Source organism: Magallana gigas, chromosome 10, assembly GCF_963853765.1.
Source record: "Magallana gigas chromosome 10, xbMagGiga1.1, whole genome shotgun sequence".
NCBI lineage: Eukaryota > Metazoa > Mollusca > Bivalvia > Ostreida > Ostreidae > Magallana > Magallana gigas.
This window is the reverse complement of record NC_088862.1, coordinates 27,859,709-28,003,887: the sequence shown is the minus strand read 5'-3', so window position 1 is coordinate 28,003,887 and position 144,179 is coordinate 27,859,709. Positions and strand designations below refer to the sequence as shown.

General features: G+C 31.5%; 4 protein-coding genes and 5 long non-coding RNA genes across 12 annotated transcripts; 6 read left to right on the top strand and 3 right to left on the bottom strand.

Moving 5' to 3' along the window:
- Window positions 1–2,093: 2,093 nt before the first annotated feature.
- Window positions 2,094–9,224, top strand: LOC136272307 (uncharacterized). The gene is made up of 3 exons (XR_010710280.1): window positions 2,094–3,758; window positions 4,220–4,411; window positions 8,660–9,224. It is a non-coding gene; the product is annotated as an uncharacterized lncRNA (long non-coding RNA).
- Window positions 9,225–17,899: 8,675 nt separating this feature from the next.
- Window positions 17,900–24,471, top strand: LOC105339291 (uncharacterized). Its single transcript, XM_011444762.4, has 7 exons — window positions 17,900–17,989; window positions 18,916–19,064; window positions 20,380–20,560; window positions 21,454–21,624; window positions 22,073–22,339; window positions 22,923–23,179; window positions 23,533–24,471. Exons 2-7 carry the CDS (start codon window positions 18,929–18,931, stop codon window positions 24,207–24,209), a joined length of 1,689 nt encoding a protein of 562 aa, XP_011443064.4. The 5' UTR covers window positions 17,900–17,989; window positions 18,916–18,928; the 3' UTR covers window positions 24,210–24,471.
- Window positions 24,472–33,792: 9,321 nt separating this feature from the next.
- On the top strand, window positions 33,793–46,538 carry LOC105339290 (uncharacterized). Of its 2 annotated transcripts, XM_034453214.2 has the most exons (15): window positions 33,793–34,052; window positions 35,625–35,788; window positions 37,824–37,971; window positions 39,173–39,309; window positions 40,055–40,190; window positions 40,455–40,550; window positions 40,966–41,105; window positions 42,912–43,003; window positions 43,495–43,579; window positions 44,180–44,251; window positions 44,486–44,581; window positions 44,872–45,030; window positions 45,270–45,365; window positions 45,857–46,015; window positions 46,309–46,538. In XM_034453214.2, exons 1-14 carry the CDS (start codon window positions 33,896–33,898, stop codon window positions 46,010–46,012), a joined length of 1,734 nt encoding a protein of 577 aa, XP_034309105.2. In that variant the 5' UTR covers window positions 33,793–33,895; the 3' UTR covers window positions 46,013–46,015; window positions 46,309–46,538. The 2 variants fall into 2 exon arrangements, with proteins under 2 accessions (XP_034309105.2, XP_065929970.1); XM_066073898.1 differs by lacking the exons at window positions 44,180–44,251; window positions 44,486–44,581; window positions 44,872–45,030 and having other exon boundaries at window positions 33,796–34,052.
- An 8,426-nt stretch (window positions 46,539–54,964) lies between these two features.
- Window positions 54,965–58,953, top strand: LOC136272282 (uncharacterized). Its single transcript, XR_010710241.1, has 3 exons — window positions 54,965–56,096; window positions 56,198–56,281; window positions 58,113–58,953. It is a non-coding gene; the product is annotated as an uncharacterized lncRNA (long non-coding RNA).
- Window positions 58,954–64,551: 5,598 nt separating this feature from the next.
- Window positions 64,552–65,375, bottom strand: LOC136272150 (uncharacterized). Its single transcript, XR_010710098.1, has 3 exons — window positions 65,245–65,375; window positions 65,093–65,154; window positions 64,552–64,683 (listed from the first exon to the last, which is right to left on the bottom strand). It is a non-coding gene; the product is annotated as an uncharacterized lncRNA (long non-coding RNA).
- Window positions 65,376–69,903: 4,528 nt separating this feature from the next.
- On the bottom strand, window positions 69,904–71,864 carry LOC136272446 (uncharacterized). Of its 2 annotated transcripts, XR_010710453.1 has the most exons (4): window positions 71,707–71,864; window positions 71,582–71,640; window positions 71,306–71,491; window positions 69,904–70,263 (listed from the first exon to the last, which is right to left on the bottom strand). It is a non-coding gene; the product is annotated as an uncharacterized lncRNA (long non-coding RNA). The 2 variants fall into 2 exon arrangements; XR_010710452.1 differs by having other exon boundaries at window positions 69,906–70,263; window positions 71,582–71,864.
- Window positions 71,865–79,013: 7,149 nt separating this feature from the next.
- LOC136272308 (multiple epidermal growth factor-like domains protein 11) lies at window positions 79,014–84,198 on the top strand. Of its 2 annotated transcripts, XM_066073719.1 has the most exons (7): window positions 79,014–79,141; window positions 79,226–79,287; window positions 79,696–79,833; window positions 79,927–80,010; window positions 80,876–81,013; window positions 81,664–81,732; window positions 82,108–84,198. In XM_066073719.1, exons 1-7 carry the CDS (start codon window positions 79,059–79,061, stop codon window positions 82,290–82,292), a joined length of 759 nt encoding a protein of 252 aa, XP_065929791.1. In that variant the 5' UTR covers window positions 79,014–79,058; the 3' UTR covers window positions 82,293–84,198. The 2 variants fall into 2 exon arrangements, with proteins under 2 accessions (XP_065929791.1, XP_065929792.1); XM_066073720.1 differs by lacking the exon at window positions 79,927–80,010.
- A 5,715-nt stretch (window positions 84,199–89,913) lies between these two features.
- Window positions 89,914–90,906, top strand: LOC136272061 (uncharacterized). Its single transcript, XR_010709943.1, has 4 exons — window positions 89,914–90,028; window positions 90,116–90,177; window positions 90,547–90,684; window positions 90,779–90,906. It is a non-coding gene; the product is annotated as an uncharacterized lncRNA (long non-coding RNA).
- Window positions 90,907–101,409: 10,503 nt separating this feature from the next.
- On the bottom strand, window positions 101,410–104,418 carry LOC136272009 (uncharacterized). Its single transcript, XM_066072671.1, has 5 exons — window positions 104,091–104,418; window positions 103,455–103,519; window positions 102,826–102,963; window positions 102,288–102,371; window positions 101,410–101,558 (listed from the first exon to the last, which is right to left on the bottom strand). Exons 1-5 carry the CDS (start codon window positions 104,153–104,155, stop codon window positions 101,410–101,412), a joined length of 501 nt encoding a protein of 166 aa, XP_065928743.1. The 5' UTR covers window positions 104,156–104,418.
- Window positions 104,419–144,179: the final 39,761 nt, after the last annotated feature.

The following is a 144,179-nucleotide window of genomic DNA, read 5'->3' as shown; positions in this document are numbered from 1 at the left end:
AATGTTAATTCACCAAGTAAAATCAAATTAGCGCTTCATCATTTATCATAGATCTGAGATAAATTTTGATTCAGATCGGTGATATCCGGACGACTGTCCGATTCCGGCTGATGTTAAGAGTTTCAACAATTTTTCAAAAAAATAACCACATGTATATGTACATGTAACATGTGAAAAATGACAAATGGATAATAAAGACTATGGAGGCAAAGTAAATACCACTGTAAAATATAAATATACATGTACAGGCACATGTAGCAAATTAACCCCCTTTTAACAACATGCAATATAAAGATGACAGGTGAGAAAAACCCAATTTTTGTTCACCAGCTTAGTATATATCCCGTTCGTTAAAATAGTTTCCTGTGCATCGTTGAACTACGAAGTTGAGCCCCCCTCTCTCCCTCTCTCTCTCTCTCTCTCTCTCTCTCTCTCTGAAATATAATTAAACATGATAAAGTTCGGTAAGTAATAAAACAAAATATCCACACAAAACAATCTTTGGATATATCTTTCATCTGACTTCATGGTCTCATGTAAATGGGTAAATTGCAAACCCTTGTTGCATTTATTCACACCAAAGCCAGATACCCCATCCCTCGCACGCGCGCAGGTGTTACACGTGTGGATACATCAGTGTATATACATGTATATGTGTTTTACTATGATAAAAATATTGGTTGTTGTTATCCCGTATTCAACAAATTGTAACTGAATGAAAATAATTTAGCGAACGCGAATAACTTAATGTAATTTTTTTTTAACCTGACCTTGAAAAAAAGTTGTTCAGATTTAGCAAATCAATTTAACCCTGAGGCTCACTCTGACTCTGGGAAAGTTTTCTTCAGTCTGGAAGGACCGGCAACACAAAGACAGTGCTGTTTTAGGCCCGGCTCCGGGTGCGGTAGCCCGCCGAAGCGAACTCAGAACGTACCCGTTGACGCCCGACTCCGCATAGGCTCTATGGTGATGCTCGTCTTGTCCGAGCCGGCGCTACGGATACAGCGGCAGACGGGGAAGAATGGCCTGTACGCAGAGGCTTTGCGTCTATGGTCCGGCAAGTCTGCTCCGGTGCTCGAAGCGATGACTTACTCGCAGCACGGATCCACAGACCTTTCGGACGAAATGGCAATATCCGGCGCTCGGTGGGAAGATACATGAACATGTATTAAGAAGGGGCATTCCCCGTGAAATGGAGAAATCGCACTTTCCCTGATGAAATTCTCCACTACAAAATCGGCACTCATCAAAATCGGAGGGGGGGGGGGGGACAAGCAGAAGACAGAAGCGATTTCCCTGTGTCTGCATGGTCGGTCTGGGTTAGGGTTAACCATCATCCAGATTCTCAGAAAGAGAGAGAGAGAGAGAGAGAGAGAGAGAGAGAGAGAGAGAGAGAGAGAGAGAGAGAAATTCAAATGAGGCATCTACATGTCGTAACATATAATGATCTGTAAGTTTTTGGTGAGATAAAAAAAAGAAAAAACAAAGAAGTAGATATTTGTCTAGTAAGTAAAGGTTTATAATTCAGAAAGAGTGGCCAATAAGGGGCGACTTCAAATTCAAGTATCTTGACATCCTTTTGATACGGAAATTGTTTCTGTTTTGAATTATTCATCAAATTTAGGAGATTGCAATAACTATTGCTGTTCAATTAAGAAATACAATTGTTACAATGTAGAAAATGGTTTTCGCTCACGCGATAACCATTGAGACTTAAAAAAAGATTTCTTAGCATACGTTTTTGCTCTTTTGTAGCTTGATTTAAGGGAAATAAAATACATTTACAAATATTTATACTTACATATAATTAATGATTTTACATTGTTCATACGTTCACAATTGTGTGTATGTAAAATAAATGAGATGGAGATAAGTGAATATTTCCGGAATCAATAAAAATGTTTTCTCCTATAAAATCACGGACTGTGTTGACTCTCTGAACAAATGACAGACTTCCAACCGTAAACCATGTTTAATTCGTAAAGCCTAGCTCTGCCTATTCCCTGGTCATCGTCGGTACCATCTGACATAGGTATGCCGACATACCTTCCATATATAGAAGAATCGTTGTTCCTCTAAATCACCGCCAGGATCAACAATACTGCACGTACTTTTGCTTATTTATTGTTTTTAAAAAGAGAGAGACAGAGAGAGAGAGAGAGAGAGAGAGAGAGAGAGAAAGAGAGAGAGAGAGAGATTACATCCTTACAATTATTAGGCTTATACTTCAGATCAATTATTATACAATTATTTAATGCTTGAGCAGTCAATAGACCAGAATATTTTTCCCGAGGTGCAGGGAACAACTCAGTATGATCTATTGCCCGGGGCCAACGGCAAGATCACAGTCTATTGACCGGCGGTCCAATAGATCGCAGTCTATTGACCGGTGGTCCAATAGATCAAAGTCTATTGACCGGCGGCCTAATGGATCGCAGTCTATTTACCGGCAGTTCAAAATAGACGCAAATATTTAATTTGTAATAAAACAACAAAATCCCTTAGATAAGGTAATAAAAAAGTATAAGTCTTATTATTCACGGAAGCTTTATGATACATGTACATATCCTCAAATTACATGGGGAAAACTTAGAGTAATCGTTTTATTTTTTAACAACATCAGAGAAAACATTTTCCTTGAACATGTTCCCCACATGCATATTTACGATGTCTCGTTTACAAACATGCCTGCATCAATTACTATTGTATAACGTCTGTCTATAGCTGGAGGTTTTTCTCCATGCACATGATGTCATCTTACTCGTATGACAACTTATATGTTTCTTTGTTGCTTGACTATTTGATCACAAATTTCATTTCTAAGCAATTATGTAAATTTTATATACTTTTATATCTCCTTAAGATCTGTTTAAAGATCATTACAAAAGTTGATTTTTTTGCGTCGCCCCAAACGCTGACGTCGCCATTTTACTACGAAATGAAACAATTTTTTATGGGTGAAAAAAAATGAGCATGAACAAGTTTTATCCTCTTTTTAATTTCTTTATTATTTAATTTGAAAAGTACTTTTCGTCACGATATTCATTTCTTTATGCTGATTTTAACTTTTCATTTTTTATTTTCATTACTGAGTGAATAACGCTACTTATCTACGCAATTTTGGGACAATCCTCGTATAACATTGTGAGTTAGTTTTTGATATTAATAAGAAATTTTATGTGAACAACTCTGTTAGCCTTGCAAAGTTTTACAAACCCGTGAGTCAAATGTCATGACTTATCTTATGGCTGTATGCTTACAAATTACAATGTACAAATAGTGTCTATTTGTCCGTTTGTTTGCCTACATGTAAATGTACCTGTCTCTCTCTCTCTCTCTCTCTCTCTGATATAAAAGTGTGTGACATAAAGTAACGTCTCTTCCGTTTATCAAAACACTTGAATTAAATGAGAGAGAGAGAGAGAGAGAGAGAGAGAGAGGGAGGGAGAGAGAGAGAGAGAGAGAGAGAGAGAGACTTTGATAGATCGTAAAGCATGTTAAATATCGAAAGAAGACACGTCTGTTGTTCATTGGGAAATAAATCTAGACTGAGTGAGTGGTCTAAGGTGCGGCCTAATTAGTGTAGAACGGTTGCCGTGGAGCCATGCTGTGTCGTTTTTGTATTTGCATAAACAGGTCGGTCCGCGCTATAGAATTTTATCAGATGTTTACAAGCTTTGCATTTCGAGGATACAAACAACGTATTTGATTACTGCATGTAAATCATGGATGAAGAGAAGAAAAATCCTAAGTCAAAGGTACGTTTTTAAATTGTTGAAGTTAAAATATAAAGAGAAAATAGACTACTTTGAGTACAAATTTTACGTCACGAATATTTTGCTTTTTTTCGAACCAATAAAAACACAATCTTAAGAATTCCCTACATTCATACTAACGATGTGGACGCTGAAAAAATGGGTCAAGGAACAGACGATTGTGAAGATTACTTTTGACGTTTCTCTTTTGGATAGCGGGTCATGCCGAGAACAATCCGATTGTGTCAGAACATCGGAAGGCTTCGAAAACCTTTCATGCCTGTTGGCAAATAACTCTATAGTTAAATTTGGAATTTCTTTTTCATGCAGTGCATTTTTAGGAAAAATGTCTCAATAACATTGGTGGTAATCTCGGCATTTCTCTCGGCGATTTGTCAAATACGTCTGTATTGACCATGTTAAGACACTGTCAAATTATTCTAATGTTCCTTTTTTCCGTTTAGAAGACTCTTACAAAGCCTCCACCGTTATGTGCCGCGATTTTCTCGAACACCACGTAAAAGGCTACACGCTCGGACTCGGAAGTTGCTGTGATCATAATCCTACGTCTGAATCAGATGTCACAATACCAATATTCAAGCGCCTGTTAATGAATCTACTGGCTGAAAGGATCCATTCAAAAGCATTACCTGAAGGTAGGTTGTCATACACTAAACGTTTATAAATATATCCTTTTATAAAGTAAAGATTATGTTATGAGTCTTCCTTTAAAAAAATCACAATACTGCATCAATATTTGGACATGAAGCTACAGAACTTCGAGCTAGATTAATTCGTCGTAGTCTTCAAAGGTCTGTCAAAGAAACACAAGTATTATGTAAAAAGGTTTGATTTTCATAAACTAAGAAAAACGTTTAATAAAGGCTACATGAAAATTCAGAACATTTTCGCAAATTCGAAAAGAGCACACATTTAGTTTAATGTGATGCATACCGGTATTTATAATGATATATTTATGAAAGAAATGAATTGCAAATATTATCTGCAATATTTGTTTTTCATATTTTGATTAATAAAACATGGATCTCGAATCAAACTTTAAAATGCCCCCCCCCCCTTAAGTGTCTTGTTTATATAACAAAAACATGTACATGTAGTTGGGATATAGACAAAACCGTTGTATGGATTAAGTGAACATAGCTCTTTCTATTTACGTATGACCACTGTTCTCTATCATTTAAATAGTATTGCCATACAGAAAAATGTTATTTATGTAGAGTTTATATAGGCCTACAAAAAACTGCATTTATGTATAAATCTCAACGTCACTGAGGATCCCATTTTCTACAATAATGTATGACAGATAATGATCACATGTTAAGTAATTCAAGGTCACTTGAAGTATTAATGAAATTTAGAATTGAACAACATGAATGTACAATCTCCCAGAGCTCTGATGCAAAACAGAGTACTGATTTTGTATGCATCATACAGACCAAGTTTTGTGTGCAGCGATATTCATGTTTTTGTCTGTAAAAATACCAAATATACAAGGCAAATCCCTGTTAAAAATCAAATAACTGAAAAAACATATGTTCAATTATATGAAAGTTGCAATAAAAAATATACAGGAACTTTTAGTATACAATGTCCTTATAGTAAGTAATTAAAAAACCCCTAAAATAACTACTTGTCTATGAACTGAATTAATAATCTGTCGAAATGAGAAATTAATTTTTGTCATCCAAACAAATATCGGACTTTTATCTTATCCTTATTCATGTTATTTACGTGCCTTGCCCAGCTCAGCCGAGATACGCACTGCGCATTATCTCATTATTTCATATAAATTCAAGTTGATGTTGATGTTGAACATTGATTTAGATACTTCTTAATATTAACTTAAGTCACAAACTTTAATTTAAATAATTAAGATTAGCTGGACTAGAAAAGAAATAATATTATTTATGCAGACGACCAACTTGAACTTCATAACGATTGTTAATTGTTGAAATTTGTGCTGGGGGATAATCACGACAATAATGTATATCTGGTCATTTTTGCGATAATTAAATAATCGCTTTTTTGCAACAATTATATTCAAATTTGAATGCTACTGCCTAGTTTTTTTTTAATCGCAGAAAATGGCTGACGATAATACAAGAAGTTACAAAATTTTCATATTTTTTGCAAATTTTGTGACATACGAAAAAGGTTGGGATATAAGGTATAAATATAGCTTCGAAAAAATCTCCAATTTAACAGCATGGCTAAAGTTACTCATATAATCGTTTAGGTCGTGTGGCCTCATGTAAATAAAAATGTTGTTTCCCTAGCTTAGTTTTTTTATAACAGAAAATAAATATGACGTGTACACAAAACAATGAAATTTCATTTCAAATTGCTTTTTATGAATCAAACTTTGCGACATTTTGATGTATAAAGTTAAACGCTAAATTTTAATTAATGCATCAGCTTTTTGTAAAAGTTTTTACATTATAAAATTGTGTCCTATTCAAGAATTGATTTTCATCGAAAAATTGATAACAACTGATAAAGAATCTGTTTGTACTATATTAATTAGGTTTATGCTGATTTTCGTTAGCTAAGGAAAAAAATATTCTTGACAGTCTCTATGTATTCTGATTATTTAAGTCATCTGTATCCAAATTGACCGCAGTTGAATTGAAATTCAGATTTTATTGATTTACCCAAAATATCTTAATTATTCAATTAACAACAACTTCTTTTATAAATAGTAAAATGAATTCACAGGCAGTTAACATGTAAATTATGGGATGGAAGTAGTAAAATAAAATCCATGTTTAACAAATGATACGTATTTGATATACTAGATGAAAAACATTAAGGGGCTTTCTGTGTTCATCAAGATTTTTTTGTACGTTATACTGTGTCCGAATTTTTCCTTATTTCTTTTCCTTGACTTATGGTTTAAAAATGAAATAAAGTAGCAACTGGTGTGATATTCTGAGGAGTTGACCATGCTTAAAAACTTAACTGAAATTGATCATATATAATTGTATTCAGTTGATGTACATGTATGTTGCTTAGATTTTTTTTTGTTGCATCTGACGGGAAAAAATACAAACTTTTCTGGCTTTCCACTGTTCAATATGCAGTTTAATAATGCTGCTGGAAATATTACCGTTTTTGCAATATCTATTGTATTAAATATGAACCCATAATCGCATAAATACAGCTGTACATGCATTAGGACATTGATTACAGAAGGGGAAGGGGATGATTAGTGGGACGTATCTCTTCTAGATTTTGTTCTTTAGGTTAAATGTCACTATTGAGTTTTATCACCGTTCCAAATTAAATGTATCAGATAAAAGACTGTTTTCGAGAAGAAGAAAAAATCCCCCACACTCCTGGTGCCCGTTTCACAAAGATTTCCAAAGATGATTCATTAGATAGAACTTATGATATGCCTAATTTATAACTGAGGACTTTACTGATGTTTATATCATAGCTGTTTCACAAAACTTTCTTAGCGTAGCACAGTTGACTTATCTTAATTAAGATACATTGTAAATCACTTTCATATCATATTGTTAATTCTTAATAAGTACCGATCATGTATAAATTCTTTTCAATATGACACGAATGTAAACTTTATAAGTGAATATAAAAATGCATTCCGTTATTCAGCTAGAAAAAAATGCTTACATTGAGTGTAAATAGTGTAATGTCTAAAAACATATACATGTACTGATATTTTGTATCAAATTTTCCATTTACATGTATAAGCGAGCTGATAAAAATTACGTAATAAACCCGTATGTTCTTTGTAAACGGTATTTCTTTTTAATTTAATGCATTGCTCAAAGTATCTTTCTTATTTTTTTGCCACATGTACATATATTTCTTAGTTTTAAATATTATATGGACATGACCGCATAAATCAATTGAGATTGGTCACTGCTGAAATTTTTACGATCGAATTTATTTTTTGTCTATAGTTGGTCCATTATAAAGAGCCCGTGTTAACATATACAGATATGCTTACTCCAAAATTAAAAATTCTGGTGTGACCAGATAATCTACAAAATGTAAAAATCTAAAATCTAAACCAGAGAAATTAATTGACGATATATATTATGTATATTTTTACTTCTGAAGTTTTAGTTAAGAAGTACTAGTAAAGTGGAAAAGGTTTTAATGATGCGTGTAATTTGTTATTTTTGTTCCACTTTAATGTGCTTTAATTTGCGTATAATTCATTTCAGCTTGTTCAGTAGAACATAAACAGTCGTCATGTTAAGTTTGATAAGACATCGATTTACCTGTCTTAAAGTGAAGATATAACTTAGGAATTTCCTAAGACAAGACTTGAATAGTGAAACGGATAAGCAAGAGACTTCAGAAAAAGTTTTTTTTTTCACAAAATATACATGTAACTTAGTTAAAATCATGCTTTGTGAAACGGTCCCATGGGGATAGATTTTGAACCTAAGTTGTCCGATCCAATGTATATGCCCGAAACTTGATGAACTCGCCCTAAACTATCTTCTATGATTTTTTGTTAGTTGATCCACGTAAAAAGTTTTCGCTAAATAATTAAATATTATTTCATTTCAAGTATATATTTTTATGGTAACTCCCACTGACATGAATCCGCCAAAGCGTGACCACTACCTCACTTTCATTTATACTATTGCAAAAATGATAGTAGGTTTTTTTTTATTTTACAATAATTACATGTATTGATCAAGCAAAAATGAAATTATAGCTTAAGGACATTTTCTAACACGACTTAAAATACAGAAGGTGTAAGCAGTTACTTCATTATTTTATTGGCAAAATGTATTCATTTGTAAGGATAGAAATGCATCATCACTTTTGATATAGGAAACATAGATTTGTTGCCTTTATCGAAGATCTAATTAAAAAGATTGAAAAAAATTATGTATTTTCAGGTGCACATTTTCTTATGCACATGAGGATGTTAATGCATGATTCAGCAATGAGGCTAAAAAACCGAGGAGTAGGTGATGCCGAAACGTCCGATGATCCCATTGAGCTTTTTCTTAACGTCAACATGATTATTCATTTAAGTATGACATTAACACCCTGATGAAAAATAATATGTGTGAATTGAGAAAATTTACTCGTCCACTTCACTACAAGATTACAAACAACGATTAGATAGTGAGAACGTTCTACATAAGGATGGATGACTCTCCTACATGTAACAAGAAACCCAAAGGAGGTAAACAAACATGGTTTAAGTGTCGCAAAATTCGTAGCATAAGAGGAATACCAAAACTTTTCCCATTTATCTTTAACTGCATTTTGTAAGAAAGAAGTTTAATCCACTTGACTGATTGGAAATGGTCAATAAGTTGTCATATTTATTACTACAAATCATCTGTGAAAAAAAACTAAGCTGTATAAGAACAGAAAGAAACAATGCTGTTAATAGATAGAGACATTTTTTCGCACATGCGCAGGAAATATGTCAAATGTTTTCTAAATAGTCAACTCTTCATGAAAAATGAAAAAGAGAAAATACGTGCAGACACAATACAAAACGTGATCATGGATGATGAAAAAGTTACAAGTAAACCCTTTGTTTAAAGCAAGTAATAAAATGTTTCACTACTGTAATTCAAAAACACTTCATGATACATGTATTTCAATATTCTTTGAAATTTCTTTCTACACGTTTTTCCCTTTTTTGATGGCTTTGTAAATCCAAAGGCAATTATGAGTTATGATGATATGTTGATCTTTCTGGTGGATTCACCAACTTTCTGATCTTTTATGTAAACTGAACATAGCATTCATATTGGTGGGCCCACCAATTATATATTCAATAGCAGCAATAAACTAATTGTTACCGGCCGGGGGTTTCTTTGGTGAATCCACCAACTTTGTAATCTGTTTGTAACTTGATATCTGGTGGATCCACCAAGTAGGGGTATTTTGAATTTTGTCAATCTTTTTGGTGGCTTCACCAACTTTCTTGTTTTGTATATAAACTGACATGTATTTAGGTGTTTCTGTTTATTTAGTGCCATCGATGAATGTTTAGAAACTTTTGGTGAATGCACCAACTTTGTACTCTATATTTGTTTGTATAATTTCATTTTGGTGGATCCACCAAATATTTGGATAATGAAAGTCTGAGTTCACCAAATTTAATCAGTAAAGTTTAAGACAAAATGATTATTGCATATTTGTATTTAGGTGGAATCACCAATTAAGGTTTCATTAAAACGGAAATGTTTGATGACATGTGTTGCTATCATTGCTCTGTTGGTGGGTTCACCAAATCTTTGAATGAAATACAAAACTGTATGCGGACAAATTCACAATTGAATTTTGGTGGAACCACCAGGGCCCTGTGTGAATGAGATATTTGATGCTGTTTAAAAAAAATAGAATCGCCAATATTTTATCATTGGTGGACCCACCAAGTTTATTTGTAAGTGAGATATTCGATGAAATAGGTTGGTGGAGTCACCAATGTTTTGACTGTTATTGTGGAATATGAAGGTTTAAAGGTACTGTAAAATGTGCTTTTGTGTAAAAAAGATGGCGGGTTTACGAATTTATGTTGTGTTCAACAACAAAAATGAATACAATTCATGTTCATTTCTGTTATTGCATTGCGTTCATTTTTCATTTTGCACTGAAAAAAAGAGGACACGAATAGAAAATCCTCTTTCTTAATAGAAACAGTTATAAGTAAATTACACAGTGGCATACTTTTTTACTTAATAACATAGTTTATTTTGCATATTAAGGGTGAGGGATCAGAAATATGCAACCTTACTATATCTGTAAAGATAAAACTAAACACAAATACATGATTATTGAATAATCATATAACATGATATAAACTTTAAAAGATTTCCTTAATTGTGATTTATTAGCATGTAGTTTGTATTTTGTCCTAAGGGGTTCATCATTTAAACCCTAACTTACGCCTCTTTCAGAAACGCAACTTAGACCCTACTCATCCCAAAGGACTGGGAACGCTAACGCCCGTTTCCCGCCTACATTTTACATCCAAATATTTTGGAATTCCTGTCAAATATTCAAATACTAAGTTTTCTACTAAAAAGTATAATCATATCCTAATCAATTTATATCAAAATAAAATTTGTAATCAAATTATTCATTTTAAAACAAAAGTTTTGCTAACACGGGGTCTAAAAAAAATGTCATTGAAATTGGTATCTATGAGTGAGGAAAAATTTATTTAGTGCATAAAAATTTAATAATAACATATTTACGATACATATTAAAGTAAAATTTCATATCAATTCATATTTGTTAGTTAGTTTTCAAAAATTTACAAAGCAAAATTCTTTTTTTGGAATGTATTGCGGTCTGTAGACATATGTCCCCCCCCCCCCCGTGAAACAACAAACCCTTTGGTAAAAATTTGCTTAATAACAATAATTAAAACCCCTCAAAAGGAGTTTTTGTTTCATGGGGGGGGGGGATGTTTTAAAAACATTTCCGTTTTCCGTTATTTTTTATCATGAAATGAGCTATTTTAACCCAAAATACAAAATTATCTCTCTTTGTTTGACCAAATCATTTACATTAAATAAAAATATACATAAATGTTTACATTATTACAAAAATTAACTTTAATTAGACAACTTTCAAAAAATGACTTTTAGTTAGGCGGCTAGACAATGCTATCGTTCGCAGTCCTTTACGCCTTTTAAAAAAAGCAGGCCCCAGATGTTACCTGCAATGCTTGTTGTCCAATCAACCTTGTGGGTCAGTACACATAACAAGTTTCAACCGTTACGTCACTTTAGAGGATTCTAGGAGACAGTTTAAACGATCACAATTTTTTCGTCACTATTACCTACCCTTTATCCCCTGTAGCTTTCTTTATATTTCTGTTTAGCGTTTTTTGTTTTATATGACGCCACTTTTTTAATTTATATTATTGTATTATACCGTTATATCATACTCGGCATTACCAGGGTAAATTATTACATGTAGCTGAAGTGTAAAGACTTCTGTAGTAAATTTTATACAAGTTAATGTAAACAATTATCCCCTAATAATTCTATTATAGATTTTAAAAAATAAACAATTCTAGTCATTTAAAACGATTGAATTCACAATACATGTATTGTCTCATCTTCTAGACCGATCAGAAAGTAAAACATAAATATTTTTTTTTAATTATTGCATCTGTCCTGCAGCAACACACACTTAAAAAACATCAGTAAAAGTATCAAGCAAAACCCACTTCTGTTCTTGACTGGCAATCTTAATGGTTGTTTGAAGTAATATAAATCATATTAAGTCTTCTCAATATAATTATAAACACAATGGATTACCTTTTGCTGATCGCATACATCCGCTGACATGATCACAGCCTTTGTCAATACAGTTGCATTGATTTTGACAGTCAAATCCATACGAAGGGTAAGGACATCTTGTCTCACAGTTTGTTCCGTTATATCCTTTTTTACAGACTAAACAAGTATTTAAAATTTCAAGCAACGATGCGTATAAATAATTTTTTTTTGTACAAGTGCTGGTACTTATACTTATTATGTAGTTAAAGAGAATGCTGAATGAAATGCGTGAAAGAAAAGTTTCCTCTCTCTAAACAAATTGTGAAATTAAAATTTCATGTGAATGTAATAAATACACAGTAACGTGCTTTAACGATGACCATATTATAAATCTATTATTTTAATTTACTGCGTAAAATTAAAAAAAAATCATAAAAATAACGACATTTTCTTCAAGGTAGTATGATACTTTTAAAAACCAAAGAACTAGTATGACAATGCAATTTTGCATGCTACTTGCTGTGTATGTACGCATTCAGCTTATAATACATCAGATTGAAAATTTAGATAACTAAAGCCGGATTTGATAATGGTGCATGTTAAATAGTGGACGTACTTAACTCCAACTATATCTCCGGAACATTTCAAAGACACTCAAAGAGTATTACTACTATTACACAAATTTGTCTACCTCCCAGATGGTTTTTTTAAAACTTGGATTTCGTCCATCCGTTTGTTCTTTAACTATGTTTTCAATTAATTGTTCATGTATATGTTTAAAAGTGAAACAGTATTGACAAAACAAACATTTTTCGAAAATCTTTAAGCAAAGTATCCTTATTTATATTTTCATAATGCACTGATATGCTGTTCAAAAAGGCTGACGTAATTATTTTGAATATATCCAGGAAGTAAATTGTCATTTTGAGTATAATCCCTTGATTATTGGCCATTTCCGCACGGCTAAGCATTTTATTAACAAATCAATCATGTACACATTTTGAATTATAATTGGTCATGTCTAATGGACATACTTTTAACCTAAACATGATGTGGGTATTTGTTCTCTTGATTAATCATAGTGTATGGTTTTGCTAGTTATTCTGTAAGAAGCAAATACTGCTAAATAAACATAATGATTCTTTTTTCTTTTTAATTATATGTACATTGGATTGATCTAAAATCTATTTTACTTTTTGCGACCCCGTCTTCAGTTTCCAATAGGTCTGTAGTTACCATTTTGGAATCCTGGTCTAAACCTAATGAAGAATTATTCGAAATAAATGATGGATACAAAACTGTACACACGTTTGTATAAAGGTATAAATAGAGTACTATATATTTATGTTAGAAACATCTGCATACCTGTTGTTGATAGTTTACAGCCATTGACAGGATCACAATGTTGGGCAATGCAGTTACATTTCATCTGACAGTGAAATCCATAAGATGGGTAAGGACACTGAATTTCACAGTAACGCCCTATATAACCCTTTTCACATGCTATTAAAAAAAAAGAACATTGATTCGATTTATGAAGCACTAGCCACATAAACTATTAGACAAACTACTACTTTTACACGACGTTTTATTCAATATAATCGTGCTAGCTAACGAAACAAAGTGAGTTAGATACAGTAATAACAAGTGTGCGATAAGTCATGATTTCTCAAGCTGTTGGGAATAATAACTCTTCTTTATAAGAACATTTCAAATTCATTTTATGACCAAATGATATGAAATCTACAGATCTTAATAACATTAAACAAATAGATAAAAGACTATCATTTTTATTAAAATATCAAAACGTTACATCTAACTTTCAATAGTAGTTTGATTAATCAAAAAGCACTTATTTTTTATAAGAAAACATTTTTGTTCAGCATAGTTGTATATTTACGTAGACACTTCTTTTGTGCAGGATTCCATTTGAACCCGATGCAACATGATGTTCCGTTTGCTCTACAATAATTTTGATATTACCAGTTTAACATGGTTAGAAACCAATCCTCTCAAATATCGATCAATTAAGCGAAACAGATTACTTACCCTGTACAAGGTTGCACAGGCAAAGCCTGAAAAAGTTGAAATAGTGACAGATATGCAAAACCAAACGTCACTATATTTTCCATTCTATCCTCCTGTATTAACTTTGAATGATACACAAGTTCTTTAGGTCTGATGCTCTCTAACTTGATTCATTTTCCTAGCTGTTTGTTTGTTCCGTGTTTAACCAATTATATGACTAATTTTATACATGAAAATTAATTGTTTGTCGTTATTGATTGATTACTGCAAATCACCCGCAGATAATTAGATTATTTTTATAAACCCTGAAACAAGGCTCTCCAATGATTATTTTAAGCTTAATCAACTTAACTCTGAAAAAAAAATTTAAAAAAAATAAAGTGTTTTGTTAATCAATGATTAAATTCGGCATATTCAAAATAAAAACAAAAATACAAACAAACAAACAAATCTAATATTATTGTACATTGTAAATCTTGTTTTAGATATCTAGACACACTTTAGACATATTTTGACCCCACCGACATCAATGCTGTAAACTTTGCCTGCGCTGGCCCCGAAAACCGTTTGATCTGATTGATAAGGCCAAGTTTTTCCTAAGCCTACAAAACATTAAATAAAAAATAAAAAGATTTATTCATTAATCTTTTAAAACACTTCTTGAATTCTTAATCATCAGACAGTTACCTTAGATCTAACAACTTTGGTTTAGATATGAATAAAAATGTACATATCAGCTTTCTTAAAACACAAACAATTTTAATACCACTACGGATTGGTAGTAAACCTTATACATTAATTTATGAACCATGGACTGATTGAGTTAACAACTTAACGTCTGTGTGAATATATGACGTATGCATACAGCGGGTAAGTCATCGAGATTTGACTTAAGTTATCTCACTCCTTACGCTTTGATTTCATTGCGCAGGTGATCATTATATTTAAAATGAATATAATTTTATTGATTAAATCATCACAGAAATACTATAATTTCATAAATACACAACAATCATAAAGAAAATCCATTTGAATTAAAGAAACAAACAAGTTTTTAGGGGATCTATTTTTTCGCGCGGAAGTTTTTTAGACGAAAATGACAGAAAAAGCAAATCTTTTGAATTTTTATTATACTTTTCTTTTTGTTATATTTTATTCATTTTTCACATTTTAAACAATTGATGGGTTTTATGGCATGTTCTACAGGTCCTGTGTGACATGTACAAAGTTACATTTTGAACGAGTGATAGTTGTTTTGCGTAAAATCATGCAAATATATAGAAAATGCCTGAATTGTTTTAAGCCAAATTTTGCGAAAATTTTACGTTTTAAGCCATATATATAAAATTTGACATCACAGATCCCCATGTTTTATAATGTCAAATTGATACCGAAAGCTGTACTGGATATGTAAGAATGTAAGAAGAAAAAAACTTGCTCTGAATCGAGAAAAGGCGGTGGGATTATATTCCAGTGAACTTTTTAACTTGTTGTTTGTTTTTTTAAATATTAATAACCCTAAAGATACAATATGTCTGCAACACATTAATACATATATTGAAAATGTCAGTGACTTTGTGGTGTAAAGGAGAATACTTGATATTTATTCAAATTGAACTGTCACGCGTGCTCAAGTCCTCTAACAAAACCTACACATATATTTAAACGCCCTTATTTACTTTATACATGTATATATTCAAAAGGAAGATTGATAATGGGAGATGTTGTCATGATATATTTTAAGTTACGTTAAGTTGAGTTATTTTAAGTTAAGTTAAGTTATTATATTTTGGAAGTTACTCAGAACACCTAGCACGATATCTGGGCTTTTTTCCTGTCGTTTGTGATGAAACATCCCCGTACACTTTCAAGTTTTGGTTGTGCATTTATTTGAAATCTATAGCGGCGATTTGAAAGAAGGCGTTCTAAGAAAATCTGCTTTTTTTCCTGGTGAATTAAATTAAGTTTGAGCACAAATTTGTTTGAGAGATGTTGTTTTATATTCGCTAAATTCACAGGTTCCAAGCAATTTGTAAATGATTATCTAGTAATTTCATATTTCATTTATAATTCTATTGGGAAATCATTCCAAAATGTTCTTCCCTAGTTTATGACTTCAAGAAGAATAAGTAATCTAAATCTAAACTTTAAAGATAACTCTAATCGTTATTTTTTCTTTACCAACCAGCCTCTTTTAATTATACGTTTGATCCATAGAAAATTGAAACTAAATTTGAATCAATTTACTTCACACATTGGCGAATTCGGGGGGGGGGGGGGTACCCGGCGCGCGCCCCCTCTAAAATTGTCTAAACAACTTTTAAATTACATACGTATATTCCTTCGATCAAAGTAAAAGTACAACTTGCGAGTCTTGATAATGAACTATTTGGAAACTCATGGAATTTCTCTACATTAAATTGATTTCAACGGTGTAGTATGAAATAAAAATACCCGAGTGTAACGTACATAGAAAGCCGATATTTTAATTACCCTCTCCTTGGGTTCAAGTGTAACCACTCAAGACATTCGACTATTCAGTATATTGTTATACTAGGTACATGTAGTGCCTAACACGACTCTTCCATGTTTATTATACAATACAAGCTGGCATGGTTATGTTTTTATCAACTTCATAAACATCGTCCGATTGAACTTAATTTTTTTAAACTGATTAATTTATAGCCATCCGTAAGAAAAAAGAAATGTTTAATTCTTATATTTCTGTATGGTAGGGGGTTTTGATGGGATTTTGTAGGTCTTATTTTCACAAATGTTTAAAAATTTAAAATCGTCCCCTGGGTCCCCACCAGGCCTGCCCAGACCCTTTGCCTAAAAATGGCGTTACCTCTAAGTTCAAATCCTGGATTTGTCCCTGTCACATTAAAACATTAATTCTATTTGTCAACAACCAGGAAATTAATCTGTTTTTATTGCGCGAAGCATGATATGGACTTATTTTCTAAAAAGGCGTGGTGACAATTTTTTTGTTTCATATTTTATTTTTGATTTTCTATGTTTATAATATTTGATTAGGGTATTTCTAATCGTCAACCAATTTTTTCTGTCTTTTTGTTGTTAAGTTATAAGCGAGATACGGGGCACTCATTTTTTATTTTCCTTTTGTAGAGAAAGCTTGTGTCATGTTTATGTTTACAGATATTGGATACCCCCCCCCCCCAAAAAAAAAAAAAAAAAAAATAACAAATAACAAAAAAAAAAAAACCAAAAAAAAAAAAAAACCTAACTTTATCCTAGATTTTTTTATACACAAATTTTGTGTGACAAGATTTTTCCAGTTTCAAGTGACAAATTCTTATTCTATTTTTGATAATTTATTGTCTCTCCAGCTCCTCAGATCAGACGTGAACAACAACATGCATGACAAAACCCACTTCCCGCCAAATATCAAAATAGGCGCTAAATGAAACATGTTTACCCTATTTGCTTTTTCATTTTGTGAGCTTTTGAATTTGTAATCATTTTTTCTTTCTCCTTCTCTTATACAATTCTTCTACAAAATACTATGTAATATACTTGTTTTTGTGGGTTTGTTTTGTTTTTGTTTTTTTTTAATCTGTTTCAATGCCATATACATGTATATATGAAACTGTAAACGAGTTTCAATAATTAAAAAAAAAACCAAAGAAAATAAGCCTAATGCAGAATCGTGTCTTTGTGTCATGTACATAATTTTAAATTGCATATTTTAAATACGTTAACAAAATTCTAACATAGCGGACTTCGATAAAGTGTTATACAAAACAAACCTAAGCTTATATAAGGGTGCACCGGTTTGCGGTTTGCCTCGGTTCAGGAAATGCTGCATGAATTACACTGTACGTCCATATATATAGAAGTACGTCTACTACGTGATGTATTATTTTATTTATTTGAATGGAAGCACTTGTTGGGGATTTATTTAGCTACCTTATAACTTAGGTAAATAACGTAAATAATATTCTATTCAGTCATGTAGTTTCCTTGAATCCTGCATTCTTACTATTGTATACAGGAAGTTCTGGTTTATATGACTGTTTTTTTTTGTTTTGTTTTTTTACATCAATTGAGAATGTATTATACTGTTTCGCATTTACTGTGGTACTGCTACTGTTGTAGGACAAATTAATATTGTTTTGAAAATACAGGTATGGCGTTCTTATTTTGTATAGTAAGCTATTGTCGTTGTTTAATTATGTGCTGACTTTCAGGTGGAATAAAACATCATCAACAAATTGGCTGACCTCTGATCGAAACGACATTTAGTTTAAATAAAAGAATTTTATTGGTGCATCATGTAACTTACTTCTTAGCCGGGTAGATAAAGTCTCTGACATGTGATCCGTACATCCTGAGTTCGAATCTCCAAGGGGCTTTTATTGTTACTTTCTGAATTAGATTTCTTTTTAGATATTCATTATTTATTCACAAAATTCAAAAAACATTTGACACATGTACAGTTTATTTATTATTATACCTTTAAGAATCAAATAATTTACTGTTAATTTGAGTTACTTTTTCAAGGTGTGTTTTTCGACCTTAACGTCGCAAAGGTGTCTTGTGGTGTGTCTTGTAATAAAAGAATGCTACTCCATGTATATAACATTAGTTCTCAGCGAGGTAATGGCGTTATTGTTTTATCCGGGGTTGAATCAACCTTATAATAATGTTATACAGTTACTACATGTATTAGCTTTCTATATATGCTTCTAGGTCCTCCTATTATTTCATTTGAAAACATCCTTTTCTTCTCATGTGAAATATACTTATATACAGTTACTAGGAAACAATAGTCCTGGGAACAAAAGTCCTGGTAGGATGTTTACGAAGGTAATACATGCTCATTCTGGTTTTGTTTATACATTTAGCATTCATAGGACCATGAATGCGCAACATTTGATGACCGTTTTGGTTGTGCTGTGTACGTTTGCTTCGGGTCAGGGCAGCTTCTTCCAAAATGAGACTGACCTGGTTGACGCAATGGTTAGCGCTGTGATGGGATGCAAGAACATTCCAGGTAAGTGTTTATAGCGGGAGGATGCGGCTAAAAACACTTTCCTTAAAATATTCTGTATAGAAAATCATAAAAATAAACAAAAATATAACATATATATTAAATCGTATTTAATATATTATAGGAGTCATTTCTTGAGTTAATCATATTAAGTTACTGATTACAGCTCTAGATACATGTATACTGTAACATAAATATTGACATAATATAAACCATTTAAGTACAATTCCTTACGTGCAAACAAGTTCAGAATTTCGTCGCACAATATCTGTAACCTCCCTCCCCCCCCCCCCCCCAAAAAAAAAAGAAAAGAGGTTTCAGGCACGCAGCATGGTTTTAGAATTATCCAAAATATCATTGACAAGCATAAAAATAAAACAAAACTTAAGGTAAGGTTCAACTTTCTATATGTTACATTATTTTGAGAATATTTTTTTGGCTTCGATTATTGAAGTTAAATTGGTGTTAGATCCATACTTAAAATAGTGAAATCACAACTTAAGAGGCAAATTGCCTAAAGAGTTTTTAAAGAGTTTTTTTTATAGTTATCAATCATTTGAACTGAATTTATCAGGAGATTGTCAAAATAAGTCTAAATCTAGTGTGAGATTTTTTGCACCGTTACTTGCAAACCCTTTTTTTTTGGCATGTTTTAAAGTGATGCTGTCAAAACTTAATTTTTCCACAACCTTTTTGGCATGTGTGAAAGTGATACTGACAAAACTTAATTCCTTTAAAATTACACTATTTTTGTTATACATCTACCCAATATCTCCTTTACACTGTGAAATGTGTTCCATCACCGTTTAACTCGTTTTTACTGCTACTTTTTTGCTATGTTTTGCGGTTCCTTCAATCGCAAGCAAAACATTTCACAAAAAAGCCGTTTTAAGAGGGTTCGATGGTAGAGGCCATTTTTAGCCTATTCTAATCTCCTAAAAAAAGAGCGCGAGATCTGTATGAAAATAAAGGAAAAGGATAAAATGGTAAAGCTAACCTATCTTGCTTATTTGTTTAACTAATTGTTAGCGTAAAAATGAAAATACCATAAATTATGTAAAAGTTAATTAAGGCAGATCTAAGGATTAATTTGTCATCAATTTAGAAATAATTTATAGCAAATGTTTATCACACGAGTACATGTATCGGTATTACTCTAAACGTGTGAGATAAAATCTATATAATCATGAGCCATGCATTTTGAATTTTAAGATGGCTTGATGGTCGTGGCAATATTAAGACTTTATTGATCTCCTTTGTATGAAGAGCTCTGTATAAAGATTCATGTTAAGGAGGACGTTCGTTTCGTCTTATACAGGAATGAGTGTGTCGATGGTTCGGGGAGGAGATTTTTTCGCTAAGGGCTATGGTCATGCTCGCTTGGATCCGCCTCTCAATTGGACCTCCCAGACTCCGGCCTACCTCGCATCCGTGGGTAAAGCCTTCACTTCCGCCTTATTGGGTGTTCTAATGACCGAAACCAGGAATACAGCAAACAGGTTCATAGCGATGACTTTTTACACCCCCACCTTGCAAATAAAAAAAAATCAAATCACTATGAATTTGAAAAACAGTCTCTTGTGTATTCTCTATAACTACACATGTAATATTTATTGACAAAATGTGCTTCATTGGTTCAAATGAATCTTTGCATTGGCGAAGTTATGAATAATTATCATTTTATCAAAGATGAGTAACCTGAAAAAAAATATTTAATCGATGATTTATCAAGTGATACAAAGATGTATGCATGTGATTCTTTGTTATGATTAAAAAGATAAAAATAATACTTTATATGAAATAAAAACGCATCATTTTTAGATGGTACATTTATATAGGGAAACATATCCCATAAAGCCCGCCCAACTTCTTAAAGGGGCGTGGTCACGATTTTGGCCAAATTCTAATTTTCTGATTTTATTATTTACAGTGCTTTAAAAATGCAGTCTTATTGATCAAATGAAATTTGAGAGTCATTCATGGAGTTATAAGAAAAATTCTTTGTCATGTAAACAAGGCTCGTACCCTGTATTTGTTTACATAGGTTCAATATACCAGTTAAAAATATTTTTAAGCTGATTTGTCAAATTTTCTTATTCATTTTGATTATAGATGAACAGTTCCTAACGTTTAACACATTCATTTTTGGTCTAAAACTTGAATTTTCACTTCAACATTCAAAATGTAAACGAACGCTTTGTTTACATAGCAAAGAATTGTAAGCTCTGTAATTCGCTTATAACTCAACGAATGACACTCAAATTTTGATTGACTATTAGAAATGCTCTACTGAAGCATTGTAAATATTAAAATCGGAAAAATAATTTTTGTCCAAAATCGTGACCATGCCCCTTTAATATGGCACTTTATCTGAACTGTATCTTGACTTCAGCTTTAATTGGGACACCAAACTGTCCTCCATATTCGGAGATGACTTCAGACTGACTAATGATTACCTGCGTACTGAGATGACAATCAAAGACCTGTTGAGCCATCGGACTGGACTCAGCGATACTGACGTGTACACAGGTATACAGAGGATAGGTCGTGCAGAATTTGTCAAGTAAGGAGAATTTGACTAATATTTTAATAAGAGTTCAATACTACGTTAGCTATATATCAGTTATATAGGGAACGTGTTCTTTTATTTCTAAAGTTTTTACAACTGACTTTACTTTCATACATGTATATACACTTGTGGACCTTTTTTGTGCTAATATATGTTTACATATAATTGCAAATTGTACCTGATGTACCTGGCCATTGATCTGGTTTTTGAATATATTACAAATTAAAATTGAAGGAATGAAATAAAACCAAGATTTTACTGGCTTCTGGGCTAAGATTACGCAACATGTGTATATATCTTTTGAAATCAGCCTCATATTCAACTTGTTTTCACGCAAGTAAAAGATAGTTATATCCTACCGAAAGTCCAAGGTATTGTTAAAAATGGATCTAACGAATCAATAATTCCTTCATTCCTCATATGTTTTCTTTACACATTTCAGGAGGCTTCAGTATTTGCCTACACTCTCTCCATTCCGAGAGCAATGGATCTTCAACAATCTCCTTTACGCCATAGCAGGCCATGTCGGAGAAAAGCGAACTGGCCAAGGATATGAAAGCCTTGTAAACAGTAAGATTGTGGCTGCTTTAGGGATGAGTCAGGCGTCTTGTGGAACGGAAATATACCCAACAAGCTCCCAGACCAACTACGCACTTCCGTACCATTTTAAGAACGGGAAGTTGGAGGTTGGAGATTCTCGTATATACAAGTAAGAATATAACTACAGGGCCCGACATTTAACGCCAGACCGAATTTCAGTTTTTTTTAGAATTGTCTTAAATACTTATTAATCAAAAATTAATTTAAAAAAATTCATCAAAAATTCATCAAAAATTAATGAATTTCATGTAGTAAAACATCGATAGTAATAATATTATATGATTAGAAATATATGCATATGCTTAAAATGAGTTAGCATTATGATGCAATTAGTCTTTCATTTATTACAGGCATTAAGACAGTGTACACATTTTATTTAAAACTAAAAAACTTCTTAGGTCAAGTGTGTCAATCGTATTCAGTTTTCAAACCCTTTTATTACATCTGTTACTCATGCAGCCATACAGCATTTGGTAGAGCAGAATTATTAAGCATAAAGGAGGGTGGGGGGGGGGCGTTGATTGAGTTATCTACCATTCCATGTATGGTAATTTGTTAATTTTGTTGGGCAGCAATCTCAAGAATTTTAACGCTTCCATTAAGTTCTCGCGAACAGCACAACAATTCTAAAAGGGTATTGAGGGTGACATATTTTATGAGACTTTTTAAACATGACTTTTTGTTCACACAAGGATAGGGGACGTCGGGCCGGCCGGTTGTGTATCTGCTTCAGCAGAAGATCTCGGGAAATGGGTCCAATTCATGGCTTCCGGTGGAAAGACAGCGAACCAGACTCAGCTCATCCATCCCGATTTGTTCAAAGAGATCACCAAAGCTCAGAGGCTGCTCGACGAATCGTCAGTGAGCAGGTTCACTTTGGACAGTGATTACCCCGTCAGTGCCTCGGGAACCTGGTACGGTCTTGGCTGGTATGGCGGATACTACAGAGGTAAGGTTACACCTTGAATTGTTAAACTATAACACCGAAACATGGCTGGATAACGTTTGTAAGAGAGAGAGAGAGAGAGAGAGAGAGAGAGAGAGAGAGAGAGAGAGAGAGAGAGAGAGAGAGAGAGAGAGAGAGAGAGAGAGAGATGTTACATGTTACATGTTACATGCAGAAGATATAGACTTTGCACTCGGATTTGAAACTGAAAGAAGCATCATTATTCTTAACCCAATTATCATATTAAACATTTTTTTTAAAATGTAAGATAAAATTTAGTTCTAATTTTGAGTAATTCATGTGTGTATAAGTCATATTTATGCAACGAAAATACGATGAAATCGTTGTAATTTTAGGTCACAAACGTCTCCTACATCCGGGAAATTGGTACGGGTATTCAGCGGTCGTTGGATTTTTCCCGGATAAAAATGCAGGGTTTTCGATCTCCATTAACGGTCCGTGGTACAATGATTACCGTACCTATCTGGCACCCCTCTCCTACGTCCTGTCCGACATCATTCTCGGAGAGAACCAATGGCTGGATAATAACACCGTCTGTAGTTTTCCTGCTCCGTATAAAAATCCATCGTCTATTGTGCCACTTAACAGGAGTCAGCCACGTGATGAAACCATACCAATCGAAACCCCAAAGTATGTTGGGATTTACGAAAGCCGTGTTTTCGGAACTATGACCATCGGACAGATAAACGGCCAGATCCTTACCTTTCAAATGAATTCTGCCGGAATCGGCAATCTTTCCATTATATCACGGGCCGACGGATCATTCCGGATGATTTTTAATGAACTCTTGAACGACGTTGTGGGTTCGGATTGTAGTTTGCAGTTTGGGTCGTTCAACAATGAGAGCTACCAATCGGTCAAGGTTGCATCCAACTGCTTTTATACAACTTATGAGTACAAAAAAGGAGTGGAATTCGAAGAATTGGAGGACAAATCTGCAGCAGTACCACTTTCAAAGTGGTCTGCCCTTGGAGTCTGTCTGTTTGTCGCAATTTCGTTGATGTGCACATGAGAACTTGAATGACACTATAGTGTTTCATTTTTTGTATCTGAACAAATTTAATAGTATTTTTACTCGTTTAAAAAATTAAGACAAGGACATTCTAAGCCATATAATAATGTACTAAATGTACACTGTACTAAAAATAATTAATACGAGGCACAGGAGTTTATTTTTCAGAAACAAAATTTAAATTAACTGTATTCATTGTACTCAATTTGCTTTTTTCGTGTGTTCCTTTTTTTGGACAAGTAAAGATTGGTGTTGAAATCATTAGAATTTCAATCTATTAAAATTGATATTTCTTCTGGATGGTTTTGAATAAGAAACAAACATTTTAGAATTAAAAGCTTTTTTTGTTTACCTAATCTTGTTTTGAGACAATTTATGAATGCTACTTACATGTACGTGCATAAATCAACCGTCGAATCTTTGACACGTTTACGTAAATGATGTATTGAAAAAACGAATTCGTTATATATATATATATATATATATATATATATATATATATATATATATATATATATATATATATATATATATATATATACGAGGGTCAATCAAAAAATACGAAGACAATGTGGCTGTCTATCATATATTTTTCATGAAAGTCATACTTAACAGATTAATATGTGTACCAACACTTATGTTATTGGTATGCTAAGTTTTAGTCCATTTGATGGAACAGTATCTTTGTTACCCCTTTTTAAAAACAACATGTTTTGTCACCACGGCGCACGGTAACGTTCAAAACACGACGTCAAGATTAAACACGCACAGTTTATAGATATACCCCATCTTTATATCACGCTTAGTCCCTTGTGCCTTTCTCCTTACTATTCAAAATGGCACTGAACCACTAAACATGCACATATTTGTTCGAGAATCATAAGTTAGTTCTTCAAAGTTTTCATTTTCTAACCGTGTATCTCTAAGTTTACAGTAAGGATAACCCTGAACTTCGGTTGACGTTACTTATTTTTTGACCAAATATTTACAGATATTCTACTCTCTTTCGGACAGTTTGATATTCAAAATACAATAACCACCTACCCCACAAACTTTATAACATTTAAAACACAAACTTGCAAATAATTGTTGACTTGTTTTTTGCACCATTGAGCAATTTCACAGCTTGTATCGCCTTTTTCCTAAATTAAATCTATTTTGTTTGTGTTTCTCGTTGCGCCGTGACGTCCGGCGACGTCGATGTTTTTAGTCAATTCTAAAGAGGACTATCTTTCTTTAGTAACTAATATCTGTTCGACAAAACAATATATCCCGTCATTATTTGTAGCATAGAATACCATGACTTTAATTAATGTGAGGTTTCAATATAATTTGGTTTTAAGCCCAATTTATAGAGATATTACTTTCAACATTATATAGTTTATTGTTAACAGAACACACATTTTGACCGTGCGCCGTGACCTCATTTATGCAGGATTAGATTCTAAATAATTCTTAGAGGTTAAGGAATTTATTAACTTTTTTCTTGCAAATTGTTTGAAACTATTGCTAAATTATGTCTACCAAATTTAGTAATGATATGACGTTAAGTAACATAGCTATGACAAAAGTCTTTGTATTTTTTGATCGACCCTCGTGTATATATATATATTAAAAAGTGCTTAATAGTCAATCTATTCTTCTTAGAATTCAAGTTGCGTCCCAAATATTTATGACCCTCGGAGACACTGCTTCAGCATACATGTATTTTATCAGGAAAACCTGTCAAATTTTGTCCACGGCTTAATCGATATTTACCGTGTTTTAAAGAAAAATAAATTTTATGTTGAAATAAATTACAATTTTAAATTCTTTAAACAGGTATGATATTTAATTGAGAATGATAATGATCTATACACTCTACAACATTAATTCTTTTCTGCACTACATGTATTCATACATGTATCAACTGCTTTTTCATATACGTTGATAGTTCGTGGTGTGCCTCCTCAAACTTAACATAGCAAACAGAACACCACTAAATACATATGTACATGTACGTACATTTTATAGACAACCCTATGTCAACGGATATGGATTAAGACAATTATTCTAGTCATAATAACACGGTTAGTAAACCAATTTAAATACACTATGACCCATGATGGAGGGTATTATTTCATAATTTGAGGGGGATATCAAAGTCATGGAAAAACATTGTAGGCTTAAAGCTACCAGGATGCTGTCAGACTTAAACAGTCAGGGTAGTTCGTCACGCGGGAACAGTCAACCAGTGTACATTACTGAACATTATTTTCTTAACGTATAAACTTTTGTATAATTATACGATGACGCTTAGATCTGACGTCATTAATGATTTATGCTAGATTCATATTTGATTTATATTTATATAATACTGAATGATTTTGACTGACTTATTTTAAGAAGATGAATGAGTAAATGTATTATGTGTTGTGTTAATGATGATACTTATGGGAACCGTGCACAAAAATTCTCTTTACGATTTAAGACCTTTTATTCATTGAATTCAGATTTTGACTTGGTGGCTTGCATCTTTAAAATATTACAGCTGTCAAGTGCGGATCCGGATACTAGCATTTGTTTTTGGTATTGGTGGGGGGGAGGGGGGGGGGTGCTGGATGATTTTGTTCGTCGAGTCTTCTTTTTTTATACTAGCTTAGTTACCCTTGAGTCCGACAGAGCATCGTTACGTTTTGAAACAGATACATTGTATCCGCCATTTTTTATAGCGTTCTTGCAATCTAGATGGACAGTCTTCGATTTTTTGGTTTTATTTATAGGAAAATGTATCGTGCGTGATACGCATTTAAGTACATAAGATTTAAAAAAAAAAAAACCCAGACAAAATATATACATAGCAAGCCCACGTAAAATAACTCTTTTTCATGATTCAAACATACACAAATTCATCGTCTTTTAAAATTGTTAATTCAGTTTTAATGCAGTGCATTAAGAGTAATAAATAGCAAGTTAAAAATTTCATATTAGGTATTTATGTAAGGCAAAACATAAAAAAAATATAATAAAATCTCTCTCTCTTTCTCTCCCTCTCTTTCTCTCTATCGATCGATCGACCAGTAAATGCACGTTTAAGATTCTAATAAATACATAGTTATATGTTTGCCACTGTCCCGTTCCCACTTTATACAAGCGCTATATCGAGCCAAGCAAATGATTATTAGCTTCGGAAAACTGGTGGTAGAAAAATAAATAATTATAATGTACATGTAAGTGTATGTGCAATGTCATAGTGTATAATGTGCTTTACTGACCGTGACTGAGTCATCGGATTTGTGCAGTGACATGCAGCCATGCGTGAATAATCATTGTCCATGACCGATAGCGGATGCTTGTTTATATATGTACATTGTCTATATATGTGTACAATGTACAGGTCGTAGTGACACATACATATACATTGTAGTATATGTACATACCCAATGTTGCATCATGCGCGGATCCAGAACATTTCTCCAAGGGGGTGGGGGTGGAGAGGTCCGACGGTTATTTGAGTTGCGGGGTGGGGGTGGGGATGGGGGTCTGAAAGATTTTTCTGGTAATTTTATAATGTAATTTCAAGAAATTTGGATTTTGCAGGAGGAGGGGGGTCCGGACCCCATGACCCCCCCCCTTCCCGGTTTAGATCCGTGCATGTGCATGTAACCCTCTCACTATAATACATACAGGTTTTAACCATACAAATGATTTTATGACATCGTATACATTTATATAAAATGAAATTAGCACTTAATATAATGAACTTATCATCTATTTCAAAATGTTTTACTAAACTGGACACGGAGATTGTTCTACATAACGTAACGATTTGATAAAAGTACAGTGAGCAAGAGCCTACACAATTCATTGTGCATGTATCAACGATGTCACAAATATACTCATTGCAAATAAAGATTGATTCGAAAAATGGTCCTATCAAGAGGGGAAATTTGAAATCTATCAGCAAAATTTCTTTTCACGGGATTGATTTCCACGTGTAATTGGTTTTATGAATGGGACTCATGTCCGAGTGAAACCAGCACAAGCACCGTCTGATGACGAGGCCGTCTTTGTGAGCAGGGAAAATCTTTGCCAGCCCCCAAAAAATAAAAATCTAAGTCATTTGTGATCATGAAGGTACAATGTACTTACTATTCTACATATGGTACAAGTATCTCATAACTCACTGATTCCGTTTTTTTTTTCTTTAGAGTAATCGTTGATTAATTTGGCACTCAAAGACATGTCTTTTTTGTTAAATAAAATAATTCATCTTTAACATACAACGCACTTTTAAAAGTCGAGAATAATTTTAAAAACTATTCATATCTAAATGAATATTAAACATATATTTCAAGTCAAAAGTATATTTTGTAAAATGCTTTACCTAAATATCCTTATGCTTACATGTACTTTACCGGGATACATTAGGTTCAATTACGGTCGCTAGTATTTTCTGCTATTTCTTAAGATTTTTCTCCGATCGAATAAGTACGAGTAATTAAGGGAGTTCAATTCAGCTCATTCCGAGTACACGTGTTGGCTACCTCAGATGTTTCCGTATGTTTTATGACTAAATTTCGATATGCCAAATGCACAAACACATTAACAGTATACATTTGATTCATAAAGGAAGACTGCACTTAGCGCCAGTGTAACAAAGAATATTGACTCGGTGTCACATAATATTTTAATACCGCGAAATACTGAACCCGGGTTCAATATATATTGCAAAATTATGAACACAGGTTCAAAATATTATGGCTGCGATATATTGGACCCCCCCCCCCCAAAAAAAAAAAAAAGAATATTGAACCCTGGGTTCAAAATATTATGGCTGCGATATTTTGAAACCTCTAATTTTCATTGATTTTGGAGAGGGGGTTCAAAATAGTATGGCCGATATATATTGAACCCCCTACTATTTCAAATTCCCTTTGGAGGGGGGAGGGGTCACAAAATATTGTGGCAGCGATATTTTGAACCCCCCTCCTATACCCAATCCCTTTGGAGAAGGGGCTCAAAATACCAATTTTTATTCGCGGCGCCTTTATTTCGCGATTAACTGCCGATAAACTGGTTCACGACGACTAATGTTCGCGACCAAGCCTTATCCAGACCTGTATTGTTATAAAAACTATAGACACAGGATTGGTTCGCGGCGAGAAATATTCGCGACGACAAGGCTCGCGGACTGTATGGACTGGCACCTACAATAATCATCTCATAGACCTTAGACAAGGCATTAATTTCACTGTATGTTACTATATAGCTTTAATTCAGTTAATTAATTAACTATACTCTCAGCATATAATTCATGAAAGAGAAATTTTAGTTAAATGTTTCAAGAAAAATTTTAGATCAGAAAAATAACGCCTTATGCGGCTTCTAAGAGAGATAATTGATAGTAAACATACCTACCCCAAAGTACACGTGGGTTCCAGATGTTGACAAACAGGCTCAGCACCATCCAGGAAGTTGCATCATGTGCATCTAAAAAATTAGTTCCATTAAAATTAGTGTGACAATTCCACTAAAGTAATAATTCTCCTAGCCACTGAGTCCAAACTCAATACTATAGGCCTAAAATAAGGTGCCATAAAGGAAGAAAGAAAAGAAATTGTCTCTCTATATATGGAACTACCGTTGGCTATTTCCTTGCTTAAAGCCCTGCATTCTTAATTTCTGAAACTACTTATCCATTAAGGTGTAATAACACACACTGGGAAAAATAATCACTCAAATTAACAGTAAACTATTTGATTATGAAAGATATAATGATAAATAAACTGTACATATGTCAAATAAGCGAAAAAGTGGAAATCGCATGGAAAATATTATCCATCATTTGTCGATTAGGGAATAGTGCTAGAAGTTTATGTTCTGACCTTTATATAGATATTTTATTAGATAATTTAATTTGCAATAATTGTGGGTTTCATCTTGAAATTGCATTTAATTTTTTTCTTTTAACGTCCTATATCAAAGTTATGCATAAAGGCGGGCATATTAGGTAGTTTTTTTTTTCTTTCTTTTAATAATCCTATAGTTACGTAATAAATGTGAGATACATGTACATCTAAAGTTAATCTGCTACAGAACAGTACGGGTTGTGTCAAAATTTACTGCAACAAAAAGTATGATGTAGCGCCTCAATTCTGTACAATTTCTTTGCTTAATAAAACAAGGACAATTCGTAGGTCATTTTTCATTTTTTTTTTTTTTTTTGGCATTCAGTGATTAACATTCCATTATACGGAATAAACTGATTTAACCACTTTTGTAAGATTTCCATTACTCACTCAAATAAACAGGATTTACCATAACCTCAAGATTTCGTACCCACCATCCAAGCCAGTCCCTTGTCCCTCCCCAGACTTCGTGAGGTTTCGGAGCGGTACATAGCTCTACATAGATGTTTTTTTTTACGAATACGAAGGAGAGTTGATGCCTCGACCGTCCAAAGACGTCCTGTACAAGGCCAGTTAAGGTCTGGTACACATACTATGGCTTCATCAATAGTCGTTGGCATCCATTGTCGTGGATTTAGTAAAAATGACAGCTTCAAGTATGTATGCATCGATCTTAACATTATCTCCCTATAAGAATACGATGCATGCGAGCAGTGTGCCGAAAGTGTAATTAGAGTTGTTTTAGTCCAAACGTGTACCTTAATTGACAATTGTGAATATACTGTTAGGTATGTTTCAGTTGAATATACATGTTTTGAATATACAATCTAGTTTTTTTTTAGCTGCAGAACTGCAGCTCTCCGGGAAAAAAAATATTGACAGACCGGAGAGCTACAGGGCCACCCATTGAAAAAATTGTATATTTATTGCGCAGAAAAACGTGCGTTAGTTTTGGACTGATTTACCTTATTTATACGCAAATTCTGTGAAAACAATTAGTACCATTAAATTCTTCATGCAATTAACGACTGATATCGCCTCTTTATTTGCCTCAGACTTTCTCCGAAACACGCTACCGACCTCGGGAAATCAAGTATGTTGAATTTACATGGAGATCGAGAGTCACCATTTTACATGTAAACAAAGTGCACCACATGCATTTACGGGACTGGTGATGGTGTTTAAAAGACTATCCGAGGCAAGTGAAAAGACGATATCAGTAGTAAATTGCATGAAGAATTTAATGGTACTTATTGTTTTCACAGAATTTGCGTATAAATAAGGTAAATTAGTCGAAAACTAGCGCACGTTTTTCTGCGCAATAAATATATATTTTTTTCAATGGGTGGCCCTGTAGCTCTCCGGTCTGTCATTATTTTTTTCCCGAAGAGCTACAGTTCTGCAGCTATAGTTTTTTATGCGCCAAAGTTTACTGAAATAATTTGTTTTACCTGCAGATTCGAGGTACGGTGGATGATTTTCTGGAAAGATATAACCTAGCAGACGCTAGGCCAATATTTTATTATGCCTTTACTATTAACGGCTATGGTGTCTGTTTTCGAATATAATAATTCTTCCTTAGCATACAAAGCACCTTTATAAGTAGAAAATAATTTTAAAAAAGATATTCATATATAGATAAATGGTTAACTTATATTTTAGTTTAAAAGTATATTTTGATAAATATTTTACCTAAATATCTTTATGTTATCCTCACATGTGTTGGCTAGCTTAGGGGTTTCCGCATGGAACATTTTTTTAAAAATTCAAAATGCCAAATACAATCACACAGACATTGCATGTAACAACATTCATTTGAACAATAAATTATATACTTTTTAAAGATATATAACGTACAATATCACCACTTATAAAACATATGTTGCAGATTTACAAAAAAAAAGGTAATATGTACGTGAAAGTGCTTTTATGGCTGAACAAAAATAAATTAAACGGCAGAAATAAGCAGAGGGTGGGGCATTCAGGTGAAACAACAGATGTTGATTGATGTTCCACACATTAAAATAAAGCCTTTAATAAAGTATCATATGGATTTTTATTTCATTTCTCTCAAATACATTTTTTCTATAAACAGTCTTCTGCTTTTAACTTTCTTTATAGTATATGCATTGATCCTTCGTGTTTTCTTTAGTTTTCTTTGTGGGATATATTGATTTTTAAATAAAATAATTGAATTTTCATATTTAATACATGTACATACTGTCAAAAAATGCAAACTTGGTTAATAATATTTTGTCATATTTTAAATCATAATATGCAGACTTATAAGCTTGTTACATGTAGCGTCTTTATCACATTGTCTTGATCACGCGCATTTTTGTATATGGTTTTTTTTAAAAATTTTATATTTCTAATGGCTTTGGGAAACATTATAAACTGTACTTATAGACAAAAACAATAGTCAGTTAAACCATCAACTCTTTCGATGACTGTATTACAGTAACGTCGTAAACTATACGATTGTTTTACTCCCTAAAAATTTAACAACGAATTAATCAATATTTTTACTCTCTAAAACACAAAGTGTTTGTCATATTACATTGTAGAAAATTAGGGCTTTGTGAAAGAGACAGATGGAAAAAGAAAAGAAAAAAAGATTTGTTCAGGCGAAGCTGGATTTGTCCGGACAAATTTTGATTTGTTCGGACGAACTAGCTAATGTTATATTCTGCCCCAAGATAGGCTGTCCAAGGATATTTTTGCCGCATATTTTCTTAATTATTCGATATTTATAGATACCTCTTGATTCTGACGATGTTCATTTCATAGTATGAGAAAAATCCCAAGATTTCTCTTTTGAAACGCCCCCTCTAGCTTGTCAGGTTTCAATTTACGACTAAATATAAAAGTCTACGGTGATTTTGGATTCCATCAGCCATAATGAAGCCCGGCTAATAACGTTGAAAATTTTGCGAGGTATTCTGAGTTACTTCCGAATGGAGAAAAGATGTCAACATTCCCCATTATTAATCTCCGTAGAAAATCTGTTTTCGTTCCTGTGATTTTTTACGAGGGAAAACAGGTATGTGAATTTTTATCAAAAATCGTCCAAAATGTGCAGCAAAAATATCTATAGTCTTTTTGTTTAGACAAATTAGCTATTTGTTTGGACGAATTAAGACTTGTTCTGACGAAATGAACTATTTGTACGGACAAATAAATTAATTGATCCAGGAAGATATACATAAAATTTATTCGAATACTTAATAAAAGCATTGCATGCTTACATACATTTTTGGATGCCGTCGGTCCTATTATACACCAAGGGGTGCAGAATCATTATTCAATTTTTTCCCCACCGCCTTGGTGTGTTAAAGTAGCGACGACTTTGATTTTTATATGCTAATTCGATTTAAATATGAATTAATATTAATACTAGGGTTTGCTTTGTTTACATAATACGGAACTGTAACCTCTTTATCTTGCTTGTATCTCGACGACTAGCATTTAGAAATACCTTAACACAGCATTGTAAACATAAAAAAAAATGTTGACCAATATTGTGACCATGGACCACCTTTAGAGTTTAAGAATTGAAAAAAAAAACAACCCTGTGGCCACATGTACACAAATCGAAACTTAGACCAAACAACTAAATTTTAATCCCCCCTCTTTTACTAACTCACGTGTAAATACCCCCTCCGGCGTATAAATAAATCGACTGCTGTCGTCTCAGTGCGTCCTTTATACACCAACCATGACGTTAAGCAATGTTAGTTCAACTTAACTAAGTCTAGCTTAGTCTACAATTCAGGGCACATCTGCTAAAAGAAGATGGGGAACGCAGTTGGGGATCAAAAAGAGAAGGACTCCGAGGATATCCAAAAACAGAAGATTCTGGAATCAAGGAATGGTTATGTCCATGGAAAAGACAGGTTTGACGGTGAAGTGAGACTTGACGAAGCGGAAACGGCAGATAAAAACACTGACAGTAAGTTATGCATAAATCGACTACTTTTCATTTGTGTACAAAATTAATTACAAAAAAATATATCCGATGCCAGAAGTAAAATTCAAGACATGTTTTTTTTTTTTTTTTTTACACTTTTATCAAATTTGTCACTAAATACATTGTACATATGAAGTAACGAAAAAAAAATCATGATTTTGATTGCAAGAATGGCCAAGTATACGCAATACCTACATTGTAGACTATAAAGGATAGACATTACTTGTCAGTAAATGGAATGAAATAAAAAAGAGTTGATCCGGGCATCGAAACACCCAGTTTCAATGGTTCCCTGTCTTTATTTAGTCTATACCGTGTGTTTGTTAAACTTCACGCAAGAAACATGAAATGTCTCAATAATAACTCAAAGCCAAAGTACCATACTGGCGTGCGACCATTTCTCGCCAGCGCATTGTCACGTCATTTATCAACACATACAATAATATGCGAAAAATAGCAACCAGGGCACTGGCAAGGAATGGTACTCGTGGAGAAATGGTCGCCCGTCAGTATCTTCAAATTTATTTTTTACATATATTGTAAAATTTATTCATTTTCAAAAGGACGAAAACTGGAACTATGGTTAGTTTATGCATGAAATATGGAAGTCTGAATATATAAATAAAGTATATGAATACGTTTTATAAGATGTTAAGGTCAGGCGACACGTTCCTCAATTTTATAATAACTTTTCCCAGGAATTTGTTATTGATTTACAACTACTTTGACAAGCTTTCTTGCAAAATATTAGATTACCTTACCAGGTATTTCTGCAAAATACTAGAGTATGCAATCTTCTATATAATCATTTTGAAGATCCACTTGAATTGCTGATATAAAAAAAAATATATAAAGCACTGGAAATTTCACTATATTGGAGCTTCACCGGGGCCAGGGCTTGAACTCACGACCTATGAAACCTGCGCTCCTAGCAGGGAGCAGCCACCGCTCTAACCACTATCTAACCACCATCTAGACATATATGTATAAATAAATAATATTTCAATCAAATTAAGGACGAATTTAAATAATATTAGTTCTACTGGAACTCTTTATAACGACGAGATACAAAAAAAATGCCCGGGGAGCGTGTGTCGTCTGACCTTAATCTTCATTGTATCATATCACTATTTATATACAAATGTACTTTGATCCTCAATACACGGTTCGTTTTCGGCAGAGGGCTAAAATAGGCTTTTTCTGCTGCCTAATCCCATTTAATATATTTTTCGAAAATGAATTATTGTTTTAATAGATACGTTTAAGCGTCAGACTTTGAACTGTGATAAATAACTTACCGGTCAAATTCATTCGGTACAATTGAGCAAGGGTAGAGGTAGTTCTGGCCTCACAGTTACCTAATTTTCAAATAAATGAAAACTGTTTTGTGTTTGAAGCCCTAAAAGTAATAAGCATAAAATTAAGATCAGTGCTCAGACTTTATCAGCAAACTGTGTCACACGGGTTCTGAATCATAATTTGACAATTCAGCCTACCTAAGATAAAGAAGTAGTTAAACTATGAGTTTCATAGACAACTTGCTTGTTTTGTCAGGAGTCTGCTATCCCGATCGAGAGCTGAAGAACACGCCGTCCCATTTGAGTGAAATCGATCTCGTAGCTATGAAAATAGATCCCAAAGACCACACCTACCCTTTTGAGAACCTCGTTTTCGAGGGAGGGGGCAGCAAGGGGCTGGCCTATTGCGGTGCTGTGAAGGTAAAACATCATGATGGCACATTTACTGTGGAAAAATTAGATTTCCTTGTGGCTCAGTTTTCGTGGAATTCGTGGGTACATTTCATTCACGAATTACCATCCTCCACGAATTACTAATTTGTAGGTATAAGAAAATACACGAAATTACGTTCCCAGATACCTAGAAAATTCAAGCAATCCACTAAAATTGGCCCTAACGAATTTTAATAATTCCGCAGTACATACATATATACTGTATTTACCCACAATCTGATTTAAATATAGATCTCTCAATAGCGCAGAGCGGCAAAGAAGTCTTACAACGACGACTCGTTGAGGGGCATGTTCTTTGACGTCAAAATGCACTTTGTTATTTGGGTGCAAAATACATTTTACGACCAATCATATTGATCGTAACGAAGTCGGCGGTAACATTGTTTTGAAACCGCGTCACAAAATCACTCGCAGAAAAGCGTAACTTGCCATCTGATTAGATAGATTTTTTTTATATTGCAAAACATGTCTACAGTTCGTTGTTAGACCCCTCTGGGCTTTTGCAGAGTTTACTTCGTTTTCGTATTTTCAGTATAATTGAGGGGGGTGTTGTCAACACATTACTCATCGCATTTACTCTTAGACTAGGCCATGTTATGTTTGAGATTATATTTTATTATAAGTAACTAGACAAATTCTAGTTGCAGGTTTGTAGCTCCCGGTCTGAAAAAATTCGGATGGACGACCTGGGAGCTACAGTGCCTCCCATAGTAAAAAACTGCAATTTACGGCGCACAAAAAATTGCGCTAGTTTTGGACTGATTAATCTCATTTTCGAACATATTCTGTACAAATATTTGATTCCAAAAAATTCCTCGGACAATTTACTACAGATATCGTCACTTCACTTGCCTCTGATATTCTTCTAAACACGATCACCAGCCCTGTAAAGTGAAGTGGTGTAGCTTGTTTACATGTAAAATTGGCGACTCTCGATCTCGACGTGAATTAATAAACTTTATTTTCCGAGGTCGGTTAGCATGTTTCAAAGAAAGTCTGAGGCAAGTAAAGTAACAGTATCAGTAGTATATTGCATGAAGAATTTAATGGTACTAATTGTTTTGCCAAAATTTGTGTGAAAATAAGGTTAATCAGTCCAAAACTAGCGCAATTTTTTGTGCGCCGTAAATTGCACTTTTTTACTATTGGAGGCACTGTAGCTCCCAGGTCGTCCATCCGAATTTTTTCAGACCGGGAGCTACAGACCTGCAGCCATATGAATTCTAGCCCTACTAAACAATTAATGTTGGGGTTGGAGTTTGAAATACATATCACTAGACTTAGTATATCAGTAACGTGCCTCTATACGACACCATATTCAAAATTCATTTATATTGAGAAAAACAGGGATTGAAACTAGGGTTAAACAAATGATAATACGCCATACATTTTAATTCGCCTCCCCCCCCCCCCTCCCCCCTTTTTCGCTAATTCAATCGACAAAAATGGAGGCGGGATTTTTTTTATACCTTTATTTTGCAATATTAGAGGATATTTAAAAAAAAAAAAATTGATAATCCTAAAGATGTCTATTACTTCATGTTAAGAGGGATTGAGAGACTAGGGAAACAGACCGGCAATTAGGTTACATAAAAGTACATGTGAACTGTGTACATTGAGCAAGTGAAACTAATTAAAGAATAATAACCAGGGGCATAAAGCTATAAGATGTCTTTAAGGATGATCAGCCTTTAGTTTATTGATTTGCCCAAGTGTAAATAGATGTGTGATGTCGTCATAGATTTATTTTAAATGGTTGGATATACACTCTCTATATATAAATATTGTGACAGACGATCTCGTAATGAGAGACACGTACGTTAGATTGGCTTAACTCCTGAAATTGCATAATAAAATTCGCTTACCATAACAAAAAATGATGCAACCATTTAGATGATAAAACCAATCTGTATTCCTTTTGTATATTCATTAATGTTTTTAAAAGGAACTTTAGAAACTTCAATTCATAGATTCAATTATTTTAAATTTAATGTTTTTGTAGGCTTTGGAAGAGCTTGGCTTAATCGATCAGATCAAACGGTTTTCCGGGGCCAGCGCAGGCGCAATTTGTGCTTCACTGATGTCGGTGGGATACGGGTCACAGGACATGCGACGTTTTCTGAGCCAAAATATGTCTAAAGTGTGCCTAGGTATTTGAAACAAAACGTACAGGTTTCTAAAATTATTTTTACAAACTTTCAATATAACATGTACAGGTGTACATGTATAAAATAACAAAAAGTCAGTTTGTATATGTACTATCAGTTTCTACATCATAATATGTGTAGGTGGTTTATTTATAGGCTTAAGGGGCTGGGAGGTGGTTGCCATTTTAGACAATATTGATCTCCTTTAAAAGAAGAGCTCCGTATAGAAAATATAGAAAATGATCAAATTTCATATTAAAATATATGAAATTTTTCTTTACCGAAAAGTAGTTGATAGCTTCAGAAATCGCATATACAATTTTCAAATAAATCTGATGGTTTAATATTATATTATATTTTGACCCCCAGCCTCTTAATCCTTAATCGTTACGAATCATTATAAACTTCAAATTCTGCATCTTCTAGATATTTCAATTATGGCAATTTTGAAATCTTTTCGCCGTCAATTTTGTATGGAGAAAAAAGTGTAGGAAAATACATTGATTATTTTAATGAATAATAAAACAAAAATGTTTTCTAAAGTTTAAAAATGAATCAATTAGTATGTACAAGCGATGGTTTAAATGTTGAAGTAATGTTGAAGTAAGACTTAAGTTTGTAAAAATATTTCCCTTACTGAAGAAATCAATTGTTTACTGAAATAAATCGATATAAAGTGCAGATTTGTAAAACCGGTTTAAACTGGTTTTCACAGAGACCGTTGAGATGAGATCGACGAGCATGAAAATATAATCCATGAAAAATAACTATTGAAATGTTGCTTTTAACAATAAAGTCAACTGTTTTGTTGAATAATTATAAAACATGGTGTTTTGACAACATTTATGAAATACATTTTTTAACCGATATCATAGAAATCACTTTTTGAGATCTACTTATGTAAATTACATGTAAATTCATACGCAGTGAATAGGTATTGCATTTAGAGGCATTTAAACATCACGGAATTTAATGGAAAAACACAGTAGAATGTAAATATATAACTTTAACAGGTAACTTGAAAAAAAGAAAGAAATTTATACGATCCTTTACTCCATATGTATTAAAATTATACATGAACGACCTGATGATTTTTTTTGGTGAATATAAACCATCCACTTTATTTCTTTTATATTTTGTAATATTACGCGTAAATTGATTCTCTTAATTCATAATGCTATCGATAGTATATTTTTTTTCAAAGATGCCAAATTTGGAGTACTGAGTCTTTTGCCCAACCTTCTTAGTGGGTATGGTTGGAATCCAGGACTCAAGCTGTATAACTGGATGGGAGAAGTCATAGAAAAGAAAGTCGGCAACAAAGATATCACATTTGGAGAGGTGAATGGTTGTCATGTTGTAAAATATATATTTACTGCCATCCGGTAAATTTAACAATAGATAAAAGTTCACATTATGAAAGGTTGATATATAAATTTGGCCTGCGTTTCAATCATTATTCACGGAAGATAATCGCGGCAGGTGCGTGTTTTAATTTTAATTTGATTTTGAAATAAATTAGTATTTTTCTCAATTAGCGTGGAATTTTCATAAACGTAAAAAAAGTCGACAGAAACTTGATTTTTTGATAATTTAATAGAATATAATTTCCCGCACTTTATAAATTAATATGTAAATACATAATATATATATATATATATATATATATATATATATATATATATATATATATATATATATATATATATATATATATATATATATATATATATATATATATTGTCAGGAAGAAATAGTGATAGGGACTGATAAGGTATAAACAATAACGATAAAAGACAAGTATTCACCATTATGTTGTTTTGTATTTCCGTTGCTATAATAATCGCAGACGCCAAACTTAATCAATATGTCACATAGTGAACAACTGTCAAAAAGAGGAAAATATTGGTTGATAATATATATTTTCTTAATTCAGGAGTAGTGCATTTAGCATATTTACGCTGACATTATTATTGCTAGTAATAAGGAATATGTACATGTAACCCTAACGATATAATACTTCTTACACTACAGAATTAAAATTTAACTTTTTATTATTTTGGTTATTTTTTTTTGTTATTTCAAGCTTTATAAAAAGACCGGAAATGAACTTTGTATTGTTGTTACAAATGTGAACCATATGGTAGAAGAATATTGCCATGTGAAAACTACACCAGATATGCCCATCAGACTAGCGGTGCGCATGTCCATGTCAATACCAGGTGACGTCATCATATTTGATTATTATATATATCGTATGACCAATCTCATAAACGACTCGGCGAATACTAACTCAAGCATTTGTCTCAACGGACAAAACAAACTAAAAAATCGGTGTTTTATTTTTCTTCACCTTTTTTCCCACAGAAGCTACACGGAAGCAAACCATATCTTTCCATAGCAAGATGACAACATGCTTCTGTAGTTAGCAGCGCTCTCAACTTTAATTTTTTTCATGCCTTTAACGAGAATTGTTACTTTTTAAGGAATGTTCCAAGCAACAAAATACACACAAAACGGAGAAACAAATACATATGTTGATGGTGGATTAATATGTAACTATCCTCTACACTGCTTCGACGGTAAGTCGGTTTATACACTAACGATTTAGCAGACATATAGTCTAAACCTTATTATTTTCTTGATTACGCACTGTAAGACAATTTTACCCTTAGTCTTTCAAGGAGAGAAAGTATAAGCATAGACATACAGTGCACGTGATTTGCATGGTATACAAACAATACACAAAAATAAACCGTTTTTGTATATTACGTACACTTATGCGTAGTTTTATACCATCGTGTTGTGGGTTTGCCAAAAAAATATATCCCCTAACCAATGGGGACCCGATCAAATCATACCAGTTTCCCCTTCATCCTTGCCTTCAAATCTACCAAAGGGTGCATCGATTGAAACAGCACGTGTAAAGAATTTGTGCTTGATTATAATTAAACAATACTGCTGATTATGTCACGACTGATTTACTTGTATTTACAGGATGGTGGCTCTCGATGGATTCCGGTGACAGTTTCTTAGAAAAACTCCAGCCGTTAGATGATATTCCAAAATTGTTGGACAGACGGCGCAGATTTAACCGGACTCACAAAGACACATCAAAAACACTGGGCTTTTTATTGGTAAAGATTGATAATGTAATCTAATGATACACATAAAAACTATGCAAATCCACAATTTTTTCTGAAGGGGGTGGGGTACATATTTTTGTTTGCCGTCGGAGGAGGCATATGTTAGGTAACTTCAAATATGCATACATGTATGAGTTCATATGTTTAAATTATCCAAGAAGAGTTCCCTGGCCATTTGATATGCGAATTAAAGTATATATCAGGAAATCATGTTTTGTAAAGGATATACATGTAAACTCTATTTCATGGCAGTTTTTCAGTAATTTCAAGAAGCTGCTCTGATTACAAGATTCGTTATGTGTGCAGATGATTTCAATTATGGTGTTTTTCCTAGATATAAAAGTAAATAAATTCTATTTTTTTTAGCGTTTTTCGTTATATGTTGAAAATTAATTGTAATGTTAATATCGAACAAAAATGATGGAGAAATTTCATTTGATTATTATTTTACAATGGTTTTAAAAAATCAAAGGCCGGAACGGCCACAAAGGCGTCGAGCTGACATTTTCTTTTAACATGTTTAATATATAGAATGATATCAATAATTTGAATTTCTGTACTAATATATATAGTCGTTTATCAAATAATATTAGAATAAAAAAGAAAATAAATTACGTTTTGTACTGTTTCAAAAACAATAATCAGTATATTTCGTTATAAAATAGGTAGTGATGAGTTTATAATACAATAACTCATCATGGTTACAGAAATCGAAGAAATTTCAAAGTTCAAAAAAAATTATTATTTTTCTTTCCTGCTTTAAAAAGTCTTTTCACATTTCACAGGCTCATAATTTGAATACATTAACAGTGTGTCCCTAATTATAATAATAAAACATACTTTTATTTATTTCAATTCCCGTTTGAAACAAGATTACCTATGCTATGGTTGTTTACAAACAAATCCACAACACGTGCTATCTAAAATGCTCGACCAAACCAACTGCATTATCGTGTTTATTAATTGCAACAAAATATCTAGATAAGTTTATCGCTTACAATTATTTTGGAGACCATGCCCGATAACAAATACATTTACATATCAAATTTTATTTCTATCGGGCACAGTCTCCAATCAAAATGAAAGCGATAAACTTAAATAATATTTTAGTGAATGTTTACATTGCACCTTATTGTATTCATCCGCCATTTCTTGATTAAGCAAATCTATACTAATGCAATGAGTTGTCAATAACCAGGGAGGCAAAGTTGTTTTTTTTGTACACAATTTAGTTGAATAAAAGGAATACAAATCTTGTAATACGTTTAATACTTCAAGGAACTTATTTTTTATGCGCATTAAAAAGGCGGTGCAGTGCATGAATTTTTGGACGATTGCCAATCCAGACGATCGCTAGAAGGCTGCCGAGCATTAGCTCGACGCCTTCAAAATACATTTGAATTATAATTATTTGCACTTGCAGATCCCTGCTCTTCAGCCTTTAATACTTACCAAACGATCATACGCCACCAATTTATCCCTTAACTGTTCGTTTCTCGGATATATCGGTGTTTAGAAATATATCCTTTCATGATACATGTGATTATATGGCATAGCATGATATCTGTTGGATTTACTTGTAAGTTCCCTGTCCTTTCAGTAAGGAAACACAAGTAAGAGTTACAAGTAATGAAGTAATCAGAACAAGTCTTTTTAAATTGTATTCAATGTACCAAACTAAGGATGATGGTAGTAATGTTTTTAAAACAAGGCTTTTAAAATTAGTAGTTCGTCTCCTCTATTTCAACGCTAATGTAGACTTATAGGCTGGTTTTTGATCTGTTTCCGGTTCTCTAGTACGCAGACTCAGAGTCGGATGTGTTTCGATATATGCTGGAAAAGAGGATTGGGGTACAGCCTGACACAGCTCCCAATACTAAATTGGCAAGGTAAGCTCATGCAATTACACAGCTATTTAAGATACTGTGGAATCATTTCATTTTTTGGGGGTCAATTTTCGTGGATGGTTGAGGTTTTGCTTATTTGTTGATATCTAATTTCGTCGGTGCGTCAGTTTTCAGTTTCAGTAGGAAAACTTAATTTTTAAGGAAGTAGATGCATTAAACAAGTCATAATCAAATGTCTTATCAAAAGGGAAAATACTCTGTCAGTCGATCTAAATGTATAAATTATTATAATAAATGTTTAGCACACTCTCTATGTATTAGTGAAGGACACATTATAATAAAAAAAAATGTAATTAAACATGGTAAGCCAATCAAATATTGCATTATATATTGAATAATTCAGTTGTAAAGAAAGATGATTATATCGATTAGATGGTATAATCTTTGCATTATGTAAAGTGTAACATTTAAAATGTGTGAGTATGGCGACGAAATTTCTTTTATATTAATGCTTGGTCTAATTTTTTGTACAGGATGAAAATGGAAAAGAAAAAGGTCCAACAAGAAACAAAGAAAGAACATAGACGAGTAATGGTGGCAGTAGACGAATTTCTAAAGGTAAATGAAAACATTGATTACACATAATATACACTTCTTTGATATTTTTTTTAAAATTCATTCGTAAGGCTAAGATTATTATACAGATACAAATCATTTTGATTTACAAATATCATTTAATGACGTATGAATGACTATATGTATCATTTAAAACAGCGAAGTGATTTTCAATCCCCGTGACTTTATTACATGTTGTAAACTTGACAGATATAACGAATTACGCTTACAAGGAAGTAAAGTTGCCCGTCCCTGGGACCTCGTTATATGTATAAGCGTGTTTTACTGCATAGGCGACTCATTTGAAAATTAAAATAAAAATACCATTTTCCCACCGGAAAAACTGGTAGATACAATTTTGAGGAGAGAAATCCTAAGAAGTTGTACTACATCAGACCCGCCTTCTTTAAATTAATCAAGCATTGTCATCGCAGAGTGTAAAAAAAAATATTTACATATGATTATAAATGCCTTTTCCATCAGTAATCTTGCTTTCTCTCAGGACACCTGTTTATATCAATATTTTTATATCAATTGTCTTGTATGCATTTTGGTTGTGTAGCCGTTGATAATAAACAATACAATCTTTTTTATCACTTCCAGGTATTGAATAAACACAACCTGGATAAAGATCACACAATCAGTCACACAGAATTGAAAAATGCTTTTGAAGATGTGAGTATGTATTATTGAATTCTCTCTGGCACGTGAACAAGCAGGAAAGGAGTGAAATTTACTTCCTAAATTCCAAAAATCAGTTCTAACAATGACGGAAATAAAATAACTTTAAAAACACGTCATAACCCAGACACACAAACTTGTATATGATATCCATATAATTTATTCTATTAAAGGTAACATATTATGGTTTTAAACGAGTTACCCTTGAACAAATTGTTATATTTTTAGGAGGAATTTTCTGAGAAGAGCAGGAACATGCTGTTTGGAAAGGATTGTACTGCGGAAAAAGCGTTTGATCACCTTGACGAAGATAAAGATGGGGAGGTGTGTTAGATTTTTAATTATACAAATTTTCTCAAGCATGCATTTAAAGTCGTCATTGATAGGTTTTCAATGTTTCAATTTTTTTTGGGTTTTCGAAAATAAAAAAATAATATCAAATTTGAAGCTGTGCAAAATTGATTTTTGTTACATAAATTTGAAGTAGTATAGAATTACTAAAAATTAAAGCAAATCGTTAAAAAGCTATTCGCCAACATTATATTCTATCGTCATTTTAAAAGAAGAAACTTTAATAGACTGTGAAACGTTACAAGAATTGATATTGATTACAGATAAACTTTAACGAGTTGATAAGCTTCATACAAAGCACAGGGGTCAGTTTACAGCAGCGTTTCCTTGGTTACCAGAGGACGGACATTAACGACATTGTGGAATACTTTGACACCCTCCAGAACACTCTTCTGACAAACATTAAATGGGCTTTTATTACTGCAAGTATATTATCCTTGGTACAGAAAGCAAAGTTCTTGAAAATTATGAAATTATTTTCATTAGTTTTAGCAGATAAAAGATGTTTTCAATAGCATTCATATATATATTGCACGTCAATTTAAAGTCATTTAATAAGTAAATTTCCGTTTTGTTATGCAAATGGACGTCTTTGTCTAGCATTAGTTTCAAAAACATGTATTTAACTTATAATTATCCATATTCATATCTATCGCATCAGGACGAAGACTTGGATAGGACGGTAGGAATTAACACGTGTTATGTTGGAACCTCAGATTTTGAATTGGAAGAGGCTGATAAGGACTATGTTATATCAGTAAGTTCGTTCCTTAATGATTCACTACATTATAATTGGTTGTCTTGTTATATTTTTCTGCAAGTACATCAAGATACTACACATGGTTTACTTTGATAGGTCGGCGGTTTTAGCCACCCTTTCCAATCACTCGATGAATTGTTAAAAACGTCCAAGGCTTGATATGTTTCTTATCATTCATTAAATGAAATTTGTCTATTGACCTGAATGGTGTTGTTTATAATACAATGTACAATGCATAACACTTTCTTAAGTCTCAGTTTTTAGACTATTCCGTAATCAAAATTTTTAGAGGGGTCGATCGAAAAATAAATTAAGTAGATAAAAAAGTGAATTCTATTCATCTCACCTGCCCCATGATTAAGCACTTGGCAATCATACTTATGAAGTTCCTTTGAAATCAAATCTTTGGTTTATTTGATGTAAATTTAAATTCTTTCCAAATTATAAGCTTTAAGTTTCACTTTTATCCATGTATTCTTTTTAAACAGCAAGGCTACAAATCAACTATGACTTTTCTGAGATACTTCGCTGCGAAATTGGAAATGTCAAAAGCCAGCGAAAGATGTCACAAACAGGACGACATAATAAATGGCGTCATAGAAGAAAAGGATGACCTAGAATACGAACCAAACCCATTGCTTTAACAAGTATAAAAATGAGTTAAGATATGTATAAAATGTGGATAATGGCCACTTTTGAACTCATTTTTTAATATCCATGTAACTTATTTGTACCTTGCGATAGCTACTTTTTTTTCAATAGTTGATTTGATTAGATTTTTGTTTGGTTGGTAAATGGAATTCCAGTATTGTAATTACCTGAAAATGAATTGATTTTCTTTTTATTTCTATCTGCAAGTATCTGATAAATGCTATTTTTCAGGAGCTATCTTTGGAAAACAATGATAATTTACTAAGTTAATGGTCTTTTTTATATACAGATGGATCTATTGCAAAAGGATTGACTAAAAACAAGTTCTTAGGATTAAAAGGCATCCGTGAAACCAGAAAAAGGCATTTGTAAGAATGTGGGAAATGTTGTGAGAGAAAAAAAGCCTATTGAATGAAATGCATATTAACTTTGTCAAGTACATGTATCATTTATGTCAATGGCAGCTAGATTTGCTGAAACACAAATTGAATTTGCTATTATTATTTTCTTAGTTGCGTTTTTAGTATTATATGCAATAAACTATTATTTGTAACAACCAAATTATTTTTGTTTTTTTATACAAGTGTATATCAAATGTATTAAAAAAGAATACTACAGACACCAGTTAAATTAAAACAGCATATATTTCAAATAGACTGATTCAAAGTTAAAATGTAACATGTACCCGTTAATTGAAATTCGACATTGCTAGTAAAACAATTCATAGTTTAAAAATTCCAATACACATGCATTAAAACTGAATTTTAAAATCATTGAATAGGATTAATGGAATTCCATGAAATATTTAATTTTCAATTAGCTTGACCTGCCACCAAAAGTCATAATGCCAAAACATTGAGGTAATTCACATATCTTTAAAATGTAAATTCTGTATTATATACAGTATTTAACGATGAGGAAAACATATATTCAAAACAAAAGTTTGCATTTTATTTTGAGGATCTAAATGAGTGAATTGTCTTTATTTGAAGGGTTTTTTTTCAATTGTACGCTATGTATTCTATTTATGCACATGTATATAGATGTTTTATTTAGCGTGATTAAGCCTTTTGATTGCACTTAGGAAAACTTGGTCTTTGATACAAAAACTTGAACTTTTATATTAACAGAATGGTCAATTTTGTAGTTAATTAAAAAGACGTAAATTTAAGTCAACATAATTCAACAATAAGAGTTAAGCATCTTTTAATATTTGTAATAGTTAGTGTGAATGAATATATATATATATATATATATATATATATATATATATATATATATATATATATATAATTTGTTTTTAATTATTTTTACTACACATCAATTACTAAGATATCGTTAATTCAGATGATTCGTATAATTCATAAGTGAATCTGCAATGTACCTTGTACCTTGTGGTTATGTAACATTGTTTTTACAGTGCATTTATCAGTAGGTTTCTTCCTATTAAACTTTAAATTTCTTTAAAACCCTGAACATGACCAGATATTTTAACTTTTAACTAATCATATCTTCAAACCCACTTTATATATTTGTAATTATAATATCCAAACATTTAGAACGGAGTCCTGAGGTGTGGATATTTATGTGTTAATACTAGACTTTGACCCGTGCGTGCACTGGTTGGCATATTGCATACATGTATAATATCGGACATTCACAAAATAGATACATCGACCCATCGTATTGTTGACATTTACATAACCAAGCTTTAAGCAGCTGTTAAGTCTATAAAAATGCTATTAATTTCACAACACTCTGGATAGTTAGAATAATCTGTGTCTTGGGGCAGGCCTTCACCACCGTTAAAATACCTCTCATATAACTGTATTGTAGCAACAAATTGCAGAATCGCTCCAAAACGATTTTGGAGAAAATAAATGAAACTGCATTAAAAATGACAGTCACATTATTCTTAACAAACCATTTTGAGGCTGTAAATACCTTTCATCTAAAAATTTATTTTTATAAATGTAGAATTAAACACTTTTTCATCAAATTTACACACCGTGTTGACATTCGGAACTCTCGGGATTTTTCACATTAAATGCACTGAGAGTTATCTCTCGTATTTTCTTTTATGAAAAGAATAATTATATATACACGTATTCGTATTATCGTTTCTGAGTTTATCCATGCAGATGTGATATTGTGCAAATGTAAACTTAAGAGCTGTTCGTGATTAAGCGTGAATGTTATACGCATGCGCAAGATTGTAAAATCCTAAAAATCAAGATAATTTCCGGATTTTTAAAGGAATTTTCGTTGATTATTAATTAGCGAAGCTTGATTTAGAGAAAAATAAAAACAAATTGGTAAACTTCAAGTACCCATAATGTTTTACATATGTATACATAGAAAACAAAAGACGGTACTCTTCCGATTTCTCGTTATTAAAGCCCCAAAATACGAGTCTATTATTTTGATATAGTAGTATAGATTCAAGCAATTAACCGCTATCTGACTGCCCATGTTCTCACGGGTAAATATATGATTGTGCAATCCCAATGTCTGTTAGTCATATGAAAATATAACTCCACTTAATAAATGGTTAGCAAACCATTTAGACGTCTCTCTCTCTCTCTCTCTCTCTCTCTCTCTCTCTCTCTCTCTCTCTCTCTCTCTCTCTCCAATACATTACAATATTTCCCTTTGTTTTTTGGTGATTTGTTTTTGTTAGAAAATTATTTCAGAGGACATGTGAAATGATATTGAATAAAACAAAACTTCGATGTATTTATTACAACTTCCCGCGTTCAGTTTTGAAACGTGTACCTATCATCGTGCGTTTTGTAGTTTGCAATGCATGCTGTCGATCAGGAAATTTATTTCATTAGATGTAAGTAAATACTTTTCCAAACACTTAATTTTCGTATCCGTATTATACTTTAGAGAGTAATGGTTTTCAAAAATCCAGACATTTTAACTTGTAAATCCGGATATGCAACATGCTGGTGTGTGAGCCAGAGTATGAATATGTGTAATTCTGATCGTAAAACCTATAAAACTCGGGCATGAAGACCTTAGAGTTTACTCCGCAGGCCTTCAACCTAATTCTTCCTACTAAGGCAGATTTGCAGCTGAAATATATTGTTAGTTATTAACATGTAACAAGCCACTATAAATTGTATTTTCCATCTGATGCCTCTGCATTTGTAATCTCCGTTTTCTGAAATAGCACATCTGATAACAGTTGTTGCAAATCGCCAAATGTAAATTCTACAAAGTAGTTGAATTTCGAAATTACCATATATATAGACAGTTTCTCTGATTCCTCACGTATCTTACTTTTTGGACATAGATCTGTTATTATTTAGAATAACTGAAATACATTACAAGAATTTTAAGAGTGTATACAGAAATTAAAAATGGCAATTATATGTTTTGTAATTTTGTGAATGTAAATGCATGTTATCCTAGTAAAACTAATAAGTAAGGATTGTAACACGGCTTGACGTGGTGCGCGAGACCACAGTGAACCAACTATTTTGTTGCATGGTATTTGTTTCTACCTTTGAATGATTAAACTCATCAGGATGTGATTGGGTAGGACTGTAATTAGATAAACAGTCAACAGTGTTTTGAGAATTATTCACTTTTTCAATGTGAATGAAAAGTGACAGAATGAAAATTTCAATTTTTTTTTTACATTTATGCACTGTAAAGTTGATTTCAATAAATCATTTCAAATGTTCTAAATAAATTTTATACTTAAATGATTTGTCTGTCATAAATCTTATGAAATAGGCTATCTAGACTTTTAGTTGAACTTTGTGATTAGTGACAACATTAATCAATTTACACCTTTCATTAAAAGATCAGTGCATGCATCAGTGATATGCCAACAACAATTAAAAGGAAGTTTGCGGTCGATAGAATGGAACCATGCGACATATAAATACACTAAACTGTAAAATGAAAATAAAATTTATTGCTTCATATGTTCTACTAAAACATAGCTAAGAAAATAATAAATACCTTTTTTTTTCACCATAGCCATTCTTGGGTTCGCTTAGGTTTTTTAATGATTTTTATGTTATGATATTAAATACCATTGTTAAAACTTTTTGAATGTTGATTTTTCGAAGCTTAGCAATTTAAGGTGGTATGGGACATCCGTCAATAATGTTATGTAATAATGTAAAGTTGATTTCAATCAATCACTTTCAAATGCTCTAGATCAATTTTTTACTTAAGGTAGTCCATCCATAACTATCATATTTCATATCTAATAGATTGCAAGTTTGATCACTAAAATCTTAATGTGATATTAAGGAGTTTATTAAATTATAAAGTTTCACCTTTGAAATCTTAAAAAAAAAATAATTTTAATGAATTTATCATATGTTGAAGTTAACATTGAAGTCTATGGGAAAAATGCATTTTTGAATATATTTCTTTAGTACAAGTATTTTTCTCACATTTCTCTTGGTAAAAAGTTGCAAAAGCTTTCTCCGTCCTCGAATGTGCTAAAATAATTCATAGTTTACCATACATATTTTCAGAAAATGATTTTTCTAAATTTTTGTAAAGGGCAGACAACTCTTTCAAAAAAAATTAAGTGCAAAAAGTTCATTTAATTGACTACATACATACACCCAAGTTTGGTTTATATCAGTCTAATAATAGCTTTAAAATACGTATTTGATGTAGTATAGATCAATCAAAATTGTTAAATTCACCTTAGTTATGGATGGACTACCTTAAATGATTTGTTTGTCAATAATCCTATGAAATAGGCTATATAGGCTTTTAGTTGAACATTGTGATTGGTGACACGATTAATCAATTCACACTTTCCATTAAAAAAATCTGTGCATGCATCAGTGATATGCCAACACCAATTAAAAGGAAGTTTGCGGTCAATAGAGTGGAACCATGCAACAAATATGAATAAATGCACTAAACTGTAAAAAAGAATATATTGCTTCATATGTTGTACTAAAAATAGCTAAGAAAATAATAAACAATTTTTTTTTCACCAAAGCCATTTTTGGGTTCGCTTAGGTTTGTTAATGATTTTGATGGTATGATATTAAATACCATTGTTAAAACTTTTTGAATGTTGATTATTTTCAACATACCAATTTAAGGTGGTATGGGAGATCTGTCAATATTGATATGGATTAAAGTACATTATAATTACATGGAAATTACTTGAATTGGTTTAGAATTTTCAAATTTTACAATATTAAACCAAAACAAAAAAGCTTTTAAAAATATTTGGAGAGGTAAAAAGCGGGATTCAAACTCATGACTTAAAGTTTTGTAGTAAACCCTCCTACCCACTGCGCTACGGTGTTAGGTGACAGAAATGGGGAAGAAAAACTTCTCATATAATTACAATTCATTTCATTGTTTATTTCGATAAGCAATACGTCAAAACATAGAAGTATCCCATATCACCTTAATGTACATGTATTATAGTCAATGAACTACCATGTTTTAGAGTACATAAGTATGCTATACATGATGTAATTTCATGCAGGTGGTTTGCAGCAAAAAAATCATATGTGACGGAAAAATTTAATCTATGGCTATAATCAGTTACATAATTTGATAAACAAGGAACAGGAAAATAAATCAATTTAGAGAGGCTCAGATCGTGAGAGCTCGTGTATCATTTAAAGTAAATACATGGACTTAAAATGAATATGAAAAATATAGCAACTTTTAATATTGCATATTTGACACTGTTTGAGTGTTTTCAAACTTTGCCTACAGGAACTTGTGATGGGTAAGTAAACTGTTTTGTTAAATTAGCCAATGTTTGAAAGAGTTGTTTACTCACAATAATTTACTGATTCTATCATAATTGTAGAAGAAACGGAACATCATGTTGTGTCCAGTTCAAGTGGGATCTTACACAAGAGAAGTGTATACGTAAATATACTACAGTACTGGAAACATTGCTTTGTTAAAAATGCTTGTTCTTTCATGCAAATGTTTTATCTAAACACTATTTAAATTTTGATGTTACATTTTGATATCTAAACAAAAATGACTCTTTAGTTTGGAATAAATAATAGTTAATCTGGAGATTTCATATCAATTGGCCGTGAACTGAATTTGAAATGTTCTAAGAAAGGTAAAGATTGCTAGAAAATTAAAAAAATTCTTTTACTAAGTATTTGGCACTCAATAGTTAATAATGAGAAAAGCTCACATATTGGTTGCTATTATGATTATATAAAAAGTGTAAAAGAAATGGCTAACTTTACAGCCTACATGGCTAGCACGTCACAAATGAAACCAGTTTCCTATTATTAATTGGTTAGCATGTGACAAGGGTTATAGGGGAAATAACTGTGAAGACAAGTGTCCATTTCCATCGTATGGAGTTGACTGTCAAATGATATGTAACTGTATTGACAAAGATTATGATCCTGCCAATGGTTGTAACAATCCGTCAACAGGTGTGCATATATTCTTAATTGCATTAAATTTGATGTGATATTTGCAATTTACTAGTAATTAATGTACCAACGTATATACAGTTTTGAAACACTTATTTTATAGAGTATCCAATTACTTCGTTAATTGCTTGGAGGTCAAGATTGTTACAACAAAACCGTTGAATTATGAAGCCGGCATTTCTGAAAGTAAATAGCACTTTGATTAGTTCTATGCACAAAATGTAAATTTATGCACTACACTTATTTCGTGCAAAAGTTTCTGACAAAACAAAGCACCACAACAAATCTTTAAAAAAGTAATCATTATTTCAATTGTGATATGAAATTCAAAAATCCAGAAATAATGAATGATATGCAGCATGCTGGTGTGTGAGCCGGAGTATGAATTCTATGTGTATTGTGTATTCTGATTGTGAAACCTACAACCATATATTACATATATCAGTTGCTATGATTCCTCGCGTATCTTACTTTTTGGACATAAATCTGTTATTATATTGTATTGTCTGTCATAAATCCTATGAAGTAGGCTATCTAGACTTTTAGTTGAACTTTGTGATTGGTGACACGATTAATCAATTCACACTTTCCATTAAAAAGATTCGTGCATGCATCAGCGATGCGACAACGACATTTAAAAGGAAGTTCGCGGTCAATAGAGTGGATCCGTGCGACAATAATAATAATAATAACGAGAAAGATGTCATCAGACGCAGACTTGTAAGCGCAACTTAGATATCATGTTTTAAAATTAATCCGAGGTCATTTTAATGCGATTTAAATGAGTTTAATTTTTTTTTAAAAATCTAAAATTCATCCAATCAATTCGGGAGGGATGTCATCACACGCAAAATTGTAAGCGTAACATAAATAGTATGTTTTGAAATTAGTCTGAGCTCATTTAAACACGATTTAATTAAATTTAAAATTTTCAAAAATTTAAAAATCATCCAATCAATTCGAGAAAGATGTCATTAGAGGCAGAATTGTAAGTACAACTTAAATATTACATTTAAAAATTAGTCTGATGTCAATTTATTAAGATTTATTTAAATTTAATTTTTTTTTTAATTTAAAATTTATCCAATCAATTCGAAAAAGATGTCATCAGACGCAGAATTGTAAGCGCAACTTTGATATCATGTTTTAAAATTAGTCTGAGATCATTTAAACCCGATTTAATTATATTTTAAATTTTTAAAATAATTAAATTTCATCCAATTTGTTCGAGAAAGATTTCATTGGACACAATATTGTAAGCGCAACTTAGATATTATGTTTTAAAATTAGTCTGAGGTCATTTTATTACGATTTAATTAAATTTTAAATTTTTAAAATAATTAAATTTCATCCCATCAATTTGAAAAAGATTTTATTAGACGCAGAATTAAAGTGCAACTTAGATATTATGTTTTAAAATTAGTCTGAGGTCATTATAACACATTTAATATGAGTTTTAAAAATTTAGCTTCCCTACTCGGAATTTCCGGACAATGATTTTCCTCGTGAGGCTAGATGTTCATGTCATCTATCATTTCTGAAAATTTCTGCTTCTTACTTTGCTCGTTTTTGAGGAAATGTGTGGACATGGAGTATTCGTCAAAAACGTGTCCTATATTTTGACCCAAGCTGGCTTCCGTACTCGGAATTTCCAGACAATGATTTTCCTCGTGAGGCTAGATATTTATGTCATCTATCATTTCTGAAAATTTCAGCTTCCTACCTTTGCTCGTTTTTGAGGAAATGTGTGGACAAGAAGTATTCGTCAAAACGTGTCCTATATTTTGACCCCAGCTAGCTTCCGTACTCAGAATTTCCGGACAATGATTTTCCTCGTGAGGCTAGATGTTTATGTCATCTATCATTTCTGAAAATATCAGCTTCCTACCTTTGCTCGTTTTTGAGAAAATGTGTGGGCAAGAACTTTTTTTAAAAGTGACAAAATGGCGGATAAGTCTGAACCGGAAGTGATTTAAAAAAAAAAAAAAAGCGTATCAGCATTAGATAATGATAGATCGATGCTGAAAATTTGACAAAATTCGGACCACCCATCTCCGAGAAATCTTCTGCACAAAAATTGTAAAGAAAAAAAAAAGAATAAAAAAAAAGTGAAAAAGAAACATTACAATAATAGAAGGGTCTTCCGCTGAAGACGGAAGACCCTAATAAATACACTAAACTGTAAAATGAAAATACAGTTTATTGCTTCATATGTTCTACTAAAACATAGCTAAGAAAATAATATATACCTTTTTTTCACCATAGCCATTCTTAGGTTCGCTTAGGGTTTTTAATGATTTTTATGGTATGGTATTAAGTACCATTGTTAAAACTTTTTGAATGTTGATTTTTTGACACTTTACAATTGAAGGTGGAATGGGACATCTAATAATATGGATATGGATTAAAGTACATTATATTTAAATTACTTTCATCGGTTTAGAATTTTCAAATTTTACAATATTTAACTAAAAAAGGTTTAAGAATATTTGGAGAGGTAAAAAGCGGGATTTAAACTCGTGACCACTGCGCTACGGTGTTAGGTGACAAAAAAGGGAAGAACAACTTCTTATATAATTACAATCTATTTCATTGTTCGATAAACAATACGTTACAAAATAGAAGTATCCCATATCACTTTAATGTACATGTATTATAGTCAATGAACTGCCCTGTTCTAGAGTACATGAGTACGCTATACATGATGTTATTTTATGCAGGTGGTTTGCAGCAATTAAAATCATATGTGACGGAAAAATTAAATCTATGACTATAATCAGTCACATGATTTTATGAACAAGGAACAGAGAAATAAATCAATTTAAAGAGTCTCAGATCGTGAGACATCGTGTAACATTCAAAGTAAATACATGTAGTTAAAATGAAAATGAAAAATCTAGTAACTTTTAATATTGCATATATGACACTATTTGAGTGTGTTCAAACTTTGCCTACAGGAACTTGTGATGGGTAAGTAAACTGTTTGGTTAAATTTGTCAATATTTGAAGGAGTTGTTTACTCACACTAATTAACTGATTCTATCATGATTGTAGAAGAAACGGAACATTATCATGTTGTGTCGGGTTCAAGTGGGATCTAACAGAAGAGAAGTGTATACGTAAATATACTTCAGTACTGGAAGCATTGCTTTGTTAAAAATGCTTGTTTTTTATGCAAATGTTTTATCGTAACACTATTGAAGATTTGATGCTACATTTTGATATCTAAACAATAATGAGAGTCTTTAGTTTGGAATAAATAACAGTTAATCTGGTAATTTCATATCATGTGGCCGTGAACTGAATTTGAAATGTTCTAAGAAAGGTAAAGATTGTTAGACAATTAAAAAATATTCCTTTTATTAAATATTTGGCTCTTCAAAGTTTATCATGTAAAAGCTCAATTTTTGTTGCTATTATGATTATATATAAAAGAAGTGTAAAAGAAATGGCTAATTTTACAGCTTACATGGCTAGCACGTCACAAAATAAACCAATTTGTGTCCAATTATTATTTTGTTAGCATGTGGCAAGGGTTATAGGGGAGATAGCTGTGAAGACAAGTGTCCATTTCCATCGTATGGAGTTGACTGTCAAATGATATGTAACTGTATTGAGGAAGACTGTGATCCTGCCAATGGCTGTAATAATTCGTCAACAGGTGTGCATATGTTTCTAATTGCATTAAATTTGATGTGACATTTGCAATTTTATACCAGTACCAACGTATGTATAGTTTTGTGTCTAACACTTATTTCTTAGAGTATCCAATTACTTCGTTAATTGGCTTGGAGTTCAAGATTGTCACAACAGAACTGTCGAATTATGAAGCCAGCATTTATGAAAGTAAATATCACTTTGATTAGTATTATTCATAAAATGTGTATTTATGCACTACACTTTTTGCGTGTTAAAATTTCTGAGAAAACAAAACACTACAAAAAAATCTTTAAAAAAGTCATCATTATTCAACTTGTAACATGAGTTATATACATGATTTGGCTCTTAAACTCCTGATCATGCACGGACATTGTCAGATATTAAAAATTAGTTCTTTAAGTAACAACAACTTCCATGAAACCTTTTTAATGCTTTCGTCTAGCTTTTTTGAAACAAGTTTTCAGAATATATATTTATGCTTTGTACAAGAAATTCAGTTCAAGATTAACGCGTACAATTAACAAAATATTTGATAACATTCGAGGTAATAACGCATTTCAAGAGCGAGCGAAGCGAGCTCTAAGAAGCAGTGCGCGCGGGAAAAGAATTAGGTAGACCTAGTACAGATTCATAAAGAAAAATGTTTTGTTTACGTCCAAAATGCTGTCTAATGTTTTCTCCCGTAGTGCTATGCCAAAAATGGCTAACATTAAACTCGATTAAACTTACGGTGCCTTGAGGTTTGAATACACGTATAAAGTACCACACAAACACATTTTTACATGTTTCGATTCCTTCGTTTTTAATTGAGATACGTAAATAAATTATTCTAGATTTTAACGTATGGCGTTACAAAGTCTCGCACTATATTTCCCGCGAAAAATTTAGAGGGTGGATCCAACATCGGAAATATGCTTGTACATACTACCAATTTAAATATAGACTGCGATACCTGCCTCAAATGATGTTCTTTTTTATTTTTAATTTATTTATTTATTCTGGGCGGGGGAAGTTGATACAGAGATTATGTTTACATGTATACTAGCAAAAGCCATACTTTACTGTCATATCGCTCCAATTTTAAGCTAAATTTGCATGCATGTTAAGTAACTATAAGTAGGGAAGATCATCTGTGAAGCCTGTAAAGAAATATATTATGAACGTAACTGCGAGCTAAAATGCCGCTTTCCATTTAATGGACTTATATGTAAAAAAAAAATAAAAAAAAAAATGCAACTGTATTAGGGAAAGACCGTGACCACGTAAAGGATGTTTTTTTTCTTCAAAAGGTAATTATGAATCAAAGTCTGTATGTTATGTATCACACTGAAAGGACCTTAAAGTATTCCTCTGTTTCTTCAAACAAACGTTAAGAGTTCCCTGTTAAAAAAAAGAGAACAGAAAATACCAGCCACTTCTCTAAGGAATCCGTATCTTATTACTTTTTTGCATTTTATAAATTCAGTTTCGTAAGTGGTCAGTATTTTAAATTACCTGCAAAATTATTTCTAATATTTTCAAATATTGCATTATTCTAAAGCAATGCTTTACACATGTATGTTAAAAATATACATTGAGCATTTTAAATTCGATTCGCATAGCAAATATATATTTTATTTATAATAATGCATAAACTAGGCGTTTAAATTGTAATATTTTTGAAAGCAGAAAGCACATTTTCTTTTCAAAAGTTAAACTTATATATTAATCAAAAATTATTAAACATCGTTCATTTTAACGAAATTTTAATATTAATTTGAACGTGAATGCTTTGTCGTTTCTTGAATAATGCAAAGCAAACTGGTAGACGAACCGGAAAGGGCGACGGTCAGATAGATAGATAGATAGATAGATAGATAGATAGATAGATAGATAGATAGATAGATAGATAGATAGATAGATAGATAGATAGATAGATAGATAGATAGATAGATAGAAAGAGAGAGAGAGATAGATAAAATAAATATTTCACTTTATTAATTTTAACTTTAAATTTATCATAATATTTTTATTACAGATTTTTCTAGAGTCACACCGAATAATGACAGAACAACTTGTATGGCGGTGAAACAAGAAAGTAAACAGACTAATTATCTCAAGTTTGCTCTGATCGGACTAGCTATTGTGTCTTTTATCATAGCTTGTATTTATTTCCACTTGCGATTGCTAGAGAAACGTTTTGTGATCACACGGATGGTATAATTTGCAAGTTATATTATCTTTTGCTTTGAATTATTATAACAGGTTTTTATCCTTTATAATTAAAAAACGTACGAACACAATATATTTTAAAACAGAAAGACATCAAGCATATTAAACTGTATGGTGTTCACATGGGTCAGTACTTTAATTCTTGTTATAGTGAATGAAAGATATATGTATGCCTCATACCTATACAAGAAACATCATAAAACACAACACTGACTATCTAAATATATATTTTTCTAAACTGCCCACTGCTACATTTTTGTTTATCAATTTAAGTTACTCCCTGTCAAATTTCATTCTAAAATTTTAAGCATTCTAAAACAATTGATGGTTGGAAACAATCATACACTGTACACATATATAAAGTAAATATTGTTTTTCAATGTAAAACGCGTTTGCTTTAAAAGTTTTTTTTTTATCATAATGTTAAGCATGTAAGAATTAGTTTTTTCAAAGGTTAACCGTGTCGCACATTGTCACTATTCGATGTATAGACAGGGCTTGCAGTCATTTACTATCATTAACTGTAGTGTTGCAAACAAGGATAAATTCCACAGATGTAAGCAGTCTTTAGAAGGTACAATTTTGCATCAATTTTTTTTTTTATCTTTTTTATGTTTTATCAAAGAAAGTGTCAGACATTTTCTACAGACTCAACAAGGATTAATAAAGAGGTATCATTATACATATATAACGTGAAATGTACTTTCATGTTGTTTTCTAATTCTATTGAGCGTGCTTTTATAGGTATTTTGATAGCGTTTACAGTAACATTTGATATCTTTAACATCAGGAATTCAAAGGAGGAAAAAATGAAATCAAATGTTATATTTGATGATTTTCCCCCTAAATGTGCGAAATGAATCTTTTATCATCATTACTATTTAAACGAATTGTTCCATGTGAATTTTGTTGAATCATCTAAATATGATCCGATTCAATTGAAGCTTAGGATTTATAATGCCAAGTTATCTTAAGAAATTATATAAATAGCTAGCTTTAACTTAATTACCTTCAGCCTCCGAAAACAATTTCGGATATGTTTTCCAAGCATGCCTGGAAACCCCGAGAAGATACGATTGCTACAAAACAGTACCGATGTTCTACTAATCTTGAAAATGTTTAATGAAATAAGAGTAAACACAAAGCAATCAAAGCACAATTATTAAGCTACGCCGGCGCCAATGCAAAACCCACTCTAGATCCACATTTACATAACAACAGACTTCCACCCCACTTCATCACAAGTCCAGTGCACCGCTGTGTCTTTCTGTTAACAATAAATCGATTTAAAATTAAAGTTCTGAAGAACTGACGGGAGTTGATTTTATCGATGTTTATTTCAAAACCAATAATATGTTATTTTGCATGACAAGTAAATGTACATTATAATATGATTTGTTGGACTTTTTCTACAAGAATGTCGAGAAACCCCATATACATCATGTTAAATAATCTTTCAAGATAAAATTTATTAAATCAAACTATGTATCGGTAATAGATATATTTCTCGAAAATTGTATGGATCCAAGCAATATTGAACTCTAGTCTCGTTCAACCAAACACTCGGCGGACACCGTAAATCTCCGACAAGCAAGATATACTCTCTGCTTGTCGGAGATTTACGGAGACAGCCGAGCGTCGAGTTGAACAAGAATATATTGAACTCTAGTGTAGAAATACATAGGACTACAAAAAGTATCTAAATTGTTCGTATCATTTAAAATCTGACTATTTTTAAGGTATTTATAAATGAGTTTCCTTGAAAAACAATGCTTTAGCATGCATTACATCGAATTTATCAATAATTTTCAAGAACTAAGTCTTGTCAGCAGTGATGATTTGTGCTGAGGTCCAAACACTGTTTCACTTTCGGTTTGTCCGAGTAACTGCATAATAGAGTTGATTAAAATCAACTTCCAAAAAATAAAATGTTTAAGAAACATCCTTTTGTGTTTTATGACAGCTAAAGTGCTAGCACACCAATCATTTTAAAATATAAGCCTTTATAACAATTATCCATACATGTAATTGATTTCCATAGGAAGGGGCTATAACTTATGTTGTTTACTTGACGTATGACCATCAGCTCCATCTTTCGATACATAATACAATGTATATAAACAAAACAAGACATGATATATGTTGCTCTTTGCCACCAGCGTGACTTTAATTGTTACAGAACATTATATAAAATAATATTACGTAATACTACAATTGAAATTTGATTGAATTATATCACTATTCTGCATTTGATCTTAATATGACGTAATTTTAATTAATTTCCGAATAGTAATTAATTGCTTTTATTAATTAACTTTATTGAGGAACTTAAATCGAAAATAGGTTGCTTAATATCGTCAAGCAAATTCCTTGTGGTATGACGTATGTACATCTGCAATAAAATACATGCATGACAAAAGAAAAGAAAAAAAAAAATGAAAAATAAAGAAAATAATACAACAAAATTTAACACTGGAAAGGTGGAGGGGAGGTGGTGAAATTTAAAGAAATGGTCCGAAGGAACAGAATCAGTATTCAAAGGTGTTACCTTGCGGCGTCCTGAAAGAAAGTGAAGAAGCGCGTCTTTCTAAACAATGAGAGTCGCTAGAATTCCTGCGTTCATTTTCATTGGTCAACTGATGACACCAACCTTACGTGACCAAATAGAGCACTGTCTATTTCTTGATAATACCCATTAAAAATTGCAATAACTCGTAGGGCGACAAATTGTAAAAATCAATATACATATATATATATATATATATATATATATATATATATATATATATATATATATATATATATATATATATATATATATATATATAAACTTCCAAATGAAAATGAAATACTGCGCTTAGCCAAGGAAGACCACTTTATTAAATTATTTAAACCAAAACTTAATCCCACTCAGTGAACAATTTATTATATGCATGTTATATAACTGAATCTTTTGTAATATTTGCGATTAATATTTTTATAGTGCCTTTTTGCTCTGTGACTCTAACTTTCCGCTACTTTAACGTTATTATGACGTCACAATGAACTTTTGCTTATTGACGTTACTACGTTACATATTAGTCATTTGTATATAACTGCCTGAAGAGCCAGGAATGGCGAAAACGTTTGCGGTAAATAGGATCAATTTGTGATTTTATTCTGGATATTTATTATTTTTAAATTATTTAAAACTGTGCCGATTTATGTTTTATTGTCATGGGAAATTATATATATATATATATATATATATATATATATATATATATATATATATATATATATATATATATATATATATATATATATATATATATATAGTTAAATCCAAAAAATATCGCAGTGTCCGGTTTTATATATATATATATATATTTATATATATATATATATATATATATATATATATATATATATATATATATATATATATATATATACATATATATATATATATATAAACATAAACATAAGCTCGATTTCAAAAAATGTGATAAGAATATTAGAAATATAAAATTCAAAATTAATCTTGACCATGCTCCTTTAATGTGATATCTTGATTGATGCATAATATATACGCCTTATCTGCTTTCAAATCAGTGACCAGCAGTTTGATTTGATAAGAAGTATAACATGTAATAATTAGCACATAATTTTTTATTGATTATTTTCACATCATGTAGTAAAAAAAGAGTTCTTAAAACCTTTGAAATAAAACTACTAATATTTTACACATGCAAAGGTATTCATAGTTAAAATAGCTGATTAAAAAAACCCACAGTAAATATACAGCGAAACTTTAAAATAAGATAAAGAGTAAACCTTTAAAAAATCATATAAATAAAAATACATTGTTAGGCATAACAGTTTTGAACAAAATCATAATGAACAGCAAGACAATGTACCGACAAGCGTTTACATTTATTTAAGGTTAACATTGGAATTTTCCATCTGATAGGTATAAAAAATCAAAATTACTAAAATGAAACACACTACTGCAAGGCTGATTGTTCCAATTGCCATTGGTTTTATCTTTGTCATGGTACTTTTGTAATATACGATGCGCGTGGTTGGGGTACTTGCAGCTTTTACTGTATTGGCTGAAATAACAATTTCTTAAACCGATGTCCATGAACGTCACATTGCGATCAAATTGCAATGCATGAAACTATATGATAAAACAGCTAGAAATAACTTTAATTTAAGAATATTAACAATTGTACATGAATTAATAATACATTAAGTTTATAGAAAATATATACATCCATATTATCAGCTCTTTAATGCTGTAACAGAAAAAAACCTCTAAATTGTCGTATTTAAATACGATTAATGTTACTGTTCTTTATTTGATAAACTTCACTTTAAAGTCTCTTAAAACGACATGTTTATTCGGTACCCCTTATATCAATCTTATCTTGGTTTATAAGATAACTGCTATCATTCATGAAGGTTTAAAAAAAGAGCGTAAATGCCTTCGATCTACGAGTTATTTAAATTAAATCCATTCCCTTATTATTTATTTCTCTATTAAAATTCGTAAAATATAATTGATGTTCTAATTTTTAAGAATGATGTTTCTTTTTTTCAAAATTAAAATATTACGCCAAGCAAAATAATACATGCACGTGCGTTGTACTTTGACGTAGACGGGTCACCTTATATGATAAAGATGAATTTGTTCAGCAAATTTAAAAGGCGCTGTGATTAACAGCGTAATTATTACCTTTTATGTAAAGAGGTTCTTTTGTTGACAGTTCAAAATGAGCCGTTTCCTTCAAAACATTGGCGGTAGACTGATGTGAAAAGTCTTTACATGAAACAAATAATAATAAAAATAATAATTAAATGTAAAACTTTTATTTTTTTTTTTATCTTTATTTAAATATCTATAAATGATCATATATAACATGAGTACAAATAACATTGTTTATAACCTTAACGTTAAAAGGATTAAAAACACGGCATCTGAATAAAAACAAAAATGAGTTCTATAAGAATTTTTTTTTTTACAATTTTTTAAGCCGACTCATCATAAACAACAGCATCAAAAATAGCATATTGTACTTTATTTAATTTTTCATACAATGTCTAACAATCCCACTAATTATAAAACCTCAAAATTTGTCAAAAATTAAACTATAATATTCACATAAACATGTATATGCTTAAACAAGTTGCTGTCCTTTAAAAAAAGGACTACAATACGTGGACCATTTGCATGTGTTTCCAACGAAAACGTGAACGCATTAAGATTATCAGAGATTCCACCGACTCTAGCCCTCTGCTTTTAACTACATTTGTACGTTGTATTACGTATACATGTACATGTATGTATAGCCCTGACTTTTTATCTCAGAATTTAAAGGATTCATACTTCTAAAATAATTATGATCTATCTAGTAATGGAGTTTGCATGTATAGTATCAGGCATTCGGTGAATTCTACTTATTGCGCACACATTACGATTCGCACTACTTCGTTAACTATGCAGTGACAGCTTTGTGTAAATTAAAAATTTCATATTTCGATGCATTTTTCTTGAGCTTAAAACTTTTATACAGTGACATAATTTTTCAATCATACTTAAATGCTTAAAAAAATTATTCTGGAAGTTCTCTAGCCTCGCCTACTATAAAAGTAAAGTTAAGTTAAATGTGTTTTCGGAAAACAACAAAACATTGCAAATTATGCTATTTGATGCATGTTGTAGTTTCGGCATAACATTAACTTATTTCATAATACTGATAGTTCATATCACATGTCAATCATTTCTTTAAAAGGAATATTTTCTTTCTGTATTGTTTACCGACAACTTTACAATTACAGCGCCTTTGAACTTATGTGTGCATTTAGCACGGAATTCCGATCCCGATTCAGATAAACGTGTGCTAGCCTGGTTCCCTGAGCTACCCATTACGCACAGGAAACAGGCTAGCTCATTCGCAGGCTGACTTTTCCCCATAGCATCCGGTTTAACCTCGCTTATATATTTTCTGCGTGGACCTCAGGGTCCACGGAATAATTCTAGCCAGATCATTTCATAAAGCATTTAAATCTTATTCAGTCAGAAAAAAGAAAATCAGTGAATGTTCATATCATACATGTATACTATTCCTTAAATGTTTTGCTGAAATCGTACTCACCAGTTTGTTTTTACATTCTAAATTGTTTTATATAAAGCAAAAAGTAAGTTTTCCTTCTAAGACTAAATCTCAAATTTATACAAACAAATTAACTCGTACTTTTTAAATGTCGAATGCAACCATTAGCGTGATCACATTGGTTGGCAATGCAGTTACAAACTGATTGACAGTCCACTCCATAAGAAGGATAAGCACACATTGTTTCACAGTTTGTTCCAGTGTATCCCTCTTCACAGGCTGCATGAATATTAATTAGATATACGATATCAATTAACAACGGAAAAATTGATTTCAGGAATATATAAAATCTTTCATTTAAATATTTGTTCCCTTCCATAAATTTCCAAGATCAAGATTTTACGTGTACCCATACATGTAAATACAACCAATGCATATTTTTTAATTGTAAATGCTTTTAAAAGAATTTACTGAATGTTACGTTATGACCAGAATCACGATCCTGTTAAATCCCCTCCCAGTACAAATACTTGTTGACTTAAAATTTAGCCCATTAAAAATTTAAGTATGGTTTTTCTGTGTTTTTTTTTTTCATTTGTTTAATGTTTAAAAAATCAACTATATACATGTAATGCAAAGTAAAAGAGTTTATTCAAGTTGGTCTACACAACAAATTAAATTGTCTTACGTGTACATTTCTCTAGAATATGATCCCACTTGTACCCAATGCAGCATGATGTTCCATTTTGACTGTGAAATAGAGTGAAACAGGGTAGTTTTGAAATGCTTCATTAAATTATAACTTGTACTGACATATTTGAAATATTATTAATAACTTACCCTCCACAAATTGTTGCATATACAAATTGCAAATTCAAATGCAATATTACAAAAATATAATTCATTTTTTCTCAATCCTAACAAATTAGGCCGAATGATCTGTTCTTCATTTTTAAAAGTTGTTAAAAAATGAGGTCGTTAAAGTATAATTTGCAAATAAATATTGTTTCCCTTTTCCTGAACAAAGTCGAAATCGATACGGCAAACATGGTTATTGACGGAAACAGCTTTTTTTTTTTTGCTTTTTTAATTTTATGATTAGAAGTCACTTTAATTGATCGATTCATTAATTAAATAGAATGTTATTATTTTAATCAAGCATTTAATTAGCGTTCGCACTCATTACAAATATGTGGTTTTGTTTGTTAAGTAGATAATTGTTTGAAACTATACAACAACAAGTTCTGTTTTGCGAGTTATTGACAACCACAAAAATAATGTAGCATTTACGTTGAATAATTTGACATATCATTAAAGGTTAATAAAAAAATACTTGACTGTATAACACTTCACTGTATTTTAATGAACAGTGATTATATATTCTATTTTAATCAGAATAAGGAAATTAAAACATGTGTTTTCAAATGTTCTCGATTATATATGGCTTGGCAACTATATTTGGGACTTGTGGCATGGGAGATATCAAGTGCTTTAACATACACAACAGTTTGAATAACTTGTGCTGTTTATAATACAAGAAGAAAGCAAATAACTTAAACAAATGGAATTAATTCTTAATATGCAAAGTTATTTAAAAACAATCGCCACGTATTCTTTACGTCATTTCTCTGACGAGTCTGACATATTCAATTCTTTTTAAGTACAATAACATGATAGCTGAGAGTTTAATCAAGAAGTATTTTATTTTGTTTCCTAATTGGTCTCTCACCTTTAAAAGTTTATTTAAAACATTACTTTATATACATATATGCAATACATTTGAGAACGTTTTCTATACATGCATGGTATGTGTTTTCAAAATCGGATTATTAATGACTTGTGGTAATAAAGAACAGTCTTCCAAGTTCAAAAGTCCAAAACAAAATACAAAACAGGAGCAGAGCAAACACAGACCTCTAAAAACATAGAGGTAGGATCAGGTGTGAAATTTAGGGAATGTATGTTATCTTTATAATTTTATGGACTTCGCTCTAAAGCCAAACCAAGACAGACTTGTGTCGAAGTAGAAGAATTTTTTTTCACAATAATTGTTAATATTAAATGTTAAAACGTTTATCTTGAATCAGTGTTTGCAGATTTTTGTGGTTATTAGCTCACCTGAGCTGAACGGTGAGATGAGTTTTTCGGATCACAAGTTGTTGTCTTTACGTATGTTTATCCACCTGTAAACATTTTTATATTTTGATTTTTTTCTAAAACCATCTGACCAATTTCGATCAAATTTGGCACAAATTATTCTTATAATTATTGGAAAGTGATTTTGGGGCTAAAAATGGAGAAAACCTCGAAACTGTAAAACAACGGTGCATTTTTTAAAATGTCCTTATAAAGGAATACGAAGTCAAATCCGACGTTTTATAACATTCATTTATTCTAATGGGAAGAAAAATATAAACTGTAATATCACAGGCTAATTTTGTTCAAAATTTTAGCTACAGTGATAATACGAAAATAAAAATAAGAGTGGAGGGGGTGGGGGTAATAAGTTCTGGTTCGTTTTTTCCATGACTCGAAAACGAGGCTCTTTGAAGCAGCCATTTTGGATGCATTGAAAAAAGAGCAATCGGATAAAGATCAAGTTGTTTTACAACAATATACGTGCGAAGTTAATTGTTGAAACATGAAAAATATATTGAAGCCGATTATGTGATTTGAATTGAGGTTAAATATGTCAATGCCTTGCCATTTTCATTTTTTTTAGCTCGTTTAGATTTTTATTTCATTTTCTTTAATCATGCTTTGTAACTTGGGAAAACATTGCCTGCATTATTGATTATTTACGTATGAAATCAAATATACATGTAGACGTCGGTAAATTTGGCAAATAATTGTTTACCAGCGCAAAATTAGGAAATATTGATACATTAACAACATACAAAAACACGTCATTCAAGTGGTGATTCGGTATAATTTCTTTGCAATGGTTGAAGAATGCAATATGTTTCGTTAAGATGCTTAACATTTCCTTGAGTCAATTCAGTCCAAGCAGTCACTATTTTCGCTGATGAATATAGGTGGGTATATCTATGAGTGTGCTTTTTTCTTTGTTTTAGTGCATTTTCCTTCTGTTCAATTAATTTTCTTATCACCTTTTATCGTCGTCCGTTGTACATCTTTCAATCCGTTTACCTGTTAACGTGACATATATTGAACTTCTCTTAGCCGATTTCAAACAAATTTGACATAAATAATTAAGAAAAAGTAATTAAAAAGTGCAGAAATGAAAGTGTAGATTTTATTCATAACAGATAAAAACTCAAAACTGTAAAAAAAAGAAATCGGGGGTGTATTAATGTAGCATAAATCATCCATTTGAAAGGAAAACATAAATTGTTAAGTTTAAGAGCGAATTCTTTTCTAAACTTGAGATTATTATAAATATACCTAATATGGAGGGGGGGGGGGGGTGGGTGGGGGAGAGCAATCAATTTATTAGTTCGGGTTCGATTCTTCATAACTCAAAAACGAGGCTCTTTGTTTGAAGCAGCCATTTTAGGGCATGTTAAAAGGATTAATCTGACAAAGATGATTTTTTGTTGTTGTGCAAGAGTTCACCTGCGAAGTCAATCTTTGAAATGTGACAGATATCATGATGCCGTTTTGTGAAGGAAACTGAGGTTATACATTTCAATGTGGTGACATTTTGCACTTTTGACGGGGCTTTATAGCATGTTTTGATTTTCCTTTCATTTTATTTATTATGCTTTATCGCCTGTATTTTAGAATTTTTACGTATCAAATTGAATGTAGACATCGATAAAACAGGCAACTGATTGATTCCCTGCTCTTAATGAGTAAACTCTTATGTAGACAGTTCCTACAATTAGTAATTTGAGAAATCTTTGCGCAATGGTTGATTGACATAGGTATTTTTATGATTTGAAAAATAAATTGTTTTCTTCCTTTCTTTGAGTGCATTTTACCTCTGTTTTTATTGATTACAATCTTTTTATACTATCTAAATCAAGCTTTGAGTTATTAGCAATAAACAGAGCTCTGCAATAGTTTTATAACATCATTGCATAAAACTCACCTAATGGCGTACCATCTGTTATATATTTTACATTTGACAAGATAGCTTTCAAAAGTTAACAAATATCTACCCCTGTGATACAGTGTAGTTATTATAGTATTCACAAGTGATTATATCCAACAGGGCCTGAGGCCATAAAACCCAAACAAGCTCACTTTTGATCTCAGTCTCACTTTTCCACTATATGTTCCTTTTGGAAAAGTGAGATTGAGATCAAAAGTGAGCTCGACTAAGTTTTATTGCCCCGCGGCCTGGAGATAGCAGGTATCCTCTCAGTGAGCCATACTGGAGTTCTAAGTTCTGAAACGGCATCAGACGTGCGGATCATGTTAAAATTACATGTGACATCGAAGCAGACACCCCAGAAAACCGATGTCCGTGGTAATAGAAAGATACATTGATGTGTTAAACTCTACATACCGCAAACTATGTTGAAAATACAGTCCTGTAGCTGATGGAGTTTTTTACGAACGACAAGGTGGCCATTAAGAGTTTTTGAATTTACAAGACAGAAAACAAGAAACTCACTGGAAATTTGGTTTGTAAATTGTACCCGGCGCGTAAATCGCTGTTGAGGTAAGTTACATAGGATAGTGGATAATGACTTGGTGAAAAGTGATTTTAAGCGTTGAAAATCTGGTTGCCATTAATCAGAAAAAAGCGGCCTAAATGTCATATTGTTCGTGGAAATAAAATTAAAAATACTCGGCTATGTTTTTTGGCTGTCTAACATACGGATGGGTCACAACAAAAGCCGACGGCAATATCAATTCTCAAGAGCATATGGACATTTGGGGTCTAAAATAATGGTCTGGTATTATGCAACATTTTCGGAATAAGAACTAATTATTCCAAAACGACTATGCAACGGTACATTCATCTTATGCCACACAATTATGGAAAAAAGAAAACAAAACTAAATGGTTTGCATGACAATCCAAATCTGAAGATATAAATATAATTAAAAATGTGTGAAGAATCATAAAAATGCGTCTTCAGATGTACAGAACATTCAAAATTGCGAAGGCCTCATTACGAACGTGAAAGAAATGCCTCACTGCTTCAACATTATATTTAGAGTTTATGCGCTTCAATCCCAAACTGACTTAGACAGATCAATAGATCCAAAGGTAACGCAACTAAATAGGAGAGATAGAAAGGTAAGTTTTGAGAAATTGTTTCTTGTATACGTTTTTCACGCTACGTTACGTCTGCTTTTTTATAACAAACGTATGGTCAATTAATATATGTCTTGTTATTAATTGTTACTATATGTTTTATTATCTATTTTTTACATATTAGGAATGTTGTATTATATCAAACATGAACCTTTTTAAAGATTTTTTGACTTTGTTTTTATACTTATTTTCCATTTTTGGTTTACTGTTCACTCTAAATGCGTCATGGTTATTTAAATGATATTATGTTAACATAGTTGCAACCATTCATTCCTTTAAAAAAAAACACACACCTTATCAATGATAATTATATCATTTGCACATTTTCTGATTAAACGATTCAGTTATAAAAAGTAATAGGGATTTAAGCATTTAAAATTATTTCATGATATCAAGTTTCTGAAATAAACATTATCTGAGTTCAGATGTTTTCCTTTTGTTTAGTTGTTGATTGCTGACTCCTTTCCAGTCGATATGTGTACAATGTCAGCAGCATTATGATAAAAGACATCGATGCTATAATAATTATTCCAACCAATAATGGCTTCTTGCTTGGTGAGGCACTTTTGGAATTGTTGTTACATGACGAATTAGAACTTGTTCCTGAGTTTACAAGTTTGTCAACCTCTATGGAAACGGAAAAAGAAAAATATATTCAAATTTACTATGAGTTGTTCCTAATCTTCTTTGAGAATCAATTATACATTATACAGCTCTGAAAGAAAAAGAAAATTATGAAATTGTCACGAACCATTGTATCAATGTCGGTTTATGATTCTACGCATTTCTTTGTATAAAAAATTAAAATATTACTTTGATTATAAACAGTTATTATTGTAGCTGTAATATTTACTTGAACATAGTTTGTGCTTCTCTGTACGTTTGATGTAGCTTTGCGTTGATTCTTTTAGGATTGGTGGGAGTAAATGATACGTATATGAACACGGACTCACTTACTTGCGCGTGTTGACCTCAGACTTTCAGATATAGTAACTTTTGTACTTTCCATGTTAATATTAAGATGTATGTTAAATTGCCTGCTTCTTCTGTGTAACTTCTGATGGACAATTGCAATAACTGTATCCTTTTTCTCATAAATAGTTAACTGATTTTGATGTTAACATCAACAGAAACAATGTTTCCTTTTTTGACTTGTGTGGACTATTGAGCATACATTGCCCGAAAAATACTTAACCTACTTAAGGATTTTTTTTGGCAATGCTAGATACTTTCATAACCCTCTACCTGATCTAAATCTAATAATTGTGGGACATCTTTCTCAAATACTACAAATACAGCCCTTTTAAAATACATGTATATGTTTCATTGCAACTACTTTTTTTTAAATCATGGTTGATATTTAAATTATTAAATTCCAATGTTCAAAACCTCAAAAGTTTCAAATTATGAATATCAATTGGATTAAAAAGAAAACCAACGAACAAAACAAGAACCCCAAAACAAAACAAAACAATGACAGATTAAACCCATTATATACAGAAGAGTTTTGGCATTTTTTTAAGATACTAATTAAAATTATATCCTCCATATCAGTCTAAAAATATCATAATGATGCATGTCATTCATTGATAAAAGCGTGATGTATAAATACGGTAAGAGACAAATGGTGAGAATAAGAAATAAAACCCTTTTTGATAGTTCTGAATACCTGTTGACGTTGACAATGGTTTATCTGTTAACATTGGCGTAAGTTTTAACGTTGACGGTTGTTTACAGCCATTGGCATAATCACAGTCGTTGGCACTACAGTTGCATTCTGAAGCACATGAATATCCATAAAGTGGAAACGAACACTTTGTGCCACAGTTCTGTCCATAATATCCAGGTTTACAACCTAAACAAACGTTAGACGAGCTTTTAAATTGTGTAAATCAAAAGGCAATTGGTTGATAATATAAGATCATTTATGTACTTAATAACTTACGTAAACATTTCTCTTGTACGCTGTCCCAAACACGGCCGTAAGAGCATGTTCCTTTACCACTGTAAAAAAAGGGCATCAATCGGAATATAAGAATGAACATAATTACATATAACAAGTTTACTTACTCTTCAAATATAAAGGAATACATCAATTGCAAATCCAACAACACCATTGCAAAAACCAATGAAAACATAATTCAATATGTTTTGTATTATAGAAGTCTATTTCAGATTCGACATCATTCCATGAATTAGAAATATTCGTGTTATGTGTTTATTCTCAACAAAATGTGTTTCCTTGTTCATTAAAAAAATAAATTTCAAAAATTAAACAAACCATTGAATTGATAAGGAAATAACAACCGGTGCAGATTGAATGCATTGAAAAATGTCATCACATTCCATGGTTGTATAATGACTAGTGCAACGACAAGTAGAAATGCAACATCACGCAATGGTCTTTACTTTATTTGTATTAAGTTTGAAAACAAGCATCAATTACAAAAGCAAAACATACATGACATATAGTGATAACGAACATTGTTCAAAATCAAAAGTCCAAGGGAAAATACAAAAACAGGACAAAACAAGAGCTGAGCAAACACAAAGCTATATAAATTAAAGTAGGATCGGGTGCCATGAAGGAGTGGGCATCATTTGCTGACTGGTCACACCCGCCGTGTACTCTTAGTGGTATTTGGGAAAAACGGAAAAGTCCAAAGACAATTAGTTGTTTAATAATTGTCTAACAATTAGTATGAAAAAACGGCAGTAAGCATGCGATCAAGTGGGAGATTTTATACGTAATATATATAATACAAGTAAAATCGGTTTTCATATTTTGAATTTACTTTGTTTGTTTGCCAACCATGATTAAATCCTTACTACGGTCTATTTAGACAATTGTAAATTTTCAACATCACGTACTTACTAAACACACAAACAGGATGAAAGATATACATTTGATTAACATTAAGAATTTGAATTAACATTCAGGTCAAATAAATTAAACAATGCATAGAAAAAACTTAACAAACGCAATACGTACATTAACTTAAACTAGGCTTATCTTTATATTGTTGTTTTTTTTTTACTTTTTTTTAAAACACATACTAAATAACGATAGATAATTACTTGAAGCAAGTGTATCAATTTAAATAAATCTTCGTTGCATTAATTTACAATATTTAACGCTATGTTCCATGTGGATTAAAAAATAAACACATTTAAAATATAATTATTGAAGTATTATGAATATCAATTAATGTGTCGACGACAAAAATACTAGTACATAATATCACGATTCCCTACAGTTCGTATATACCGATGGTATAAAGTATGTCTTTATGTAAACGTTACAGCTAAAAGCTTCAGCTTATTGGGAAGCTTCTGCGTTTAGATTCTTGGGTCTCCTTAGTTTAGGTAGTTATTCCTCTGCCATGTACTGTGATATTAACATTATCTGCAAAGAAATGATGAAATGCACAAAGTTTTAAACACTTAATCAACTAAATAGAAGAAAGTTAATATGAATAGGTTAATAGCACTGTTCATTCTCCCGCAGATGTAATAACAACGAGCATTATGGAATTTTTAATATAAACTATGTCCCGACAGGAAATTATTAGAGATGACAGTTGTAGTCACACATTTTCTCATAACAACTGATATTATCAATTATTATGTTTGATATGATCACTAGTTTCCCACAGTCAAACCTACTTTCAGATTTTTAAACCAAGGTCTTAAACTCATATTACGAACATTCTAAAATCTAGTGTTTAATTTGATTCTCTCAGATTTTAGATCAATCTATAGGAAAGAATATTTTTAGATGTGATATATTCTGATGTGACCATCGTGTTAATTAGACCTAACGAGGAAGGAATAACTTGTGTTGAAAACAATGAAACATAAACTAAATGTATTTTTACACATTTTGAATATGATGTCAGCAAAACTTATCAAGGTCTTCTGTTTCTAGCGGAAGACTTTATGCGAGGGTTGATCCCAAAGTAATGTCACATATGCGATAAAATGGTGAAAAATCGGCGTAAAGTGACAAAAATCCCTGCTGTGAGATTTCAACCTAATTCAATTCAGAACTGAAAATTTTAATGCATTATGATAAAAAATATTTCTATAGAAAATGAGGTAAGAATAGTCGCCGCATGCAAGGGACGTCATTTCAAGATTTTTGGCGTTCTGGTAGAATTTCGTAATTTGGTACTCTATAAAAATTGGCCACGGTGTTCTCTTTTAAAGTTTGAATTTCTTTTTTTTTCATTAAAGTAACTAATTTATCTTTTTTGTAATCGATGGATTATTTTTTAAAACATTTAGAAAAAGTTTAATATACCTGTTTTAAAATATCGTGTTGTTATGGGCTTTTTCAAATTTTGGAGCATGTAATTTATTCATGCATACAAACCTTAAAAAAAGATGTAAATTTATGACACGGTGATGTCAGGTAAATATCATGCAATAAATATCAATATCTTGTTCATGGTTCAACGAAATTTAATCAAAATTTTAATTCAAATTTGAATTCTGATAAGGAAAATTTTGATGTATCATTTTATACAATACAGCACCAGTGAAAAGCGCGGTGCATGGTGTAACATTACTTTTGAATCAACCCTTGTATGATAAATATTTCTGGAGATAATATATTTTGTATAGCGTGTAGCAAGATCTTTGGCGTTCTGGTAGAATTTCGAAATTAAGTACTCTATTAAAATTGGCAACGATGCCCTCCTATATATTCAACATTTTTTTTTATCATTTTTTTTCTCATAAAGTAACTAATTACTCGTTTTGTAATTGATGGAGTAATATATTGAATTATATATTGTGCGATCAGTTTGTCGAGGTCTTTTCAAGAAGTCATGAAGGCAGCTGTTTAATATAGCCATTGACATAAGTACCCAGCTTTAACTTTCCTTCAGAGCGTATGTCCTCTGTCTATCTAATTTATGAATTAACATGACACATACTTTTATTAGATTTTAAACCACGTTAAGGGTACCCTGTTCATTCGTACTCAATTTTAGGTTGATCTATCAATTTCTGTACATTTTCTAGGAATTTCTTTCTATCGAAGCAAAGATACATCGTATCACTATTCGCATGTCCAGCCTTTTATTCCTAGATCTAGAGACAAAAGGCATTGTGTAGATAATTGAAATGGACGGTTACTTCCCTTTTTTACAACTGTTAAAAAAAAGTCTATTTTATATCTGTTTCAAAATAATGTGTTGTTTGGAGCTTTTTTCAAATTTTGAAACATATAATTTATTCATAAATACACACCTTTAAAAAGACGTAAGTTCATGACGCGACGATGTCACGTATGTATAATGCTATAAACATCAAAATCTTGATAAATGTTCAACAAAATTTAATCAAAAATTTAATTTGAATTAAAATTTTGATAAGGACAATTTTGATGTTTCATTTTAAACAATACAGCGCCAGTGAGAAGCGCGGTGCATAGTGTAATATTACTTTTGGATCAACTCTTGTGGTTTTTGAACTGTTTCTTATTAAGGTCTTCCGTTGAAAAAGGAATACCTTATTGTTGTCGGACTGTTTCTTCTTATTATTTTTTAAATAAATTTTGTGCAAGCGATTTCCCGAAAACTGATTGTCTGATTTCAACCATTCGTTCACATATGATTGTCAACGGTCATAATTCTAGTCGGGTTTTGAAATCTATAAAGTGTTACTACCTCTCCCGATTTACGGCCGATTTTTTTGATTTTTTTTCACGTCTTCTTTGGTGCAAAGCAAATCTCCAAAAACTATCAGAAATGTGATAATGGAATGTTAAGGATAGGTAGACTATAGTTTAAAGTTGTGTACTATTTAGTTGCTTTACGCCAGTTAGAGCTCGCATAGACACGAAAATTGGGTACGAATTTTGAATCAAAATTTTCAAACTTTTTGATTTGTATTTTTGCTTTCATCATTTTATATTTTGTTAAAACATAATTATATTATCAAATTAGTAGAGTATTAAAAGTTTTTTCAACGAAATCAAGAAAAAAGGCATATTTCTTTCAATTAGGCACCAAAAGACTCGTAACTGAAAAAAAAATGATCTAGATTTTGTTTGCATTATAGAAGCAAAGTTGTCGATCGTAAAAATACCTGTTTGAAAAACTCTTTACCACAGCTATTTAATAGGTATTTGGGGATTTTAAATGTCAGTGTCCTTAAACTTTGATTTAAAATATCAAGATGACGAGGCATATTTAGTTAAGCATTATAGATAAAAAAAAAAGTATCCATTGATGATTATAATTGATTTCACTATTCTAAACACCGATGTCTGTCCCATTAAGGATGAACAGGGCTGTCTCCTAAATTATTCAATCATTTGAATCTCAAAAATGAACAAATATTTTTAATAAGTGTAAGAAACAAAAAATAATGGCATGTAGGGGACCTTTCGTTTGAACTCAACAAACAGGAGGTTGTTCCGTGAAACAGGGGTCAACGGACTTGTTAAGTCTATTATAAGTTGCTAAAAAAGGATAAAAGATGTGTAATGCATTATAGAAGCAAATTGTTGATCGTAATAATGGTTTTTTGACAAATTTGTTACCACACCCATTTATTTAGGTGTCAGAGTCCTTAAACGTTGACCAGAGAGAGAGAGAGAGAGAGAGAGAGAGAGAGAGAGAGAGAGAGAGAGAGAAAGAGAGAGAGAAAGATATTTTGCTAAGCATTGTAGAAAAGATACTGTTAGCAATGATGATTCTAATCGATTCCACTAATCAAAACATCAATGAATGTTCCCATTAAATTTTATAACGTTTACATATCAACGTGCGTTTTGTAGTTTGCAATGCATGTTGTCGATCAGGAAATTTCAAGTATTAGATTTAAGAAAATACTTTTCCAAACACTTAATTTTCATATCCGTATTTTACTTTGGAGAGTAATCGTTTTCAAAAATCCAGAAATGTTAACTTGTAAATTCGGATATGCAACATGCTGGTGTGTGAGCCTGAGTATGAATGTGTGTAATTCTGATCGCGAAACCTATAAAACTTTAGCATAAACACCATAGAGTTGACTCCACATGCCTTCAATCTAATTCTTTGTACTAAGTCATATTTGAAGCTGTAAAATAATGTAAGTTATCTACATGTTACCTGCCACTATAAATTACATTTTCCATCTGTAGTCTCTACATTTGTAATCTCCGTTTTCTGAAATAGCACAGCTAACGACAGCTGTTACAAATCGACAAATGTAAAGTGTACAAATTTGTAGAATTTTGAAATGACCATATATGGAAACAAGTGCTCTGATTCCTCGCGTATCTCATTTTTAGACGGGGTCACGTGACCCCGTCTACTGGTCTACTGTCAGCCGAATTCTCAAACCGGAAGGCACGCGTAGAACACATGAATTGAGTCTACGCGCAAGAAAATAGTGCAAAAAGTGTTCATGCATTTCAGTAAATGTGTGGCATAAAAACACGCACTAAATCTTTTTAAGTCCTCTGTGTATAAACAAAGTTCTATTTAGAAAATAAACAATAGTTTTATTGATCAAAATATTCTTGCTCGGGTTCAAATGTGGAATGAGTAACGTAGCTGAATGCACAGCGTCGTTGTCGATTCAGTTGGTGTAGGAGCTCATTAATCAATAGAAGAGGTTGATGTTGGAATCGAAATTAAAGTCAGGGTGAATTACATTGTAAAATAATGCATTACATTACCATTACATCATTAATTAGGGCATTAAATTACTATTACCATTACTTAATTTTCTTGAAGTAATGCATTACATTACCATTACATGATTAAAGTAATGCATTACCAATACTTTGTGAAAAGTCAATAAGTTTTAAAAAAGTAATTTAAAACTAAATAAATAGTTTTTGTAAATATTTCATAAATAAAACATGCTTAAAATATTTTCAGGTTCATGTTCACTATCAGATTCAAATTTGATGACTTATACAAGATTGCTGTAGCACTTGTAGTTCTCAAAGTAAGGTTGGTCCATTCCTTTTATTGTTTCTAACAAGCAAATAAGTTCTGTAAAATAGTGCGAAGTATTGCGTTGTAAATTTAATTGACAAGGTTTTATGTATTATTACAATCGGGTTCGTTATCGGGTTGGTCTGTTGAAGCGGTAAGAAATGATATTCTGCATAACAGTGCATTGTTTTTACAAATTTCGACAAACCGGTAGGGGACGTGTATTGCTTATGCAATACTCTCAGAATGCTTGTTTTACATGATTTACCGTTGTGTCAATTTTCTACAATTATGAAGGCCGGGATTGAGAAAAATTTAGACAAAGTATCAGACAATTGCAAAAAAGCAGAATTAACATCGATTGTAACAACTAATTCAAATTCATAAACTTTGGAAGTATATTCGAGGAAATCCAGGACAATTACAAATTCAAACTTTTAAGACCCCGTCTTTCAGTACACTCAGTTCTTTTATTTGGATACAGATTTGTTATTATTTAGAATAACTAAAATAAATTACAAGAATTTCAAGAGTGTATACCGAAGTTAAAATATGCAATTATAGGTTTTGTCATTGTTGTGAATGAATATGCGTGTATTTCTGTAAAACTGATTAGTAAGGATTGTAACACGGCTTGCCAAGGTGCGCGAGACAACAGTGAAACAACTTCTTTGTTACATGGTATTTATTTAAATGAAAATGTTCGGGCATTAGAGTTGAACCATGCAATCAATAAATTAAACTGTAAAATGTGAATGAACTATATTGCTTCATATGTTCTACAAAATATTAGCTTAAAAAACAATAAACAGCGTTTTTTCACCATAACCATTCTTGGGTTCACTTTTTTTTAATGGTTTTTATGGTACATTTATGATATTAAATTAAACACCATTGTTAAAACTTGTTAAATGTTGAATTTTCGAAACTTAACAACTTCAGATGGTATGGGACCTCTGTCAATATTAATATGGACATCATAATTGAAATACTTTCACCGGTTTAGACTTTTGAAATTTTACAACTTTTAACCAAAAATAGCCTTTACAAACATTTAGAGAGGTAAAAATTTTAAAAGTCCCAGTGTGATTCGATCTCATGACTTGTAGAAAATCCTCTTACCCTCTGCGCTACGCTGTTAGGTGACAATAGGGTAAAAACCTTATTATAAAATCACACTTTATTTCATTGTTCATTTCGATAAACAATACGTCACAACATTGAAGTGTCCAATACAACCTTAATGCATTAAAGTCAATGAACTGCTATGTTTTAGAGCACATGAATATGATATACATAATTATGTAATTTTATGCAGGTGGTTTGCAGCAATTAAAATTAAAGGCGACGGAAAAATTTAATCTTTGGCTATAATCAGTCATATAATTTTATGATCAAGGAACAGGGAAACAAATCAATTTAGAAAGACTCAGATGTAGAGACATCGTGTATCATTCAAAGTAAATACATGGAGTTAAAATGAAAAATATTGTGACTTTTGGCATTGCATATATGACACTATTTGGGTGTTTTCAAACTATGCTTACAAGAACTTGTGTAGGGTAAGTAAACTCTTTTGTTTAATTTGTCAATATTAGAAAGAGTTGTTAACCAACAAGGATTAGCTGATACTATTATAATTGTAGAAGAGACGGAACATCATGCTGTGTCGGGTTCAGGTGGGATACAGCACAAGAGATGTGTATACGTAAATATACTTCAGAACTGGAAGCATTGCTATATATGTTAAAAATGCTTGCTTTTTTGATGCAACTTCTGTATCCAAACACTATTGAAGATCTGATTTTACATGTTTAAATGATAAAAGAAGTCTTTATATAGTTTTGAATAAATAATAGTTAATCTGGAGAATTCATATCATATGGTTATGAACTGAATTTGACATATTTTTAGAAAGGCTAAACGCGTTAGAAGAAATGTCTATTAACTCAAGATTGTCACTTATTAATTTATAATCTAAATAATCCACTTTTCGGTAGCTATGATGATTATATAAAAAAAACCAAAAAAAAGTGCAAACTTAATGGCTACTTTTATAGCTGATATGGTTTGCATGTCACAAGTTAAAGAATTTTTCAAATTATTATTTGATTAGCATGTGACAAAGGTTATATGGGGCCTAATTGTGAAATTAGGTGTCTGTTTCCATCGTATGGAGAAGGCTGTCAGATGATATGTAACTGTATTGAAAAAGATTGTGATCCTGCCAATGGCTGTAATAATTCGTCAACAGGTGTGCATATGTTTCTAATGGCATTAAATCTAGTCTGTCATTTGCAATTTTATATCAACGTACGTAAAGTTTTGTATTAACCATTTTTTTTAGAGTATCCAATGTCTTCGTCAATAGGCTTGGAGTACAAGATAGTTACAACAGACCTGTTGAATTATGAAGCCAGCATTTCTGAAAGTAAATATAATTTTTGATATTTCTTTGCCAAATTGTGTATATATGCAATTGCACTTCCTGCGTGCATAAAGTTCTGACAAACGAAACACTACAAAAAAATCTAAAATAAACTCATCATATTTAAATTTCAACATGAATTTTATATATATGATTTGGTTCTAAAACTCTTAATCATGCACGGAAATTGAAAGTACTCCAAAGGAACACAAATTTCCTTGAAACATGCTTACGTCCGGCTTTTTTTTAAAAACAAGTTTTCAGAATATATATGTTTGGTTTGTACAAGAAATTTAGTTAATGATCAACGCGTACAATGACGAACATTTTTGATATCATATTAGCTAATAACGCACTTTAATACAACCCTGAACACAATGGAAGATAATATCTAAGAAGTACTTTTTGCGTGTCGTTCAAAATCTTCGTAGAATTTTTTTTTATTAAACTTTTGATTTAAAAGACTAATAGTTTTAATAAAACTGTTCTATGTTTACCAAGAAAATATAAAAGATGTTTACCTATGTCTGTTTTAATGGATAAAGGAAATTGTGCCCGCTACAAAGTATATTTTGGCGTATCTCTAACATATCATTTGAAGTATCCAGTTTTAAAGTTTAAAAAAGGTTACAGATTTTACATTTTACTGCACAGAATGTATATAATATAAAACATTAACGATATGTTTTACAAGCTGAACTCTATAAAATATTGATATGGTTATCAAACAATTCCAGGATATTTTTTTTATTTGTAAACTTAACTTTAAAAGGAAAAATATTGATCATAGCACACTTGCCTTGGAACATTCTTTTTATTTATCAGTACCTTTTTGAATTGTCATTGATAAATAATAATATTTGTGCAGTCTGCAAAGAAGGATATTATGGAATCAACTGCAAGCTAAAATGCCGTTTTCCATCGTATGGACTTGCCTGTCAGCAAAAATGTATCTGTATGGAGAAAGACTGCGACCACATTAAAGGATGCCTGCTTTCGGCAAAAGGTAAACTATCGATCAAAGCTGATATGCTTCCTATCCATTTGAAAGGACATTAAAGTATGTATCATTATATCGACAAACGTTAAGAGTTCCGTGTTAAAAAAAGAAATACGAAATGAAAATATTTGTCATTTTTGTAAGGAATCCGTATTTCATTATTATTTTGTATTTGATATATTTAGTTTCGTAAGTGTCAATTTTTTTTAAAAACCTACGAAATTGTTTCTTTTTTTTAAAATGAAATAATTGAATTACTAAGCATACAGTTTTGTATTTGTTGATCAGTACATGTAACATTATTGGAATTTTGATATATTTTAATGTCTACCAATATTGATTTATCGATCACACTTCTGTGTAATGGTTTAACGCATGTATGTTATAAATTGACAGCAAGTATTTTGAATTCGAGTTGCATTACTAACATTTATATTTTAGATTGATGCATAAGCTAGTCGTTTGAATAAATTTGTTTTTTTAGCGTTAACGTTGCAACTGATTGAAATCTGTTTATAAGCTAATATGATTCTTGACAATCATCTTTCTATAATTTTCACATCTTCTACATTTTTGCAAGCAAACACTGATACTTGTGATTCTTTTATCGGATGAAAAAACATTATAATTTTTAATATTAACTGCCTTTCCTTTAGAACATTCCAGTCCTCCTTCAAAAGACCTTCAACACAACATTGCCACGAAGGAGATTCTCAAATCTAATGGTAATATTTTTGTAAGAAGAAATAACATTTTTCTTTATGAATTTATCTTTAGGGAGAATTATTAAAATCGTTTATTGTCATTAAATTTTGATATAAATCTAAACGTGATTGTTTTGTCGTTTCTTCAATAATGCAAATCAAACTGGTAGATAGGAAGGGCGGACGGTCAGATAGCTATCCAGATAAATAGACAGATACCAAATACATGTAGATACATAGATTGATAGATAGATAGATAGATAGATAGATAGATAGATAGATAGATAGATAGATAGATAGATAGATAGATAGATAGATAGATAGATAGATAAAAAAGATATTTCACTTAATATATTTCTTATAAAGGTAAACTTATTATATCTTTTTAAATTACAGATTTTTCTAAAGTCACAACAAATAATGACAAAACATCCTGTACAGCAGTGAAACAAAACAGTAAACGGACCAATTATCTCAAGTTTGCTTTGATCGGACTAGCTATTGTGTCTATTATCATAGTTTTTATTTATTTCCACGTGCGACTGCTAGAAAAACGTTATATAATCCAAATGATAGTATAATTAGCATCTTATAATGTCTTTTCTTTTGAACTAACACAATATCTTTTAAAACAGAAAGACAATCAACATATTTAACAGTACGTGTTCACATGGACCAATATCTGAATCGTTTTTGTAGTGAATGAAAGATATATGGTTATCTTATCTATATTTATAAATTAAGGCATTTTGCAAATAAACTACAAAATGCCTGCGCAAAGGGAACTTGCTTACATCTTTGGTATTTCAACACATGTGTGATAATGTCCGTAAGGAATATTTCAATTTTATCTGATAAGTTCTTATTGTGAAATTAATCAAAAACCTACTTTCATTTTCGATAAACAGGCCCAAAATAGCAAAAATGAGAGTAAGGTCGTGGATGCGCTTTGGTGGATCCAGGTCATGGATCAGAATATACTAGCAATGAAATAATATCAAATGACTACGTAAAGAGTGAATACGTTTATTGTGGGACTATTTAGAGAATACATAGAAGTTAAGATTTGACAAATGTTTAATAAATAAAATGAGTCAATTCGTTTCTTTAGTAGGCGATTTTAGCTTTAGATATTTAATTGCTTGCAAAGCACGACCTTTGGTGATAAGATGGGGTAGAACTTTCCAGAACGGGGTAACCAAGAACGTTGATTGACTAATTAACGAAAAGTTTATGACGAGTTAATGATGCATCGCAGACAGATACCGTGGATCGCAATTCGATTCATACAAAAATGTTAATAAATAAATTGGAAGAACTTATGCGATTTTAGTATTAATGGAAAGAACTTTCCAGAACGGGTTGCCCAGAAATTGATTGACTAGTTAACATCACTGCGGAAAATGGAGTTAACCATCGGGCAGTTGAAAATATGCATGCAAATGGATAATAATGCACAACAAAGTGTGTTTTAATTTCATAGTTTTTTACACCAGGACATAACTTTTTGGTTGTAAACCTTAGACATTAATTTAAACATTAATAATTAATGAACATATTTTTGTATTCTACGTCTATATGGATAAATGATGTATGCATAAAACGAGGAAGTTTAATGGGAATGTCTCCCCCTTCCGGATTGTTTTTCAAACAGTCTTTTATCTGAAAGTCCTATTTGAAACAGTAATAGAAATTATTTTGAAGATTGAATCAGAAAAAGAACTAAATCTAAAGAGAGAGACACTAATTACCCATTAACTGGTTTGAAATAAATCAATAAAAACGTTTATTTTTTCAGTCAGTTGACACAAACAGTATTAAGGCCGCGAAAATGTATGTATTATCCATTTCTGTTTAGATTTTTCTTCCCTGTCCGTCCTCTAAATATCAAACAATGCATTTTTTTAAAATTAACAATATCTAACTTAGTTTCCTATATAAATACACATTTTTCTCAATAAGATTAAAATAGAATAAATCGACGACAACAATCTAGCCCATCTAAAAAAATAAAGTTCAACTTGGAGTTTCATTGTTATAAAGCGTTAATGATAATTAGTTATATTTCTTTGAACAGTTCTGAAAATGGTTGGGTATTTAATTACTACATTTGTAGTTTATCTTATAAAAATCATGTGTAGTTTCCTACCACTATCCGATTTTCCTTGCGAACATAAATTGACCCTGTATATCCATAATCATGATACTTTTTTAAGATGCCAGGTTTAGATTACCGAGTCTTTTACCCAACCTTCTGAGTTGGTATGGTACGAATCCAGGACTCAGGATGTACAACTGGATGGGGGAAGTCATAGAAAAGAAGCAAAATAATCACATTTGGAGAGGTGAATGGGATTTCATGGTGTAAATTTTGTATCTATTGTCACTGAATTTCGAAAGATGACTGCATTTATGAGGACATGTGATATTTGAAAGAAAAAACACTTTTAAAAGAAGAGGTTTTCTTTTTATTGCAAGTGGACGAATTCCTGAAGGTAAATAAAAACATTGGTTGATAATAATTTTTAATTACAGATATAATTTAATGACAGATTTATGACTATCACATAAATCAACTACATAGAAATATTTGTAATTTGAAATCATGTGTTCGATCATTCAGGTTTTTTTTGTGTGTGTGATCATTTGTATATACTCATGTTGAACCTCAAATACCAGTGAACTGGTCGTGACTGAATAACGAATTGAATTAAAATGGTACTTTATGTAAGCTAAGCTAAAACATCTGTTACCAACCATTAGATTGATGAATGTATGCCATTTGGTGAACCATTTTTTTTTGGCCAGAAGTTATTCTATCTGTTTCTAAGCAACAATCATAACCAACTGATATAATCATTTTGACAAAATGAATTTCTTTACAAGATAGGCTATTTATTTTAAAATTAAAATAAATATATCATTGTCCCACCGGAAAAAACTGGTATATACAATTTTAAGGGGAAAATATCCTTAAGAAGTTGTGTTACATCAAACTCGTTTTCTTTAAATTAATTCAAGCATTGTCATCACAATGTGCAAAAGAATGTTCACAATTTTGGTTAATACACTAGTTTGAGAAATGCCTTTATCAACAGTAATCTTGCTTTCTCTCAGTATACTTATATCAATAGTATTATAGTATGAATCGTGTTGTATTTTGGCGTTATAGCTGTTGATAATAAAAAAAACCCAATTTTTTAGAACTTTTAGGTATTGAATAAACACAACCTGGATGAAGTTCACACAGTCAGTCAGACAACATTGGAAAATGCTTTTGAAGATGCGAGTTTTAATTATCGAATTATCTCTGGTACATGAACAAGCACTAAAAGGGTGTAATTCAATTTTAAAATCCAAGAAGTATCTAACAATAACGGGAATACGTTGACTTAAAAAAAGAAACCAAGAGTTACAACTTTACACTGTTGAAACTGTTCAACAAATTGTGATATTTTCAGAAGGAATTTTTCTCAGAAAAGCAGGGAAATTATACTTGGTAAACACTATACTGCAGAAAAAGCATTTGATCATTTTGACGAAGATAAAGATGTGAAGGCAGATTAATTCTTTAATATCAAACATGCATTTAGAGTCGTTAATGATAGGTTTTATTGTTTCACAATTGAATGATCTGTTTTTGGTTTTTGAGGAAAAAAAAATTACAGCTATCAATTTTGATACTTTTTTAACTTGTGCAAAATTGATTTTTGATAGTTTCATAAAAACGAAAGTAAAGAAACTTCCCATTCTTTAAGAAGATACGTGTACATGTATGTGCATGTAAATAAACTGTGAAACCTAAATAAATATATTCTCTCGATATTTTTAAAAAAGAAAAAGCAATATACTGAAACTTTACAAAAGTTGATGTTCATTACAGGTATACTTTAATGAGTTGATAAGCTTCATACAAAGCACAGGAGTCAGTTTACAACAGCGATTCCTTGGATACCAGAGGACGGACATTGTCGAATTCTTTGACACCCTTCAAAACACTCTTCTGACAAACATCAAATGGGCTTTTGTTAATGTAAGTATATTATCCTTGGTACAGAAAGCTTAGTAATTCAAAAATGATAAATTAATTTTGCCAGTGGGCAGTGTATACTGAATTGAAGTATAACATTTTTTTCTGTTTGTATCAAATGACCAAATTATTATTTGCGAGCTCTCAAGATAAAATATATATTCATATAGCAGAATAATATAAACAGAATTAAAACGAGATTTCTAATGGTTGTCATTCACGATTTAATGCAGATATTTATCCCCTGCGGGTAATTATGAATCCCCAGGGATGTACATGTAATTATAGCTGAATTATCATTGTGATGATAATGATATATAACACTGCTGGTATAAATAGAAAAATATTGACATGCTCATAGAAAATTGTGTAAACTTGATAAATTTTACTTTCTCTCGGCAGTTGTCTTCATTAAATGATTTTTATAGGAAAAAACTAAAACAAGAAACAGAAGTGAGTACTTCTCTTCTTGTCAGAAGCACGGATATAAAAGATTTACACGTACACATGTTTTCAAAATCATCCATTTACTAACAAACATGTATATTGTATATCATGTATTAATAATCATATCTAAGGGAATCTCCGTTTCATTTTGATGCAGTAAGGATTTTGAATTGGAAGAGGCTGACAGGGAATATGTAATATCAGTAAGTTGACACCTTAATGATTCATTGTGTTATCACTGGTTGTCTTGTTTTATTTTCCTGCTCGTACATCAAGATATCACATATGGTTTACTTTGACAGGTCGGCAGTTTTAGCTACCCTCTCCTATCACTCGATGAATCGTAAAAAATGTTCAACGCTAGAAATTATTCTTATCATTCATAAAATAGAAACTTGTCTGTTGATCTAGATTGTGTTATATTTAATACATGTATATAATCACAGAACACTTTCTTAAGTCTCAATTTTTTTAGACCATTCCATAATCAAAGTTTTAAGAAGGGGCTATTGAGAAATAAAAGAAGTAGATAAAGTACTGATTTCTATTCATTTTACCTGCACCATGATTTGACACCTGGCGATCATACTTATATAAAGTTCCTTGGAAATCAACCTTTTGTATTATTTGATGTAAATTTTGCTGTCCTTTTTAAATTCTATTCAAATTATTAACTTTAATTTTCACTTCTATTCATGTTTTCTTTATAAACAGCAAGGCTACAAATCAACTATGACCTTTCAAAAATACTTCGCCGCGAAATCGGAAATGTCAAAATCCAGCAAAACACGTCACAAACAGGAAGACATAAAAGATGGCGTTATAGAGGAAAAGGATGACCTAGATGCCGATGCCTACCCACATTCAACAAATATGAAAATGAATAAAGATATGTAAAAATGTTGTTACATGTACTAGTTACTTTGTATCTAACTTTTGAATATATATCCAGCTTACTAATTTGTATCTTGCGGTTTGTACTCTTTCTTTTCACATAGTCGATAATTTGATAGATCATTTTGGTTTGCACATTTGTGTAAATTAAATTAAAGGAGCCAACATGTATACTTAACTCATCATCAAGCCAGTTTTTTTTCTTGTAATTACATCAATATTATTTTTCAAGGACTATCTTAAAAAAATAATGATATTTTACTTAGTTTATGTATTTTGACTTATAGATGGACTAATTGCAGAAGGACGACTGCAATAGTGACAATTTCTAAATAGGCATCCGTGGAAAAAAAGCATTTTTTAGAACATAAAAAGAAAACCTACTGGATGAACTAATCGTCTCTTACATGTATCTTTCATATCCATGATACTTTGCAATTGAGTTGCTAATCCATGACTTAAAATTGTTACAATTCTTATTTGAATGTGTTTTAGTGTTAATTGTAATAAATTTATAATACATATCAACAAAATCATTTTTGTTTTTGATGCAAGAGTATATGCACTGCATTAAAAAGACACTCTTTATTTTGAACAACGTGGATTAATGTGTTAAAAGTAGACTGGTTCAAAGTTTTGAATCTTTACGTATTAAACTCATCAATTTTTATAGAGATTGAAAGTACAACGATTTATAATTCCGTCACTTGGACAAAAAGTTCTTTTGTCTAATTTAAGGGCATGCTCTACATCTAAACCGTTTCTATGGTGAGGCACGCTACTGACAAGCACGTTGATAATACAGGACTAACAACAATCTCGATTGAAGTAATCTTTTCGTAAGTTCTATGGTCGATACAAAGATACAATTTTCCACTGAGTGGCATGCTGACTGATGATTATCATACTCATTGTTATACCATAAATAATCATCTAATTATCTACGGACTTTTTCCGTTTTTCCCGATTACGTCACAGAGCACCCGGCGGGTGTAACCGGTTTGCATATATTCCTCACACCGTCGTGGTACTTTAACTACCTCTTTTTATTTTATAGGTCCGTATTTGCTCTGCTCTTGTCATATATTTCATATATCCTTTGTTCTTTTGATTTTGAACACTGTTAGTTATCCCCATATGCATGTCATAGAGGAAAAGCCAAAACACATGTATTAAATCTGATTTTTAAAATTATTGAATACTTTTTTAGGTGAATTCCGTGAAATATTTATTTGTAAGAATCATTAACTGCGACTTTATTTCACAATTTTGTGTCATAATGTTATGCACAAAAAGGGAGGTAATTCACATTAAAATGATTATGTAACAGTGTTTTTAATTTATTCCGAAACCTTCGAATCAATCTTAAGCTTGTACAGGAAGGCAGTTTAAATAATTTTATGATATATCTGCAGGTCTACTGTAATTACTTCCCCAATTATTTTCGAAAAAAAACCCATCAATTTTGAATTATGCTAATGTAAATCATTTGCAAAACGCTAATGAATTAATTAAAATTTGAATGCATTTGAAACAACTTGTGTATTATCTTACTTATACTGCATTTTGTAGTTTGCATTTTGTCGGATAATCAGGAAATATACTCGGTACATTATTCGTTTAAAGTTAATGCTTTTCAAAACACTTATTTTTAAAGTCCGCATTAGACTTCCTGTACTTTGTTTGTGTTTAGCTCTGATTCCTCAGTGATCTCTTTTTTTATATATATATCTATAGGTATTTTGTTTAAGAATAACTGAAATAAAATAGGTGATATGAGTATAATACATACACGTACTTAGTAATAAATACATGTTTTTGCATATGTGATACAGATGACATCCCAAAACTCTTATCGGCCTCCAGGATTGATACAGGTTATCATCCCTAGGGCTGATAGTAATCTGTATCACGCCCCTTGCAGAACATCTCTGCCTTTTTCCGTTTCTGCATGTAAACAGGCGAAAAAATGAAACATTTCTTACAGTAGACATTTTAAAATGCAGTTGAAACTTCAATTTTAGAGCAGTTAATTTCAAAACACGAAGAAATTCTGGTTCTATAGCTTTATGTTTAGAAAACAATAAGACATCAAATTTTCATTTAATACATGTACAGACTACTTCAAATAATATTTAAAATCAATTTGTTCAAGTTGATGCATTCAAAAAATATCGATAAGTATAATCTTATCAAAAGAATACAACATATTATGATAATTGTATATCACATACCTCACGTATACATAGAGAATAATACATACCCTTTTCCATATCACAGCCTGTATCAACCCTCGACCAATATCATCCCTCGGACCTGTGTCCCTCGGGCTGATATTGGAATCTCGGGGTGATACTGGCTGTGATATGGAAAAGGGTATGTATTATTCTCTATGTATACGTGAGGAATGTGATATACAATTACTACATGTATAATATGTGGTATTCTTTTGCTAAGAAATCAAAGAATGTATATTATCAAAACTAATAAATAATTACACATTAAACTGCAAAATAAAAGAAAAAAAATATGTTTTTTGTCTAGTGCCTGATATTTTATCCTTAGAATAGGCTCAGAAAATAATAACAGCTTTTTCAAACCTTAACCATTTTTGGGTTACCTTTCTTATGTTTCTATATGGTTTCAAAGAATGATAATCATGGTATGAAAATTACTACTATTGTTAAAATTTGATTTTCCGAAACTTAGAATTTAACGAATAATAGTTATTGAATTTTCATGTTTTAGAGGACCTAATTTTATAACAAGGAACAAATTAACAAGGAAATTAATTAATTTAGAGAGCCACATATCTATAGAATTCGTGTATCATTCAATGTAAGTACATGGAGGTGAAATGGAAAGAATAGTGGTTTTTGGTATTGCCTATTCGTATATGATACTATTTGAGCCTTTCCAAACCATGCCTATAGGGATTTGTGGAGGGTAAGTAATCTGTTCTGTAATTTTGTTTATATTTGAGAGGATCGTTCCATAGCAATGATAAAGAAAAAACTATTTTCACTATTGTAGAACAAACGGAACATCATGTTGTATCGGGTTCAAGTGGGATCTTACACAAGAGAAGTGTATACGTAAATATACAACACTATTGAAAACAATGCTATGTGAACATGCTTCCGTTCTTGAAGGTCTTTTTCTTAACATTTTGATTTGTAAATATTAATGAATGCCTTGTATAATGTTCTCAATAAGTAACAGTTACTCTGGAGATTTCATATCATTATCATTAAGGCATAACTGAATTTGAAATATTTTTATCAAGGTTAAACGTGTAAAACAAAATACAATTTAGCTCGAGATTTGTTGCTCAATATTTCATACTGTAACTCAGTGATGCTATCATATAAAACAAAAAAAGAGCAAAATTAGGAACTAGTATCATAGAGTATATGGCCAGCACGCTGAATTTAACATTTTCTTTTCAATTATAAATTGTTAAGCTTGTAACAAGGGATATATGGGGTCTAACTGTGAAGCAACGTGACCCTTTCCAACATATGGAGAAGGCTGTCAGATGAAATGTAACTGTATTCATAAAGACTGTGATCCTGTCAATGGCTGTAATAAATCATCAACAGGTGTGCATATGTTACTAAATGCATTATATCTATTATGTCGTTTGGAACTATTTACAAACGAATGTTAATTTTTTTTATACATTACTAATTTTAGGGTATCCAATGACTTCATTACTAGGCTTGGAGTACAAGATTGTCACAAAAGAACTGTTGGATTCTAAAGTCAGCATTTCAGAATGTGAATATGATTTTGATTTATTTTTTGTCGAAAATATGTAAATATGCAGCTATACTTACACCGGTTTATGTCTAACAATTCACTACAAAATAATCGAAGATAAAGTAACTATTTTTCAAGTTGAAAAAAGTTTTTAATTGGATATATTTATATGATTTGTCTGTAAAATTATTTGTCATGCAGGCCGAAATTATCGAATATAAAAATTCGTTCTCCTAATGTAAAATAACTTCCTACAAACGTTTAAAATGCGTACATCTGGCTTTTTGAAACAAGATTTTCGAAAATGTTTTCTTCGTGCAAGAAATGCAATTGAAGATTAACGCGTACGATGTACGGCAAATTCAATATAATTCAAGATATAACATTTCAATACGACATGAACAGAATGCCGGGTAATGTCAATATAGTACTATTTCTGTGTATTTGAAAAGCTCCATAGAACGTACAGATCAAATGATTATTACACAAGTCCAATCTGGCTTTTCGTCATAAACCCTCATTAAAATGGCTTTGTTTTTGATTTTAACATCAAACGTACTATCATAAGATAAGCGATACCATCTTATAACAAATTTAATGACTGTTATATTGTCATTCTACATTTTAGATATAAATTAAACATTGCCATCTTATCTTTATTATTAAAGAGAAATTATTTTGATTAAACGAAAGGACTCAGGATGTTCTGTCATGTCAGACGTAATGGGTAAAGGAATTTGTATCTGCTACATTTTTTTTTTGCGTATTGCTAACATATTATTTGAAGTTTCCAGTTTTAAATTTTCTACACTTGACAGCGTGTGACAGTAAAAGATGTTTATCAACTAAAACATTAAAGTTATGTTAATCAAGCTGAATTTGTTAACTGAACAACTTTATGATATTTGCATTTTATTTTAATCTTAACTTTTGAAAGGAAAGAACGCAAATATCACACGTGCCTTGAGACATTCTAATCAGTTAACCAGTACATTTATTCTTCTTTTAAAACTGTCGTTAATAACAATCAATATGCGTGTAGTTTGCAAAGAGGGATATCATGGAGAAAGCTGCGAACAAAAATGCGGTTTTCCATGGTACGGACTTGGCTGTCAAAAGAAATGCAACTGTATAGACAAAGTATGTGATCACGTAAAAGGATGTTTTCCTTCGTCAAAAGGTAGAGTATAAATCAAATCCAAATCAAATGTGTTTTTCTGTTTATTCAAACAACTGTGCAGAAAAAAAAATGATACCCAATTTTGTGAGGGATCCGCATTTCATTATTAATTTGCGTCTTATATAATCAATTCCGTAAATATCCATTTTTTAATAACCCACACAATTACAAATGAATACAATAAAATGTATGCATAAATATACTATTTTTCATATATTTTTGATCAGTTCATACACCAATAAAAAAATAAAGTCTAGATATCTTATAATGTCTATTAATATTGGTTTATTAAACAGTCATATTTCTTGGTAACGAAAAACAATTAATATAAACCATCAACTATTGATTAGCTATGCTTTACACATCTATGTTACTTTACATCAAGTTTTTTTTTAAACTCGATACGCGTGACAAGCACTGATGTATAAGAATATATGCAGAAAGAACTGTGAACGCTAACGCCCGTTTTCCGCCTACATTCAAATCCTAATTAATTTATATCAAAATAAAATTTGTTGTCAAAATATTTATTTTTAAACAAAAGATTTGCTTACGGGGGACTAAAAAAATTTCATTGAAATTATTCTGAAATGAGTGAGGGTAATATTATTTAGCTGCCGATATGAGCATAAATACTTAAAAATTACATGTTTTTGTTGGATATTAAAGCAAATTCTTATTTTAATTTATATATGTTAATTATTTTTTTGAAACATTACTAAGGAAAATGCATTTAAAAAATATATTTCGGTCTGGATATACATGCCCCCCCCCCCCCCCTCTTGTGAAACAACAAACCCCTTTGTATAAATATGCTAAATTACAATATATAAAACCCTTCAAATGGAATGTTTGCTTCACTTGGGGGGATTTAAAAAAAACCGTCTTCCCTTTGCCCGTTAGTTTTAATTATGAAATGAGCTGTTGTAACCCAAAATACAAAGTAATGTCTTTTTGTTGACCAAAGCATTTATATTTAATGAAAATATACATGAATGTTAACATTATCACAGAACAAAATAATTTTAATTATACAATTATAAAACAAATGCTTTTAGATGGGCGGCTAAACAATGCTATCGTTCGCAGTCCTTTGTTGTTTGAAGTATGGTTTTTTAGCATTGACTGATGATATAATTATGATTCTTTTTGATTGTTTCGTACTTTTTCCATCTTTTTTAAGCAAATATTAAGATCATTTTTTAATCAATGCCTGGTGTTATCATTTCTTTCATGTTAGGCTACATGTATAAATCATAATTCAAATAATAACACTGCCATTCAGTCTACTAAAATGTAACTAAATTGCAGTGTGAAGGAAATGTTCGGTTGTGCCATTATTTAGCTTTCATGTTCTTTCAGTCAACTTTCGGCACAGCTTTATTTTGTGTTTTATCGGAGGAAAACACCTTATCTTTGTTAATTTGAACTGTTTATCTTCAGAACCTTCAAGTCTACCTTCAAAAGACCTTTAACATAGCACTGCAACGAAGAAGTTACTCAAAACTAATGGTGATATTTTTAAAAGTATAAGATTTTTAAAAATAAATTGATATATATCAAGAATTATCAAAAATCTTTCAATGATCATTGAATATTGCTAAAAATTCAAACGCGATTGCCTTGTTGTTTTTTAAGTATTGCAAAGCAAACTGGTAGACAAACGGAGAGTCGGACCGACAAACAGATAGATGCATAGATAAATATACTAGATAGATGTTAAGATATATACATAGATAGACAAATAGTAAGATAGAAAGAAAGAAAGATAGATAGATAGATAGATAGATAGATAGATAGATAGATAGATAGATAGATAGATAGATAGATAGATAGATAGATAGATAGATATAATAGACATTTTGCTCATACATATATTTTAAAACGTAAATTTGTTATGGTTTTTTTTATTACAGATTTAACTGATGCCACACCACATAATGACAAAACAACCTGTAAGGCAGTGACACAAGAAAGTAAACGGACCAATTACCTAAAGTTTGCTCTGATCGGACTCGCTATTGTGTCTATTATCATAGCTTGTATTTATTGTCACATGCGACTGCTAGAAAAACGTTTTATGATCACGAGAATAGTATAATTAGCAAGTTATATTATCTTTTGTTTTCAAATAATGTAACATGTTTCTTCGTTCTTTAGAGGTACTGTAAAACAAGAAAATATGGCGCACTACAAATTTTAGCGCCTTTGGCGCACCTGCCTTTGAGCGCTTAAATTAATAGTGCGCCAACGATTTTCCATATGTAAGTTGCAAAACAATAACGTCGGTCCATTTTAAGGCTATATAGAAGTGTTCATTTAAACATCAGATGCTGTCGGTTCTGTTTGTTTAAACAATTACACAGGTAAACAGCATGGGTTATCGGGTATAAGTGCCTAAACATGGATTAATTAATTCAGTTTTAATTGCTTTTTTAATATATCTCATTAGCACCTTGAAAATTGGGCTTCTCCCCATGCCATTTCCATTAAGCGCCTCGGGGTGAGATTGTGATTAAGCGTGGCGATCGTTAACGCTGACAATACACGATTGATCATAATTTCTTTGATCTCAGATTAGTGGATATAAAGATAACAAGACGATACCTATTTTTTGTGTTTTTAAAATGTAAAATTACTGTGAAAAAGATTCTCTCATGGTGATCGTACGAAACTCATGGTAAATGTAGCATTCGATATCACTTATAGTTTCGGGACTCTTCTAGTGTTATCCAAGTCGACACGTTAAATTCAATACCGATAACTCAAATTTGTTTACCAACCAAAATTACACACCATCGCCAATAAATAAGTTTTTTTTATATCTATCTACTGACGATTTACACAAAAGTAAGTGTATTGTTCTCAACGGCAGTTTACCGTGCATGCGAGATAGAAATCAAAGTCGTTGTGTTTACGTGCTTGAGTGAACACAGAAGTAAATTTTGGGCGTGATCGTTTATCAAACAACAACATTTTTTGTATTCTTTTTTAAAGAAAAGATGCATGCGCTAAAATATAATTGCGCTAATGTACTGGCACTTGCGTTTGTGCTAAAATACGTATGCGCCAAATTTTCTCGTTTTACAGTATATATGCCGTTTTAATGCCTTTGTGCGATGTTGAAAACCATCTCTAAATTTTGTCAGCATGGCTAAATATATAAAAAAGAAGTTTCTAGAAAACTTTGCAATTTTTGACTAATATTAAAGAGGTACTAGCCGTTATTTAAAAAAAACGAATAACGGCGATATAGTTATGCATTCCCATCAACGATTAACGTTTGAGGTGGATTTGAGCAAGTGCACGGGATAGTAATTCAAAAAAGCAGCTTGCAGAACGAGGTTATACGACAGGTTTTTTTTTTTTTTTTTTTTTTTTTTTAATACAGATATTTGAATTCCGATAAACAGGTTTGTGTGCTTTTAATAAAAAAAATCAGATATTGTCATCTGCATGTTATGAGGATGGTTGCGTATCTGTGTCAATGACAATCGATGAGAGCTCTTTTGCAACGTACCATTATTTTTATTCATTTGTCAACATATATAATTATAAAATATCCCTTCTGGGTCCCTCGACTCAAACTATATACAAGTTTTATCATATCCAAACTATGAATACCGTATTATTGACATATTTTATTTTCCTTAACGAGTAAATATCTTATTAAACAAAGAAAAACATAGCTGTATGATCCACCTGTCTATACATGTAACAAAAAGCTAGCAATACAATAATTTAAAATGAGATTTTCTAACAAGTGTCTACCGCTCAAAGTCGTCTCCAATATGGTAAGTTTTGCATTTTACTGCGTTCTCTGTCAAACATTTTTTTTTTCTCTCAAAACGCTATTTTCCACTGCCAAGGGACCGACCAAGTTTTCACGTCGACATATTGTGTACGTTCTAAAGTTAGCTTGTTGTCACATCACGTGCTCAGGAAAATTATATAGTTGGGCGTTTACTGACAGACCCGGTCAGTAAAAAAATGATTAGAATTTATATTTAATACTTTTACATGCATATATATGCGTTTTATTTAAACTGTATAAATTTGCAGAAAGTTAATAACTTTTGGAGCTTAATTGTAAAACGCAAACATTCTTTCTTTTAAAAGTTTCACTTCAAACGGCATATATTCTTTTAAAAAACCTACTAAAACAATCTTTTTTTTTTTAACAGAAATACATCTAATTTATTAAACAGTATGATGTTCACATTGGCCATTAACTTAATTGTTTTAATGATGAATGAAAGATATGTGTATGTTTTATACATATACAAGAAACACCATACAACGCGACATTAAGGTTTGTTTTTGTCATGCATGCATATAACAACATTGACATTATCGAAAACACGTCCCAAGAGAGATAATTCTGTCATCAATTATTCATTTAAAAACAATTTATATTTCTTGACTTTGCTGTGTAAGTCCAATAATTGAACCGTTTTAATGATAACTATTAAGATGGAACTAAATAACATAATTTACAAATAGCACTATCAACACATCGCATATGCATCTACATGTTCCTGTAATGAAATGGTAATAAAACATTTCAATCCGTCTATGAGTGGAATCAAACTTATTTAGATGTAACATAAAATGTACTTTATATTTGTTTTTAGTTTACTGTTTGGAGGTTTCTTATGGAATCGTATTCGGGTGTTCAAGTTTCACAATATTCCTTTTATGCGGCACAGAAAACAACCGTACACAGTATAAAGTGAACATGTTGCATTACACTTCTGGGAGAATGCCATTCTAAAACCCAGGTCTTCTGTCTTCTATCTCTTGACAGTTAGTATCTGGTGCGAAAAGGACGTATATGAGGGCAGTGATTTTATATCTGCACATAAACAAAATGTTTATTGTTAGTCTTTCAAAGTTTTTTCGTATATATCTACAAATATTTTCCTGATTTTATAACATGTAATGAAGTAACTTACTTTGCATTAATAAAGAACAAGGGTACACACTGCCGCAAAAAAAAAATAATAAGATTAAGCTAGATAGTACGGATAAGAAATTGTTGGCATTGCACTAGTGCAACTGCCTTAAACGTTTGCAAGATTAATCTAAGAATTCCTGCCATCGGTAGATAAAGTGATCAAGTTAATAACGTGATGACTATGTCATTATTATTTCTGTTACACACAACTTCAATACTAATGGGTTATGTAATATCATTGTAAAATTGTGTTGTCAGGGTCTGTGATATCTTCGCTAGCCAAAGGTTTACGATCCACTCTGCTCTTTTACAACATTGTAGAAAAGCAGAGTGGATCATAAACCTTTGGCTTGCAAAGATGGGGCTGCAGTTGGATTCTAATCTAATAGAATGCATGCGTGGTTTTTTTTAAATATTTGAAATAGTTGTATGCCTCTGTACAGAAGAACGATTGTTCTGTTTCTTGTAGGACGTGTCGATTTTTAATCTTTGTTTGTTAATCATAATGTTAGGCCTGTGACAATGGCTTCTTTAAGAATATTTGCGCCGCCAACTGTCCGTAACCGACGTATGAACAGGCCTTACAGCCTGATTATAACTGCAGTGTCCCAAACTGTAGTAATGCCTTAGGATTTACACAGTCTTCCGAAAATATGATTCTTCATCAAGATTTTAAAGTACTGGTATGATCATATGCTGGTGTTTTAATGATATAATTACATGCAGTAAATACGTAAATTGTATAGTCAATTATATCATTATTGTTTCCATTTAGTTATTTTACTTGATTTAGAACCAAATGAGGTTTTTTTTTTGTTAAGGCCGTTTTCTCTTTTAGAACATGATTCATTCTACATGTACATTGAATTAAAACATCGAGGAATTTACTACCCAAACTATAAAATATGTTTAATTTAAATTAGATTTTTCAAATTACTGTAACAAACAATAAATATACCTCTGCTCAAAACTGTTTGATTTGAATCTGAATCTCATTAACTAAGTCTTTATATTAATCATTTCAGGGCATGGGCACGATTTTTCTCAGATTCTAATTTTCTATTTTTATTATTAGCTCACCTGAGCTGAAAGCTCAAGTGAGCTATTCTGATCACTTTTTGTCCGTCGTCCGTCCGTCCGTCCGTCCGTCTGTCCATCCGTCTGTCCGTCTGTCTGTCCGTCTGTAAACTTTTTACATTTTGAACTTCTTCTCTAAAACCGCTTATCCAATTTCAACCAAATTTGGCACAAAGCATCCTTATGGGAGGGCGAATATAAATTGCAGAAATAAAAGTCCGATCTGTATTCAAAGCGGAGAAAACCTTGAAACTGTAGAAAAAAGGGGGTGCATTTTAAAAAATCTTCTTCTCAAGAACTACTGATTCCAATTCAACGTAGTTTAGCATAATTTATCCTTATGGGAAGGAAAATATAAATTGCAAAAATTAAGGTCTAATTCTGTTTCAAAATCTGAGTTATTACGAAAAAAAAATAAAGGAAAGGCGTGTTTCAATCAGTTTAATAGCTTCGGATTCGGCATCCGGTAAAATGGGTAGACAAGACTTGGCCTGGGCAAAACAAAAGATTGGCAGTTATTAATCTGCCAATCTAATTGAAATTTCAGGATATTTGATGGACCAGTATATTTGTATTTGCTGTAAATATTGCTGCAAAATAATGCATATTTGGAATTGACGATTGCCGATCTGCCCCGGCTTTTATTTTGCCACGGCCCGGGTTTGCGTACCCATTTTACCAAGACTCGTATTCCATACATCTAAAACGAGGTTCTTTGTTTAAAGCAGCCATGACATTATACGAAAAAGGGTCGATCTGACTATGATGAATTTGCTTGTTGTGCAACAGTTCGCGAATGAAGGGAAATTTTTGAAACATGCAAAATATATTGGTGCCGATTTTGTGAAGTAAATTGAGGCTAAATATTTCAATGCGTTGACAGTTTTCACACATGACGTTGGTGTTAGCTTGTTTTGGTTTTCGTTTCGTTTTCATTATTTATGCTTTGTAACCTGGGAACTATCGTCTGTATTTCGTGATTTTTACGTATCAAATCAAACAGAGACTTCGGTAAATCAAACAGTTAACTGTTTACCTGCGCAAACTAAGCAAAATCTGATGTATCAAAAAAGTACTGAAATACAATTCATTCTATCGGTAATTCGGCATTATATTTTGCGTAATGGTATATTAATGCAATAGGTTTTGTTGAGATGCTCGACATTTTCTCGAGTTTATTCAGTTTAAACAGAGTTTGATATCGCTGTCGGAAATATGTAGGTATAAACATGTACATGTATATATATGATTCATTTCGAAAAAATAAATTGTGTTCTTTATTTGTTATATTGCATGTTTCTTGTGTTTTAATTGTTTACAATTTCTATTTACTAACCATATTTGAGTGTTAAGCTTCGAATTATAAGCAAGATACAGAGATTTGCTCACAATTCTATGTTTGTACGCAGATCTTAAAAACTAAAGATTAAAAAACTTTAAAAAATTTCAATATTAATTAAGAAAATTTTCAAAGTCTCTTCTTCCAGAAACCAACTTTAACAACTTATTGTATTGTAAACTTAACCTTTTTTAGCTCACCTGAGCCAAAGTCTTCTCAAAAACTATTAGGCCAGGAAAGCTCAAATTTGAGTGGAAGCATCCTCAGATAGTGTAGATTCAAGTTTGTTTAAATCATGGTCCCCGGGGGTAGGGTGGGGCCACAATAGGGGGATCATGTTTTACATAAGAATACATAGAGAAAATCTTTAAAAATCTTCTCAAAAACTATTAAGCCAGAAAAGCTCAAATTGAAATGGAAGCATCCTCAGGTAGTGTAGATTCAAGTTTGTTCAAATCATGATCCCCGGGGGTAGGGTGGGGCCACAATTGGCAGATCAAGTTTTACATAGGAATATATTGAGAAAATCTTTTAAAAATCTTCTTCTCAAAAATATTTGGCCAAGAAATCTCAAATTGGCATGTAACCATCCTTAGGAAGTGTAGATTCAAGTTTGTTCAAATCATGGTCCTGGGGGTAGGGCGGGGTCACAATGGGGGATGAATTTTTATAGATAGAGAAAATCTTTAAAAGTCTTCTTCTCAAAATTATTAGGCCAGGAAAGCCCAAATTTGAGTGGAAGCATCCCCAGATCATATAGATTCAAGTTTGTTTAAATAATAGTCCAGGGGTAGGGTGAGGCCACAATGGGGGATGAGTTTTTACTTAGGAATATATAGAGAAAATCTTTAAAAATCTTCTTTTTAAAGAATTTTTGGCCAGAAAAGCTTAAACTTGTGTAGAGGCATCCTCGGGTAGTGTAAATTCAAGTTTGCAAAATCACAGTCCCTAGTGGTAGGGCGGGACCGTGATGGCGGTTTGAATTTTTACATAGGAATATAAAGAGAAAATCTTTAAAACTATTCTGGGAAAGTGTTCGGTTCAAAACTCAGTACTTAGTGTGAAAGCAAAGGTTATGCAGATTTAAGTCTGATGAAACCATGATTCCCTAGAGAAAAAAATGGGGCCATGAAATGGGGGGGGGGGGTATATAGGAATAGAGACAAATCTTCGTACAACAACAAAAGGGGCTTGGTATTTACCAAAAAAATAAGAGGTTGATAAAAATTGGCAGATTTTCAATTTTTTTTAGCAAGATCTACTGTACTCAGTTGTCAAGATATTTTGATACTGTAATGCTAATTTGATCAGAATTAAGGCAATTGTTGCTCAGGTGAGCGATGTGGCCCCTGGGCCTCTTGTTTACAATGCTTTAGAATTGCATTTTTAATGATCTAATAAAATTTGAGAGTTAGTTGCAAAGTGATACGCAAAATGCAAGGCTTAAAATTGTTTGTTATAAAAACAAAGCGCCTGCCCTGCTTTTGTTTACATAGATTCAATATACCAGTATAAAATCTTGTTCAATCTGATTTGTCAAATGAATCTTCTTATTCATTTTTAGCATAAATGAACAGTTTCTTACGCTTGAACTATTTATTTTAAGTCTAAAACTGGAAGTTTTACTTCAACACTAAAAATGTAAACTAAAGCTTCGTTTATATGGCATAGCATTATAATCTATGTAACGCAGTTACAACTCAACAAATGACACTCAAATTTTAGTTGCCTATTAAAAATGCCTTACTGAAGCATTATGAACATTAAAATCAGAAAAATATTTTTTGAGGAAAATCATGACCACGCCCCTTTAAAACTGTTGAATTAAAATCATAGTTTAAACGAGTGACTGAAAACACAGTACATGCAAAGCGAAACTTGAAAATAAGATAAAGAGTAAATCTTAAAAGAATTATCGAAATAAAAATACATTGTTAGGCATAACAGTTTACAAACGTAATAATAATGAAGAACAAGACGATATGTCGACAAATATTTGCATTTATTTAAAGTTAACATTGGAATTTTCCATCTGATAGGTATAAAGAATCACAATTATTAAAATGAAACACTACTGCAAGAATGATTGTTCCAATTGCCATGGTACTTTTGTAATATACGATGTGCGTTGTTGGGGTACTTGCAGCCTTTACTGTGTTGGCTGAAATAACAATTTCTTAAACCAATTAGTAAAATTGTACACTTAAGAATATATTTATTGATATCCATGAAAGTCACATTGCGATCGAAGTGCAATAATTATACGATAAAACAGTGAGAAATAAGAACATTAATGGGAAATAACTTAAATTTGAGAATATTTACAATTGTACATGCATGCATGATGCATTCAGTTGAAAAAAATATATACATTGTATACATGTATTGATATCCATATTAATCCAGCTCAATTCAATAATGATGTCACGAAAAAAAAACTCCCTTTAAAATACGATTAATGTTTTAAGCACATACCATTCAGTCGGTGTTACTGTTCTTCATTTGATACACTTTATCTAAAATTATCTGAAAACGACATGTTTATTCGGTGCCCCTAATATTATTCTTATTTCGGTTTATAAGACAACTGCTATCATTCACGCAGGTTTAAAAAAAAGAGCGTAAACGCCTTCGATCTACGAGCATAGCAGTTATCTAAATTAAATGCATTCCCTAATTATGTTTTTTTTTCTATTAAAAAGTGTAAAATATAATATCTTAATTTAAAAAAAAAATGATGTTGATTTTTTGCCACGATAAAATATAACGCCAAACAGATTAATACATGTACGTGCGTTGTACTTTAATGTAGACGGTTCACCTTATATGATAAAGATAAATTTGTTCATTCTATTTAAGAAGGCACTGTTATCAAAAGTGTAATTATTACCTTTTACGTGGAAAGGTTCTTTTGTTAACAGTTCAAAATGTGTCGTTTCCTCCAAGAAATTGGTTGTAGACTCATGTGAAAAGTCTTCACATATAACAAATAAAATTTAAAAAAAAGATAAACACAATTAAAACTTTATATTTATATAAATATCTACAAAATGCAAAATACATAACATTAGTACAAATAGAATAGCTTAAACCTTTCACGTTTAAAAGGTAAACAGAAACACGGCATTTTAATGAAAAATAAAAGACCCATAATCATAATGAAATATCTGTAAACATGCATGCTTTACAATTTCTTTTACACCGAATCATCATAAACTGCATAAAATGTTGCATTGCCCCTGCGTACCTTATTTGATCTTATATACAATGTCTAACAATCTTACCGATCGATTCTAAGATCTCTCATTTAGTTTATAAATGATAATATTCACATGAACTTCCTTAAATGTTTTGCTAAAACCATACTCACCAAGTATGGTTTTTAACATATCAAATGATTTACATATAGACAAACTTGTAACGTGTACCTTGTGTATGGTGCTTGCACCCGTTGGGATGATCACATTGATTGGCAATGCAGTTACATGAAGACTGACAGTCTAATCCATAAGAAGGATACACACACATTGACTCACAGTTTGTTCCAAGGTATCCTTTTTTGCAGGCTGCAAGAAATTATGAGATAAAAGATCGCATTTATTCAAACAAATGAAAACTTGAGTTGATTTTCAATGTGTATAAATAATTGTCTTACATCAAATTTTTTTTTTTTCTTTTATAACAATTTTTCTTAATTTCACGTTTAACCGTAAAAAATAGTATACGCCGTTTATCCCGCAACAATTCCTTTTTTTTGTCTTTTCTTATCAAAATAATTAATTATGATGAATTAATGCCTTTAAACAATTTACTGAATGCTGTGTTATAACCCTTGAATGTATTTTTCAACTTGGACGGGGTAACGATATATTACATTTTTTTCCAGTACATTTACTTGTTGACTGAAAATTTAGCCCATAAAAATAAAGTTATGTATGGTTTGCTTGTTTTCCCCATTCGTTTAATATTTAAAAACAATCAATAAAATACTTGTAATGCGAGGGGGAAAGTTTAGTCAAGTTTGTGCATGTTCATAAAACGAATTAAATTGTCTTACGTGTACATTTCTCTAAGATATCATCCCACTTGTACCCAAGGCAGCATATCGATGTTCCATTTTGACTGCAAAATAAAATAATTATTCAAGGTACAGTCAGTTCAAGCATATCTTTTACAACATACACCATATTATAGCATATTATTGAAACCTCATAGTATAGCATTGGAATCTCATAGTATAACATTGGAATCCCATACCATAGCATTGGAATCTCATACCAAGGTATACAATATCATAGAATTTCATTCGTCATATTATATCACAGCATACCATAGCATAGCATACAACATGATTTTAACTTGGTTTTAAATGTTTCCTTTTAAGAATAAATGTTAACGTTGCAGATTAGTGGTAAACGTTGGCTTCTTTTCATTTTACTTCTACGTGTTTGGGATTTTTCTGTGTATGGAGATGTTTTTGTTCAAATCTCAAAGCATTCATTTCAATTTCTGATAGCATAGCATGCAAATCTCATAGCACTGCATCAAAATCACATAGCATATCATCAAAATCGCATAGCATAGAATAGCATACAATGGTAAAAGATGTTCATGAAATGACTGTAGTTTTAAAATGGTTCATATGATGAGGACCTCTAAAGTCAAATTTGAAAAAGAAATATTAAAAGCTTACCTTCCACAAATTGTTGCATATGCAAATCTTAATTTCAAAAGCAATATCACAAAAGAATATGTCATTTTCTCTCAATCCAAACAATTTAAGTTTAATGATCTTTTTTTTTTATTTTTTTAAGTTCTTGAAAAATAGGTCGCTAAAGTATAATTTGCAAATTGATTTTGTTTCCTCGTTATTGAACAAAGTCAAAATCGAAAATCATGGTCAATGACGGAAACATTGTTTTTTTTAAGTATGTGAGTGGAAGTCACTTCAATCGATCGATTAATTAATTTAATGGAATGATCCTTTTTTTATCAATTAATTAATTAGCATTGACACTCATTATACATACGTTTTCTGCTATAACTAAATAAGATGGTTTAAGAAGGTTGGCACCTGAAATACTAGCAATGTTAATCATTTGAAACCACTTGGAAATAAAGATAGGGAGCTAAAATGGTCCTTTATTTTATTTGTGATCCATGGCACATGCAATGTTTTGGAAAAATAGTGCCCCAAACAGAAAAAAAAATCCTGAAAATTTCGCTAGAATTTAGATTGGAAATTCATTAATTGAAGAAATCTAAAACATTTTTTAGAATTTGAACTTTTATTTAGCTTTGATTTTGACACAGTATGAAGTAACACATGCATTTACTATAAAAGTAATATCTAAGTCACAGTTTAAAAATAATATTGCTTTACTGGTTGCGTCAAATGCCAGTTAATAATGAACGAAATAACATATGTTAAGATTATTACAAACTTTTGAGTAATCAAATTATAAAAAAAAAATATTTAATACGTCATTTTTCCTAAACATTGCATACAAATAGATATCAATTTAATGTCTTCTGTAAAAGTGAAACAAGTATGGGTCACATCTCAAAAATTTGAGAATGATATAAAGTAAAATAAGTTAATTTTAGGCCAAAATTAGAGTACATTTGGTCTCAACATCTACGAAATATTAATAGAATATGCCAAATGATAATGATAGAAATATAATATTGTTCAGATATGTTTTTCAGACTATCATGAATGTATTGTAATACACAAACTCTCTAAAACTGTAAAATGTATGGTCAGTCGGGCGAGAGGAAACATGATTATATATTTAAATTGTGTGCCTTACTTTTGGCTGTCACCGCGATTTCGATGTTCGTTTGATACTGGTAAAGGTTTATTCCATCTTCTTCTAGAGTTCATTTATTTCTTCCTTCAATTTTAGAGAGTTCACATCAAGAGGGGTAATCATTAAGTGAAATGCGAGGAACATGTGTATTGTGTTTCGGGTTTTACAGAAAACTAGTAAATTGTTTAACGTCTTTTATTCACTATATCGGTAGCATACATTTTTGTTTAAGATACGACATATAGAATGAATGTCACTCCTGCTGCGCCTCAGAAAAAATACCGTCTGAAAAGAAGTCCATTTTGCTCATTTTTATATATTTTAATAAAATACATGTATTTTCTATGAATAAGGAGAGAACTATGTATTTTTTAAAGATAAATAAGATAAACTGATTGTTTTCCTTAATTTTATCACTCTAAAGATTGCTTAGATAGTGTATACTCATAGATATTCGTGAAAAAGTTGAAAATACAACATTTCATGAATTTCACGGTAACACGTTATGTTGCCATAAAAACACACGCGCAGTTTTTTGAAATTTTCACTTTTTTATTATTTATTGTCACTGTACACAAAAGTGTAAAAGTTTCGTTCTAATTCGTGATTTTTGCACTTCCCACTTTTAAAAAGAAAATTCTCAATTGTTACTGACAGCCTCTCTTAATAATCAGCACATACTTTTTTGATTGATGACTCTAACATCATTCACTAAAACATCCGTTGAAATAAAATCCCGGGCTGAGTATACTGCATGTAAAAGGCAAAAATAACTAATATTTTACACATGCAATGTTATTTATAATTAAAACAGGTGGCTGAAAAACACAGTACATGTAAATCGAAACTTCAAAATAAGACAAAGAATAAACCTTTATTAATCATGGAAATAAAAATACATTGTCGGGCAGTGTATAAACAAAGTCATAATGGAAAGACAAGACAATGTGTCGACAAGTATTTGCATTTATTTAATGCAAACATTGGAATTTTCCATCTGATCAGTATAAAGAATCAAAATTACTAAAATGAAACACACTACTGCAAGAATGACTGTTCCAATTGTCATTATGCGCGTTGTTGGGGTACTTGCAGCCTTTACTGTGTTGGCTGAAGTAATAATTTCTTAAAGCTGACATGATTTCATTATAGCATTTCGTCGCCATATTAGTTTCGATCGCTCTTCTACTGCCACTGTGGTATATACCAGTTGAGAAAGTTAAAGTCGGTTGCTTTCCGATCGAGGCATTTACGTTGTACGGACTTCTAAATGCATGAACATTGTAGTAAATTGTAGTAATGAAGAATAAAGAAAACAACAGTCAATGAAATACAAAATATATTTATTCTTGGAAAAGATGTCCAAGGTACCTGTATTATTTTGCACAGACTGTGCTGTCATACTTCGCATGCACATCAAACACGTGTGTCGTTCATACAGAGTGCATAACGTCTGCATCTTCTTGAAAAGCCCGGCGGCACTACACCCAACACAGTAGATAAATGATAGTAAATTCAAAAAAGTAGCAACTTTTCGATCCGTTCCTACAAAATACGCTCCGTTTTTTAAGATTCATGCGATAATTGACATTGCTCAATCTGCCACAGTGTGTGGTTTGCGCCTGTGCGATGTTATAGCATACACAGGAAAACGGTCTACAACTATCGAGGAGTTTTTGAAGTACCTGCGTCTAAATTTCAGTCGGTCTTGTTTCGTCGTTGGATATATCTAGCCAGTGCAGTGGTTGTCATATTATTTTTGTTCAAAACGCGTTTTTACACGTCTTTTCGTCCAAGGTAACGTGTTCGGGTGTATGAATTTCCTGAATGCGGTGAAACATGAGTAACGCTCTCGGCCTTATACAGGGGGTGTGTAGCGATGAGCAGGGCACTAGAAATTGAGAACTATTTTTTAATATGGCGGAAATCGGAGATAAAAGGGAAATAATGCGTATTTATGAAATCTTGTCAGCTTTAAACCAGTAAGTAAAATTGTACACTTTAGAATATATTTATTGATGTCCATGGACGTCACATTGCGATTAAATTTCAATAACTATACGATAAAACAGTTAGACATGAGGACTTTAACGTAGACGGGTCACCTTATATGATAAAGATGAATTTGTTCATTCAATTCAAAAAGGCACTTTTATTAAAAGTGTAATTATTACCTTTTACGTGGAAAGGTTCTTTTGTTGACAGTTCAAAATGTGTTGTTTCCTCCAAGAAATTGGTTGTAGACTCATGTGAAAAGTCTTCACATCTAACAAAAAAAATAATAATTAAATTTAAAACTTTATCTTTATATAAATATCTACAAAATGCATAATAAATAACATGTGTACAAATTAAATAGCTTATATCTTTCACGTTTAAATGTAAAAAAACACGGCATTTTAATAAAAAAAATATTAAAAGACCCATACTCGTAATTAAATATCTGTAAACATGCATACTTTACAATTTTTTTTAATCGACTCATCATAAACAATTGCATAAAATAATGCATTGCCGCTGCGTACTTAATTTGATGTTACATACCATATCTAACAATATCACCGATTCTAAGACCTCTCATTTAGTTTATTAAATGATAATATTCATATGAAAATGTATATGCTTTAATAGTCCTAGCCAGAACATCACTATTGTATAAAGTATTTGAACCTCCTTTGTCAAAAAAAGAAAACCAATGAATGTTTATACATTATATGTATATTATTCCTTAAATGTTTTGCTAAAATCATACTTACCAACTATGGTTTTTTACACATCAAATGATTTACATATAAATAAAATTGTCAAGTGTACCTTTTGTATCGTGCCTGCACCCGTTGGCATGATCACATTGATTGGCAGTGCAGTTACATAAAGACTGACAGTCTAATCCATAAGAAGGATATCAAACAAATATGGCGTTACAGTTTGTTCCACTGTATCCTTTTTTACAGGCTGCATAAATATTTATGAGATATAAGATATCATTCATTCAAACAAATGAAAAATTGAGTTGATTTTCGATGTGTATAATGTCTTATATCTAAATATTTTTTTCTCTTTTATAACAATTTTTCAGATTTAAATTTCACGTTTACCCGTAAAAACAGTCTATGCCGTTTATCCTGCAACAATTCATTTTTTTTTCTTTTCTTATCAAAATAATTGAAAATGATGAACTAATGCTTTAAAAAGAATTTACTGAATGCGGTATTATAATCCTTGAATATATTTGTCAACTGGGACGGGGTAACAATATATGACATTTTTTTTCCAGTACAATTACTTGTTGACTAAAAATTTAGCCCATAAAAATAAAGTTATGCATTGTTTGCTTGTTTTTCCCATTCGTTTCATATTAGTTTAAAATCAATCAAATACATGCCATTCGAGGGGAAGAGTTTAGTCAAGTTGGTACATTAAACGAATTAAATTGTCTTACGTGTACATTTCTCTAAGAAATCATCCCACTTGTACCCAAGGCAGCATGATGTTCCATTTTGACTGCAAAATAAAATTAGTTATTGAAGGTACAGTCAGTTCAAGCATATCTTTTACAACATACACCATAGCAAAGCATATCATTGAAATCTCATATCATATCATTGGAATTCCATAGCAAAGCATTGGAGTCCCATACCATAGCATTTGAATCTCATTCCAAGGTATATAATCTCAAAGAATCTCAATCGTTATATCATATCACAGCATACCGTAGCATAGCATACAACAGTTCAACCTTTTTTAAAAGAAAGAATGTTCACGTTGCAGATTAGTGGTAAAAGTTGGCCTCTTTTCATTTTACTTCTAAATGTTTGGAACTTTTCTGTATATAGAGATGTCTTGTTCAAATTTCATAGCATTCCATAGCAAAGCACACCATACTATATCATTAAGCCCCTTCATTTCAATTTCTCATAGCACAGCATACAAATCCCATAGCATTGCATTAAAATCTTTTATCATATTATCAAAATCGCAAAGCATAGCATGGCATAAAATTGTAAAAGATATTCAAGAAATGACTATAGTTTTAAAATGTTTCATAAGAGGAGGACTTCTAAAGTCATATTTGAGAAAGATATACTAAAAGCTTACCCTTCACAAATTGTTGCATATACAAATCGTTATTTCAAAAGCAATATTACAAAAGTATAATTCATTTTCTCTCAATCCTAACAACTTAGGTTGGATGATCTATTTTTTTGATTTTTTAAACTTGTTGAAAAATATGGTCGTTAAAGGATAATTGCAAATAAATTATGTTTCCTCGTTATTGAACAAAGTCAAAATCGAAAATCACGATCAATGACAGGAACATTTTTTTTTTTTAAGTGAGTGGAAGTCACTTCAATCGATCAATTAATTAATTTAATGGAATGGTACTATTTTTATCAATTAATTAATTAGCACTGACACTCATTATAAATATGTTTTCTGCTATGACTAAATAAGATGGTTTAAAAAGGTTGGCACCTGAATTACTAGCAATATCAATCATTTGAAACCACTTGGAAATAAAGATAGGGAGCTAAAATGGTCATTTATTTTATTTGTGACCAATGGCACATGCAATGTTTTGGAAATATAGTGCCCCAAACAGAAAAAAAAAATAATTTTCCTTAAAATGTTACTTAAACTTAGAATGGAAATTGATTAATTGAAGAAATCTTAAACATTTTTTTATAATTTGAAATTTTATTTAGCTATGATTTTGACACAGTAGGAAGTAACACATGTAGTGACTATATATAAGTAATATCTAAGTCAAAGTTTAAAAATTGTATTGTTTTCCTGGGCGCGTCAAATGCCAGTAAATGATGAACAAAACAACATATCTTAAGATTATTACAAATTTTTGAGTAATCAACATATAACGCAATTAAAAAAAATATTAGTAATGTCATTTTTCCTAAACATTGCATGCAAATAGATATACATTTAATGTCTTCTGTAAAAGTAAAACAAGTAGGGGTCACATCTCAAAAATTTGAGAATGATATAAAGTAAAATAAGCTAATTTTAGGCCAAAATTAGAGTATTTGGTTTCAACATCTACGAAATTTTAATAAAATATGCCAAATTATAATGATAAAAATTTCATAATATTGTTCAAATATGTTTTTCAGACTATCATGAATGTATCGTAATACACAAACTATCTAAAAGTTTGGTCTGCACTGACAATTTTGAAGCTAAAGTAACAGTACTCTAAAACTGTAAAATGTAGGGTCAGTCGGGCGAGAGGAAACAGGATTATATATTAAAATTGTTTGCCTTACTTTTGCTGTCACCGCGATTTCGATGTTCGTTTGATACTGGTAAAGATTTATTCCATCTTCTTCTAGAGTTCATTCATTTCTTCCTTTAATTCTAGAGAGTTCACATCAAGGGGGTAATCATTAAGTGAAATGCGAGGAACATGTGTATATTGTTTAGGGTTTACAGAAAACTAGTAAATTGTTGAACTTCTTATTCACTATATCGGTAGCATACATTTTTTTTTCTAAAATACGGCATATAGAATAAATGTCAATCCCGTTGCGCCTCAGAAAAAATATAGTCTGAAAATAAGTCCATTTTGCTCATTTTTTATATATTTTAATAAAATATTTTCTATGAATAAGGAGAGAACTATGTATTTTTTAAAGATAAATAAAATAAACTGATTGTTTTCCTTAATTTTATCACTCTAAAGATTGTTCAGATATTGCATACTCATAGATATTCGTGAAAAAGTTGAAAATACAACATTTCATGAATTTCACGGTAACACGGTGTGTTGCCATAGAAACACACTCGCAGTTTTTGTAAATTTTCATTTTTTTATAATGTATTGTCACTGTACACAAAAGTGTAAAAGTTTCGTTCTAATTCGTGATTTTTGCACTTTCCACTTTTTAAAAGAAAATTCTCAATTGTTACTGACAGCCTCTCTCAAAAATAAGCACATAATTTTCCGTTGAAATAAAATTCCACACTAAGTATACTGCATGTACAAGGCAAAAATAACTAATTTTTTACACATGCAATGTTATTTATAATTAAAACATGTGACTGAAAAACACAGTACATGTAAATCGAAACTTCAAAATAAGACAAAGAGTAAACCTTGATAAATCATGGAAATAAAAATTCATTATCGGGCAGTTTATAAAAAAAGTCATAATGGAGAGACAAGACAATGTGTCGACAAGTATTTGCATTTATTTAATGCAAACATTGGAATTTTCCATCTGATCAGTATAAAGAATCAAAATTACTAAAATGAAACACACTACTGCAAGGATTGTTCCAATTGTCATTATGCGCGTTGTTGGGGTACTTGCAGCCTTTATTGTGTTGGCTGAAATAACAATTTCTTAAAGCTGATGTGATTTCATAATAGCATTTGGTCGCCATATTAGTTTCGATCGCTCCTCTACTGCCAAAGTGGTATATACCAGTTGAGAAAGTTATGGTCGGTTGCTTTCCGATCGAGGCATTAACGTTGCATGAACTTCTAAATGCATGAACATTGTAGTAAAATGTAGTAATAAAGAATAAAGAAAACAACAGTCAATGAAATACAAAATATATTTATTCTTCGAAAAGATGTCCAAGGTACCTGTATTATTTTGCACAGACTGTGCTATCTTACTCCGCATGCACATCAAACACGTGTGTCGGTCATGCAGAGTGCATATCGTCTGCATCTTCTTGAAAAGCCCGGCGACACTACACCCAACACAGTAGATAAATGATAGTAAATTCCAGAAAGTAGCAACTTTTCGATCCGTTCCTACAAAATACGCTCCGTTTTTTAAGATCCATGCGATAATTGACATTGCTCAATCTGCCACAGTGTGTGGTTTGCGCCTGTGCGATGTTATAACATACACAGGAAAACGGTTTACAACTATCGATGAATTTTTGAAGTACCTGCGTCTGAATTTCAGTCTGTGTTGTTTCGTCGTTGGATATATCTAACCAGTGCAGTGGTTGTCATATTATTTTTGTTCAAAACGCGTTTCTATACGTCTTTTCGTCCAAGGTAACGTGTTCGGGTGTACGAATTTCCTGAATGCGGTGAAGCATGAATAACGCTCTCGGCCTTATACACGGGGTGTGTAGCGATGAGCAGGACAATAGAAATTGACAGCTAATATGGTGAAAATCGGAGATAAAAGGAAAACAATGCGTATTTATGAATTCTTGTCAGCTTTAAACCAATAAGTAAAATTGTACACTTTAGAATATATTTATTGATGTCCATGAACGTCACATTGCGATTAAATTTCAATAACTATACGATGAAACAGTTAGAAATGAGGACTTTAACGTATACGGGTCACCTTATATGATAAAGATGAATTTGTTCATTCAATTCAAAAAGGCACTTTAATTAAAAGTGTAATTATTACCTTTTACGTGGAAAGGTTCTTTTGTTGACAGTTCAAAATGTGTTGTTTCCTCCAAAACATTGGTTGTAGACTCATGTGAAAAGTCTTCACATCTAACAAAAAAAAAATAATAATTAAATTTAAAACTTTATCTTTATATAAATATCTACAAAATGCATAATACATAACATATCTACAAATGAAATAGCTTATATCTTTCACGTTTAAATGTAAAAAAAGCACGGCATTTTAATAAAAAAAAAATAAAAGACCCATACTCGTAATGAAATATCTGTAAACATGCATGCTTTACAATTTTTTTTAATTGACTCATCATAAACAATTGCATAAAATAATGCATTGCCGCTGCGTACTTAATTTGATGTTACATACCATATCTAACAAGACCTCTCATTTAGTTTATTAAATGATGATATTCATATGAAAATGTATATGCTTTTACAGTCCTAGCCAGAACATCACTAATGTATAAAGTATTTGAACCTCCTTTGTCAAAAAAAGGAAACCAATGAATGTTTATACATTATATGTATGCAATTCCTTAAATGGTTTGCTAAAATCATACTCACCAATTATGGTTTTTAACACATCAAATGATTTACATATAGATATAATTGTAAAGTGTACCTTTTGTATCGTGCCTGCACCCGTTGGCATGATCACATTGATTGGCAGTGCAGTTACATAAAGACTGACAGTCTAATCCATAAGAAGGATATCAAACAAATATGGCGTTACAGTTTGTTCCACTGTATCCTTTTTTACAGGCTGCATAAATATTTATGAGATATAAGATAGCATTCATTCAAACAAATGAAAAATTGAGTTGGTTTTCGATGTGTATAATGTCTTACATCTAAATATTTTTTTCTCTTTTATATCAATTTTTCAGATCTAAATTTCACGTTTACCCGTAATAGTCTATGCCGTTTATACCGCAACAATTCATTTTTTTCTGATCAAAATAATTGAATATGATGAACTAATGCCTTTAAAAGAATTTACTAAATGCGGTATTATAATCCTGGAATATATTTGTCAACTGGGACGGGGTCACAATATATGACCTTTTTTTCCAGTACAATTACTTGTTGACTGAAAATTTAGCCCATAAAAAAAAAGTTATGTATGGTTTGCTTGTTTTTTCCATTCGTTTAATATTAATATAAAATCAGTCAAAAACATGCAATTCGAGGGGAAGAGTTTAGTCAAGTTGGTACATAAAACGAATTAAATTGTCTTACGTGTACATTTCTCTAAGATATCATCCCACTTGTACCCAAGGCAGCATAACGATGTTCCATTTTGACTGCAAAAATAAAATTAGTTATTCAAGGTACAGTCAGTTCAAGCATATCTTTTACAACATACACCATAGCATAGCATATCATTGAAATCTCCTAGTATACATGTAGCATTGGAATATCATTGCATAGCATTGGAATCCCATACCATAGCATTGGAATCTCATATCAAGGTATACCATCTCATAGAATCTCATTCGTTATATCATATCACAGCATACCGTAGCATAGCATACAACATTTCAACGTTTTAAAAAAAAAATAAATGTTCACGTTGCAGATTAGTGGTAAACGTTGGCTTCTTTTCATTTTTCTTCTAAATGTATGGAGTTTTTCTGTGTATGGAGATGTTTTTGTTTAAATATCATAGTATTCCATAGCAAAGCATATCATACCATATCATTAAGCCCCTTCATTTCAATTTCTCATAGCATTGCATACAAATCCCATAGCATTGAATTAAAATTTCATAGCATATCATCAAAATCGCATAGCATAGAATGGCATAAAATTGTAAAAGATGTTCATGAAATGACTGTGGTTTTAAAATGTTTCATATGATGAGGACTTCTAAAGTCATATATGAAAAAGAAATATCAAAAGCTCACCCTCCACAAATTGCTGCATATACAAATCGTAATTTCAAAAGCAATATCACAAAATTATAATTCATTCTCTCTCAATCCTAACAGATTAAGATGAATGATCTATTTTTTGATTAGTTAAAGCTGTTGAAAAACAAGTTCGTTAAAGTATAATTTGTAAATAAATTTTGTTTCCTCGTTATTGAACGAAGTCAAAATCGAAATGGTCAATGACGGAAACATTGTTTTTTTTCAAGTATGTGAGTGGAAGTCACTTAAATCGATCAACTAATTAATTTGATAAATTGATACTATTTTCATCAATTAATTAATTAGCATTGACACATACACATGTTTTCTGCTATAACTAAATACGATGGTTTAAGAAGATTAGCACCTGAAATACTAGTAATGTCAATCATTTAAAACCACTTGGAAATAAAGATAGGGAGCTAAAATGGTCATTTATTTTATTTGTGACCCATGTCACATGCAATGTTTTGGAAATATAGTGCCCAAAACAGAAACAAAAAATAATTTCCCTGAAAATTTTGCTTAAATTTAGATTAGAAATCGATTAATTGAAGGGATCTAAAACATTTTTTATAATTTGAAATTTTATTTAGCTATGATTTTGACACAGTATGAAGTAACACACGTGGTGACTATATAAGTAATATCTAAGTCAAAGTTTAAAAATTATTTTGTTTTCCTGGGTGCGTCAAATGCCAGTAAATAATGAACAAAACATTATACATGTATGTTAAGATTATTACAAATTTTTGATTAATCAAAATATAACGCAATTAAAAAAAAATATCAGTAATGTCATCTTTCCTAAACATTGCATACAAATAGATATACATTTAATGTTTTATGTAAAAGTAGAACAAGTAGGGGTCACATCTCAAAAATTTGAGCTATAAAATAAAATAAGCTATTTTTAGGCCAAAATTAGAGTACATTTTGTCTCAACGTCTATAAAATATTAATAGAATAAGCCAAATTATATCGATAGAAATATCAAAATATTGTTCAAATATGTTTTTTCAGACTATCATGAATATATATCGTACATGTAATACACAAACTATCTAGAAGTTTGGTCTGCGCTGAAAATTTTAAATCTTAAACCAATGAGTTATGAAAATTGTTCATTTTCTTCTTGAAAACCTTCCGCCACAAAATATAGTCCCTTATTAAACCCTGAGTGTAAAAATGTGATTTTATTGAAACAATTTTATTCAATAAAGATTATTTGGCATTGTAAAATATAAATATACTGCTAGAATTAATATGTGATGCAGAATTTTCAGACTACAAGTGATCCAAAATGGCAACCTAAAACCTAAAGAGCGAACCTCTTTAAGGCACGAAACATTATGCTTTGTTTTACGAAGCATAAACACTTGTATGGTGGCATATCTCTGCCCCTTGTGTGCAACATTATACAAAATCTCAAAAAATCTGAAATATCGCCAAACGTGACAACCAAGACGCAAGATGCTACCTTTTTTTGTCGACATAGAACTTATTTATGTCAACATGCAACTTACTTTTGTTGACTTGCAAGATAAATATGTTGACATGCAACTTATAAGTTGCGTGTCAACATAACTTAGTTGCATGTCGACATAAATATGTTGACATGCAAGATTAATATGCTGACATGCAACTTAGTTATGTTTACAGGCGAGATAAATATGTTGACATGCAACTTATAAACACAACTAAGTTGCATGTCGACATAAATACGCTGCATGTCAACATATTCATCTTGCATGTTAACATAACTAAGTTGCATGTTGACATAAATAAGTTGCATGTCGACACAAATGGTAGCATCTAGCATCTTGGATGTCACAACTGGGCGTTATTTGCAATTTTCTTGCATGTCAACATAGTTATGTTGCATGTTGACATAATTATCTTGCATGTTAACATATTTATCTTGCATGTCGACATATTTGATTTGAAATAACTTGCACACAAGGGACAGAGATAGGCCACCATAGGATATAGACCTTGAACCGTATAGACCGTATACATAAGAAAGAATTATACACTCTCCCAGAATGTATAAAGTGCATTCTTACACGTCTGGAAAGTGTTGAAAACAAAGAAAGGGTTCAACATATAGAACTAACTCAAACGACAGGTGTCAGTGATTTGGTATCGTCCGATATCAACAGACTGGAGGAGACACAAAAAGATATTGAGAGAACAATGATTGACCTTCAGTGTCGCAGTATGCGTGATAACCTGTGGTTTTTTTTGTTTTGCTGAACCTGATGGTAACAGAAAAGAACATTGTGTGAGTATTGTGGACGAATTCTGTGAGGATTATCTCAGAATACGTAACATCAGCCAGAATATCGAAAGAGCACATGGGAAGGAGGAGATCCGGTGATTTCAGACCAGTGGTAGTAAGTTTTATCATTCAGGATCAGAGAGAAAGTCCGCTCGAACGCTTACGGTTTAGAAGGAACAAGATTCGGAATCCAAGAACATTTCCCTAGACAAATACAGGAACAGAGAATGCAACTGTAACCTATATTAAAAGATGCCAGAAAACGGGGGAAAAGGGCAACACTTGTAAATAAGCTGTACATTGATGGTGTTGAATACCGAGGGCTGGAGACGCTATATACTAGTATTCGGGGCACAAAGGGTGGAGATGGGGGTGCTACATATATGGAGGGATAGGATGGTGTGGAGAATGTTATAAACTCAACCCAACATTACTGTGAAAGACTAAACATCATTTGTTGGAACATTAATGGTGGGTTCTCGACAAAAATTAATGACTTATGTTTTCAAAATTGTTTATTAACCTATGACATTGTTCTATTCACTGAATGTTGGGTTTAAAAGGACTTTGATGTTAGCTGGAATAAGTTTGACACTTACATTTTCCCGAGACTTAAGAACAGAAGCTCGCAAGGGGGCGGGATTGTTAATTTGATTCGTAAAAAAATTATAATTTTATATCGGTTGTTAAAAAATCAATATGATACTGTTATCCGGATAAAAAATCCATAGACTCTTGAATAATTTTGAAAAACATTGACAAAAACTTATACGTAGGTTGTGTTTATATCCCACCAAGCAATTCGACGTTTTACCGTCTCTATGATTGAGACTTGGTTAATGATCTGGAAACCCAAATATACACACTACAAAACGAAGGAAAAGTAATGATGTTAGGTGATCTGAATGTACAGACTTCAAATAGAGAAGACCTAAAAGTGAATGATGTGATGCATGAAAACAACTTAAATCATATGGAAACCATCGGTTATGAAATGGACTATGATTTACTGTCCCGGGTTAACCCGGACAATAATATAACGATAATGTTACAAAATTATTGTGTAAATCATCAGAATACTGAGTGGTCGGCATAAAGACAAAATGGACAGGGACTTTACATTTATGGGGTCCAGGGGACTCAGTGTAGTGGACTACTGTATCTCATCGCCAGATATTTTCGGCTTGATAGAAAAATTTCAGGTTGTGAATTTTATAATGTATTCCGATCACGCTCCGCTACACTTACACATCTTGACATGTCCCGTTGTTACCGAACCAAAAGGTGAAAACACCGCTGAAGATAACAGCTTTAATCCAACAAAATCATGTAAATGGAAACCAGAGTGTCTTAATAAAGCGCGAACTGCAATAGCAACATGTTACGAAACTTAACTGTTAGCCACAAAGACACCAACACACGAGACGCAACACTCGATAGACTCGTTTATTGACCTATTTACAACACAGATTACAAAAACCATGATACTTTTATATAAAGTCGAACACTATTCAAAACCACCTTTTCGTAAAAAAAACTTACTGAAGCAGAACGCAAATTGATAAGCCTTGTGTAACACCGGAGTTAAAAGGAAAATACAACAAATACAGATATCATCTTAAAATTGTTCAACCGGGATGAAGGTGGCAGTAACCACAGCAATCTGGTACAGTCAAAGAAAGAATATAAAACCCTTGCTGCTAAACTGAAGCAATAATACATGCGTACCGATGGAAACATGCTTAATCAAATTCGTAGACGGAATCCCAAGTTTTTTTTTTTTATAAATATTTAAAAAAAAAAAGAAATAACATAAATCGCATGTCGACTCAATTACATTTTCTAACCAATTCAATGAGTTATTTTTAAATCGAAACGCGACAACGACGAGAACGGAAAACTTAATGAGCAATGAATCGGCTGTGTTTGATAACATTGATCAGGAAATAACAAAGAATGAAATAGAGACCGCAATATCAAACCTTCAAAGAGACAAAAGCCATTGAACAGACTTGCTATTTAATGAATATTTTATTGAATTTAAACACAACCTCCTCCCTATTAAACACAATTTATTAAACAAAATTTTACAATCTGGTATTTTTCCTACAATGTGGGCAAAATCAGTAATTGTTCCAGTTTTTAAGAAAGGTGACTCGACAGATCCAAAATTTAATATGAAATACAGGGGCATAAACCTAATAAGCTGATTTTTTAAAAAAACTGTTTTACTTCCATTCCAAATAACAGGCTTATAAATTGAGCTAACGCATACGATGTTATTACAGACGCTCTTCAGATTTCAACCCAACATAGGTACTGTAGAAGCTTTTTATTTGTCTTTAATTATTAATATGTCTCTTCGAAATAGAAAAAAAAGATTATATTGTTGTTTCATCGACTTAAAAAAGCCTTTGATACTGTAGAGTGTTTTAAACTTTGGCAAAAACTTGATATGTTTGGTATTAGAGGAAAGGTATTTAATGTTATACGTTATGTGTATAATAATATGAAATCCTGTATTAAGACACAAGAATGTTATTTGATGTTTCTCCCATTTTTTTTCTAATTTTATGTCAATGATCTAGAAATGTAAAGAGTTCATATGAATGGTTATGACCAATTGCAAGTACGAGAGTTAAATCTTTTTACGTTAATGTATGCTGATGACATGGTGTGTTTTGCCGAATCTGTACATGAACTTCAACTAATGTTGAACGCGTTATATGATTACACTTCAAAACGGGACTTAGTCATTAATACAGATAAAACCAAAAAAATGTAGTATTTAGAAATGGATGTAAAGTCCATGAAAACGAAAAATGGATTATACATACTGACCAACTAGAAGTTGTAGATAAATTTATGTATCTTGGTTTTTAGTTAAACTATAAAGTAAATTTTATTGTAATAAAAAAAAAACAATTAGCCAGTCAAGGTAGAAAAGCAATGTTCTGTCTAAGATCTAAGGTTAGTCAATTAAATTAAAATGTTGAAACAATGTTCTCTCTTTTCGACACTTATGTAAGAAGCATATTGAATTACGTGTGTGAACTTTAGGGAAACCACCCTGCGTGTGACATTGAAAAAATACAAATATAATTGATTTCATAAAAAAAATGTTCTGTGTATTAAAAAAAATGCAAATACGTCTTTGGTGTATTTTGAAACTGACAGGTTGCCTTTGAAGATTGTAGGCTTTTTTCAGGTTTTTAAGATTTGTTTTAAAGTATTACAAAAATTAAAATTGTATCATGAGGTCATGCTATTAGGAAATGCTAGAAGAGTGTGAACACAAATTGAGAAATTTATCAAACTGGTTGTCAAATATCAAAGGCATATTGTTTGAAATCAATTAAGGCTAATCTGGGCTGATGAACACAACATATGTTATAAAAGCATTTTTTTTACTTATTAAGCAAAACATTATTGATACTGTTGTGCAAAATATTTTTGCAGATATGAAGTTCACCTAGATGTATGTTATATAGAAATATAATTGACCATTTTCACTACAATATTATTTGGCAAAAACCCATTCCATGTATTTACAAAAGAAAAAAAACTTCAGTAAAATCAGAATGTCATCACATAATTTATCCATAGAAAGTGGAAGCCATAGAAATATTATGCGAAATAACAGAATATGTGAATTATGTAGATCCAAAATTAAGGATGAAAATCACTTTGTCTTGAAATGTCCACGATGATACCAGCAATTATGAGCCAAATACATAAAAAAAATAGCATAGGAAAAACAAAAAATCAATGTAAAATTTACACAGCTATTATGTGCAAACGATGTTAGAGAACTCTGTAACTTTAACAGGAAGTTTTTGCATCATGCCTTCAAACTACATGTTGATTAATATACTAATGTTTGATCAATTGTTGTAATTGAATTAATGTGTTGAATTGCACATTCTCTAAAGCTCTTACTACTATACTACATATCCATGGCTATTACCAGTTTGTTAGTAGATCCATGCAATGTGCTGCACATATTCTGTTAAAAACATTTCATATGCAATACGATATAAGTCTTACGCAATAAAGACAGTTGAAGCTAATTTCATAACGCTTCCAGTATTATTTATAAAAGTCCACTAGGGGATCTATGGAGTGTTATGATATTTCGTTTATTTAGATCACCGAGATCTGTGTTCCAACATGCCACACCTGGCGGGTGCCTTAGCCAAGGTGTTTCCGAAATGTCTCCTCATCTACATGGGGAGTAGCCCGTGTCCCAGTCTGAATAAAAAAAGAGGAGGGAGAAAGACAGCTTCCAGATGACTACTGTTTTTTTTAGATATAACAATTTAATATGACATTTTAACAGTTAATATTAATATTAATTGCAATGAAATTAATCAACATTAATATTTATAACAAAAATCTCTGAAAATAAAATATTAGTTGAACCCTCTGAATCTATTTATTTTAGTTTTGACAATGCGCACAAGCGTTATAATTAATCTTACCTGTATCAAAAGAGAAGGCAGAAAGACAGCTTTCAGATGACTACTGGAGAGCTGTGTTTCCCGCACCCCAATTTTATACGCACTGCGCTACAACATTCTCTTCCTAATAAGTAAATGCGATCAAGTGCATACTAATGATCTGACGCACCGTGGTCAGTAGAAGCATTTTATCTAGATTTCTGACCCGGCGTCGACAGGCTCGTCACTGGGCTTAAAAATACATTTCTCCATTAACATAAATAAACATACGCTAATTATATAACACATATTGAATTTCCGTGATGATACTAATATCGTCAATGTTTTAACAACAAAGGAGAAAAAATAATAAAAATAACAACAAAGTAGTACTTATTTTAGGTGCATTTAAGACGGAACAGTATTTCATGTTTTAATGCGTCTATAATAATTTGTCTTCCAAAAGTAAGCTGTCTCCCAATCATTTTTTTTCTCAATAAGTCCAATAGAATATTTTATCTGCTTACAAAAAAATGCTTTGATACTTTCTTTTAAATCTTCAAACATGTATCTGTAATTTCTAGCGCATGAAACAAAAATGGCAAAATTTACAACTTATGTAGGTACCGGAAATAATTTCATTACAAAAAAAAACCCCAAAAAAGTGTTTATCAACTTTCCCAAGTAATTACTCTGACAATCTGGGGGTGGAACAGTGTTTGGACCGAAGCACAAATCATAACCGCTGAACAGATCTAGATTTAGTATTACAATAAAAAAAACAAAAACAAAACAAATTGATGTAATGCATCAAAAAGAATGTTGTTTTTTTTTTTAGGAAAATTATTAACAAATATTTTGAAAATTGTCAGATTTAAATATTACGAAAAGTTCACGTAATTTTGTAATCGTTTGCATTCAGAATAGGAGACTATATTGAACTTTGGCGTAGGAATGATTCGTGCGCCATAATTCATTAGAGTCTCATTCAACCAGATGATTGGCCGTCTACATAATTCTTCGACAAGCAGGGAGTTTGTCTGCTTGTCAAAGATTTACGGAGACAGATGTGCGTTTGGTTTAATAAAACACGTGTTTAATATTGTTTGGATCCTTATATACTTAGAAATATTTCGATTACTGATACAAAGTTTGATGAAACTAGTTTTTCTCTATAAATAATACACAAAATGATTTCTATGTGGGTTTTTTCAAAATCCTTGTCGGAAAAACCCAAAATTGACTAAAGTATGTGCTATTCCAAATTACTTTCATTCATTTTAAACCAAATAATAATCCATGAGATCAATTCCAATTAGTACTTCCGTACTTAAATTGAGTCACGTGGTCAGTCTACGCTTTTTCGGGACAACACTCATAATACCTTCTATCTCGTTAAATGCACATCGGAAACTTCCTTCACATAAATCAAATCTGCTTTTCATTTATCCGTTTGAAATATTAACCTATTGTCATTTATTATCATATCGGTCTCTGGTAATGACGTTTTCAAATAACTCAAATTCTTCATTACAAAAGCAGAACGTTTCAAATTAAGTGACGTATTATATAATAGTCATGCATTGAACACAATATTTTGATAAGAATAAATAAAATATTTATAACAACAATGATATTGTAAACACCTAAACATTACCTGGTTCTTAAAACTGTCGGGTCTAGAAAACATATAGAGAACAAGCAAATGCGAATTCAATGTATAAATTACTAAAAATAGTTCATGTCATATTGGTGATCCGGCTGGGACTTTCAAAGAACATAACACATATTTAAGTGAATATTGTCAATTTATTTGTAGTAAACGGCACAAATTTCAAATACGTCAAAGTATTTTTCTTTTCTTTTGAATAAAAAAATACATCAAACTTATTCAGCTATATGAACTATATAATCAAGTGTACATGCACTAATCAAAAATGATACGTAAAAATATTTTTCTTTTTGTCAGGTAATAAAGTTGAAGGACGTTAATTAAAAGTTAATTTATGAATGTCACCGAATGTAATTAATCTGTGCCTGTGCATGTCAAATGTTATCTTGTTCGTTTTGGTTTTTTCTCTGAAGCACTGAACTATGCATTCAAGTGAGCTTTTCTGATTACTTGTTGTCCCTCGTCTGTCCGTCTCTCTCTCTCTCTCTCTCTCTCTCTCTCTCTCAACATGTCAGTTTTTTTCATTAGTCGAGGGCTAGGCTGATTGTTGATAAGAAAGCATATTGCACACAATATTGATAATGTCGTAGGACGGTTTTTATTTCATATATCTATCATTATAAATGTGAATTGTTCTCTTTTTTAGCATAATCAATAGCATGTCATTATTTGTTGTAAAAGTACGATAAAACTTATTTATATATGTTTTTTAATCAGGCTGAATCCTAAGATACACTGAATCAGAAAAAAAAAATTGTCAAAATTTGTCCTACATGACATTGCTGGCTGCCGACACGTTGATCAATCGTGAAACGAGTCAAATATTTTGTTGACTTACATTTTTTGATTCCATATGGAGAAAAAACCAATATGATAAAGAATATATGCCACAAAAAAGAAACAAACAAACTTTTTTTTCGTTATAAAATAGTATTACCATCATTATAACGAAAAAAGTATGTATAAATTGCATTGAATTTTTTTTTGCTACGATTGCTTTGCTTTTATTGCAAGTTATTTTGCAAATCTACATTATCTGAAAACTAAAAATGTAAAAAAAAATCAATGTTTAGATTGAAGTGAATTTTCCATGTAATTTTACCTTAATAGTTTCTAGAGACATATGTCACTGACTGTGTTAATTGATGCCACCTGCGATGTGTCTTGCAGTTATTGCATGCTTTAATTTTTTTTTTTAGCATGCAATAAGAATAATAGTGTGTGTGATTTGCTGACTAATCAGTCAAAGGATGGTTTATGATAATGGTAAACCAATTTAGATATTGAAACTTGATATTCAAATGAATCCAATTGATTTAACTATATATAGCCCGTATAAACCATTGCAAACTATGTGTAAACAGAATATCGTTTAATATCAGTTGAGAAAGAAGTGAGCTGCAAATTGTGAGCTTGTTTTTTTGCATTGAATTAATTCCCACAAAAATATTTCATAACAGTAAAACGACCGTATATAGATTTGTGTGCTGAAAAAAAGAATAATCTAATTAAAAGTATTTAGCAGAATAGTCTTTCATGCCAATATTAGGGCGTGTTGCCAAAAAATTAAAGATTTTCCGACAGTCATTTTCAAGGTATTTTATGTTATACTTTAAACTTTATAAAGGAAATAAAATAAAATGAATTTCATTGATGATATTATGCATTTTACAAAGTTATTGCAAATTTGCCCACGATCTGCATTATGAATAAAAATGCATGATTTAAGATAAAATCGATCAAGAAGGATGGACGTCGGTTGCGCGAAATTGTTTACCTACAAGTAAATGTATTTGACCTCCGTGGGGCTACAAAGTCAATTATATCGTCTACAAACTGATCGGAATATAAACACTAAAAAACACTATGTAAGACAAATTTATTGTTTTTATTTTACACTCTCAAACTTTGATTAAATCTCTGGCAATTTTATAGTTAACAAATGCATGCATACTTATGAAGTTTATGAAACCTAATTATGTTACACTCCAAATCCATCGCACCGTTTTGACAGAAGTAGGGCATGCTCTCTGCAGTGAGTCAAAATGCAAATCATTGATCACTAGTTAAGTACATCTGTCCTTAGATATCTAAAAACGAATCTCATTTGTTCTAAATTGTTTTTTTTAATAAATATCTAAATTGATAGTTATTTTTTTAATTATGATGAAACTATTAAAGAGGCCAAGACAATATTTAAATTATAAAACAATTTAAAAAAAAACAACTAACAACTTACGTAATTCCCACTTCGGTTAGAGGTCACCAGAGTCACTTAGTTTATATTTTGATGCAGAGTGCGAAGTCTGTTACTATGTAACATTGATATTTTACATCTTGATTATATATACATTGTACGACATACCTACAGTTATATTTTAAATTTCACCAGATTCAAAAGAAGGCAAAGAGCTAGTTGATTGCCGTATTTGTAAAGACTGTAGGCGTTCTTGATTTATATCATTAATAAAAAAGGGACAAAAGTCGAGATGTATTAGTTAGTTCCTTCATATTTCATTGAAATACGACAGTTTATATCATTAATTTTTCACCAACACATATTCCCGTTTAATTATGTCAAAGAAAAGGATTGTTAAAAGTTAGTGTTGCATTTGTAAACATGTATGCAACTTTCATTTACACTGTGTTTTTTTAGATTTAGATTTTATGATCCGAAATCGAAAAATAAATCAATATTTTTTGAATGGTTAATTTACATGTAACGCTTGTGTAAAAGCTACCAATAAACTATATTCTGTGACGTCAAACTATAAGTTAGTATTTGCTCCCCACATATATTTCCATATATTTACATTTACTTTCTTTCCCCCTATCAAATTGCATTGATTTATTTGAGTGGTATTTACGCATAACACAGAAGACTCAATCACCAAATCTGGTGCGTATGAATACAGTCTTCCTTTAGTATTTCTCGAAGAACATGACTGACTCTCCTCGCGACTTGAAGTCAAATCACGACCTGATATTATATTTACGCTGATAAATATTTCTTGGTGTAGACATATTTTAACAATAAAATGATTTCAATTGATTAATTTCTTAGCATACCAAAAGTAAATTTATCAAATTACAGAATGAAAAATAAAATTATCTCATAAGTTATCAAATCTCTGTGCACTGTTTTTGTCAGCATGATTCAGCTGTTCAATGGCTCCTCCGTTAATTGCACATTACTCGTTGAATAAAGCAGAGATGTTTAAAAATAAATTATGTTTCCGGAAAGAAAATGAATATCAAAAAACGTAAATATAACCATTGAATCATTATTTTTTGAAAGATGTGATCTAATAACTGCAACGGTGTGTGCAAACAAATGTTCATAACGCGCTAGCGCGCTTTATTCAATTTGTATGCACACACCGTTGCAGTTATGAGACCACATCTTTCAAAAAATAATGATTCAATGCTTAAATAAAGTGTACGAAAATATACTGTAGTTATATCACGGTAACACACACAGGGCACTGAAAGATTAAAATGACGTTTCATTATGACGTTACAAACGTCAAACAATGTAAAATGTAACGTCACAAGCGAAAATCGAAGAGTATCATTGTGCCTGTAGCAGTTGCTCCGCCATTAATACGAACCTTAATACATGTACCCCTAGGATAAAACATTTTTTTACGTATAAATCACATTTTCAGACAAAGCAAGAAGTTAAAATTTCAATATCGGCATTAAGGAAGAAGTCTTTTCTGGTTTGCGACTTGTCAAACATAAATTTACCAAAATGTACATTAAATCAATATGAAAAGAAATTTATTATCATATTTTTCTTTCCTTTTTACTATCACACAATGTTATCTCTCTTATCAAATGGTCCATATATTAGCTTATTGTCGGTTTATATCTTTTTATAAGGTCTTCATAAAATGCAAAAATCAGAAATATTTTAATATTGAAAGCATAAAAAAGCATCAGAATATCTTCAAAATTTAAGAAAATTAGAGGAAATACGGGCTAAGCAATATCCATCTAAGTTCAAATATTTATTCCAAATTAGTAGTGTAAGCTGATAGGCATTCTAATATTTTATCTTTTCATTAAGGAATCGAACTTTTATATCTGAAACAGGGGTTTACATAACTGCAGATAACTACATTTATTTCTATCATCATTTAAGTTGAGTGAAATGGGAGTGATCTTGACCTGACCTTGATGCAAATCAAAGACGGTCAAATTCGATCAAACTGATAGAATTATTATGTTATATGATCTGTTTCAATGTTTCAAAAGAAGTATATATGAGAAGAGTTAAATTTGGCCTCCATAGTTTGCCATTTTTTAAGTGTTTCGGGAACAATAAAATGTTAACTAAATTTTTAGAAGAGTTGATATAAAATATATTTTGAATCTATTTATTTGATTTATTTGCATTTGCACTCACTGGCAGTATATGACGTCAGAAGTGACGCCATTTCTATAATTCAATCAAAATCAGCCAAAAATTGACATTTTTCTTATCTATTTACGAATGGGAAATATAGAGCGCATGCTTGAACAAGGAAAAATTTGTCACTTATTAGTCTTGGCTAGATACATCTCTGATTAAAATATTTTATTTGTTCAAGAATGTGCTCAATGTTTTCGGAAGGAAAAACTGCTTGAAAACAAACTGTTTTACGCTAAAAATGCAAAAATGGCGGGAAAAGGTTGTACTTACAATGTCGTATTTCTAAATTGTGGGCACTTGAACCAAAATGAATATTATGTAAACACATCACATACATATCTGTACTAAGAAAACAAAGAATGATAGTACAATGATGATGTTCATTTCAGGGGGCCATTTTAGGCCCTTATCATATATAGTCCTTTCAGGAATTTCTTAATATAAGAAGTATGTCTAATAACGAGAAGATTCCTTCCTTAAATCATTATTTTTGGAAAGATATAGTTTCAAAACTGCAACGATGTGTGCATACACATTTTCCAAACACTATAACGTGCGTTTCTAAATTTGTATGCACAAGTTTTGAGACTTTATCATTCAAGGAATAGTAGTTAAATGTTTAATGGTTTGTGTCCTCAAGAGAACATCAGTATTAGCTAGATTTTTTTATGATATTCTAGAAATTAAGGAACAACATTGAATTTAAATATCAAAAAAATATACGTTCCACAAAACCACACACATCTTCGTCGTTTGCCTAAAAAATACATATATGTAAATAAGTCTGATTATGAAACTGAACGTTTTGCTGTCTTCTTCAATTTCAAATCTCGAGGATCGTGAATATGTTTAAAACATTCTGATTAAATATACTTACACCTTAAGATGTGGGAAAGAGTTTAAAATTAGGTAAATGTTGATTAAAGTCATCTTTCAAAATTGAATGTTGAGACCAAAAGTGTTCAATTAACATGTTTGTTACTTGAACATTACCTATACTGTTTTTGGTTTTAAAGCCGATGGTATAAAACGCCAATCAATGAACTGATATAAACAAATTAACAAAGGTCACGTTTATAAAACTGTTACAACAATGTATCGGTTATACATTGTCTTCTTGACATCCAAAGCATAAAACTACGTACATAATTATGTAAACCAAAAGAAATTGTGACATTAAAATGATCGATTTTTTAAAAGCAAATAATTCTACATCAAGCCTTTTTCCACTTATTGACAATAAAACCATTTGTTTCTGATTTATACATGAATAAAGCTTAATCAAGTGTCTGCATTCATTCATCAAAAACGCCAACTGTTATCGTGTAAACCAATAAATCCAAAGTACGACCTTTAAACAAATAATTGAACCATTCACCAAAAACAATCTATAAATTCAGACGTGCTCAATGCTAAATAGCATGTTTATGTAAGTGTTTTTGTTGATAACACACTGCCGATTGTATAGTTAATAAATTCGTGCATTAGACGAATTGAAATGTTATTTTGGAAACTTGATGTCAAACTCTGGATTCACCGCACCGTTTTGACAAAGTCAGCATACTCTCTGCAGTGAATACAAATCATTTATTCCAATATGAAAAAACCCACAAGAAAAACAAACGAACAAAGAATAAATCTAGATGCTGTCATTAGACAGTTATACCAGCACCAAGTGTTTGTCGCTAAATAACATCTGTTTTGTACCAGTTTTAATAAAAATGAAGGCCATTTCTAATAATTTTGAAAAAAATTTAAATTTTCAAACAGGATATCCCATCCAACAATACACCTTTCTCTTTTGAGAAGTGGACAGGCATAGCCTACATCCAAATAATTGACGGAAGCTGCATACACAACACAGGTCGCATTAGGGGGTACTCATTTTACCCAACTCTTTGAACTGTTTGGTTTGATGGGTTTCAGGTATGTGTTTTACATATGCAGAAAAAGGATTGATTTAAATGCATAAACGTTTCTTTTGTGATGATCAGCTAAAGGGATTCATATTGTGCTCTTATTGGATTATAATTGTGATGTTGACCAATATAGGTAGGCATGATAAATGTAGTAGCACGATATTATGAGACAACGATATTCATAAAAACGGAAACGGACAAACGGAAGTGATTAATATTATCAAAAGCTGGTATTTCTCGTACATTTGGTTAGCGTACATAGCGCACTGTTTATCAGGCTAGATGAAACACTCAAGAAGTCAGCTAAACTTGTTGAAAACATGATTTGTTTGAACCCTTCCGGTAAGAACCGGAAGTGACGGTTGATTAAAAACCCGTTAAACATATCTTTAATCAAATGTCTATCATTCATAAAAGCTTCGTGTCTCAATCACTTACAGTGATACAAATCTCGCGGGCATCAAATTTGTAAAGCTACAAAGCTTTTCAAAGGAAAGCTACACAGAGATATTTGAGATATCTCACCGGAAGTAAAAAGTATTTGCTAATTTAACATTATACAGATGACATATATAAGATTGTATACTAATATAATCATTCCATGTAAAATAAATAAAAAAGAATTGAAGTGCTTCCGGTGACGACTTGAAGGTTACGCCGAACAAAACAAAATACATGTAGTGTTAACACATGTAAAAAGATAAGTCTATCATCCCACAAAGTTTGATCGTTCAAGTCATCAGCGTTTTTGTTATATAATATCGCGTTGAGAAATCGCTTTTTTTCTCGGGACCGGAAACGAACAAACGAAAGTGATTTAAGAAATTGAAAGTACATATTTTAGTACATCTACTACGGTACGCTACTGTTCATTAATTTGAGTAAAATGTTAAAACAGATCTAAATTTAAACAAAAAATCATATTTCTTGAACGGGTGAGAACTGGAAGTGACGTAAGACCAAATGAAATCCGTTTAACACATGTTTAATCAAATATCCATTATCCATAAAAATTGTGTGTCTTGAATCTCACAGTTTCTGAGATCTTGTGGGTACTTTTTTTTTTAAAAGGGAGGCTACCTGAAAAATTTGAAATGTCTGGCCGGAGGTAGATTTTTTTGTGTTTTTTTTTACCATATGAAGATGACTTTTTGTATTTCTATACCTTAAATGTTACTTCCGTGCTAAATAACCAAAATACTTTTATAAAATCAAATTTGGGTGTACTTCCTGTGACGACCGGAAGTTACGCCTGATAAAACAAAATAGTGGTAACACATGCACATATATAGGTCTATCACCCCACAAAGTTTGGTTGTTCAAGTTGTTACTGTTGTTGAGATCTCGTCGAAATAAGGTTTTTTGTTTTGGGACAGGACACGGACAAACGGAAGTGCTCAATTTAAATTGTATTATTTTTTTGTATACTTGCCTTTTGTACATTATTGTTCATTTAACTAACTTAAATATCAAAGAAAAGCAGTTAACCTGATGAACAGCTCGATTTGTTTGAACTCTTTCGGTGTAGACCGGAGTTGACGAAAGACAAAATGAAACCGATTAAACACATTCTCAATCAAATGTCTACCATTCGTGAAAGTTTCGTGCCTTGATCACTTATAGTCTCTGATATCTCGCGGGTACAAAATGTGTTTTAAAAAAGCTACTTGAGATAATTGAGATATCCCACCGGAAGTATAATTTTTTTTTATATAACATCGCATAGATAACCTATGTACAGATCTATACCTATATTTTTATTCTATGGAAAAGGAATATAATAAGTAAATCAATAGTTTTTGAAGTGCTACCGGGGACGACCATAAGTTACGACGAACAAAACAAAATAATTTAAACACATCTACAAATACAGGTCTATCATCCTACAAAGATTGAATGTTCAAGTCGTTATTGTTTTTGCGATCTCGATGTGACAAGCTTTTTCGTCAAGGGATAGGAAACGGACGACCGGAAATAAATTTTGAACAAAATAAAAAAAAGTTTCCTTGATATTATCATTCTCTATCATTCCTGAAAATTTCAAGAAAATATATTCAGTTATCTCTGAGAAAAACGGAGGAAAAATAAGAATAATATGTAGACTCTTGTTGCTATAGCAACAAAAAGGTCTTCCGTTTCTCATGTATTAATATGTCACAAAAATGCATTCCTCTCGTATAAAAAGAAAATTGATGTTATATATTATGAAAAGAAATTTTCCAGTGATTATTTCCAAGTAAAACAAAACATAATAATACAATAAGTCAATTTTGAGTATTTTTTGTGACAAATGGAAGATATGCCGGTTCAAGCAGAACATAGTAAACACATTTTCATACATTCTTCTGTCTTTCCTCAACGTTTGGATAATCAAGTCTTTGTTAATTATGAGATCTGGTAGAGAAAAGTTTTAGTCACAGGACCGGAAATTGACAAACAGAAGTGATTAAAGAAAGGACTGCGAACGATAGCATTGTCTAGCCGCCTAACTAAAAGTCATTTTTTGAAAGTTGTCTAATTAAAGTTAATTTTTTATAATAATGTAAACATTTATGTATATTTTCATTTAATATAAATGATTTGGTCAAACAAAGAAAGATAACTTTGTGTTTTGGGTTAAAATAGCTCATTCATAATAGAAAATAACGGAAAACGGAAACGTTTTTTAAAACATCTCCCCCCCCCCGTGAAACAAAAATTCCTTTTGAGGGGTTGCAATTATTGTTATTTAGCATATTTTTAATAAAGGGTTTGTTGTTTCACAGTGGGAACATATGTCTACAGACCGCAATACATTCCAAAAAAATAATTTTGCTTTGTAAATTTTTGAAAACTAATTAACAGATATAAATTAATATGAAATTTTACTTTAACATAGATCGTAAATATGTTATTATCGCTAAATTAATATATTCCTCACTCATAGAAACCGATTTCAATGAATTTTTTTACCCCGTGTTAGCAAAACTTTTGTTTAAAAATGAATAATTTGATTACAAATTTTATTTTGATATAAATTGATTAGGATTTGATTATACATTTTAGTAGAAAACTTAGTTTTTGAATATTTGACAGGAATTATAAAATTTATGGATGTAAAATGTAGGCGGGAAACGGGCGTTAGCGTTCGCAGTTCTTTGAATTAGATATTTTTGTACATTTACTGATGGTACGTTACTGTTCATCACACTGGGTAAAATTTGTTATAAAATTTAAACTTTAAAAATCTTCTTTTGCTGGAACTCTTCGAGCGAGAACCGGAAGTGACGGACGACTAAATAAAAACCCGTTAAACACATGTTTAACAAATGTATATCATCCATATAAGTTATGTATTTTGATCTATTACAATTTTTGAGATATCGCAAGTACAAAGTTTTTAAAAAAGAAAGCTAGCTGAGATGTTTGAGATGTCTCACCGGAAGTAGAATTTCATCGTTTATTTAACCATGAGTTGATGACAATTTGTATTTCTATTGCTAAAATGTTACCTCCATGTTAAATAATAAAAAAAAATGGGTCTACTTCCTGTGACGACCGGAAGTTACGCCTGATAAAACGAAATAGTATTAACACAAATAAATACACAGGTCTAACACCCCACAAAGTTCAGTTGTTCAAGTCGTCACCGTTTTTGAGATCTTGTCAAAATAAGGCTTTTCGTCTCGGGACAGAAAACGGACAAGCGAAAGTGCTGAATGTAATTTATATTCAATATTTCTTCTATACTTGCCTTTTGTACATTATTGTTCATCGAGCTTACTACAGATATTAAAGAAAAACAGTTAAACTGATAAACAGCTCGATTTGTTTGATCTCTTCCGGTGTGGACCGGAAGTGACGGAAGTCAAAATGAAACCAATTAAACACATCTTCAATCAAATGTCTGTAATTCATAAAAGTTTCGTGCCTTGATAATTTAAAGTTCCTAAGATGTCGGAGGTACAAAATGTGTTTTTAAAAAGCTGCATGAGATAATTGAGATATCTCACTGGAAGAAACATTTTTTTGTTGATATGACATTGCATAGATAACCTATGTATAGATTTATACTTGTTTATTTATTCTTTGGAAAAAAAAAATTAATGCGTAAAAATAATTGTTTTTGAAATGCTTCCGACGACGACCGGAAGTTATGAAAAACAAAACGAAATATATAGTTTAAACACATTTACAAATACAGGTATATCATCCCACAAAGTTTAGATGTTCAAGTTTTTGCTGATTCTGAGATTTCGAGGGAACAAGATTTATTGACGCAGAACATGAAACGGACGACAGGAAGTGAATTTTGATAAAATGAAAAAAATACCTCTAGATATTATCACTTTTTATCACTGGTGAAAATTTCAAGAAAATCTATCCAGCCAACTCTGAGAAATCTTGTCGACAAAAAAATGAAAAAAAAAATAACTGAACTTTTGTTGCTATAGCAACAACAAAGTCTTATATTCTTCATGTCTTAATCTGTACAATAAAACATTTCTCTTGTAAACGGAAAATAGATATATATACTGTACAATAATTCCCAAGAAATAAACAAAACAAAAAGACAAAATGTCAATTTTTGAGTACTTTCTGTGACGAAAGGAAGTTACGCCATAAAAGAACATATCTTCATACATTGTTTTGTCTTTCCTCAAAGTTTGGATGTTCAAGTTTGTTTTGTTAAAATATCTCGTTGAAAAAAGGTTTGTGTCTCGGGACCGGAAAGGAACAAACGGAAGTGATTTAAGAAATTGAAAGTAAATATTTTAGGACATTTACCTACGGTACGTTACTGTTAATCACATTGAGTACAATGTTATAAAAAATCTAATGTTAAAAAAAAAGAAGAATAAAACTTCTATTGCTTGAACGCTTCGTGTGAGAACCGGAAGTGGTTTACGACCAAATGAAACCCGTAAAACACATGTTCAATCAAAAATCCAATATCCATATAAGTTTTGTGTCTTGATCTCTCACAGTTTCTGAAATCTTGTGGGTACTTTGTTTAAAAAAAAAATAAGGCTACCTTAGATATTTGAGATGGTTCACCGGAAGTAGAGCTTTTTTTGTTTTTTTTTTTACCTTGACTTATTGTATTTTTATAGCTAAAATGTTATTTCCATGCAAAATAACCAAAATATGTTTAAAAAATCAAAATTGGGGGTACTTCCTCTGACGACCGGAAACTACGCGGGATAAAACAAAAAAACTGTTAACACATTAACATACATATTAATTCTATCATCCAACAAAGTTTGGGTGTTCAAGTCGTTACCGTGTAAAAATAATAAGTTTTGAAGTGCATCCGTTGACGACCGGAAGATACGACGAACAAAAAAAAAACATGTAAACTCATCTACATACAGAGATCTATCATCCTGCAAAGTTTAATTGTTTAAGTCATTGCCGTTTTTGAGATTTAGAGGAGTCAAAGAATTATGTCTGGGGACAGGAAACGGACAAATGGAACTGCTAAATGAAAATGAAAGTTAGCATTTGTAAAACATTCGAAAACAGGATTTTATGCATACCAATTATCTAAAATTGTCAAGGAAAAACAATTTAACTTATAAACAACATGATTTGTTTGAACTCTTCCGGTGTGGACCGGAAGTGACGTTCGACTAAATGATAGCAGTTCAACACATCTGCATTAAAAAGTCTATCATCCATTTAAGTTTCGTGTTTTGATCACAAATAGTTTCTGAGATCTTGTCGGAACAAAATTTGTTTTAAAAAAGCTACCTGAGATAATTGAGATATCTCACTGGAAGTAGAATGTTTTTGTTCATTCAACATTGCATAGAATACACATGTAAGAGTTTATACCATCATATTAATTCTATGTAAAATAAATAAAATACGTAAACAAAATAATTTTGGAAGACTGTCGGTGACGACTGGAAGTTGTGACGAACAAATCAAAATAGTTTAAACCCATCTACAACAATAAGTTTTTCATCCAACAAAGTTTGGATGTTCAAGTCTTTATCGTTTCTGAGATCTCGATGCCACAAGTTTTTTGCGCGGGACAGAGAACGGACGACCGGAAAGAATTTTGAAAAAAAAATGCCTCGAGATATTATCATTTTCTATCATCCCTGGAAAATTCAAGAAAATTTATTCAGCCATCTTTGAGAAATTCTGCCGTCAAAAAAGGAGAAAAAAATAAGAAGAAAGAAAGGAAGAAAGAAAGAAAGAAAAAACACTCCAATCTTTGGAAACGGAAGACCTAGATAATAAGAAACACTACAATCACTATAAGATCTTCCGTTGGAAACGGAAAACCTTAATAATAAGAAACATTACAATCACTATAAGGTCTTCCGTTCGAAATGGAAGACCTTAATAACTAGAATCTTGTTGCTATAGCAACCAAAATGTCTCCTGTTCCTCATGTATTATTAATCTGTACCAAAAATCAATTTCTCTTGTGAACAGAAAATGGATATGATATATACTATGAAGGAACTCTCAAGAAATAAACAAAACAAAAAGACGAAATGTCAATTTTTGAATACTTTCTGTGACGACCGGAAGTTACATCCGATCATACAGAACATAGTAAACATATCTTCATGCATTGTTCTGTCTTTTCTCAAAGTTTTGATGTTCAAGTTTTTGTTAGTTATAATATCTCGTTGAGAAAAGGTATGTAACGGGACCGGAAATGAACAAATTTAATAAGCATAAAAAATGTTAAAAAAAATTCAATTATAAGTGTAAAATATTTGTATCGAATTCAGAATTAATGATTATAGTGACAATGTTTCTAGTTTTTTTAACAATGAATTTAATTTAATCAATACTGTCAATGCTAGCATATATATTTGGGGTGGGGGGGGGGGGTGGTTGGTGGTTGGGTGGCAATTTTCTCAACAATGAAAAAAACCACCATACGGCTCAAAATATTGATATATTTTTCAAAATAGAGCAGATAATTGGTCAGGACTTCAAAGTGTCTTTTGAAGTTTTACTTCACAGGAAGATTCTAAGACTATTTAATCCAATCGAAATATATATTATTAAAAAGCATTACATGTATAAAAATATAATGATTAAAAGTGTGTTCATCGAAACAATGTATATCAAATTTTGGCTGTATGGGTATCACCATGTGGCCTCCAGGGGTTCGGGCTCTTGTTAGAAACTTGTAATGAATACCTCCTCAGGTGCTATACTAAACCTCAGTGTTTCTAAGATCTTGTGATCAAATCAAGGGAGATACAAACCCCAGAAATGAGCCCGAACTCCTGGGAGCCACTTGGTGATACCCTACAGCCCAAATTTGAGACCGGGAAATAATAGTATTATAGGACCCCTACACAGCCCTGGTATTCGTTTGATCCACACTTCAAAGATACTGACGATAATGAACCACTTTTTACCCATATATCTTTGTGAGGTGCTAAAATAAGACATAGTTCGGATAAGCTAAATAGTCTCGTATATTTCTCTCATGTTCACGTCAAAACTTGGCTTACACAAAATAATCCCATGTTTCATATTTTGATTTTTTTCTTTTGGGTTTGCGATTGAGGCTAATTTTTCTAATAAGAATAAAATCACAATGAAAGATGTCTTATCGTCCCATTTTTGTAATAATTTTCTTAATCTTCGATGCAAGTTATTTTCGGAGAAAAGTAAACTGGCTCTGGGATCAATTTTTAAGGATTCGCATTGACAAACACCAATATTCAATTGAATTCATTAGATACAAACACATTTTTAATTTCACCTAGGCGAGCTTTACTGCGCGGGGGTGTTAAGGAAGCATATGGAATCTGAGTTACATGTAATTCCGTGAAATCACAAATCTTAGTTATTATGTACATATTCAAATATATAAGCAACGAAACGTAGACCAAAAACAAATAAAAAACACTAAAGACACATTTTTGCCAGAAATTAGTTTGTATTACGTAGATTTACACATTGATGACGTCATGACTAAAAGTTGAATGTCGTGTAAAATTGATCGGAAAGCATGGTAAACATATTCAAAATATAACTAATCTAAGAACTCTAATAAAGTATTGTGGTGTGATTTATTGAGAATTGAACATAAGAATACTGGGGGAGATGTTAATATTATCAATCATTCGCTAAAAGGTATGTAAATTTGCTTTTATTTCTCGGCCAGGCTTTCCTCTGTCGTTGTTTACGATATAAAATTCTGACTAAAACAACACTACCCCGTGTATATTGAACTTTAAATTTTATACGTATCGTTAGTTTGATCAATGTTTAAATTGAAAAGTGCTGCTAGAATCCCATGTTGTGTGTTGTTTTAATGCAATTTGCCGTTTTCCGTGCAAACTTTATAAAAGTTGGGAAGGTTTTACGAGAACCGGATGAATAACTTTTTAATAAGGAAAAACATAGGATTCTAGCAGCGGTTTTGATTAAACTGAGATGTTTTGCCATCACTTCGTATGTTTATTTTATTTTGGAAACCGCGGGGTAGTGTTGTTCTATCACATTTTATGTTAAGGAATATACGTAAGTTATTTATAGTTGTCACGTGATAATGCATCAATGTGGCAGTGATGTACTACCCGATTTTATTGCACTGACATCTATGTTAAAGGATAATTCTAAGTTTTTGATCTTATTCAAAATAATTATTTAATTTCACGATTTTGAATACAACAGTCAAAATAAGACGGCATATTGGCCATATGCTTCCTTAACACCCCCGCGTGCCTTCGAAGTCGTCAATGCTCAGAGATATTATTCATGCATAAACTATCTTGACATGAATTAAAATATGCCGATAATAAAGTTAAATGTAATTTTCTGTTCGAGTACCCTCAGTACTTTGATGAATTTCGTTATTGGCAGCTAGCTTCTACGTGCTTAATGGCTGGTGTTAATGGCTGCTAGCATTAGCCTGGTACACCTGATAATACATCTAATAAATATCGAAGTCTGTGTTTGCTCTGCTCTTTTTTTTTTTGGTAATTTTCCGTGGGACTTTCATTTTCAATACAGTCGTTGTCACTACATGTCAAACACAATTTACATCACGTCAGCATCCAGTTAATGGCGGGTATTCACTTTTTTATGATTTGTACATTTATGAAGCTAATCACGTGTATACAACGATTCCAACTGTAATCGTTTAAACCATTGAACTAAAAAGTAAATTTTTTAACCGATAATTCAACTATTATATACTAATACTTTGTATAATATCAGACGTACGAGGGTTGTCCCAAAATAGCGTAGACAGAACGCATAACTTAAAATCTGTTCATTGCTATCTTATTAGATTTCTGTGTTTTCTTCAACAGCCCTTTGGCAAACAATACTGAAAAATTCAAATCTGTACTTTATTGATTTCTTGAGAAAATGAATAATTAGTAACAACAAGTTTTGTATGGCGGTGCAATGTGCGACGTCAAAAATTTCAAGTCTTAACGATGTTGCTTCACCCCCACATCATTTACGATAACATCTAAGTTTTATTTCCAAAAATATCTTGAAAAAATATTTTCTTTGAACATGTATCCTGAGTGCACATTCAACATACATGTGCATTTCTTGTTTTGTTTAAAAAAAAATATTTACTAATTACAAACGATATTCAGACTCCAAACGTGCCCTGTATTACTTGTTGTCTAACGTTCGTCCTACCGAAATGTGTTGTTCAGCATTTTCACGTCCATTTCTTCTCTAACTGTCATCATACTCGTCCAAATATGTTCAAAATGATTTCTAGGCGATTTTGTTAATTTCATTTACTTTAAAACCCGCTTAGGATTTGTTTCAAGGTCTTTACCAAAAAAATCCCTTATCGCTGCGCCGCTTTAAACGCTGACGTCGTCATTTTATTACAAGTCAGCAATTCAATATGTCACAGAATACGCTATAAAATGTTTTCAAACTTTGTAATAGCCAAAAAAAATTCTGGGTATATGATTGTATTATTAACAAATATAAATGTAATTTTTATTTGAAGTTTTTCATTCAAAAAGTACTTTTCCTCGTATTTTTCATTTCATCATGTTGATTTTAAAAGTTTCGTTTTTGACATTGCGCCGCATGTCGAATTTATGATTTAACATTCCTTTATATCACTTATTTAATCTCAAACAATATTTAATTTTAAAACATAATTAAAATGCAAATTACTTAAACCCCTTGTAGCACAAGTTTTATCTTTCTGTGTCTTCGATTAACTGAATAACGCCACTTATCTACACTATTTTGGGACAACCCTCGTACATAAAGCTTAGTCACTTGTGTATATTTTATTATCAAAGCAGCATTGGCGGCTGCTGTCACTAAAGCTGCTTTATTTGTTCAAATATCAGTATTTTAAAATCTTTATCTATCTTACTCTTTTTAATCACCCTCTTCTCTTTTCAACTCGTTAGGGCCTGTCAGATATAGATAGACGATCATCTCCCAAGCATTAACTCTTGACCCACCACAGAAGGGCTATAACTGCATTAGAAAATTGATAGGAGCTCTTAAGCTTCAAAGGAAAAAAGAAAAAAAAAAGAAAGAATGTATGCTTGTATACTATGACGCTCAAGTACTGACGAATTATACCTATACCTTTTCGGGTAGATATAGATTGTATGCAAATGTAGAGACAATCTTAAAATGATCCGATACCGGTGCCTGTGAGACCCTGACAAGTGTAAAAAGAAGGGATGGTTTTAAATAGATTGCATTTCCCTTTAAATAGGAAAGTCTACATTTAATGACAAAAATTATTTTATAATGTCACAACATTGCCGGATACAATCATTTTACCTTTTTTACTTATTGAGAAGTGAACAGTTTATGTCCCTCAGATATAAAAAAAAAATAACACGAAACAAAATAAGGTATGCACACATCATATTACCAATATTTTACTATTGTCCCCTTTCTTGTTTGCGAGAATTTCGATGATCTGAAATACCCTCCTCTATTGATCATAAATGTGTGCAAACATCAAAAAGTACAGGTGGACTGTTTCTCAACAGTTGGTTGAAAGTCGGATTTGGGTTAAGACTTTGAGCTCAAAATCCAAATACGCAACTCTCTGACAAACACATCAATGAATTTGTTTATATAGTGATGAATTTCTAGGTCTGTGATCTTCTTGGTTTTTTTTTTTTAAACTTGAGTTTGCAACTTTATATGTAGATCACAAAATATTTATAACGGATTTTTATTTGAAAAAAAAAATTAAAGTTAGTTTTTAGAAAACAAATAGCTTTATTAAAAATCAAAACTTTTGATAAACCGCTACGAGGAATGAAATGGTCAATTTTAATATAATGTGTAAACAGATAGCCATGCTATGACCTTGAATTGCTAGTATTACATATTGGTCACTATGATACTTATGTATACATGTACCTAGGTACTGCGCACTGAATGGTGGTAATGATAACTATCAGAATGAACTCTGTGACTCTTGTAGCACTACGTAGTATTCCTAAATGATATTATGAAACCAGATGAATAATACGGGCATAATAGTATACAAATTGAGGGTTTATAAATAAGTGTATACTAGGTACTGCGCACTGAATGGTGGTAATGATAACTATCAGAATGAACTCTGTGACTTTTGTAGCACTACGTAGTATTCCTAAATGATATTATGAAATCAGATGAATAATACGGGCATAATAATATACAAATTGAGGGTTTATAAATAAGTGTCATATTTGGCAATTCTGTGTCTGCATCGATAGCTCTGGTAATCTATATTGAGTTATGCATTGCATATTCTATATAATCTTTGTCACCTTTTAAACCATTAACTCATGACTTTTTTATACATGATATTTCAATCTTGCATGCAAGCGATGCGTCATAATAAGGCGGGACATTCAAAGCCTGCATCCAAATACTCTAAGTCCTAAATGAGGTTAATTGATTCTGGCACAGTATAATCCAAACTGAAAATATATAAACATGTTATCAACAAATTGTCATATTTGGCATCCTGTGTCCGTAATAAAGGCTCTGATATTACATATTAGTCCTGTAATTGCATTTAACCTTTGTAACCTTTATGCCATGTATGAATGAATTGATTATGAGTAAGTGATGCCTCATACCTGGGTGGGGGACTCCGTTTTCACAGTTTTGTTACTTTATTTAGAAATAAATATTAATCTGAAATTTGAAAACTAAATGTTCGCTCATGATCGTCGTAGATGGGCCAAACTAGTCAGAACTGTCCATCATAAGTAAAATGCTATATTTACCCATGTAAAATGATGTTAAGCAGATTCTTTGATTTGGGGTGCTGTAGTTGATTTAATTTTAACTGTACGATCATGATTATTAATAAACTATTGGTGAAAAAAGTACTTGACTTCGTAGCTTGAGTAGCATCTTCAAGAGATTTGAACAAAGTTTGAAGGCTTACACGAACTTACAAATGTTACACTACTTATATAATAGTGTTGTGCATGTACTATGTCTAACTAGTAGTCAGGGTTTGATACATAGTGCACGGGCCGGAGGCGAGTGCACAGTGTATCAAACCCTGGATTTTTTTTATAAGGTAAAGTACGTGCACAACACAACAGTATTGTTATTATGTTGTACAGTACCCGCAACGTTATTTTTTTACAAGATAAACGTTAGGATAGGATTCATGCGTGATAGGATAGCATTAACGCACGATAGAACAGTATACACGCACGAAATGATAGGATTAACGCACGATAGAACAGCATACACGCACGATATGATAGGATTGATACACGATAGGAAAGGATAAACGATGTTCATGATAAACGTATGACCGCTTTAAACGATATTTACGAACAAACTGATAATGGCAGAATTTGAGAGAGAACACGTACAAATAAAGATTTACGTGGAATTTCTTTTTAGTAACAATTGCCGAGTTGTTAATCATCGCTGCATCATTTATAGAATGTATAAAAATGACCAGATGAAAACTAAAATTATGAGCTTTAATGATCAATGAATTTTCTGTATTGTTAAAATCGTTTTCTTTACCGAACACCCTAGCCGATCGCCGCGAATATTTCACCCCGAGATTAAATCACTCGGAAAATAGCGGGTTTGATTATACAAATTTAACTCTTGTATAAAGTAAATATAAAATCTATCATAAATACATTTCTTTCTGTATAAGACAATGATGCATTAAAAACGAATTATTACAGACAAGTCGAATAAATATTTACGCAGATCCACATTCCGCGTACGATTTGTTAACATTGTTTTCATTACCACACACCCTAGCTGATTGTCGAGAACATTTCAGCCTGAAATCAAATATTACACGGAAAATAACGGGTTCAAAACACAACTTGGGTTTTAAATAAATATAAATTATATCATAAATAGTTTTGTTTTAGTAAAATATGATGCAACACAATCATATTGCATAAAGTTATTAATAATGTGTACGCAGGTATACACTCTGCGTACGATTTAATATATTCGATATACAGGTAAATATGTTACCTTGTTCCTAAGAACTTCGTTTTTCATTTTCAATGTTAACAGATATGATTTACATAAAATATTGGTTAATTTTGATCTAAAAAATTCAAAAATTAGTACCCTGACGGAATGTTGGATAGGATTTGACTATTCTTGTTCGATAAATATTCGTATACGGCGCACCGAACTAGTTGCAACTTAGTAATAAATTTACTTGCTTCTGAAAAGGCACGGAACGATTAACACGATAGGATAAACGAAAGAATTGTTGAAATTAAACGATAAACCTGATAGGATTACCGCACGATAGGATAGGATTAACGCACGATAGAACAGTATACACGCACGATAGGATAGAATTAACGCACGATAGAACAGTATACACGCACGATACGATAGGATTGATACACGATACGATAGGATAGGGTTGTAAAAAATAACGTTGTATATACAGATGTGCTTGGCATTGTTATAAGTAGCTTTGAGGTTTGTGTAACCTATCACACACTCCCTAAAAAAATCTTAAGAAAGCAAGCGTTTGTTCTTTCAAATCAATCGAATGATATCATTGATTATTTAATCAACAAGTTGCTATACAAAAAACAAAACACAAACGTTTATGTTCTTTTCAAGAAATGAGACACGACTGACCTTATCGAAAAACTCTAGTTATTTAGCAGACGAAATCTCATTGATTTTCTTTCTTGTACAACCTTTAAAGAGGTGTTTGGTGATGCTTTTGTACAATTTCGTTGAAAAAATGATCAATCAATCTGTTCAAAAGTTAATCAGAAACTTTAATTTTAAAATTACCATGAGATGTTTTTGGAAAAATCTAAAATTATAATTGTTTGATGTCAATATATGTATCTACGTTTTATTTGTATGAAAATGTCCTACACATCATCGGCTAACGTAGCGTAACAATGACGTGTTTGGCTTTTAGATGTAATGATTTTATAATCGAGACTGACTTTTATTGTATAACTGCACTTCGCCGAACAATTACGCCCTTTTACAGAGTTATGTCAACAGTTACCATGGTAAGCTTATTTTTTGCATGCATATAATTTACGTTCATTTGTCACGCGACATCTGCATTCTGCTATATATAATTTTTAAATTAATAAATGTTATTAGTGACGAGAAGCTATGGAAAGGACAGCGGAAGGTAGGAGTGCTTTTGATTCAATTACTATAAAATTGCATGCATGCAAAGATCATTGTTATATTATGTATTATGATTGGAATTTCAGTTAAAAATATGTATACATCGTTTCGTTGAAAACACTTTTAATCATTATACATGTATTCTTTTTTTATTTTGAAAATTGAAACATTTGACCAGGCTTTTAAGACGTTTTTAAAGATATAAATAATATGCATTAGCGACCAATGTTTTAACTCCAACCTACTAAGATGGCAAAACCATTCGTTTTCTTCATGTTTTTTTTTCAAAATAGACAGAACATAGAACTTGATAAAAAGTGAT

Bases quoted from the DNA above. Each gene is read 5' to 3' on its own strand.
- LOC136272308 (XM_066073719.1), top strand. From the start codon at position 79,059: ATGAAAAATATTGTGACTTTTGGCATTGCATATATGACACTATTTGGG. The intron at 79,288-79,695 runs GTAAATATACTT...TTATTTGATTAG, and splicing joins AGCACAAGAGATGTGTATAC to CATGTGACAAAGGTTATATG. The intron at 81,733-82,107 runs GTAATATTTTTG...TTTAAATTACAG, and splicing joins GGAGATTCTCAAATCTAATG to ATTTTTCTAAAGTCACAACA.
- LOC105339290 (XM_034453214.2), top strand. From the start codon at position 33,896: ATGGGGAACGCAGTTGGGGATCAAAAAGAGAAGGACTCCGAGGATATC. The intron at 40,191-40,454 runs GTGACGTCATCA...TTACTTTTTAAG, and splicing joins CATGTCCATGTCAATACCAG to GAATGTTCCAAGCAACAAAA. The intron at 45,031-45,269 runs GCAAGTATATTA...CTATCGCATCAG, and splicing joins TTAAATGGGCTTTTATTACT to GACGAAGACTTGGATAGGAC.
- LOC105339291 (XM_011444762.4), top strand. From the start codon at position 18,929: ATGAATGCGCAACATTTGATGACCGTTTTGGTTGTGCTGTGTACGTTT. The intron at 21,625-22,072 runs GTAAGGAGAATT...TACACATTTCAG, and splicing joins GGTCGTGCAGAATTTGTCAA to GAGGCTTCAGTATTTGCCTA. The intron at 22,340-22,922 runs GTAAGAATATAA...TGTTCACACAAG, and splicing joins GGAGATTCTCGTATATACAA to GATAGGGGACGTCGGGCCGG.
- LOC136272009 (XM_066072671.1), bottom strand. From the start codon at position 104,155: ATGACATATTCTTTTGTGATATTGCTTTTGAAATTAAGATTTGCATAT. The intron at 103,520-104,090 runs GTAAGCTTTTAA...TTTATTTTGCAG, and splicing joins TATGCAACAATTTGTGGAAG to TCAAAATGGAACATCGATAT. The intron at 102,372-102,825 runs GTACACGTTACA...TTATATGTGAAG, and splicing joins GTGCAAGCACCATACACAAG to ACTTTTCACATGAGTCTACA.